Source organism: Pelobates fuscus, chromosome 9, assembly GCF_036172605.1.
Source record: "Pelobates fuscus isolate aPelFus1 chromosome 9, aPelFus1.pri, whole genome shotgun sequence".
NCBI lineage: Eukaryota > Metazoa > Chordata > Amphibia > Anura > Pelobatidae > Pelobates > Pelobates fuscus.
In genome coordinates, this window is record NC_086325.1 from 17,580,144 (window position 1) to 17,705,705 (window position 125,562).

The 125,562-nt window shown below is 41.5% G+C and overlaps 5 protein-coding genes and 1 non-coding gene across 7 annotated transcripts; 4 read left to right on the forward strand and 2 right to left on the reverse strand.

Moving 5' to 3' along the window:
- Positions 1–10,918: 10,918 nt before the first annotated feature.
- On the reverse strand, positions 10,919–10,991 carry TRNAK-CUU (transfer RNA lysine (anticodon CUU)). Its single transcript has one exon. It is a non-coding gene; the product is annotated as a tRNA-Lys (tRNA).
- Positions 10,992–11,183: 192 nt separating this feature from the next.
- NRM (nurim) lies at positions 11,184–19,419 on the forward strand. Its single transcript, XM_063431322.1, has 4 exons — positions 11,184–11,439; positions 13,521–13,720; positions 14,883–15,059; positions 17,939–19,419. The coding sequence occupies exons 1-4, from the start codon at positions 11,265–11,267 to the stop codon at positions 18,239–18,241; spliced, it is 855 nt and encodes a 284-aa protein (XP_063287392.1). The 5' UTR covers positions 11,184–11,264; the 3' UTR covers positions 18,242–19,419.
- Positions 19,420–47,197: 27,778 nt separating this feature from the next.
- Positions 47,198–64,876, forward strand: PPP1R18 (protein phosphatase 1 regulatory subunit 18). Its single transcript, XM_063431323.1, has 4 exons — positions 47,198–47,289; positions 50,840–52,235; positions 63,256–63,445; positions 63,941–64,876. Exons 2-4 carry the CDS (start codon positions 50,982–50,984, stop codon positions 63,958–63,960), a joined length of 1,464 nt encoding a protein of 487 aa, XP_063287393.1. The 5' UTR covers positions 47,198–47,289; positions 50,840–50,981; the 3' UTR covers positions 63,961–64,876.
- A 5,004-nt stretch (positions 64,877–69,880) lies between these two features.
- On the forward strand, positions 69,881–93,389 carry DHX16 (DEAH-box helicase 16). 2 transcript variants are annotated; one of them, XR_010085277.1, is made up of 23 exons: positions 69,881–69,962; positions 72,024–72,309; positions 72,803–73,014; positions 73,235–73,397; positions 77,338–77,394; positions 77,943–78,197; positions 78,540–78,758; positions 79,036–79,233; positions 80,016–80,126; positions 82,038–82,153; positions 82,771–82,981; positions 83,323–83,421; positions 84,321–84,473; positions 85,491–85,631; positions 85,851–86,013; positions 86,132–86,250; positions 86,334–86,401; positions 86,480–86,642; positions 87,234–87,395; positions 87,582–87,755; positions 88,034–88,164; positions 92,841–93,162; positions 93,197–93,389. XR_010085277.1 is itself a non-coding variant. In XM_063431324.1 (22 exons), exons 2-21 carry the CDS (start codon positions 72,112–72,114, stop codon positions 88,160–88,162), a joined length of 3,111 nt encoding a protein of 1,036 aa, XP_063287394.1. In that variant the 5' UTR covers positions 69,881–69,962; positions 72,024–72,111; the 3' UTR covers positions 88,163–88,164; positions 92,841–93,389. The 2 variants fall into 2 exon arrangements, 1 of the variants encoding a protein (XP_063287394.1); XM_063431324.1 differs by having other exon boundaries at positions 92,841–93,389.
- Positions 93,390–94,313: 924 nt separating this feature from the next.
- Positions 94,314–100,863, reverse strand: MRPS18B (mitochondrial ribosomal protein S18B). Its single transcript, XM_063433238.1, has 7 exons — positions 100,767–100,863; positions 98,287–98,398; positions 97,515–97,612; positions 96,635–96,703; positions 96,299–96,365; positions 95,831–95,890; positions 94,314–94,948 (listed from the first exon to the last, which is right to left on the reverse strand). The coding sequence occupies exons 1-7, from the start codon at positions 100,824–100,826 to the stop codon at positions 94,746–94,748; spliced, it is 669 nt and encodes a 222-aa protein (XP_063289308.1). The 5' UTR covers positions 100,827–100,863; the 3' UTR covers positions 94,314–94,745.
- Positions 100,864–101,607: 744 nt separating this feature from the next.
- PPP1R10 (protein phosphatase 1 regulatory subunit 10) lies at positions 101,608–117,225 on the forward strand. The gene is made up of 20 exons (XM_063431327.1): positions 101,608–101,941; positions 102,118–102,763; positions 108,020–108,138; positions 108,496–108,582; positions 108,687–108,822; positions 108,937–108,988; positions 109,092–109,169; positions 109,313–109,483; positions 109,580–109,682; positions 112,060–112,169; positions 112,515–112,615; positions 112,737–112,884; positions 113,074–113,232; positions 113,468–113,714; positions 113,803–113,878; positions 114,162–114,350; positions 114,496–114,616; positions 114,748–114,891; positions 115,338–115,748; positions 115,933–117,225. Exons 3-20 carry the CDS (start codon positions 108,032–108,034, stop codon positions 116,037–116,039), a joined length of 2,547 nt encoding a protein of 848 aa, XP_063287397.1. The 5' UTR covers positions 101,608–101,941; positions 102,118–102,763; positions 108,020–108,031; the 3' UTR covers positions 116,040–117,225.
- Positions 117,226–125,562: the final 8,337 nt, after the last annotated feature.

The following is a 125,562-nucleotide window of genomic DNA, read 5'->3' on the forward strand; positions in this document are numbered from 1 at the left end:
AGCACTCCCAAGCAACCAAGTCCTGCTGAATCTTCAGAGCAGAGACTGGGCCCCTTAAAACAGCATTAACACCCAGCACTCCCAAGCAACCAAGTCCTGCTGAATCTTCAGAGCAGAGGTATCATCTCTGGAAGATCTACTCAAGAATACCTGTATTACTGTTTCCTTTAAACTCTTATTTTAAAATTGTGTTCTATTCCATCTCCCTCCCTATACTATCACTACTTAATTGATACCTATATCTCCCATCCCGATCTTCTGTTCTTGTTTTGCTTAAAGCTGCTGTGATCATGTCATTTTATGTTCATTCTTTAAGACTTTTTGTTAATTGTTTGTTTACCTAGTGTTACTACTCACTGATAATCTTGTAAATTTATGTTCATGGTTTATGACTTTCACCTATCTGATCCTTCCTATCTTTTTATCCCAAATGTTATCTCCTTTTAGTTTTTCATCTCTAATTAATTACCTCAATAGCCCCATGTCTCCCCACCCATAATAGTGTGTTTTATTTCTTTTTTTTTTCTAACCTCAGACCTTATATTTCAGACTGGGCCCCTTAAAACAGCATTAACACCCAGCACTCCCAAGCAACCAAGTCCTGCTGAATCTTCAGAGCAGAGGTATCATCTCTGGAAGATCTACTCAAGAATACCTGTATTACTGTTTCCTTTAAACTCTTATTTTAAAATTGTGTTCTATTCCATCTCCCTCCCTATACTATCACTACTTAATTGATACCTATATCTCCCATCCCGATCTTCTGTTCTTGTTTTGCTTAAAGCTGCTGTGATCATGTCATTTTATGTTCATTCTTTAAGACTTTTTGTTAATTGTTTGTTTACCTAGTGTTACTACTCACTGATAATCTTGTAAATTTATGTTCATGGTTTATGACTTTCACCTATCTGATCCTTCCTATCTTTTTATCCCAAATGTTATCTCCTTTTAGTTTTTCATCTCTAATTAATTACCTCAATAGCCCCATGTCTCCCCACCCATAATAGTGTGTTTTATTTCTTTTTTTTTTCTAACCTCAGACCTTATATTTCAGACTGGGCCCCTTAAAACAGCATTAACACCCAGCACTCCCAAGCAACCAAGTCCTGCTGAATCTTCAGAGCAGAGGTATCATCTCTGGAAGATCTACTCAAGAATACCTGTATTACTGTTTCCTTTAAACTCTTATTTTAAAATTGTGTTCTATTCCATCTCCCTCCCTATACTATCACTACTTAATTGATACCTATATCTCCCATCCCGATCTTCTGTTCTTGTTTTGCTTAAAGCTGCTGTGATCATGTCATTTTATGTTCATTCTTTAAGACTTTTTGTTAATTGTTTGTTTACCTAGTGTTACTACTCACTGATAATCTTGTAAATTTATGTTCATGGTTTATGACTTTCACCTATCTGATCCTTCCTATCTTTTTATCCCAAATGTTATCTCCTTTTAGTTTTTCATCTCTAATTAATTACCTCAATAGCCCCATGTCTCCCCACCCATAATAGTGTGTTTTATTTCTTTTTTTTTTCTAACCTCAGACCTTATATTTCAGACTGGGCCCCTTAAAACAGCATTAACACCCAGCACTCCCAAGCAACCAAGTCCTGCTGAATCTTCAGAGCAGAGGTATCATCTCTGGAAGATCTACTCAAGAATACCTGTATTACTGTTTCCTTTAAACTCTTATTTTAAAATTGTGTTCTATTCCATCTCCCTCCCTATACTATCACTACTTAATTGATACCTATATCTCCCATCCCGATCTTCTGTTCTTGTTTTGCTTAAAGCTGCTGTGATCATGTCATTTTATGTTCATTCTTTAAGACTTTTTGTTAATTGTTTGTTTACCTAGTGTTACTACTCACTGATAATCTTGTAAATTTATGTTCATGGTTTATGACTTTCACCTATCTGATCCTTCCTATCTTTTTATCCCAAATGTTATCTCCTTTTAGTTTTTCATCTCTAATTAATTACCTCAATAGCCCCATGTCTCCCCACCCATAATAGTGTGTTTTATTTCTTTTTTTTTTCTAACCTCAGACCTTATATTTCAGACTGGGCCCCTTAAAACAGCATTAACACCCAGCACTCCCAAGCAACCAAGTCCTGCTGAATCTTCAGAGCAGAGACTGGGCCCCTTAAAACAGCATTAACACCCAGCACTCCCAAGCAACCAAGTCCTGCTGAATCTTCAGAGCAGAGACTGGGCCCCTTAAAACAGCATTAACACCCAGCACTCCCAAGCAACCAAGTCCTGCTGAATCTTCAGAGCAGAGACTGGGCCCCTTAAAACAGCATTAACACCCAGCACTCCCAAGCAACCAAGTCCTGCTGAATCTTCAGAGCAGAGACTGGGCCCCTTAAAACAGCATTAACACCCAGCACTCCCAAGCAACCAAGTCCTGCTGAATCTTCAGAGCAGAGGTATCATCTCTGGAAGATCTACTCAAGAATACCTGTATTACTGTTTCCTTTAAACTCTTATTTTAAAATTGTGTTCTATTCCATCTCCCTCCCTATACTATCACTACTTAATTGATACCTATATCTCCCATCCCGATCTTCTGTTCTTGTTTTGCTTAAAGCTGCTGTGATCATGTCATTTTATGTTCATTCTTTAAGACTTTTTGTTAATTGTTTGTTTACCTAGTGTTACTACTCACTGATAATCTTGTAAATTTATGTTCATGGTTTATGACTTTCACCTATCTGATCCTTCCTATCTTTTTATCCCAAATGTTATCTCCTTTTAGTTTTTCATCTCTAATTAATTACCTCAATAGCCCCATGTCTCCCCACCCATAATAGTGTGTTTTATTTCTTTTTTTTTTCTAACCTCAGACCTTATATTTCAGACTGGGCCCCTTAAAACAGCATTAACACCCAGCACTCCCAAGCAACCAAGTCCTGCTGAATCTTCAGAGCAGAGGTATCATCTCTGGAAGATCTACTCAAGAATACCTGTATTACTGTTTCCTTTAAACTCTTATTTTAAAATTGTGTTCTATTCCATCTCCCTCCCTATACTATCACTACTTAATTGATACCTATATCTCCCATCCCGATCTTCTGTTCTTGTTTTGCTTAAAGCTGCTGTGATCATGTCATTTTATGTTCATTCTTTAAGACTTTTTGTTAATTGTTTGTTTACCTAGTGTTACTACTCACTGATAATCTTGTAAATTTATGTTCATGGTTTATGACTTTCACCTATCTGATCCTTCCTATCTTTTTATCCCAAATGTTATCTCCTTTTAGTTTTTCATCTCTAATTAATTACCTCAATAGCCCCATGTCTCCCCACCCATAATAGTGTGTTTTATTTCTTTTTTTTTTCTAACCTCAGACCTTATATTTCAGACTGGGCCCCTTAAAACAGCATTAACACCCAGCACTCCCAAGCAACCAAGTCCTGCTGAATCTTCAGAGCAGAGACTGGGCCCCTTAAAACAGCATTAACACCCAGCACTCCCAAGCAACCAAGTCCTGCTGAATCTTCAGAGCAGAGACTGGGCCCCTTAAAACAGCATTAACACCCAGCACTCCCAAGCAACCAAGTCCTGCTGAATCTTCAGAGCAGAGACTGGGCCCCTTAAAACAGCATTAACACCCAGCACTCCCAAGCAACCAAGTCCTGCTGAATCTTCAGAGCAGAGACTGGGCCCCTTAAAACAGCATTAACACCCAGCACTCCCAAGCAACCAAGTCCTGCTGAATCTTCAGAGCAGAGGTATCATCTCTGGAAGATCTACTCAAGAATACCTGTATTACTGTTTCCTTTAAACTCTTATTTTAAAATTGTGTTCTATTCCATCTCCCTCCCTATACTATCACTACTTAATTGATACCTATATCTCCCATCCCGATCTTCTGTTCTTGTTTTGCTTAAAGCTGCTGTGATCATGTCATTTTATGTTCATTCTTTAAGACTTTTTGTTAATTGTTTGTTTACCTAGTGTTACTACTCACTGATAATCTTGTAAATTTATGTTCATGGTTTATGACTTTCACCTATCTGATCCTTCCTATCTTTTTATCCCAAATGTTATCTCCTTTTAGTTTTTCATCTCTAATTAATTACCTCAATAGCCCCATGTCTCCCCACCCATAATAGTGTGTTTTATTTCTTTTTTTTTTCTAACCTCAGACCTTATATTTCAGACTGGGCCCCTTAAAACAGCATTAACACCCAGCACTCCCAAGCAACCAAGTCCTGCTGAATCTTCAGAGCAGAGGTATCATCTCTGGAAGATCTACTCAAGAATACCTGTATTACTGTTTCCTTTAAACTCTTATTTTAAAATTGTGTTCTATTCCATCTCCCTCCCTATACTATCACTACTTAATTGATACCTATATCTCCCATCCCGATCTTCTGTTCTTGTTTTGCTTAAAGCTGCTGTGATCATGTCATTTTATGTTCATTCTTTAAGACTTTTTGTTAATTGTTTGTTTACCTAGTGTTACTACTCACTGATAATCTTGTAAATTTATGTTCATGGTTTATGACTTTCACCTATCTGATCCTTCCTATCTTTTTATCCCAAATGTTATCTCCTTTTAGTTTTTCATCTCTAATTAATTACCTCAATAGCCCCATGTCTCCCCACCCATAATAGTGTGTTTTATTTCTTTTTTTTTTCTAACCTCAGACCTTATATTTCAGACTGGGCCCCTTAAAACAGCATTAACACCCAGCACTCCCAAGCAACCAAGTCCTGCTGAATCTTCAGAGCAGAGGTATCATCTCTGGAAGATCTACTCAAGAATACCTGTATTACTGTTTCCTTTAAACTCTTATTTTAAAATTGTGTTCTATTCCATCTCCCTCCCTATACTATCACTACTTAATTGATACCTATATCTCCCATCCCGATCTTCTGTTCTTGTTTTGCTTAAAGCTGCTGTGATCATGTCATTTTATGTTCATTCTTTAAGACTTTTTGTTAATTGTTTGTTTACCTAGTGTTACTACTCACTGATAATCTTGTAAATTTATGTTCATGGTTTATGACTTTCACCTATCTGATCCTTCCTATCTTTTTATCCCAAATGTTATCTCCTTTTAGTTTTTCATCTCTAATTAATTACCTCAATAGCCCCATGTCTCCCCACCCATAATAGTGTGTTTTATTTCTTTTTTTTTTCTAACCTCAGACCTTATATTTCAGACTGGGCCCCTTAAAACAGCATTAACACCCAGCACTCCCAAGCAACCAAGTCCTGCTGAATCTTCAGAGCAGAGGTATCATCTCTGGAAGATCTACTCAAGAATACCTGTATTACTGTTTCCTTTAAACTCTTATTTTAAAATTGTGTTCTATTCCATCTCCCTCCCTATACTATCACTACTTAATTGATACCTATATCTCCCATCCCGATCTTCTGTTCTTGTTTTGCTTAAAGCTGCTGTGATCATGTCATTTTATGTTCATTCTTTAAGACTTTTTGTTAATTGTTTGTTTACCTAGTGTTACTACTCACTGATAATCTTGTAAATTTATGTTCATGGTTTATGACTTTCACCTATCTGATCCTTCCTATCTTTTTATCCCAAATGTTATCTCCTTTTAGTTTTTCATCTCTAATTAATTACCTCAATAGCCCCATGTCTCCCCACCCATAATAGTGTGTTTTATTTCTTTTTTTTTTCTAACCTCAGACCTTATATTTCAGACTGGGCCCCTTAAAACAGCATTAACACCCAGCACTCCCAAGCAACCAAGTCCTGCTGAATCTTCAGAGCAGAGGTATCATCTCTGGAAGATTGCCCACCCATCCCGCCCCATGGTCGACAACTTACTTATAGATAGTGCACATCAGCTGGTTTCCTTAACACACCAATCAAATCACTAAACCTCTCCTCACCTGAATATATTTAACACACTGCATCCTTACATTGGTTTAATCACTCATTGATATTTGTGTGTTTGTATATATGATCTACAAATCTATATAATACACTTTTTCTAATGTTCTCCCTTCTATTTTTCACTTTAACACTAACTTCTCTCATCACTAAAATATCGCTATCCTTTCACTCACCTATCCCTAGCAACACCATAATTATTACTTCAACCTTACTCCCCTCCCCTCTCTATTCAGCCCATGCACTCTACACATACCTTTCCAGCCTATCTCCACCAACTCCTCACAAATCCTCTACATACATACCATCCTACAAAACTTTCAAATCCTACTCCCACCTTCACTTCCTTTCTATCCTTCTGCTCCTAGCTGCTGGTGATGTCTCTCCTAACCCCGGCCCCCTCGCAACAAACTCAGCACATACTAACCCAAGGATCCACACTAATCTCATACCCATCTCATGTTCCTCTAAATCCTCCTTCAATACTGCCCTCTGGAACGCACGCTCTGTTTGCAATATAACTAAATCCACTGCTGTCCATGACTTCTTCATCTCTTGTTCTATAGATTTACTAGCCATAACAGAAACCTGGCTCTCCCCCTCTGACACTGCCACCCCTGCATCTTTGTCCTTCGGTGGTCTCCAACTTACCCACAACCCAAGAAACTCTGAATGTAAAGGTGGTGGTGTTGGGTTTCTCCTCTCCCCTCACTGCTCTTTTAAACCTCTTCCCACCCCCCCTTCTCTCTCTTTCCCATCATTTGAAATACACTCAATTCGCCTTTTCAAACCCTTCTCTGCTAACATTGCTGTTATTTACCGCCCCCCTGGTTCCCCTCTTCTCTTCCTTGACCACTTTGCTGCCTGGCTACCCTATTTCCTCTCTTCTAACATTCCATCCCTAATTCTCGGGGACTTCAATATTCCTATAAACCCACCTTTGACCTCTGCAGCCACCAAACTACTTTCCATCACTTCCTCCCTCGGGCTATCGCAGTGGGCAGATTCTCCCACCCATGTAGCTGGCAATACCCTTGACCTAATCTTCACTTATGCATGTACAGTATCTAATATCTGCAACACTCCATATCCACTCTCTGATCACCACCTCTTATCATTTGCTCTCACATACCCCCTCACCCAAAAACCTCAGCCTAACCCCCCTCAACTCAGGAGGGACCTTAATTCTCTTGATCTCCAACAGTTGTCATCTGACATTGATTCACAACTGCTGTCCATCCCTTCCCTCTCCTGTCCTTCACAGGCCATCTCCATATATAACTCTACTCTTACATCTGCCTTGAACACTGCAGCGCCACTCCAAACAAGCACCTCAAGGAGGACCCGCCCCCAACCATGGCATACTAAATCAACGCGCTACCTGCAAAGATGCTCCCGTTGTGCTGAACGCTCCTGGAGGAAGTCTCGTACACAATCAGACTTTCTCCATTATAGATTCATATTGTGCTCATACAGTGCAGCCCTTGCCCTTGCCAAACAGTCCTATTTTTCCACTCTCATTAGTTCATGTTCCCGCAACCCCAGGCGTCTCTTTCACACCTTTAATTCTCTTCTTCACACTGCTGTGGCCACCCCCAAAACAAACCTTACTGCTGATAACTTCGCATGTTACTTCACTGACAAGATTGAACAGCTAAGGAAAGAATTCTCCCCTCCTTGCCTTTCTGTTTCTCAATCACACATAGATCATGCCTTTCCTACCCTTCAGACATTCTCCCCAGCTACTGACCAAGAGGTGGCTGCTCTTCTTTGCTCCTCTCGCCCCACCACTTGCCCGCTCGATCCTGTCCCATCTCACCTTATTAGATCTCTCTCCACTTGTCTCGTGCCTTCTTTAACACACATCTTCAACTGCTCGCTCTCCTCTGGCATCGTCCCTGCTGACCTTAAACATGCCACTGTAGTACCTATACTAAAAAAACCATCCCTCGACCCATCCACCCCCTCTAACTACCGTCCCATATCCCTGCTCCCTTTTTCCTCAAAGCTTCTGGAAAGACTTGTCTTTACCCGTGTGTCTCATTTCCTCAATTCCAACTCTCTCCTTGACCCTCTTCAATCTGGCTTCCGCCCTCTCCACTCTACAGAGACTGCCCTTATCAAAGTTACTAACGACCTAATCGCAGCTAAATCCAAAGGCCACTACTCCATACTAATTCTTCTTGACCTCTCAGCGGCCTTTGACACCGTTGATCATGCTCTCCTTCTTCAAACTCTTCAATCGCTTGGTCTCTGTGACTCTGTCCTCTCGTGGTTTTCCTCCTATCTCTCCCAACGCTCATTCAGTGTCTCCTTTTCTAATGATACCTCCTCCCCTTGCCCTGTCTCAGTTGGAGTTCCCCAAGGCTCCGTCCTTGGTCCCCTTCTATTTTCTCTTTATACTGCCTCTCTTGGCAAACTTATTACCTCTTTTGGATTTCACTACCACCTGTACGCTGATGACACCCAACTATATCTCTCCTCCCCGGACCTCTCCCCTGCCGTCCTGCAACGTGTCACTGCTTGCCTTTCTTCCATCTCTGACTGGATGTCCTCCCGCTTTCTGAAACTCAATCTCTCAAAAACTGAGCTCCTTGTCTTTCCTCCTCCTAATACTGATCCTCCTCTTTCGCTCTCCCTCCAAGTTTGTGGTACCAACATCAGTCCATCCTTGCAAGCACGCTGTCTTGGCGTCATACTTGACTCTGGTCTCACCTTTGAGCCTCACATCCAGCATGTTGCCAAATCCTGTAGATTCCATCTTAAAAACATAGCCCGCATCCGCCCCTTTCTTGCACCAGATACTACCAAGGAGCTTGTCCATGCTCTAGTAATTTCCCGCATGGATTATTGTAACGCTCTCCTGATTGGTCTCCCCAATAGCCGTACTGCACCCTTACAGTCCGTAATGAATGCTGCTGCTAGATTGATTTTCCTCTCTAGTCGTTTCTCTCACACCTCACCCCTCTGCCAGTCCTTACATTGGCTTCCTGTATGCTATAGGAGTCAATTCAAGGTACTAACTCACACCTATAAAGCACTGAACAACTCTAGCCCCTCTTATATCTCCTCACAGATCCATAGGTATGTCCCTTCTCGGTCTCTCCGTTCTGCCCGTGACCACCTCCTGTCCGTTGTCCGCACTCGTACGGCCAACTCGCGCTTGCAGGACTTCTCACGGGCGGCTCCCTTCCTATGGAATAGCCTGCCTACCGCCATCAGACTCTCCCCTAGTCTTGCATCTTTTAAGAAGTGCCTTAAAACCCATCTCTTTAGGAAAGCTTATGGCCTCCAAGACTAACCCTTACCTCACATACCTGTCTCTTTCCCTCTCCTAAAGGGCAGCCCACCTTATTTGATTGTAAATTCCTGTCCTAATGTGTTTTACACCCCACCTCCTATAGAATGTAAGCTCGTTTGAGCAGGGTCCTCTTCAACCTATTGTTCCTGTAAGTTTATTTGTAATTGTCCTATTTATAGTTGAATCCCCCTCTCATAATATTGTAAAGCGCTACGGAATCTGTTGGCGCTATATAAATGGCAATAATAAATAATAAAATAAGTGTGTCTGTCAGAGTGTGTGATTCTGTCAGTGAGTATATGTGTGTCTGTGTGTCTGTGTGTGTGTCTGTGTGTGTCTGTGTCTGTCTGTGAGTGTGTGTGTCTGTCTGTGAGTGTGTGTGTCTGTCTGTGAGTGTGTCTGTCTGTCTGTCTGTGTGTCTGTCTGTCTGTGAATGAGTGTGTGTCTGTCTGTGAATGAGTGTGTGTGTCTGTCTGTGAATGTGTGTGTCTGTCTGTGAATGAGTGTGTGTGTCTGTCTGTGAATGTGTGTGTCTGTGAATGAGTGTGTCTGTCTGTGAGTGTGTGTGTCTGTCTGTGAGTGTGTGTCTGTGTGTGTGTGTCTGTGTGTCTGTCTGTGAATGAGTGTGTGTGTCTGTCTGTCTGTGAATGTGTGTGTGTCTGTGAATGTGTGTGTCTGTCTGTGAATGAGTGTGTGTGTCTGTGAATGAGTGTGTCTGTCTGTGAATGTGTGTGTGTGTGTGTTGGTCAGTATTGCATTGGCTGCGACTGGACAGGAGTACCTGGAGGTGCATGGAGGCACGCAACGCCATGTGACATCAACGTGCTCCAGCTTCACAGGGTTTCAAGAAGTAGCGGGAGGATCAGATTTGGCACAGGGTGGTAGAGAGTGATGCTGTGGTTTAGTAGAGGGGGATGCTGGTTTTTTTTTTATACTGTTTTTTTTTTAAATAAACCTACGTTTCTATGAAAATTTAAGGTATTGTTTTTTTGCGGCCCACATAAACTTAAACCTTGTTTATGTGGCATGTGCCAGACTTTGAGTTTGACATGCTTGCTGTACTACCTTACTCTGTATTCATTATCCCTAGATTTGGGTAGAACTACCAGATTTTCATATACAGACATTATAGCTCCACTCAGGATAATTTTTTGTAAATATGTACGTTGTTATTTCTGTTTGAATTTTGTTTTCCTTTTCTTTTTGTTGTGGTGACTTATTTCACCTCTATTTTTAGAGATACCTAGCCTAATTGGTTGATATTTGCCACCAACGATACAGTTATTATTCCTCGCTCTCTCCTGGCAGTTTTCTTAACCTTTTTCTTTGGTGCATAGATCACGACTTAATTCTCTCCCTCGACTGGATCAGCTGCAGTGACGTGTTTCGACGTATAAATAAATATAATAATGGTTAGTTCAATGGCTTTTTTAATCTTATTAAAATATATATATATATATATTTTTTTTTATAAAAAGTGAGCCATTAAATCTAAAAAAAAAATAAGCAGTTTATAGTTTATACACAATAATAATAATTACCAACGGAATTAATTAAAATTAAAAAAAATGCAAAGGGTTAAAATAATAATTAACAACAACCAACAAAGGAAATAAATCGACATAAATGGAGCATAATAATTATCAATAAGAAAAGAAATAATAAAATACTAAAATGAGTTATATAATAATAATAATAGCAAATAAACAATAAGTATATAGCTTATAAAAAATATCTGCGCCCAACGTGGGGCTCGAACCCACGACCCTGAGATTAAGAGTCTCATGCTCTACCGACTGAGCTAGCCGGGCAGATGGTACAATGCTTGGAACATGCCACCTGCATGCCTAGTGTATCAATGTGTGGATCTGTTATAGTTACAGAATAGGGGAGTTTGTGGAAGCACTCTGCATTAGTAAAGATACGAGGTAGGAAAAACACCCCTCCTGAATTGGGTGCGTCTATGCAGAGCCTTTCGCCCACAGCAATGGGGGCGGGGCTCTGAGCGTGATGTCACGGAAGCGGGCGTGGCTTGGGCAGGAGGCCGGATCCTCGGTACTCAAGTGAATTGTCAGCCCGGGAGAATGTCCGCTGATCCCCTACCGCCACCCGCGGCTTCCCCGGGGCCTGCTCTGCCGACCTGCATAGCGCTGGCCCTGGTCTCCCTGCTGTGCTTCGTGGCCGGATTCGGGACGGGGGCCGAGTTCGTGCGATTCCTGTCCTTCGGGGCGATATTTAAAAATATCAGCGGAGAGTCAGGTGGGAAACATGGCGGAGGCTCGGGGGGAAGGGGTAACACAGGCTGGGGAGTGAGGGGTGGGGGGGCTGAAGGGGTAATTCACCGGCTGGGAAGTGAGAGGGGGGCAGCGGGCGTGAAGTGGTAATTTACCGGCGGGGGGGCGGGAGTGAGGGGCTGAAGGGGTAATTTTCCGGCGGGGAGGGGTGGGCTGTAGTGGTAACTTACCGGCTGGGATGGGGGGGGTGAGGGGCTGAAGTGGTAAACCCAGTTAGTCCTTATTCCAATCATTTATAAATAAATAAATAAACAGACATGTAGGTAAATACAGAGCAATTCAGAGAGAATTTCATTTTAGTCATTATCAATAATGTATGCTAAAAATAAGCATTAGGAAAATATCCCACTTCTGCCACCATGCACAAACCAATAACAATAATTTAATATAAAGTTATCCCACTGCTAACACCATCCACAAACCAATAACAATCATTAATATAATGTTATCCTGCCGCTAACACCATCCACAAACCAATAACAATCATTAATATAATGTTATCCTGCCGCTAACACCATCCACAAACCAATAACAATCATTAATATAATGTTATCCCACTTTTGCCACCATCCACAAACCAATAACAATCGTTAATATAAAGTTATCCCACTGCTGCCACCATCCACAAACCAATAACAATTGTTAATATAAAGTTATCCCACTGCTGCCACCATCCACAAACCAATAACAATCGTTAATATAAAGTTATCCCACTTCTGCCACCATCTACAAACCAATAACAATAATTTATATAAAGTTATCCCACCGCTACCACCATCCACCACCCTCAAACCAATAACAATCATTAATATAAAGTTATCCCACTGCTGCCACCATCCACAAACCAATAACAATTGTTAATATAAAGTTATCCCACCCCTACCACCATCCACAAACAAATAAGGTGAGATGGGAGGGTTTATTTTAAATAAACATGGTGGGAGGGAAGATTTTCACATCTGTTGTCGGCATGCTGTATGCGCTGACAACAGACATAATTTATGCCCAGAATTAAGGGCTGCCTTAGTCATATGTGCTGGGGGTGCAATTTGTTCTCAGCACACAAATAAGATTATCTAAGTATGTGGAGTGTTTCACGCTGAAACACTGCACATACAGACTCTTCATGACCACTTCAAATCAGTTAGGTTGTCATGGTAGTTGGAGCGTTCCTTTAAAGGCACACTATAGTCACCAGAACAACTACAGCTTAATTTTAAGAGAAAAGACAGTGTTTACATTGCCCCCCTGGACACCTCCAAGTAGCCACTCCTCAGATGGCCATTGGAGGAGCTTCCTGGCTCAAGGCTGCGCAATAGGCAGCAGTGCCGCTCAGCGTCTTTACGCTCTGCATGGGGACACTGAATTTTTCTCATAGCGATGCATTGATTGAATGCGTCTCTATGAGGAGGCGCTGATAGGCCAAAACGGAATTTGCCACCGCCCCTTGATTTTAGCCAATCCAATGCTTTCCCCATTGGAAAGCATTGGATTGGCTAAAAATCTGAAATTCTGATGTCACCAAGGAGAAGGATCTAGAGCCGGCAGACCCGCACGCTACTAGGAATAATTTTTTTTTTTATTAACTTTTAAGGGGGCTAAGTGGGGGCAAGCCACCTAAATGGTGGGTTAAACACTATAGGGTCAGGAATACATGTTTGTGTTCCTGACCCTATAATGATCCTTTAAATATTCCCATTGTATATTGTAAAGCACTATTGTAATGATACAATACATACATGTTTTATGTAATGTTATATTTGTTATAATGTTGCTTATAAATCAACATGTAACCTAATTATATCGATAGGAGGAATAAGTGAAGTTTACGCTTTTAAACTGGACCATTCCTCCTAGGCTAAGGATAAAGCAGGAACCTTCTCACGTTCTCATTGAGTACAGCAAACCTTCTACAAAGGCATATGATCTATCCATAAGTGGGGAGAATTAAGTCTTAAGGGTGATGGCGGGTGACGGTAAACAGTCCTTGTACACTACAAATAGCGATGTCTTAGCTCTTACCTATTAATTCTCTCTTTGCAACAGGTGAAACCTCGCTGTCATGGGGCGAAGCTGTGGAAGATTCTCAGGTGCTGCGATCCCTTGGGATAGATGTCGCCCTGCTTTTTCTGTTTGTACTCCAGCACAGCATCATGGCCTGGTCGGCAGTGAAGGGTGGAATCACCCGTGTGTTCGGCGTGCTGCAGCGTTCCGTCTATATCCTCTGCACTGCCCTGTCTCTGCAGGTACCGCCACTGATTACTGTATTACTGGGTTAGCAATTAAACGTGAGTGTTAAAAGCCAGAAGTCAGTAAAAAGGGAGATCATCTCCAGCCTGATCCCTAAGTAATGGACTCTCATTCACATAAAAAGCTGCAACACTTTATACTTAAATATCTAGTATTTATACTTAATAGGAATCACCTAGCATGCAGATTCCACCCATTCTGAGGGATAAAAAGATTTTATATTCTGGTTTGTTTCTGTGTTTCTAATTCACGCTAACATGTTCTGAGCCAAACTAGTGCATACACTTCTAATCTTATACCTAGTCAACTCCTCCTAAAAAATGTAGTTGAGCTTGCTTGTCTGTTACAGGTCTGTGCTGTGGTCATGTGTGTAGTGTATTCCCACATGTTAAATATGTTGTCCTACTCTCACATCTAAGTTAAGTCTCATAGCAAGGCAATTAAAAAATATGTAAAAAATAAAAATTCGTTCTTGGTTAAAGCGACACTGGCACCCTCAGAATTTGCAAAGACAGCCTATGGTGACATCACCAATAGGGATCGTGATGGTTGGGGGGAAGGGTCAGGTAAAGGTGAGTTCTACTTTTTGCTGGTGACTGTCGGGATTGACATTATATCTCTGCCCAGTGTCCAAGAAAAATACATACGCTAAATAAGTCCCTACTTTGTCTTATGTTTTTAGTTAGAAATAGATGAAAATGGAAAAAAATAGTTAGAGTAGGGAAGAGGAAGAGATTGGGAAAAGGTAAGTACAGCGTGACAGTGCCATTTTATTAGTGTGTTTTATAGCCACTGTTACTGTCACCATGGGTAGTTGTGGTTTGTTTGTTATGGTAATTCTTATTAACAAATAACCAGAAGTGTCATTATGCCATCTTGAGATTTTAACCTTTTGGTTATTGCAATCAGGTGTACCAACCCATAGCTTTGTGTGTGTGTGTGTGTTCACTCTCAAAATAAGTTGACTTTCTGTGTCTGACCAATCACAGTCTTCCTAACCTAGCTCAATGAGAAGTCTTTGCAAGGCAGGTGCTCTGGGTAATTGCTGCCTCTTGAGGTCAGCTCCACTGAGCTAACCAAACCAGGAAGTAACAGGACTGGTTGAGAGCTGGGGAGGCATAACATTCTAGATTACTGTTCTCTTTCCCTGTCTTCCAGGTAATGATAAGGTCCTGGCAACCCTGCCCACATGGTCCCTACCTGTGGAACGTATCTTCAGATTATTGGAATGCGCTACTGCCTCTGCTGTGTGCCCTCCTGCATACCATCTCTTGGCTGCTGATATTTAGCGTTCTGCTTATCTTCGACTATGCCGAGCTAATGGGCATTAAACAGGTGGGCATAAACCCAGAGGTGATATGTTTTCAATATCCATGGTGCTATTCCTACTGGAACTAGGAATTATACGTCACATTTATTATCCCTAAAGACACTGTCCTGTGTATTAAAATAAAATTATTTTCTTATTTTTGTGTATCTGTATTCGCTGCTTAACTTCTGAGTTAGTCTGTCTTATAATAGTTATTTGGGCTTATTCACAAAGAACTTGGTGAACTCAAAATACAGTGATGGCCTGCACGCAATGATTCTACTGTTCTCCTGGTTATTTAAAGTGGCAGTCTAGGCATAACCATTACAGCACCTTGTAGAAGTTATGGTGTCAGGAGTCCTCTGGTGCGATGTCACTTTAGTTAAACAGTTTTCAAACAAGTTGGACACTTACCTGGGTCACTTGGGTGCCTCAGCCTCCATTTCTGAAATTTCTAATGGGGAAATTCCTTCCGCTTCTTAATTGATGTCAATCTGTCCATGTTTGGCCAAAAGTGACTTGCTGAGAGCAGCAACTGACACTCCAAAGAATTTTGTCCAAATAGGGATGATATTGGTATATCTATTACAGAAGGGAGACTTCCACTTTAGCTATCTCAAAAGTGAAGGCCAGACTGGAGGCACCCTGGGAACCTGCGTAAGTGTCAAACCATTCGATAGCTAATTTTTTTTATCATGGGAAGGCACCAGAAGTTTCCAGACACCATAATCGCCGATGCAGGCTGTATTAGTTATAGTAGAAATGGTAAGAGAATGAGACAGCGCTGGTCAACTTACAGGCAGCAACCCTTAAAAGGGAATCCCTCAAAACCCTTTAAAACAAGATAAATAAAAAAATAATACAAAAGGCTGCGCCACAATAAATAATATAGAATAAAAAATAAGCAAAGTCCAAATAAAAAAAGTCAAACTTTTATGTCCTTACGAATGGTCTTTTGTGCAATGATGGTCTTCAGATAGTGTAGTAGTTCCACTTATATGGAAGATAAAAGAGAGGGACAACCAATAGTGCAATATGAATAGCTCAAATAAATTTCCACAACGCGTTTTGTCAAACGACTTTTTCAAATGGAATAACATTGTTAAATAATTGTTAAATAACATTGTTATTCCATTTGAAAAAGTCTGTTGACGAAACGCGTTATGGAAATTTAATATTGTGTATTTTTATATTAAAAGTATTTTGGTCATTTGTTTGTGCCAATTATCTTTTTTTTATATACACATAATTTTTATTCTACCCTGGCCTTTTATTATTTTATCTATTTTTTTTATTTTTATTGGTTTTATAACCTTTTGGAAGTTTCCTGCACCCAAAGAAATCCTAGGTGGGGATCAATCCACCCATGCTGATATCACAGAGCAGTTGGTCTGCTCTCCATTTGTAAGTACGTTTTTAATTAATTTATATTGACACTGTCTTACAGTGAGCACTATTGGCTGTCTCTTTTTTTCTGAGAATTGGACACCAGTGACGGTGAGGTACCCACTACATATCCCATAAGCGGGGATTATACCGCTGTACGCGCTTTACCCTAGAGCTGGATATAAGCTCTTTTAAATTTGAGTTCTCTACCATTATTTTTTATTACGTCCATATTTGAGCTATACATATTGCACTATTGGTTGCCCCTCTCTTTTATCTTCCATATAAGTTGAACTACTACACTATCTGAAGACCCCATCATTGCACAAAAGACCATTCGTAAGGACATAAAAGTTGGACTTTTTTTATTTGGACTTTGCTTATTTTTTATTCTATATTATTTATTGTGGTGCAGCCTTTTCTATTATTGTTTTTATTTGTAGTGGTTATAGTACCTACACTGCCCCTTAAACCGTACTGCTAACAGGCAAAGAATATCTAAACAAGCTATAGCGTGTTTACCACATTATCACATTTGTATGTATAACAAGGGCTTTTTTGGAATTGAACTACAATATAAAAAAAAAGCTGAAAGCCAGGGTTCTGATTGATGAGTGGCTCATGTCTAAATTGATTTTTTGATATAATTGCTAAATAATTAAAGGGTAACTCTAAGCATTATAACCACTGCAGCCTGCTATAGGAGTACCTGGCTCAGTTTCCCGGTAATGTGGCAAACCGTTTGTCCTCTTACTTGGTCCTGCCGGGGGCTGAGGGTCCTCTGTTGCTAGATGTGACGTGCAAAATGCAGACTGCAGAAGCTAGATCCATTTCAACTGCAGAATTTAATCCCAGTTAATGGAGACTTAACCTGACCAAAATAGGGGGCACCCATCTTTCTTTTAATTTATTCCACCCCTTTAATGGAAGGCGATATGCCCTGAATAACTATTAAGAAGGAAACAGCTGAGCTCACCCATCACAAAGGGGTTTGCAGAGGTGATATTATCACAAACTGGTCACTATAATGTCTTTTAAAATGTCAGCTGTTAAACCTGACTGAATCTCTAGTAGTGCACGATTGAGAAGGAAAACAACTCTTCCCAGTATAACCAAAGTAGAATATAAGGTCCAGGATACATATTTAATGGATAAGTTGACTGCTCACTTATTCCAGACTGTAGCTTCTTTTAATCAAAAATGGGAAACTTACTAAGAACTTACCCCCCCCCCCCCCCCCTCCCTAAAACTGTCTTATTCTTTATTTTACCTCCTGACTGTTCTACTCTACTTCTTGTGATCTACTAATGTCATTCAAAAAAACGTATTGTTCGTTATGGTATATTTCGTGATTCTTCGGTGTATAGTAGGTGTGAATGTAACTGTGACAATTGGCTACACGTAAATAAAGAATTTTTAAAAAATCACTCGAATTAAAACTACAGTACCTAAAGGTGGCCACAGGGTGCTGCTGTTGTAACATAATATGTTTGTCTAATGGCATCCCTTTCCTTCACAGGTGTATTATCACTGCTTTGGTATGGGTGATCCTCTCTCACATAAGTCACCACGTGTCGCCCGCCTGTATGCCCATCTCAGACACCCCATCTACCTTGAGCTGCTCCTCATCCTGTGGGCAGTGCCCAGTATGCCCCCCGATCGCTTGCTTCTCTCCTCTTTCCTCACACTGTACCTGTCGCTGGTCCATCGGCTGGATGTGCAGGATTACACCTACCTGCGTTCACAGCTTCAGAAGAAGTTCGTGCTCTTTTCCCGGGAGGAAACTACTAACGAGAGGTGGGGACTGTGGAAGAAAGACTGAAACGAAGGAGATCGACAAACCCAGGAAGAACTGGGACGTAAATGAACTGGATCTGGTTAGGGCAAATCTGTGAGCAGTGTTAGGGCATTAGGAAAATGAGCTTTGGAAGGCAAGGTGAACAAGGAAGATAGACGTATGGAGGGAAAGAATGTGCTTTTCACAAACTAATGCAAGGCTTTGCACAAATGCCAGGAGTTTTGTTTTTTTGTGGTTTTCGAGGAAGGCTTTGTCGCCATGGGACAATTTTAACATAATCTAGATTTTAGTCCATGACTCCTCTGGCCGCCCTTTTTGGGTTCATGTCTCAAATCATTTAGTCGTTATTGGTGCATATTTCCACCCCATGTCTCTTATTTGGATTCCAGGAGAATTAGATCTGCTACTATGTACAAATATTACCCAGCAGCCAACGTCATCTTGCATCTTGAAAGCCATGCTGTGTAATGCAGGATTCAGTGTTCTGGTGCTCTCTAGCTGTCGGGGGGGATGGGAACTCTTAACAGATTGATGTAAAATCATGTCTAGATTATCTCCAGGCCTAGATCGGTCTGCCTGAGTAAACGCAAGTCATAGTATCCTCTACAGAAAATCCCTGAGCTTCTGGCAGTTCCTCAAGGGCAAAATATATAAATACATATCATGATTATCACTTGCACAATAATGGGATTCCATTTTACCGCTGGGAACTATGTGACCAATCACTTTCATGGCCAGGAGTTTGCTTAATGCAATGCTTACCTTTTATTTATTTTATACATACATTAAATGCAGATTATGTTTTAATATTTGCATTTCTAACCAAATATCTGGTACTACTATTTCCAGAGATGCAACGTTTTAAAAGTCCAGCCATCTGTTTACCGTATTCTGCTTGCCAGCTGGCATTCCTGTCGCCTTAGTACAGGGGTAGGCTACCTTCAGCACTCCAGATGTTGTGGACTACATCTCCCATAATGCTCTTAGAGCCATAATACTGGCGAGGCATCAGCAAACATCTGGAGGGCCGAAGGTTGTCTATTCCTGCCCTAGTGGGATGCTTTAATGTGTAAGTTGAAGCCAAGTGCATTATTGGAGTTTAATTAACAGGTAGCCTATAATCTACTGATCCTCATTTTGGCAGACTGGTTGGTTGGTTCCACCAAAAGATTTGGAGTTTATACTTTTTGCAGATATATATATAATTATATATATATATATATATATATATATATATATATTTTTTTTTTAAATAAATCTAACCCACAGAAGCATATTCACTCTGTCAGCAAACGTGGGAATTAATATGGAAATTTTAGGCCTACGTAACAATTTTGATTCTATTTACTATAGAGCTTTGTCTCTGTTCCACTGATTTGATATAAAAAATTGCAGTTCTCATGTCTTTTTCCACGGTTCCTGATGAGTGAATGAATAAAGCAAACGCTTACTTTATCTGCTCATTCAGCCAGCTTTTTATGAGTGTCTCCAGCAAACTAATATTACATATTTTTATGCTTTTTTTTATGTAGAAACAAGAAAATCCTATATTTTAATAAAAATACTAAAAAAGCATTATGTGTTTCTGCTTCTATGATTATAAGAATCTGTCTGTTGGGTTGGATTGTGTCCTGAGGTGGTAACCACTAACTCTGGCACTGCGGTGTTTGTAAACTACATTTCCCATGAAGCTCAATCTAAATCAGGGGTTTCAAACCTTTTATGATCGGAACCCTAATTCTGTACATAGCATTAGCTCCGTGATTATTCTTCGACTGGAACTCCTCACAAACACCTTCATTAACTCATTAAGGACCGATGACAGCCCGTGTCATCATTACAATCTGCTCTTCCAAGATCCTTTTCAGGAATACAATGGCCCATTCAATTAATAATTGCAGGGCTGTATGGAGGTGTCAAAGCAAAATAAACTGGAAAATCCATGCAGACATAAGCCCATTAGGGACCGTGCTGGTATCTCTGCATAATGAGGAATCTGGTTAAGCAATTCCCAATATTCACATGGTATCCATCAGAGTTAAACTGTTTATTTGCTTTTGGCAGTGTTATTCACCAACCTCCTAACTGTACTCTGTACAGACGGCTGGGTTTATTTATCTCTTGTTTTAAGGTGGAAAGGAGGAGAGATTTGTTCATTACTTGTATTTAAAGGTACACTGTAAGTATCATAACCACTGCAGCTCATTGTAGTGTACATGACGCTATAGCCCCCGGTTCTCGTCAAAATTGTTTTGGGAGCCGTTTGTCAAAAACTGTAATTTTTTTGCAACACCCATAGCTCGCTGCATCAAACTGCTCCAAAACTGTCTGAAAGTCAGGGGACAACATCCATAGACTCGTACCACTATAACCACTACAATAAACTGTTGCAGTTATGGCGCTTAGTCCCTTTATATATTTCCTAATATATTTAGTATTTGTACATGACATTGTTTATGAATTTTTATTTCTTCATTTGCCAGTATTTTTCTTAAAGGGACACGGTAGGCACCCAGACCACTTCAGCTCATTGAAGTGGTCTGGGTGGTGTGTCCCTTTTGCACCTAGTAATGCAATGTTAAACCTAAGTCTGCCCTCAGTGGCTGTCTACCAGACAACCACTGGGGGCGCTTCCGGAATCGTAACAGACTTTTGGTCTGTTATCTGACGCTGGACGTCCTCACGCTTGACATTTGCCGCACGTGCGCATTAGACCCTGCTCGTCGCGGGTTTGAGGAGGGGGTGGAACCTCGAGGGACATTGGCGCTGTGATAAGGTAAGTAAATAAAGGGGTTTTTAACCCTTTATTTATCGGGTGGGAGGCAGAGGGATCGGTCGGGCCAGGAATACAGCTTTGTATTCCTGGCACTACAGTATCCCTTTAATTACTTTTTTGCACAATTGTAATCTATTGAAAAAAAATTGGCACTACTCAAAACTATATTTGGTAATAAAGCGGTCTCTTGTATTTTTCTGCCTGTCCTTCCAAGGTAAACCATAGGTAAATGTGGCCAGACACATATAAAAGTAGTTTAAAGAAACACAAAGAGGGGAAGACTGAAGATGAGAAAACATTACAGGAACACTGCACTGCCCAAATAAAAATCACTGTTTAGAATATATACCCCTAATAATGGTGCATTTATTCAATGGACGGTATATCTAAAATACCTAAACACCTCTTGCAAAAACTGCAAATCTATTGTCTGCATTATTTGCAAGCCTGCCCCTTCTAACCCAGCCCAGGCTTTCTGTGACTGTCCAATCACAGACTTCCCAATGCAGCTCAGTGAGAAGTCTTTGCAAGGCATGTGCTCTGGGCTATTGCTGCCTTTTTAGTTTAGTTCCACTGAGCTAAACAAACCAGGAAGTAACAGGGCATGTTGTGTGACTGCCAGGAGGTGTAACAAGATTATTTTATAAAACTGCCACTTTCACTGAAATCTGCACTTTTTGTAAAATAGGAGGGGGGTTGGAGAGGACACGCTCTTCACACCTGAAATAATTCAGCAAAATAAAGTACATTAGGGGTCTTTGGATACCCCTAAGAACAAAGAAACTGGTCATTTGCAGCCTGGGGTGCCTCTGCATGTGGGACGTGTAATCGGTGCATTACGTACTGTAAATGGAGATGGGGAAATTCCTACACTTGCATGGACAAAAGAACATTTTAGCTTTGTTTTGTTTTTTAACTAAATTGGATGATTTCTGACTTCCCAGAACTGCCATTTGTCACTTTGATAAGAGTGTAGCAATGTTCGCTATGTGCCGTTAATCGTGTAAACAAGTCTGTAGCTGTGTCTGCACTATTAGACGCGATTCAGAGAACATCATTAAAGGGACTCTAATCCCACAAAACCTTGCACATCCCTGCAGTATGGGTGCTCGAGCTGTTTCTGGGAATTGTAGTTGTAAATAAAATAGTTTAAAAAAAAAAAAGGACATTTTCAACTAATTCAGGACAAAATGCGGCCATCGGGTATTAAACATTTGCAAATTATCATTCACTGGCATTTTGTAGGTGAGAGATAATTTGAAGTACTCTTTGTCAGCTAACAGCCCAAGCAGCCAGCAGACACATAGTGCGAGGGTTTATCCCGAGGCATATAACCATATTAGAATAAAGTTCCCATAAACTGTGCCATCGGAGGGGCATGTCTATTAAACCGTGAACAGCCAGGTCTGCACAAATATATGCAATGTGTTACTTGGAAGTTTGTTCACTAAATATTGAATTATGCGGGGAAAAAAATTAAAATCCAAATAAGAAAATGTAAGCTTATGTATTTATATTGTGACTATAAGTGAGTTGAAATTTTGAAATGTAGCCTAAATGTTGCAATTTAGATTTCAGTTTTCTATGGAAGAGAGGGACTCTGCCCCTCTCAGACTGGTTTTGTTAAAATTACACTTGCTGGGCATCGACTCACGGACACTGCTCCTAATTCTATGATCAACAAAATGCGATAGTTAGGAAGCCTACCATTGGCTAACGTAGAATTCCAATTAATAAATTAATAAAGAGGAAGGGAGCGGGGACAGTTGTGATATTGTGAGAAAAGGCGATTTAAATGATAAGGTCCCCATGGAATTAATTCTCATTATATCACAACTGTCCCCGCTCCCTTCCTCCTTTGCCCTTCTTCTATTATCTCATGTTCTGTTGCTTTGATTTAGCATTATTCAACATCTGAGACACTAATTGTTTCCTGTCACCGTATGTGTGTTAATGCTTGCATTTTATGCTTAAAGAAAGAAAAAAGTCAAACCGTTCTAAAATGATTTGACTAAATACAGTGCACTGTTGTGGTTATGGTGCTTGGAGTGCTCCTTTAAGTACCAGCTATGAGAAGTAGGTGGCGTAGATGCATCAGGCTTGTTGACGGGTTTACCTTAGCCTACATTGCTTTTAACAGTGGTCTGGGGGCCAGATCTGACAATATTTTCCTGGAAACACATCCCTTCCACTGAGGGACCACACATTATTATTATTATTATTATTATTATTATTATTATTTATAAAGCGCCAACAAATTCTGCAGCGCTGTACAATAGACATGAAAATAATTTTCCTACAGTGTGTAGTATTCATGAGAAATTAGGATGAACAGACAGATAGATTAGATAGATTAGATAGATAGATAGATTACATTTCCACTTGTGCTTTTACCAGTGATAAATGCTCAGGTTTTCTTCTTGAATGGCGAATAAACTTGCCCGAAAATCCATTTGCAGTCTCACTAAGGATCATTAATCGCGTTCTGAATAATAATCCTGGGAAAAGAAATTTCACCTGCGGGCAACGGCACTTCAATGCACAATCCAAGCACTATAACAACTACAGCCTTTTGTATGGTTTATTACAGTGTTTATAAGGCAAGAAGGATGCAGTCCTGATGGATGCAGTCCCTTCTACTTTAACAAAAAACATGGGTCTACCCTGCACCCATAACCCACCCCCAGGGCCGTACTGGCCCACCGGGATACCGGGAAATTTCCCGGTGGGCCGCGGCACCTGGGGGCTGCTCAGGCAATGTATGTGCCACCGGGTGGCCGGTCCGGTGGCACATACTCTGAGGGGGCCGGCCGGCCGGCGGCCGCATTGCACGCTGGAGCCGCCGGACCGGGTGGCAGCCTCGCTGGTCCGGCGGCACTCCTAATGCTGGGGGCTGAAGGAGGAGGGAGGAGCATGTCTCTGTACCATGCTCCCTCGCGATTCCCACAATTCACAGCACAAGAACCGCGAGGGAGCATGGTACAGAGACATGCTCCTCCCTCCTCCTTCAGGCTCAGCCCCCAGCATTAGAAGTGCCGCCGGACCGGCGAGGCTGTATCGTGGAACGCGCTGCCCCCCCTGCCTCCTCTCAGGTAGGGGGGTGGGGGGGCAAGAAAGAGACAGATGGGGGAGGGGTGTGTGCAAGAAAGAGACAGAAGGGGAGGGAGAATTGGGGGGGGCAAGAAAGAGACAGAAGGGGAGGGAGAATTGGGGGGGCAAGAAAGAGACAGAAGGGGAGGGAGAATTGGGGGGGGCAAGAAAGAGACAGAAGGGGAGGGAGAATGGGGGGGGTGCAAGAAAGAGACAGAAGGGGAGGGAGAATGGGGGGGCAAGAAAGAGACAGAGGGGGAGGGAGAATGAGGGGGGGCAAGAAAGAGACAGAGGGGGAGGGAGAATGGGGGGGTGCAAGAAAGACAGAAGGGGAGGGAGAATGGGTGGGGGGTGCAAGAAAGAAACAGAGGGGGAGGGAGAATGGGGGGGGTGCAAGAAAGAGACAGAAGGGGAGGGAGAATTGGGGGGGGCAAGAAAGAGACAGAAGGGGAGGGAGAATTGGGGGGGGCAAGAAAGAGACAGAAGGGGAGGGAGAATTGGGGGGGGCAAGAAAGAGACAGAAGGGGAGCGAGAATGAGGGGGGGGGCAAGAAAGAGACAGAGGGGGGAGGGAGAATGGGGGGGTGCAAGAAAGACAGAAGGGGAGGGAGAATGGGTGGGGGGTGCAAGAAAGAGACAGAGGGGGAGGGAGAATGGGGGGGTGCAAGAAAGAGACAGAAGGGGAGGGAGAATGGGGGGGCAAGAAAGAGACAGAAGGGGGGAGAATTGGGGGGTGCAAGAAAGAGACAGAAGGGGGGAGAATTGGGGGTGTGCAAGAAAGAGACAGAAGGGGAGGGAGAATTGGGGGGGCAAGAAAGAGACAGAAGGGGAGGGAGAATTGGGGGGGCAAGAAAGAGACAGAAGGGGAGGGAGAATGGGGGGGCAAGAAAGAGACAGAAGGGGAGGGAGAATGGGGGGGTGCAAGAAAGAGACAGAGGGGGGAGGGAGAATGGGGGGTGCAAGAAAGACAGAAGGGGAGGGAGAATGGGTGGGGGGTGCAAGAAAGAGACAGAAGGGGAGGGAGAATGGGGGGGTTGCAAGAAAGAGACAGAAGGGGAGGGAGAATGGGGGGGTGCAAGAAAGAGACAGAAGGGGAGGGAGAATGGGGGGGTGGTGCAAGAAAGAGACAGAGGGGGAGGGTGCAAGAAAGAGACAGAGGGGGAGAGAGAATGGGTGGGGGGTGCAAGAAAGAGACAGAGGGGGAGGGTGCAAGAAAGAGACAGAGGGGGAGAGAGAATGGGTGGGGGGTGCAAGAAAGAGACAGGGGGGGTGCAAGAAAGAGACAGAGGGGGAGGGAGAGTGCCACAGGGAAAGGAGGGAGAATAGAGAGACAGAGGGGGGGGGAGAATAGAGAGACAGAGGGGGAGGGAGAGTGCCACAGGGAAAGGAGGGAGAAAGAGGCAGAGGGGGGAGAATAGAGAGACAGGGGAAGAGATATGTGGGGGAGAGAGAGAGAGAGACACATGGAAAGGGGGGAGAGAGACAGAGGGGAAGAGATATGTGGGGGAGAGAGACAGATGGGAAGAGATGTGTGGGGGGAGAGAGACACATGGGAAGGGGGAGAGAGACAGAGGGGAAGAGATATGTGGGGGAGAGAGGGGGGAAGAGAGATGTGGGGGAGAGAGACACAGGGAAAGGGAGGAGAAAGAGACAGAGGGGAAGAGAGATGTGGGGGAGAGAGAGACACAGGGAAAGGGGGGGAGACAGAGACAGAGGGGAAGAGAGAGACAGGGAGAAAGGAGAGAGACACCCAAGGGGAGGGGGAAGAGAGAGACAGGGAGAAAGGAGAGAGACACACAAGGGGAGGGGGAAGAGAGAAACAGAGGGAGAAAGGAGAGACACACACAAGGGGAGGGGGAGAAAGGCAGAGGGGGAAGAGAGAGACTGGGAAGGAGAGGGGAGACTCCTCCCCCCCACGAGGCTCTCCCCTGGTGGTCGCAGTGTTGAGAGTGAACTCTAGACCCATAGACACACTACCCCCACACACACACCATACACATGCACACATTGCCCCCCACACACATTCACAGCCCTCCACACACATTCACAGCCCCCACACACCCTACGCATTCACACACTACATCCCCCACACACACACACACACATACACTGAACCTTTCACACACACACTGCACCCCTCACACATTGCACCACTGCTCCTATACCCTACTACAGCCCCATATCCCAGCAGACCCCAGGTAAGTTGTCAAACTGTTCTTAACCCCTTAAGGACCAAACTTCTGGAATAAAATGGAATCATGATATGTCACACATGCCATGTGTCCTTAAGGGGTTTTAAACGGTTTGACTTCTTACTCTGTGAAGGGGTCCCGGCACTCCTTGCACCATAACCACTACACAGAGCAGTACTGGTTATTGTGCATGGATTTTTTCCCCTCCCGGGATCAGGCTCTGGATCCTCCAATGGTATATGACATGTATATTAATGTGTGTATTAGTTATATACATATATATACATACAGAAATATATGTTGTACCTTGCACACAAGCTAACCTTCTTTAGCAAATAAAACCGGGTGCATTACCAGGGCCAAATGTCCATAAATCCAAAGTAAATGGCAGCACTCACGGGTACTTCGTTTTAAAATATAACTTTTATTCCAGTTCCATAAAAATCGACGTTTCAGTCCCTCTTGTGGACTTTCATCAGGATTCAATCCTGATGAAAGTCCACAAGAGGGAATGAAACGTCGATTTTTATGGAACTGGAATAAAAGTTATATTTTAAAACGAAGTACCCGTGAGTGCTGCCATTTTACTTTGGATTTATATATATATATATATATATATATATATATATATATACACATACATATACACACACATATATATATATATATACACATATATATATAAATATAAAAATATGCCTTTTATATTTACACTAACATATTTAAAATGAAGCGCGCACCCACAGGACTTCAATATAAATAAGATAACGTCAATTCTTTACAGTTGTGCCGTACATACATTCACTATTTCAGTCCCATTACCAAGCTTTCCTTAATATGTCCAGGTAGTTGGACCGAAACATTGATTACATGCACGTCTGCTTAAAATAAATCAGCACTTTTGTTTATTTTGAAGCCTATGAGTGCTTTTCTTTACGTTGGAGTAATAGTTTTTAATTTTAAGTTCTCTTTTCTAACTCTGTATCTGCACACTATGCTGGCGCGATGCATTATGGGGCTGGTAAATATTTTTTTCCAGGGCTGCTTTTAATTCCCAGTCCGGCCCTGCCCACCCCCACTGCCACAAACAAGACAATAATAATAATAACTTATATCTCCTCAGTATTCAGCCAAAATATCTGTACAGGTTAACCCGTTACTACTGTGGGTCAAATCTCTCCAATCTGTGACTGATTCCTAGTTTGTGGATGGCTTGGCTCCTTTGTTGTTTATCAGGATTACGAAAGAAAATGATTTGTTTTTTGTTTGTTTGTTTGTTTGTTTTCTTTTTTTATTACTGTGTGTTTACGTGTAACAAAGCACATGCCAGGCTAGATTTATGCTGTAAAATTCACTTTTTCAGCTTATATTAGACCCTACTTTTCCATTGTTTGATAAGATGTGAATAGATTTGACCTAATAAGGATAATCTAAGCACAAAGAAATTGTAAGAAAAAACAAAACAACCACAAAGTTACAATTGTATGCAAACAGGCACCTATGTTGACATCAAAAGTCTTTATTACATTAAATGCAGTATGTAAAGGTGAATTGGGCAATGCAATAGTTTCTTTACATTGTCCCTCGCAGAATTATAACAACAAGGCCTGTGCTTTTTCATTCTTCTCTATCCACGAGTCACGGTTTTTGTAATCTTTCGTAACATTTCCCCAAACAACCTGAAACACAAATAACCTTTGAAAACAACAAAAGTGAACTCAAATTAACGAATACAGTTTATCAATGTTTTCAACTTCACAGTGACACTGCGGGTATTAACACATCTTCGATATGTTTTATAATTTTGTGGCTTTATTTTTTCCGCCCATGCTTTTACATAATATTTATGAAAACAATTTAGCATTATTTCGGAATGTAACCGTCTCCTCTGTGTGGCGAAACCAACCTCGCCACTGGGCCCTGGAGAAGCCTGTTTGCTAGCCTCCTACCTACTGACTATGGCCCCTGGGTTATTTGGGGCATATTGTACTGTATATTGCTGCTACTGGCCCTTTTAACAGCATCTATGGACATATTGGGACTTTTGGGACTACTGTCCCTTTAAGATTGTGAAGCATATTCAAGTGTACTGCCTGTAATATTATATATGTATTTATAGATGTGTTAAGTTTATCCTGGGTGATTTGTATGCAGCATTCTGATTGTTCGGTAGAATCACTCCATTCAGTATATTGAGTGAAACTACCGAACAACCAGACCACCCAGGAATGAGTGTGCCTCCAATTACCGTTTGCAACAATGTTGCAAACAGGTAATTGGCAATCAGTGCAGTGTGGTCTTTGTCCTCTGGGTGGCCGCCATTCGGGAAACAAACACGTGGCGGCGGCCATCTTAAACTACCGAACAGCGGTGTTTTGCCGTCGAGTGTCTGGAACTAAAATCGGACACTTGACTAGGCAAACACCGCTGAGACCTCCATACTTCCAGAAATTCGTATGGAAACTACCGAATGACCCGCCGTTCGGTAGAAAGAGCCCCATAAACAAGGGAATTCATTCAAACCCTCTCCAGGCTCTATAACACAGGCAATTCGCCTGTTTTCATTCCCTTGTTTGTGACCGACCGCAGGGCCAAAATGCATGGAACTGTTTTCGGATACTTTACCCATGCGGTCGGTCAAATCTTTGGAACCCCATATCTCACGAACCATTCATCCGAATTACTTGAATTTTGAATATGTTGTCCCCCTGAATAAGGGCTATCCAGCGATGCTGGATTTAAAGGTGTACCCCCGGGTTTTGGGGTACATCCAGAACTTGGCTGAAAAAGTATACCGGATAATTGAGTTTAATGTTATCTGAGGGGAGGGGATGTGTGGGCTGAACCATGTATGTGATTGGTTATTTTATGCCTCCCCCTGGGTGTGGCCTGTATGTGGATTAGTGTAATAAAAGCCAGGCTGGATGAGCCAGTCCAGAGTTCCTGTTTTAACCTCAAAGTGATGTGTCGTCTCATTATTGGGGGAAGGATTTATTGTATGCTGTTCCAGTTGACTGCTAGGGGTACAAGCCTATTCGTATGGTTCCTATTCAATGGTCTACAGCATTCATACGCTTGGGAGAATTTAAAGGTTTCTTGGATTCGGTGATTATGGTGTCTGCCAGAGTGCTTGGAGTCCTCAGGAAGCACTAGGAGCATCCTTTGACGGAGGTACTCAGTCGGGGTGCCAGGTGATCCGTTACACTCTGTCCTACCTTGCCCATTCTAAAATGCTTCCTTCGTGCGGGTTACTTTACCACCGAACGTGATGTCTCAACTTCCTTTCTGTCCACCCTTCCTAAACCGAAATGTTCACGCCATCATGAAGCACAGCAAAGTGTCTCTAAGGGTCGTACGTAGTTTTGCTCACTGTATTCATAAGCAAAAAGTTCATTAGTGAACTCTGCTTTCCCGTAAAGTCGTGCTGTGCAGGGATTTTTGGGATAAACTCAACACTCTGAAATCTGCCGTAGGACATCAATTAATCGGCTGCTCGCTGTGTTTCTGTCCAGACAAGTGAAGCAACTTTAACGGGGTTATTTACTATAGTGAGAATTCAAAGTGAATTTCTCATTCAAGGCAGGAGTAGCTGAAATTTAAGCACAGCTGACTTTGAGAATTTTTCCATTTTGACTATTTTGACCTTAAATTTGAAGTTCACTTTAAATTCTCACTTTACTGTAAATGTATCATTTTATCTTATTTGAATTGTATGTTCTTGCATAGTTTTAAGTGTATTTTCTATGCAATGGCTTAAGGTTAGCAAAGCATCATGGGAGTTGTACTAATAGGTAATGGTCTAGTCTAGCGTGTATGAAACCTTCCCTAATGCATTGAAATGGAATATTGCTGGCAGCCAGGACTGGTGAGTCAGTGGGTGTGAGCACCACTTACTTCTATGAGGTAGGTATGGGAGAGCATGTTTTACAATATTAGTGTCACACTTTAGCTGCAGCTCCACATCCTGATTGATTCTCAGTATAAAGCTTGCTATTAACCACAGAGGAAATGAGGCCACATCATCAAGAACTCCCATCAGACAGGGTGGCCATGTTTCTACCCCTATATACGGAGAGCCTTTCAGACATATATCAACTCTCCATCACCATTATCCGTTAGAAGCAGGGTTCTCCAAACTCTGGCCCTCTAGATGTTGCTGAACTACAACTCCCATGATTCTCTGGCTATCTATTTCATTCAAATAACCAAATGAGTTGTAGTTCAGCAACATCTGGAGACTGGAGGGCCAGAGTTTGGAGAACCCTGAGTTAGAAGGTGGTGGGAAACAGCACAGTCAATCACTAGTGTAGCAATGATGTGGGATTATTTAAAAAACCTTATTGTACTTGTATTCAATTATTGCACTAACTCCATTTTAACTTTATACCGTGACAATCCTCCATTTTGTCCTCCTAACCTGACTTCTTCAATCCTCCATTTTGTCCTCATAACCTAACTTGTTCATTTCAAAACTACCTTACATGACAGAATTTCCCAGCACATCTAATACAATAGACAAAGACTGTATTTTCTATAAAGACATGATTAACACAGGAATTGCTGACTTTTCCTTAGATTTGCAACATAGTATAGTTTGAAGGCCATGAGAACACAGTAGTAATGAAATGTTCTATTCATAAGAGACCTTGCACCTGGCCACGAGGCCTGAGATCACCGACCGTGTAAAATGACGCTCAAGACCCCTTGTCCCCCACCCGTGTCCAGAACAATCCCACCTCTTGGTGGGTGGACACGGGACTAACCACTTAGTTTTTGAGCCAATTAATAATATTGATAGGTGGACATTAATCCCGACACTTAACAATTAATCCAATTAATGATGTTTATTTGCTGATATTCTAATAATCAATGATGACGTAAAATGTCTCTTAAAAGGACCTGCGCGTCCGCTTTTTAATCACTTGCCAATAAATTTTCTCGAAGTTATTTTAACCTGAACCTTGTGTGTCAGACTTAATTACTTCAGCGTATATACGCAATTTATTTTATTGATTTGGACAGGAACAGATAGACATTTAAACATTTTTGTTTACTGCTAAAAAGTACCATAACAACTTGGCGCCCAACGTGGGGCACCGGGCTATGTCCGGCCGGTGAGCCGTCCTAAGGAAGACAAGGGTGGACGGAGGAATCCAGGGGGAAGGAAAGGAGACTGATCACCTCCAGGTACACGGTAGAGACTTCTGCAGAGCCACCGGTATGTTCCGGCCCCTTTGATTGACCCGTCCACGTGTCTGTGACTGCTTCCCGGGAGGACATCAAAGACAGGTAATATCTTGCCCGGTGTCTCGTTACTCATTTGTTTACCTGCATTTTAGTCTATCTGTTGCCTGGGTGTGTTTGAATTGTGTTTGAATTGTTTGCCTGTTTCCCCATTTTGAGATAAAGGGGGGGTGGACCTGCAGGGGATTTGCCTGGGGTTCTGTCTTGCTTGTTTTCCCCTTTTTGGGATAAAGGGGGGTGGACCTGAGGGGATTTGCCTGGGTCTTCGGTTTGTCTGTTTATCTGTTTGTATTTTGCCCCTTTTGGGATAAAGGGGGGTGGACCTGTGGATGCGTTCCTGGGGGTCTTCTGTTACCTGTTTTACTCCTTTTAGGAACCACGGTGCTGTGGTTGTAGGGAAAAAGGGGGGTTGACCTGTGGATGCGTTCCTGGGGGTCTTCTTTGCCTGTTTACCTCTTTTAGGAGCCTCGTGGCTGTGGCTGTAAGGAAAAAGGGGATTGTTGGAACTGTGGATTTTGTGTAGACTCATAATTTCCTGTGATCCTTCTGGTGACACTCTGAGAGCTCAGCTAGCCTCATTGTGCACGTGGTAACCCACAGTTTCGAGTACTGGGGCTAGTGGAATTCCAAGTTTGGTAACCACTGTCCCGAGTACCGAGGCGGGGGGGATTCCAGTTTTGGTAAACCTCAGCTTCGACTGGGGGGATTCCAGTTTTCTTTTGGTAACCACAGCCCTGAGCGCTGGGGCTGGTGGAATTCCAGTTTTCTGTTTATTTGTGGTAGGGGACTTAGTCTTGTGGCAGGGGACTCTGTTTCCTGGGGGGATTCAAGTAGGCATTGCTTGTTTTCCGCATCACGTGGTAGTGAGACTTATAAGTGGGTTTTATAGGGGCACTACGGGAGTGAGGATAGAGGTGGCCACATTCTTGTGGACTGCTGTGCAGAGGGAGGCTGACGGAACTCGGACCGGTGTCAGTTGTTTTCCGTGGCCGCTGGTAGTGAGACTTATGCAAGTCATTCTCCGAGCGGAGACACTACGGGGTTGAGGGAGGTGACTTTGGAGTAAGCACACGAGTAAAGGAAAGGAATTACTGTTGATTTCATTTGAACTGTGATGCATGCACTGTATTTCAACTGTATTGTTGTCTTGTTTGTTTAATGAGGAGTCTCATGTACTCCTGTGTCTGTCTCTAAGGATTTTTCCTTGCCTTTCATCTTTTCTACACTTTCTATATTATTATACTATCCACTCCCATTCCTCTTAAAAGAGAAGTGATTGGTCACACACTTCTCACCTCGCTCCAATCCGTGTCTACCACCCCGGGTAGGCGGATTCAGTGACTAGTCTACGTTTTGGGAAGACGCACCTGAGAAAGTCCCACGATTCTCGGGTGGCAGTCGAGCATTGTAGACGTTCCTGTTCAATTTTCCTTCTCTCTCTCTATATCTAGGACGCTGGTATAGGGGTAAAGGGACTATGGGACAGGATTTAGATAAGCCCAGCAAGGGCTGGTTAGCATGTGATTTAGTAGAGAACAGAGAGGGTGAAGAGATGGTTAAAGGTGTTGAAAAGATTGCAAAAGTATGTAAAATTGCTGTACCGACATGTGGGAGATTGCAACCAGAAAGTTGGCGCAAGTTACTAGCAGAAATGAAAGGCAAGCTTACAGATAATGGTTTATTAAAAACTGCCGAAGCATGGTACAGAGTAGCGAAGGCTATTCAGTTAGAAGGTTGGGTTGAAGAAGAGATAAATCACAAAGGTGTGAAATTGTTTGTGTATCATAAAAATTGTGTTGCTGGGGTTTTCCCTCAGCCAGCGCCCCAAAATGGCGCCCAGGGGATGTCTATCCCCAAGGTTCAGTCAGCAATAGGTGATGGCCAGCTGACTATGTTCCCCGCTCCCAATCCTCCCGAATCCCATCCCATCACCTCCCCTGTCTGCCCGGTCCTGAATTCTGATGGATCTTTCTTTACCCCTTCCCCTTCTCTAACGGTCCCATCATCCTCAGCCATCCCCACGCTCCCTTCCATGCCTAATCCTAACATCTCATCTGCCACCTCCTCCCTGCAATCCCTCTCTATGGTTAATCCCCTTCCATCAGCACCCGCCCAACTAACTACCCCTCCCTCCCATGCTACGACTCCTCTTTCTGCATCCATCCCTACTAATCCCGTCCTGTCTCCTCCCATAACCAGCTCCGCCTCTCCTCCCATAACCAGCTCCGCCCCAGTCCAATATCCTACCTCCTTAACCGTACCTGCCCACCCTACTCTTTTGCCCTCCCCTGCCTGGCCCTACCCCTTCCCATATCCCATGGCCCTGCCCTACCCCGGTTACCCTCCCTTTCCCCAATCCACTCCCCAGGTTCCGGTCATGCCCAGTCCGGCCCAGTCTGCCCCGGAAGTGCCCATATCAAATATGGCCGCCGCTTCTTCCCTTAATCCTGAAGCAACTCCTTTCCCCGCCTCCAATATGGCGGCCCCCAGTTCAGCCTTGATGCCGGTAATCCCCGGTGACTACCTGTCCCCAGGTTATGACTCGCTAGCCACCCCTGCATCTGGGGCTCATTCCCAACCACCGATCCTTTCACCTCACGCGGGCCCTGCACCGCGTAAAAGAGCCAATATCATAGAATTCGATGATGACGAGGAGGACAGGGTGTCCCATGTCTCATCGGAGCTTGCTGCGGGAGCCCCAACTCATCGTTCTATCGATGACCCCTTTGGCCACAAGGGTCGGGGAGAACGGGCCCCTCCTAAATATGTTGCTTTCAACCCCACTCAAGCTAGTGCTTTAATGAAATCACTCCCTGACCCAGAAAAGCAGCCTATGCCCTTCTACCGAGGGATAGTTCAAATTCAAAAGACTTATTCCGCCGCATGGCGTGATCTACTGAGCATTTGTGCTATTAAAGCAGGGGATGCATATTGGCCAAGTATGGCCCGACACCTCAGTACAGATCTGCTCAGCAGTGATGTTGATTACCCCTCAGGAGTAACTTTCTGCACCCAATTAAGAGAATGGGCTAAGGACAAACTAGCAGATCAGGCTGCTGGCCTTACTGATGTTATTCAAGATAAAGGAGAATCAGTGGAAAGGTTTCATGCAAGACTGTATCAAATGTTTACAGATTTGGGGTTTGATCTTACTGACAAGATTCATTCACAAATGCTGTCAGGTGCGTTTGTCCAAGGTGTTAAAGACTCTATACGCAAGGGAATCATTGCTGCACGCCCTGAATATAAGGTTGTTCCCCTGGATACCCTACTTTTAGTTGCTAGAGGTTTGGAATCCGCTCAGACCCCAAGAAGACCCACTTCAGTTCCTCTCATGGTATCCCGCTCCACCCCAGTCCCAAGAGGTACTAGACCGGAGGAGGGGGGACATTGTTTTAATTGTGGAGCCAAGGGGCACTTTAGAAGTGACTGTCCAGAACCAAAAAAGGAGCCAAGGGAGCCCAGAAAGCCCTCCAAACCTGCCCCGGCTCCCAAAGCCACCAAACAGGTTCCGATAATTGAGGAACCGGATGATTAGGAAATTGGCAAGCCTGTGTCATTAACCCCTGTTATGGTAGTGTCTACAGGGGATAAGGGAGGGCCACTTGCTACAGTGACTTTACCCATTGAGGGCCAACCAACCACATTTCTTGTTGACACAGGTGCAGCCCGTAGTGTTCTAAGAGAACAAGACCTGCCAGATCCATCTTTCCTGTCTAATATTGATGTCTCTTGTGTTGGAGTGGATGGCCAGCCAAGACACAGCCCTTTAACAACTCCACTACGAGTTGGCTCTAGCCTGCTTGCTCGTTTTGTGGTATCCTCCACTTGCCCAATTAACCTATTAGGTGCTGATGTTCTCTCCCGCCTGCAAGCATCCATCACCTTCACCCCAGATGGGCAAATAGAAATGACTACACCCCTATCTGAATCAGACACCTCAGCCTTGTGCTCCTTGCCTCTGATGCTGCATTTGGAAAAGCCCCGTGAGAAGGCAGCAGAATTAAGGTCCAATTTCCCAGAGGCATTAAAAACACAGGTGCCCGCCAAGTTATGGTCCTCAGGCCCAGAGGACATAGGTCACCTAAATGTTCCCCCTGTGGTGGTAAAGCTTATTCCAGGAGCTAAATTACCAAGAAAACCACAATATCCATTAAAACCAGCACAGGCTGCCGCCATTTCTACCCACATCAAGGCACTTTTGGAGAAGGGTGCCCTGGTGAAATGTAAATCTGAATGCAACACCCCATTATTCCCTGTGAAAAAGAAAACTCCAAAAGGTGAGCCAGAGAAGTACAGGATGGTTCAGGATCTCCGTGCTGTCAATGAAGCTACCGTCCTGGACACCCCTCTTGTACCAAATCCCCATACTCTGCTCTCTGGAGTCCCACCATCTGCCAAATTTTTCACAGTCATTGACCTAGCAAATGCCTTTTTCAGTGTCCCACTGGACCCATCCTGCCAATACCTGTTTGCCTTCACCCATGAGATGCAACAGTATACCTGGACTGTCATGCCCCAAGGGGCACAAAATTCACCAAGTCAATTTGCAAAGGCCATGGCCACCATCCTTGACCCATGGCAGGTTGAGCACCCAGAAGTTGTTCTACTCCAGTATGTGGATGATTTGCTGCTCTGTGGAGATGATATACCCACTACTGAAAAGTGCTCAATTAGTCTGCTTTGTTATTTGGCAGAACAAGGATGCAAAGCTTCGCTCATCAAGCTACAGTTCTGCCAACCCTCAGTAATTTTCCTTGGACATTGCCTATCTCAAGGTACCAGACATCTTACTCGGGACCGGGTAAGAGCTGTACTGGATATTCCAACTCCAAGGACTTCAAAATCTCTCCATGCCTTCCTAGGCCTCATTTCCTACTGCAGAGCATGGATCCCAGAAGCCTCCCTGCTCATGCAGCCTCTCTATGACGCACTTAAGTCTGACCCTTTCTGTTTGCCTAATGAAGCTCTGGACAATTTCAATGCTCTCAAACGTGCCATTGCTTCTGCTCCTGCCTTGGGCCTACCTGACTACTCAAAACCTTTCAAATTATTTGTCTCTGAAAGACAAGGCCACGCAACAGGAGTTCTCACCCAAACTAATGACTTAAGAGGCCGCCAGAGGCCTATTGGATATTTCTCATGTCAACTGGACATTGTGGCCAGAGGGACTCCTTCCTGTCTCAGGGCTGTTTTTGCTGCAAGAGAGCTCATAGAAAGAACCTCAGACCTGGTCCTTGGCCACCCTCTGGTTGTTTTGGCCCCTCATGACATTTCTGCCATCATCAACCAAGTCCAGCTCAAGCACGTGTCTCCAGCCAGACACCTACGCCTCCAATGCCATCTTCTTCTACCTGACAACATTTCCATCCAAAGATGTCAAGTTCTTAACCCATCCACTCTTCTTCCACTCCCTGAGGGGGGTATCTATTATGGATTTATCACAGATGAAACCTACATTTACCTGCTTTGTGGATGTATCAAGAAAGTCATGCATCCACATTTGACATTTTATGAAGATGAGAAGCCTCTCTGTGAAGGCCCAGATTACGCCTTCTGTACCATGTGGTACAAACCAGACATTACTCCCGAACCTTGCTATGAAGATGAGCTTTACCACTGGACTGATGTGAAGCTCACTGCTCAAGATTTCTATTGTGACTCTGAAGGCAATAGCATGGTCTTGATCCAACTACCTCAACAACTTAACTACCTCTACCGCCATTGGGATACTGCTATCCCACATATTCCTGTTACCAAATTGAAGACAAGGTCATGGAATGATCTTGGGCCCATGGCAAAGCTATGGGCCACCATGGATGAAGAACAGCTACAGGAAAATGGTATTGTCAAATACCCAACAACTGACCTTCTGGAAGCATGGCCACGCCACTTCCTAGAAAAGGAATTTCAAGATCTGGTCATAGTGAATGATTATGACCCCGAAACACCTCATGACTGTTTTGAACAGATGAAAATGGAGACAGTGCACCTACCAACTGTGCATGAGAATCCATTACAAGATCCAGATTTTACCCTGTTTGTGGACGGCTCAAGATATGCTGATGAAGAAGGAAGATATCATACAGGATATGCCGTAACCACAACAGACGAAGTTATCAAATCATCATCCTTACCGCCAGCAATGTCTGCGCAAGAAGCTGAATTACAGGCTCTGACTTCAGCATGCAAAATTTCCGAAGGAAAACGTGCCAACATCTATACAGATTCAAGATATGCTCTGGGTGTGGCACATGACTTCGGCCTAATTTGGAAGACAAGAGGATTTCTTACCACCGCCGGTACACCAGTCAAACATAGTACTGCAATCAAGGAGCTAATGGATGCCCTCCTACTCCCTGAAGAAGTGGCCGTTTTGAAGGTAAAGGCCCATGGGAAATTGGATACAGATGAAGCAAAGGGCAACCATTTGGCTGATCAGGCTGCTAAGCTAGCAGCCAGGGATCTGCAGGAAGTGGATGAAGAAGTGTCCGGACAAGAAGAAGAAGAAGAAGAAGTCCCTATTTTTGCTCTGCAAACTCTTCCTACTGATTTGCGAATTTTGCGAGAACAGCAAGCTGCAGTCACTCCTGAAGAAATCCAAAAATGGAAAAAGAAAGGAGCCGTCCAAAAGGACGGAGTATATTACAACAACTTCAAATTCTGTCTTCCAAAAAATTTATATCCAGCAGTTGTCCAATGGGCACATGGGCCTGCACACCTGTCAAAGGAATTGATGGCCGCCCTCATACAGAAGTATTATGAAGCACCCGGAATCACAACATTGATCAGCAGCTTCTGTAAGGCCTGTGTCATTTGTGCAAAATGCAATCCAGGAAGACCAATCAAGGTGCCTGCAAAACACCTGGCAAAGCCCATGTACCCCTTCCAGCGAATTCAAATTGACCACATCCAAATGCCCAAGAGTGGGCCCCATGAATATGCACTAGTCATAGTGGACATGTTCTCAGGATGGCCAGAGGCCTACCCAGTGGCCAATATCACTGCAAAAACAACCGCAAGACGCCTACTTACAGAGATAGTATGTAGGTTTGGACTCCCAGAAGTCATTGAAAGTGATCAAGGCCCAGCCTTCACAGCAACAGTGACTAAAGAAATTTGGACTGCTCTAGGGGTGACCCTAGCCTTCCACACCCCTTACCACCCACAAAGTAGTGGTAAAGTAGAGCGCATGAATGGCACTCTAAAAGCCAGAATGTTAAAAATGTCACAAGAAACAAAGATGCCCTGGCCAGAAAGCCTGTCAATAGCTTTATTTAGTGTTAGGCACACACCTAGAGGGAAGCATTCACTGTCCCCATATGAAATTCTATTTGGGACAGCACCCAGACTAGGTTGTTATTATCCGCAGCAGTTACAGCTCCAATCAGATGTTTTAGTAGATTATGTAACTGAACTTGCAAGTGCCTTGAACAAAATACATGCCCAAGTTTTCTCTTCAATTCCAGATCCCGATTTGGACACAGGTACCCATAACCTGCTTCCCGGAGATTGGGTTCTGGTCAAGAAGTTTGTGCGGAAAAATACCCTGGAACCAAGATTTGACGGTCCATTCCAAGTTCTCCTGATTACCGCAACCTCCGTCAAACTGGCCGGCAGGCCAAATTGGATCCACGCTTCCCACTGCAAGAAATCTCCAGCCCCCGAGGAAGCTGATACCGCACAAGCATGTACCTCTGGTACACCTTCTCCTTAATCAGCCTTATAAAGGCCCAACAAGTAGCCATCACCAAAGATATTAGTGGGTATACCTTCTGGTACAATTCATCATGCACCCATGTGGCTACCTACACCTTTGACTATTGTGACATTGTAGAATGTCCGTTCCCCACATCACAAATCCAGAGTATTTACAGAGATATCCCTCATTCAAAAGACCCATATGTTTGTGTAGTTGACAAGCAATGGGGGCACAATTGTAATCATTGGGGGGCGGCGGGATGGAATGCCGGGCCTGCCTGGGGTTACAAACCAAAAAGTGCCTTATCTAAAGTAGATGATCAAGGTAGATCCCTTCTCCAGAGAATGACTTTGAGAAAGCCTGGGGGAGGTACACCAATGAAATTAATCCTTAACATTGAGCATCCAAGCCCAACGGATGCAGACCAGTATGTGATGGGAATGTATTGGAAAAAGGGTTCCTACCGTAAATTAGGGCATTTCTTCTTAAAAGATATGTGCAACTCTTCTGAGTGGCAAGGGGCCACCCATATGGTCCCTAACCCATTAAAACCTCATATCCAGACCTTTCAAGACATGATGGCCATTGCTAACCCCACCTTTGAAGATACCATGGCCGCTGAAACAGGCTTTAATGATGTAAATTTATGGTTAGAATGGATGAAATATAATGCTAATAAGCATAATAAGACTGCATGCTATGTGTGTGGTGGTGCCCGGCCTCACCTGGGTACCGTACCTCTAATCCTGCCAGTAGATATAGAGGAATGTGTTTTAAGCCTTTTTGCCTATCACTATGATTTTAACAGGTCCATATGTATTGCATGGACAAAGGAGTATCCTCTCCTAACCAAGGATGTCAAACCCCCAGATGGTATTACCGTGTATAAAGGTAATTACACTTGTTATGCTAATTATGATGGAATTGGTAAATTCTTGGGTAACTTCTCTAAGGGGTATTGTGCTACCTACAGGAGTGTCTCTATGGACTTGTTGCAGTTTCACACCAGGTCATTAGGGGATATCTACTGGTTGTGTGGGGATTTACAGCTGAGATCCAGAATGGACAAGGAGTGGTGGGGGGAGTGTACTTTGGCTAAAGCTATTATGCCTATACATATCATCTCTGACACACACCTCGTCACCCATGAGTCCAGGCACACTAAGGTTAAGCGTGACGCCCCAGTGAAAGGAAGTTTTGATCCTCATGTTTATATTGATGCTATTGGGGTGCCTAGGGGGGTGCCCAATGAATTTAAAGCAAGAGATGAAGTTGCTGCAGGATTTGAATCACTTTTTGCCATAGTTACCACAAACAAGAATTTAAATTGGATAAATTACATTTATTATAATCAACAGCGTTTTGTTAATTATACCAGAGACGCCCTCCAGGGATTGGCCGAACAATTGCAGGCCACATCCCAAATGGCTTTTCCGAATAGAATGGCCCTAGATATGATCTTAGCCGAAAAAGGAGGGGTTTGTAAAATTTTGCCCGACACCTTGACATGTTGTACCTATATCCCAGAAAACACAGGCCCTAATGGTAAAGTTACATTAGCCATAGAGAAATTAAATGACCTGTCTATAGAGTTGAAAAGGAATTCTGGGATACAAGATCCCTGGGAAAGATGGTTTGGTTGGATGACAGGATGGCAAAAGGCTTTAATGCATATTGGTATGGCTATACTAATTTTTCTTTTTATCTTTGCTCTTCTCTTTTGTTGTATCCTCCCATGTCTGAGAAAATCCCTCATGAAGACTGTTGACCAAGCGGCACCCACTTTCACCCATCTCGAAGTTGATGACCAAGATTTCCAAGACATCAACTCACCCTGTCTGCCGCTGCAAACAATCCCTTTTGTTGATAAAGTGCAGGAATTCTAGGAAGGGACTAGCTCAGGGACAGCATCTGTCAGTGAATGGTAAAGGCCCCGTGTGGAGAAGTGGTGGGTTAGCTGCCATGGGATACCCGTGGGTGTGAAGTGTTCGAGAGCCATACTGACGGATGAGTTAGCCTATTAGGGTCAGATCTAGGGACAGTCTTGCACTTTGCATTAACACCTAGCTAGCGGCCACGGGGTTTCTGTGCCTTTGGGTTAACACGTCTTCCTGGTACTAACTTAATAAAGTTTTATCTCTTAGAATCTAACATTTCATAGGGGGGACTGATGTGGGATTATTTAAAAAACCTTATTGTACTTGTATTCAATTATTGCACTAACTCCATTTTAACTTTATACCGTGACAATCCTCCATTTTGTCCTCCTAACCTGACTTCTTCAATCCTCCATTTTGTCCTCATAACCTAACTTGTTCATTTCAAAACTACCTTACATGACAGAATTTCCCAGCACATCTAATACAATAGAACAAAGACTGTATTTTCTATAAAGACATGATTAACACAGGAATTGCTGACTTTTCCTTAGATTTGCAACATAGTATAGTTTGAAGGCCATGAGAACACAGTAGTAATGAAATGTTCTATTCATAAGAGACCTTGCACCTGGCCACGAGGCCTGAGATCACCGACCGTGTAAAATGACGCTCAAGACCCCTTGTCCCCCACCCGTGTCCAGAACAATCCCACCTCTTGGTGGGTGGACACGGGACTAACCACTTAGTTTTTGAGCCAATTAATAATATTGATAGGTGGACATTAATCCCGACACTTAACAATTAATCCAATTAATGATGTTTATTTGCTGATATTCTAATAATCAATGATGACGTAAAATGTCTCTTAAAAGGACCTGCGCGTCCGCTTTTTAATCACTTGCCAATAAATTTTCTCGAAGTTATTTTAACCTGAACCTTGTGTGTCAGACTTAATTACTTCAGCGTATATACGCAATTTATTTTATTGATTTGGACAGGAACAGATAGACATTTAAACATTTTTGTTTACTGCTAAAAAGTACCATAACAGCAACATGACCCCCAACTCCTTCCTGGTCTGGGATTTATGTGCATTACACGTCAGAAAGCCAACATTGGATACTAGTAAATCTTAGAATTCCAGGAGAGTGAGGGATACTAAATTTTATAGTCTCCTATAATTCTAGAAGGAAAATGAGGGATGATGGGTGTTATATTTACAAAAATAGGAACCCTAAAAAATGGGGGGGTTCTAGATAGGAGGACGACCAAAAACTCAAAGGGAATAAAGGCCTAACTTTATTGCTTCTAGGGAATAAAGTAAACCAAAAAAAATATTAAAAACTAATCTGAATAGGGAAGAATTGCCTAAACCACCGTTTCACAATTGGTGCTTCCGCAAGAACACAAATGGGGTTCTGACAAAATTTTGCAAGGGAGCATTCAACGCGCACAGCAGTGATGCCGGAGCCTGAATATGACGTAACTCTGGCTCCAGTGTCACCAAGAGGACCACAGGGACATAGAGGTAAAAACATTTTTAAATAATAAATTGTATGTGTGTCTGTTAGGGAGTTTGTATGTGTTTGTGTGTCTGTCAAAGAGTGTATGTGTGTTTGTCAGTGAGTGTATATGTGTTTGTATGTTTGTCTGTCAAAGAGTATGTGTGTCTGAGTGTGTGTCAAGGTTTGTGTATGTGTCACTGTGTGTATCTGAGTTTGTGTGTGTGTGCCAGTGTATATCAGTGTGTTTGTATGTGCCTATGTGTGTGTATGCCAGTGTGTGTGTGTATCTGAGTGTTTGTCAGTGTGTGTATATGACACTGTGTGTACGTGTCAATGTGTGTATCTGAGTGTATGTATGTGCCAGTGTGTGTATTTGTGGGTGCACGTGTGTGTATATATCACTGTGTGTATCTGAGTGTGTGTATGTGTTGTCTAAATGTGTGTGTATCTGTGTGTCAGTGTGTATCAGTGTGCCACTATGTTCCAGTGTGTGTATCTGTGTGTCAGATACATACACACACACACACAGATACACACACTGGCACATACAAACATAGATACACAAACCTTGACACACACCAGCACATACAAACACAGATACAGACTCTTTGACACAAAGATACACACATCTTGACACACAGATACATACACACACAGATGCACACTGTGTGTCAAGGTGTGTGCATCTGTGTGTCAGAGTCATTCACACACTGACACACAGATACACACACTGGCACATTCAAACACAGATACACACACCTTGATACACAGACACACATCAGCTCATACAAACACAGATACACACACTCACACACAGATATACACTGTGTGTCAGTGTGTGTATCTGTGTGCCACTATGTGCCATTGTGTGTGTATCTGTGTGTCAGATACATACACACAAACACACATACAGATACACATTACACATTGACACTGTAGAGGAGTAGCAGGGGTTAATCCACGATATCTCCGCTGGTAGGCAGGAACCCGCAGGTAAAACACAGGTAACGTAGTATAATCCCTTTTCCCCAAAGACTAGACGACACATAGTCTGGGAGTCAACTGAAGGCTTTATTGAACAGTTCCCAAATTTATACGGTTTCCCATGCAAGGGGTCTCCAAACTGTTACAGCAGGGGTTTTAATCAGGTGGACTGTGTGGGAAACTGACCATGCAGGGTCGTTTCCCAGCATTCCTTACTGTACAGGGACCAAGAGGACGTCAGCAAGTCCTGTTAATTACATTATTAGCCTGTACAGTAAAACAGAGCATTTTATATTAAATTCTATAACCTAGACAATTTACAACAGATTTGCACGAATGACCTCTCATTGGGTTGCGGGGATCTGAATTTACAATCTAGCGAAATACCGCTCAGATCCCGCAGAAATGACCGAACGCCACACATAATACAACTTTAGGTGAACCAGGTCTCTATGGAAAGAATACACAAAATGCTACATTTTGCAGAAAGAGCAAGTTGCCCGAACGGCCTGGAAGTCCAGCGGTGTTTGGAAATCAAGTAGCCGATTTTAGTTCCAGGCACTCGACGACCAAACACTGCTGAACTTTTAGCGAGCAAAGATGGCCGCAGCCACGTGTTCTGCATACGAACGGCAGCCACACACAAAACACTTTAACTGAGATTGAAACAATGTTGCAACTTAGTTAATGAGAGACAACAACAACTTTATTAGCCACATGCGGCTTTATACTTTCCCTATGCAAGGGGTGGATCACACATGAAGACAATGTCCCCCTCCCAGGGCCTTCCCACTCCCAGGGGTACCCTGACAGAAACGAAACTCCAGTCCTCTTTGTCCCTTGTTTCTGCCACTTAGTGTCCCCTCCCAGGCCCCTACCTCTCCCAGGGGTCTTCTTCCCAGAGGTCTCTGTATCTGGGGGTCATAGCGCGGGAAACTTCCCACCTCTTTACCTTCCAGTGACAGAGAGCCCACCAACCTCCGCCATTGTCCCCATAGGATGTCCCCACCAATCTCAGGGACCCTCACAACGGTAACCGCCACAAACAGTCTTCGTTCGCTTGGTCCCTGTGTGAAGGAAAGCGTCTCCTTTGTGATGTGAATGCTCCCCCTTGGCATCGTTCAACAGTACCAACGACGGCCACCCAGAGCAGCACTCATTAATTACTTCCCTTGCAGTTTCACACTATGTTGCGAGTTGCCAATGTTCTAATTTATTGGTGTGAACATTTTAATGGGTGTCGGGGAGGTCCTCGTTTGGGAACCGAATGAGGTGTGAAGCAGTCCGCGAATGCTCCCCCTGGATAGCGTTCGTCTAACGAACGGGCCGCCACCCAGGGTCGGCACGCGCCGATGCTTCCTTTGCGGTTTGTGGTTTTGACACCTTATTACGAGGTCCAAACGTTCTAAAACCACATTCTAAATGGGATTTTGTGGTGGTCCCCACTCGGGAGCTGAATGGAGTCCCGTTTGTGGTGGTACTCTCGAACGGGCGCAGGCAATTCTACAGTTTTACAAAACACAAGTAACGAAACACAGGGTCAAGCTAGGGGAAACACACAAAAGGGATGTCAGTACAGTAACACACATTGCAGGGCAAGTCACAGTTTAGCGGGGGTTTCGCTACAATGGTATACTATGGGCTCCCAGTGATATAGAGCACATTCCTCTGTATAATAATAATAAAATAAAAATATAGTAATGGTATACTATGGGCTCCCAGTGATATAGAGCACATTCATCTGTATAATAATAATAATAAAATAAAAATATAGTAATGGTATACTATGGGCTCCCAGTGATATAGAGCACGTTTCTCTATATAATAATAATAATAATAATAATAATAATATAGTAATGGTATACTATAGGCTCCCAGTGATATAGAGCATGTTCCTCTATATAATAATAATAATAATAATAATAATAATAATAATAATATAGTAATGGTATCTTATGGGCTCCCAGTGATATAGAGCATGTTCCTCTATATAATAATAATAATAATAATAATAATAATATAGTAATGGTATCTTATGGGCTCCCAGTGATATAGAGCATGTTACTCTATATAATAATAATAATAATAATAATAATAATAATATAGTAATGGTATCCTATGGGCACCCAGTGATATAGAGCATGTTACACTATATAATAATAATAATAATAATAATAATAATAATAATAATAATAAAGTAATGGTATACTATGGGCTCCCAGTGATATAGAGCATGTTACTCTATATAATAATAAGAATAATAATTATTATAATAATATAGTAATGGTATCCTATGGGCTCCCAGTGATATAGAGCATGTTACTCTATATAATAATAATAATTATAATAATATAGTGATGGTATACTATAGGCTCCCAGTGATATAGAGAACGTTCCTCTATATTATAATAATAATAATAATATAGTAATGGTATACTATGGGCTCCCAGTGATATAGAGCACGTTCCTCTATATAATAATAATAATAATAATAATAATAATATAGTAATGGTATACTATGGGCTCCCAGTGATATAGAGCATGTTACTCTATATAATAATAATAATAATAATATAGTAATGGTATACTATGGGCTCCCAGTGATATAGAGTACGTTCCTCATAATAATAATAATAATAATAATAATAATAATAATAATATAGTAATGGTATACTATGGGCTCCCAGTGATATAGAGCATGTTACTCTATATAATAATAATAATAATAATAATATAATATAGTAATGGTATACTATGGGCTCCCAGTGATATAGAGTACGTTCCTCTATATAATAATAATAATAATAATAATAATAATAATAATAATAACAATAATAATAATATAGTAATGGTATACTATGGGCTCCCAGTGATATAGAGCATGTTACTCTATATAATAATAATAATAATAACAATAATAATAATAATATAGTAATGGTATACTATGGGCTCCCAGTGATATAGAGCATGTTCCTCTATATAATAATAATAATAATAATAATAATAATAATAATAATAATAATAATAATAATAACAATAATAATAATATAGTAATGGTATACTATGGGCTCCCAGTGATATAGAGCACGTTCCTCTATATCATAATAATAATAATAATAATAACAATAATAACAATAATAATAATATAGTAATGGTATACTATGGGCTCCCAGTGATATAGAGTACGTTCCTCTATATAATAATAATAATAATAATAATAATAATAATAATAATAACAATAATAATAATATAGTAATGGTATACTATGGGCTCCCAGTGATATAGAGCATGTTACTCTATATAATAATAATAATAATAACAATAATAATAATAATATAGTAATGGTATACTATGGGCTCCCAGTGATATAGAGCACGTTCCTCTATATCATAATAATAATAATAATAATAACAATAATAACAATAATAATAATATAGTAATGGTATCCTATGGGCTCCCAGTGATATAGCGGTTTGTGTAATTTGAATGCAGTGACAAACCCCTTCCCGGCAATGATTGAGTTAATAAGGCTGCACCCCCCCCCCCCCCCCCCCCACTTCCTCCCCTCCTCCCCCCCAGCCACCCCTCCTTTCTCCTCCTGAGTCTGATTCAATCCCTTCTTCCCACACATCCTTCTGTCTCTCACACTAAGGGAATCCTCAGCACTACCCACCCAGGCACTGCTGCCTCCAAATAGCAGGTATGTAGCCATGTCAATCCCTGCAGGATCCTGGATGGGACTTTTATAAAGAAATAGTAATATATAAAGCCCCCTGCATTGTGCTCTGAGCTCGAGACATTGTATCAGCTGGTAGGAACGGTATGTATCATTGCAACTTAGCTGCGAGTCTGTAGCGCGATAAGTACAGTGCTTCTGTCTGTCTGATTGTGTGTCTCTCTGTCTGATATTCCATATAGTGTGTGTGTGTGTGTGTCTGTCTGATGCTCAATATACTGTGTGTGTCTCTGTCTGATATTCTATATACTGTGTGTCTGTCTGATACTCTATATACTGTGTATGTGTCTCTGTCTGATACTCTATATACTGTGTGTGTCTGTGTGTGTGTGTGTGTGTGTGTGTCTGTCTGATGCTCAATACACTGTGTGTGTGTCTGATATTCCATATAGTGTGTGTCTGTGTCTGTGTGTGTGTGTGATATTCCATATAGTGTGTGTGTCTGTCTAATGCTCAATATACTGTGTGTGTGTCTCTGTCTGATATTCTATACACTGTGTGTCTGTCTGATACTCTATATACTGTGTGTGTGTCTGATATTCCATATAGTGTGTGTGTCTGTCTAATGCTCAATATACTGTGTGTGTCTCTGTCTGATATTCTATATACTGTGTGTCTGTCTGATACTCTATATACTGTGTATGTGTCTCTGTCTGATACTCTATATACTGTGTGTGTCTCTGTCTGATATTATATATACTGTGTCTGTCCGATACTCTATATACCGTGTGTCTGATATTCCATATAGTGTATGTGTGTTTGTCTGATATTCTATATACTGTGTGTCTGTCTGATGCACTACATACTATGTGTCTGTCTGATATTCCATTTACTGTGTGTGTGTGTGTGTGTGTGTGATACACTATATAAACAAAGTAGATATAGAGTATAGGTGCTCACTATGAACTATATAGATAGTTGGAAGCTGCAGATTATCATACAAGGTTTCCCCAATATTTTGAGAGGGTAAAAGCGACAGAAAACAAACAAACTATCTTCCCTTTGTTTTCTGTCACTATATACTGTGTGTCTGATATTCCATATAGTGTGTGTGTGTCTGTCTGATGCACTATATACGATTTGTCTGTCTGATACTCTATATACTGTGTGTGTGTGTCTCTGTCTGTCTGATATTTATATACTACGCGTATGTCTGATACTATATATACTATGTGTGTGTCTGATACTCCATATACAGTGTGTGTGCCTGATACTCTATATACCGTGTGTGTGTCTGATACTCTATATACTGTGTGTGTGATACTCTATATACAGTGTGTGTGTCTGATACTCTATATACTGTGTGTGTGATACTCTATATACAGTGTGTGTGTCTGATACTCTATATACTGTGTGTGTGATACTCTATATACTGTGTGTGTGATACTCTATATACAGTGTGTGTGTCTGATACTCTATATACTGTGTGTGTGATACTCTATATACTGTGTGTGTGTCTGTCTGATACTCCATATACAGTGTGTGTGTCTGATACTCTATATACAGTGTGTGTGTCTGATACTCTATATACTGTGTGTGTGATACTCTATATACTGTGTGTGTGATACTCTATATACTGTGTGTGTGTCTGTCTGATACTCCATATACAGTGTGTGTGTCTGATACTCCATATACAGTGTGTGTGTCTGATACTCTATATACTGTGTGTGTGATACTCTATATACTGTGTGTGTGTCTGTCTGATATTCCATATACAGTGTGTGTGTGCGTCTGATACCCTATATACTGTGTGTGTGTGTGTGTGTGTGTGTGATACTCTATATAGTGTATGTCTATCTGATACAATATATACTGTATATATGACTGAATCACTCTATATACAGTATATGTGTCTCACGCACTCTATATACAGTATGTGTGTCTATCTGGTGCACTCCATATACATTGTTTGTAATTATGCCTCCTGCCTGTAACGTGTACCAGTTCAGTGTACACACTGTGTCTGTATACTATGTGTGAACACAGAGCTTTAATATGGGACCAGATGTACATAATATATATTTTAGAGAGATCAGCAGGGTATGTTCCTTTGTCGCCTTAAACATTGTTTGTATGTGTGTGTGCATTTATTTATATGGATCTTTCTCGTAATTATTTAAACCTTTCTTTAGTGCAAAACTTTCCTTTCTTTCGATCATGACTCCCTCTCTGTTCTATATAGTCCTTTTTAATATACAGTGCAGTCTATAGAGCAGTCAGTGTGTAGCTGTGTGTACAGTATATGATATTGTCTATATAAGTCTTTGGTCGGTCTGTATAACTGTCTCTGTTTATACAGCTGTTCAATGTCTCCCTTTGTCTTTGCCCATTGTCTGTCTCTGCAGGCCTGATTTCCATAGTCTTAGTGTCTGTGTCACTGAGTAAATCTCCACCTTGACTTCTTCTTAAAAAGCTCTTATCTTACTTATGTAGTGTAAATGCTGTCTCTCTGACCCCGTCTGTGCTTTTTTTCATCATCGTTTCCTTTTGTTCCTATTTGTGTATGGGGATTTCCAGTTTAAATCATAATCCTTTCTCTCTGCAGTCTATATCATATCACCCCATGTATGTCTGTCTGTCTTTATTAATTCCGTATCTATTTGGCAGTCTACAACAGTGATATTGTATTCTGCAACTGTCCCCCAAGACGAACCGTGCCTTACTAATACTTTCCTGTATTTTGTGTTTTGCTGATATACAAATCGAACTCTTCGGTCCACCATCCTTCCACTAAAGGACATTTGATTTTACGTATTCACTTTGTGTACCACTAACTAGTTTTTTTTCCCCTAAACTACTAACTACTAGCTTGATTCTGGCCCTCGATGGCTAGCTTTGGACAGCCCTGATATATCACATGCATGTGGCTTTGATCTAAAAAATATTCATTACACCAGCTGTGATCCCGGCAGTAAATAATTGTGACATAATGTGATATATGTTAAGACCTTTCTTTCCATATATAGTAATATAGTGTATATAGGCTCTATAATAGGATCATTTAATTCATGATATACACAGCCCTCCCCGCAGCCCCCCACTTTTTTTCCTGCACCCACTGTTTCTTCATTTTTATGTCTACCCATGTCCGGTTCCCCTTTTTTTTCTCACCTCCTCCCTCTTTCTCTTTTTCTCTTCCTCTAAGTTAAGTTCTAAAATTGCTCGTCTGTATATTATTTTTGCTCCTGTTTACATGATGAAACTCTACTAATGCAAGCAAAGTCAACCTTCTGCTTTTCTGTTTTCAAATTCACTCCATCCATCTCCTATCCTTCACAATCAACTCAGAAAAAGTATTCTTTCCCACTCTGTCTTATTTACCACTAACTCCTTTTTTTTTCTATCCCGTAACATTTTGGCCTCCATTAATATTAGTATCATTCTTTGCCTTCCTCTTTAAATCTTCATAAACAAACCGCTATATTTTCTTTCTTTTTCTGGACTTTCCCTTTTGTCTCTCTATTCTTTATCTTTTCCAACCAGTAATGTCGTCTTTGTTTCCTTTCTCTACAAGGTTTCTCAATGAGAAGTCAATAGATCGCAAGAAGACAACTTTCAACATGCCTCCAGAGAGAAAAATGACCTTGTAAAGCAAAGAGATAGCTTCAGACAGAGTAAATACCAAGTGCTCATTATCAAACTGCAGCTATCTAAAGATGATGGAGGTTCCAGACTGGAAGTTTCATCTTCTGGAGAGGAGACGGAAGGAAGACGAAGAAATGAAACGAAAGGAGAGAGAGGAAGAAGATCGCCTTGCCAATATGCCTCCATGGAAAAGAGAAATCATCCTTCGAAGGAAAGCCAAGGCTGAAGCATCTATGTTGGAGACTAGAGTTGAGGTTGAGGGAGAACAAGAAGAGAGAGAAAAAGTGAGCAGCGTAGATCAAGACGAAACAGAGGCTCGAGTATTAAGGGAAAACATTGGACCAGTTCAACAGAACCCATTTATTCAGCTGGAAAAGCAGAGGAGGGTCCCAGAACTTTCCTGTAGTAAACCAAAGCCAACCCCAGATCTGCCTATTGTACGCACTTTGCGAATGGATGATGTTGTCAAGGATTTGCATCCATCAAATGAAGAAGAGGAACTGGAGGCTCCCACTGATGACCAGCCACCTCTCCTAGATGAGAGAAAAGGAAGGGTCAGCAGACTATTGAGTCGTTTTGGACGTTCATGGGTTGAGGCAGAGAATGGGGGCACAGTTGTTCCACGTATCAATGGGGAGGGAGAGGTGACAGTTAAGCCACCGTGCCCTGTAGTGATGTCGGTGGAACTTGATATCCAGGTCTCAGCATCTCATTCTCAGCTTGCACCGCCTTCTCCTTCCTGTCCTCGGACTGTCACGGGAAGCCAGACTTTAACTCAGGAAACCACTGTCTCCTCCCTCACCCCCCCATCCTCTTCCTGCACTGATTCTGAGCCAGCTGTGCACTTGCCCTGTGTGGCATCACCAACAGCCATGAGTGGGCTTGCTACACGGCCTAGCACGGCTGAGGATGCCAGAACCTTTCCATTTCAACTACGTTCAGCTTCTTCCAGTGCACCAAGACCACTAAAACAGACAGTTCAGGCTTCCCCTCCAACACCCAAACATGTCACAGGGCGAGTGGAGGCAGATGGAGAAGGGGGTCCTTCCATATCCAGGGTTACAGGCCTTTCACCGGCCAGTAAAATAATCATAGGTGGAGAAAGCCAGGCCATGCAGCGGAGGAAAGGCAATACAATTACAGTAAACCCACGTAAGGCACCTGTTTGTGAGAATGGTTACGTTGCCACTGAGACTAAGACTCCTAGCCCCAAGACTGATACTGGCAAGAAGAGATACCCAACAGTTGATGAAATTAAAGTGATAGGAGGCTACCAGGCATTGTCAAAGTCCTGTCTGGCAAAGCACAGTCGGGATAAGAAGAAGGTAAGGCCTTTCCTTTTGAAATAGATATTGATCTAGATATCTGTAGATATATGCAAAGATTTTAAATATGCAGATTGATTGTCTATTATTCGGCTGACTAGCCACCCATCAGCTAGTCTATATCTAATGCTGCTGGGAATAAAAAAAAGCTGAAATTAATAATTCTCCTGTGCGGCTACATTGGACACAACATTTTCAGAATTCTATCCAGAATTGAATGAGTTAACCTCTTTGCATTTCTGTATCCAGAGTGTAATCGTGAGCTGGCTGAGCAGAAAGGGAGTGGTAGTCCTAAGCCCTGCCCTTGTTTAAAGCTCCGGGGCACACTTAGTATGTAGTTATTCTGAATGCCAGGGATCTCAAGCAGAAACAAATTACACAATCCTGTTTAAAATTCATCATTTCCTCTCCAGCCCTTTCAATGACGGCTTCTCAGTGGATATTGTGCTTTACCTCCCCACCCCCCATATACATATCAGTGATCCTGCAATGGAGTTATTTTCTGCAGGAATGTGAGTTCTGATAACAAACACACAGCAAGTTTAGACATGTGCACTTGTGTCCTGCTCAGAAGCTGATGCTGGAGTCAGGTCTCCATCACAGGGAAAATTAACTCAAACTTATCTGCCACCTTCAAAATGATATTTAGGCTAGTGGAGGACAAAAAAAGGTCCTCCGGCCAACTGGACGTCAACCTATCGTTCCTGTAAGTTTTCTTGTAATTGTCCTATTAATAGTTAAATCCCCCCTCTCATAATATTGTAAAGCGCTACGGAATCTGTTGGCGCTATATAAATGGCGATAATAATAATGATGATATTAATAACTACTACTCCCATGATGCTTTGCTGTCCTTTAACCCTTTAAGGTATTCATTTCCAGGGATGCGGGGCCTAGTTTGCAGCTAAGTGCAGCTTTATTTGACCAATTATATGTTAACGAGAATAATCCTTAAACCTGCCCGAGCTCAGTGTTTTTGCTTTTTGAGTTAAAATACAGGAAGTTACAGGAGGTTCTCAGGAAACTTGATTTCTACATGACTGTATATGGAGAGTCTTACACTGCAGAAGGAAACCACAGGACGGTGATAGAACTAGTGCGATCGTATGATTGCCACCACTGTGACGCACCAAAGGCCGCGTTTAAAAGCTGCGGTGTGGTAACGAAAAAAACATACGCTTTTAAATTTACTAATGTGAGAATTCAAAGGGAGTTTGAAATTATAGGCCAGAGTAGCCCAATTGAAAGCATGGATAGCTTAGAGATGTCATTGCAGTTCTACTAAGGTGAACTTGAATTTTAAATTTACTTTGAATTCTCGTTTTAGTAATTAACCCTGATAGTGAGAAATAAACTTTAAATTCTACAATGTTCAAAATGACAAAACTGACACCAAAATGGCTGATTTAAAAAAAAAATAGAAAAAAAAATAGCCAAATCTGGATTTTGCCACTCTGGTTTCATTTTGGTGAATAAACCGCAGGTGCCAAATATGAACCCGCTGGCCCTTATAGAAAGCCCAATTCCTATGCAGCATTCATTGTTAGATACAATCTCTAATTTGTACAGATTGGCACAGACAGCCTTGGATTTGATGATATTAACCCGGAGCCCTACCACCTCTGCTGGGCGGCCATTTCTGTCATACACCGTACTTTCTGTGAAGGTTCACTTTAATCCTACTTCTTACCATGTAATCTCCCCTCCAGAGCCTGACACATTGTTCTAGACATTCCATCTGTGTGAAACGTGATTTAAATCTCCACATACATCGAGCTTCTTGTATTTAGTCACGTTATCCATTCTCTATTCCCAGCTCAAGCAGGTATCCGGCCTGTATATCTGCATTTTATCATATAACCCATCCTTTCCCTTACAGCCACTCCACTTCCCCGATTTATCCACTAAACTCAGACTTGTAGTGAAATCAGATCTATACGGGGTAATTCGCTCTAAATTAGACAAGCTGTGTCTGCCGGCGAGATGGAGAATTTTCACAAATCAGCACATTTTTATTCAGTACAATTTGGTGTTTCAATAAATCCCTCTGTTTGAGACTTCAGAAATAAAGAGTTAAATCATATTGTAAAATAAAACTGGCGAAATCTAAAAATCTAGCTAAAATGTGGTAAAAAAAATTAAAACCGTTAAAAACAAATTGACAAGGCCATTTCCCTCTATATAATCTAATCCCAGTCCAAGTACTATTTACACCATTTTACAGATATTTTGATGTTTAATTTCTGGGGGGGTGGGGGGGATTATGATAAGGTATCCAGATTCCTATGTGGTGCTGTAGGTGAGACTTTACAAGAAAATGTTATTATATGCAAATCTAAGAGTCCTCTTCACATCCTTCACTTTTAATCCATTTAAATATCTCCCCCCCCCCCCCCCCCCCCCCACTGTCAGGCATCGGCAGTGGTAAAGCACGGGAGCTGGGAGTTGAGTGCAGGTGTCTACATGTGGCTGGTGTGATGTCAGAACCCTGCATGACAAGTCATTCTAGCTAGGAATAAGGTGTGGAGAGATCTTGATGAGCTGCTTCTCCCCTGCTCCTGGGTCTCACCACCATCACTCTGTCACCGTTTACACGTGGAGGACGTCCTGCTACACCTGTTAGACCAGTGAAGATCAAGCTGTTAAAGGGAACCTAAGGTCCCCAAAATAACAATTGTTATGCATCTGTCCACACCCTTTGAGTTTGAAAGTGTAAGTTTATTAAGCGTTACTCACCTCGTTTCTAGAACCAGGCCTCCTTTTTCTGCAGGCTCCTGCTTCCTTCGAACACATCTTCTTGATATCCTCCAATCCTTCTGAGTGATTGGAGGTACACATGCACGGCCAAATCAGCATTTAATTCGTAGATCGGGTTTTACACTGTCTGGAGGAGGACGTGCCTTTAGTGGCTGTCAGTATGACACCAGAGGTGGATTTAACCCTGCAATATAAACATTTTCATTTCTACAAAACTGCAATCATTTACATTACAGGGTTAAAACTAAAGGACCATTTCATTAAGATAAAGTAGTCTTGGTGACTATAGTGTCCCTTTAAACTGCCATTTGTGTGGGACCTCCTGGGAGAGGAGCAATGTACCGAGGGATGTCATTCCAGAGGCATCAGTCCAGGCTACCCACTGCAGGGCTTAACATTTCAAGAACTGCACTGCTAGTCAAGGATACTCCAGGCCTTCCTCACCGCTGCAAGCCTGGAGGGTTCAGGACACATTTACCAGGGGTGAAGCTTCACTCACCAAAAACTAGTGACGAGTGGAAAATTTGAGCCCTTCATATGGTATATAGCTTAAAGAAATAGTGCGTTTCCTTCAGCCTGCGAGGTTTTTGACACAGCGAATGAAAAGCTATTTCCAACATTGACCTTTATGTCACCCATTTATTGGATAAAGGCACGCACTAGTTAGGTTACCTTGTATAGGGCAGAGAAGCATTCAAGCCGGGAAACTTTCCATTTATATCCCAAGGGCACTAGGCTGAACATCCGATGGGGGGTGGGGTGTACAGGAGTACGTCCATCCTTATTTACATCCTCACCAAATATACTAAGGGCATTAGCCCAAATTCTGCAATTCCATTAATAAACAACTAAATGTTTTCACACCCAGAGGGTAGACCAAGGGGCCACTGAGCACCATACCTACAATATAAGCACAGTGCCAACCAGTTGCCTTTTTTTCGGTAATGTTTATTAAAATATCAAAAAAACATATTAAGAAACACGTCTCCATCCCAACCTCAGTGATCGCAGTGCTACCAAAAACATGTGGTTAGAATGGATGAGGGTCACGTTGGCAGAATGTTTAACGAGTAGTTAGATCACTAAATATACCTTCATACGTATAATTACCAGTAAATGCGTTCTGCTCCCTCCCCTCCTCCCCGTTCTGTGCCGTCATTGCTCACTGATGTCTGGCATTTAGTCTCTTAAAATGAATCGTAAAAGGTCAGTCCGGATCAAAATGAAACGTCTGTAAAGTGGAACATGTCCCATTTCTGGGACTAGACTGCCTGGACCTCCTGACCACACTGGAAGCTGGCCAGTTAAACGTTCGACCCATCAAACCCTTCCTGAAATCGTTTAGCTTCCATAAAATATGCTCCAAAAAGGGAATCTATAGTTGCTTAGTTTAGAAGGACTCTGGGAAATTTGGAGATGGCCAGAGAATTGTGAATTAGCAAACCACGTCATCTCTAGAATAGTTCTGAATTTTAGCCCTGCTCTTGTGAACATAGCACAACACTTTAAAAAAAGACCCATTACATTTTTTTTTATATCTTCCCTGTCTACCAATGTTGACAATAGCTGCTTTGGAAAAACATGTCAACTTCACAATTTTAAAAGTTCCTTATTTGTGAATAAATGTCAATGTGTTCCGATTCCCTCCCTTAAAAACAGGCCGAGAGAATCTGCTGTGTTCTCAGTTTAACAGTGAGTTGTAACTGTGTATCAGAAATCTAGACAGCAGTTGTTATTATTATTAGTAGTAGTATTTATATAGCGCTAGCTAATTCCGCAGCGCTTTACAATTATAAAAGGGGTGGGGGGAATTTACAATAAATGAGACAATTACACAGTGACACAGGAACGATGGGTAGAGGAGGGCCCTGCTCAAACGAGCTTACAGTCTCTAGAAGAGGTGGGGTACAAATACACAACAGGGCAGCAAGGGTGACAGCCACCAAACAAGGTGGAAAAGTAGCAGAACTGGAGGTGAGAGTGGAGTGCGGCTCTTTAGGAGAGCAAGAGACAGATATGGATAAGTATAGATAAGTTACTCTGGGAGTCTATAAGCATTTCTGAACAGTTGTGTTTTGGGGCAGTTTGTCGTAGCTAAACATAAATCGGATACGGTTTAGACTGCAAACAATGTTTTAGAAAAAAACAGATCATAGCTAACTGTAAGTAATCTACAGGGTTATTACATTATCATATATATATATATATTATATAATGCCAACATACTCCGTAGCATTGTACAATAGCTAAAACAAAGCTAAAAATTCTAACAAAACACGATCATAAATTACAGTTCCTCTTTAATAAACTTTCCAATTTAGGATAAGCATACCCTTGTTTACCCTATGATTTTATAGGCAGGAGGTGATTTTATCTTTGCTTAATGATGTATCAATAATCAGTAAGTGACCACTAAAGGGTGGATCAATGTGGCTCTGCATTTAGAGCCGTAAAACGCCCAAAGGCGTGGACTGGACAAAGCACAATACAAGGCAGGCTTGGAATTAGCCAGATACACCAGATTAAGATTTAAAAACAGCATGAAGCCGCAGGACGAGGAGGGGGTGAGGGGAATCTTTTTTATTTGAGAAGGAAATGGAAGCTGTGAGTAACATTATAAGATGGGAGGGACAAGGAGCCGGCTAGTGAGGAGGTGAGGTCAGAGACAGACACACACACTGCAGGCTGCGAGAGATGGTCGATTGGAAGGGATACTGGGTGGAAGAGGCTGGGGATAGAAAAAAATGCAAAGGAAAAGAGATGGATTGGGCTGAAAAAAATGACTTACAGGGAAAACATTTTTAAAGGGACACTCCACTGCCCAAACACAAAATAACTACAAATCACTGTTTGCACTGCATGGATTTAATTAAACATTTTTCATTGTATTTATACCGAAAAATCTCTTGCAGAACCTGCATTTTTCTCATCTGCTGCTTTTGCAAGACCTCCCCATCTTCCTTCACCCAGACGTTCTGTGGCTGTCCAATCACAGACTTCCCAATGCAGCTCAATCAGAAGTCGTTGCAAGGTATTCTAGTCATTTGCTGCCTCCTGAGTTTAGTCCTCTCCACTGAGCTAACCAAACCAGGAAGTAACAGGACCAGTTATCTGATTGACAGCCAAGGGGGTGTTATCAAGTTCATTTATAAAAGTGACATTTTCTATTGAAAATGAAAAAATAATACACTCTTCATACATACAGCTTTTTAGCAAGCTAAAGTGCTTCAGGGGTCTGGAGTGACCCTTTAAGGGTCATTGTCATTTCTCTGAAGATCACCTATAATTTGTGTTAAACTTTTTTTTTCATGCAATATTCTGTTTTCTTTTAAAGGGTTACTCCAAGCATTATAAACACAATAACTCGCTGTAAGGGTAAGATGTCAGGAATACCCTGGCTTGGTTACCCCACAAAGGGGCAAACTGTTTTGGAATGGTTTGCCCTCTTACCAGAGTCCCAGATGGCGACATCTGCGGAATCCGGTCGCCATTAATTGTCTGAGAGCATCAACCAACTGCCGTCAGCCAATGAATGGCGCACAGCGCAAAATAATTTGCACAGAAGTGACATCACGGAATTCTTGTTCCAAGCTGGCTAATGACGCCCCCTATGGCGTGAGAGTTCTTCTCACTGACAGCATGACAATGTGCTTACAGTAAAAACCAAAGTAATAAGAAATAATAATAATATGAAATATTATAACCAGGCAGGGATTTAATATTTGCCAGATTTCGGGTATTTCTTATTTTATTATCCAAATTAATATCACCCATTTCATTGACCATGGATGGATGTAAGTCCGAGCTGACACAGGAAGGTTAAACGAAAGGACTACCATAACCACTCGTGCACCTCCCATAGATCATGGTACAAGGGATTCTAGGTTTTAGTCTTACCTCTTCCATTCTATTATTTAATTCTATAGCTCTAGTAAATCTTAGTATAACTTTATACCCTCTTGCCGCCACTGTGTGATGTAACCAGGAAAGCTCTAGCCATGACCTAAATATTTTGTATAGCGTGCGCATGTGTCCTGACTGACATGTGTCGTCCGTCAAGGAGATTTGATGGGCTAATTGCACATATGCAAGTAGCTTCATTCATGAAAATGCATGAGGACCTTCAAGGTGGACCAGTGGTGGCTAACCTTGACACCATACATTGTTTCTGGACTTCATTTTCCATGATGCTCAGCTAGCTTTTTAGCCATCACTGAGGTAGACTAACAGGAGCCATGCTGCTACAGAGTGTAGTTATGCTTACATATATATTAAATGGCACCTTTTGGTGGATACAAAGCGTCCCTTTAAAGAGATGTCAAGGGATGGGTAGGTCTTCTCTTGTACACTATGTGTCATCAACAAAATATTGCTGACTAAACAACGTTTACTTTCAGGAACTCAGATTTCGATCTGCGTTGCTTATAAAAGAGATTTATAAAGAAAACAGCATTCAAAAGTGATAATACAAGAATTTCCCGATATGTGAGCAATGCGCGTCAGATGTTAATAATGGATATGGCACTGTCCATTTAATTTTGAGGCCGGGGTAGTGGCTTCTCTTTAATTATTCATATTGAAGAAAAATAGCAAATATATTTCTTGTTATATATTTTAAATGTCAGCCTCTTTGAGCAGCAATGTTTGATAGATCTCTGTATGATCAGTTCAGTGATGGAGGAGGGAGAAGTTTTAGAGTATTACAAAATGTGCTTAGAACAGGGCAGGGTGAGCTAAGAACTTGGGTGGAGAGGGGAACATTTTAATATAACTACTTCTTTAAAATTGGCAGAAGTAACTGCGAAACAGCTTAAGGCGGACGGAAGAGAGTGTCTGGGGCACGTGGGGGACTCCGGAGTGACGACTGTAAAGAGACATCCCCCCTTTTGTGCAGACAGTCAATTAAAGAGTTAAGGAACAGGAGGGGCTGGTTTGGAGACAAGGCTGAAAGAGGGACACATCTGGGGTCATGGGGGAGGGAGACAGCTGGTCAAGATACAGGAGGAGAGGGGGGTGGGGGGGGGGATCAGCACTACCCCATGGTAGAGACAGCCATTACTAATGAGAGTAAAATGCAATAAGAGGAACCGAGACAGCAACAAACAGATTAATAATTATTGACATGTTTGAGGAACTGCTGAAGCACTAATTATTCTTCTCTATCCTAATTTTAGACGTTTCATATTTGTAACATCTTGTCCTTATTTGGATTTATTTATTTTTACTCTACTCCTCTATGATTTGTACTCAGCACCAGCCATATTAATCACTGCGCCTGGCATCTCCTTTAACCCTCATTGTATGCTCTCTTGGGCTTCTCTCTCTCTCCACAACAACCATTGTCCTCACTGCCCCCATCTTTCTTTCTAGCTCCTGCTATCAATATAACATAACTCTAACTGCCTTTAACCCCTTAAGGACCAAACTTCTGGAATAAAAGGGAATCATGACGTGTCAGACATGTCATGTGTCCTTAAGGGGTTAAAAAGACCACACCATCATTTCAAGTGCATTTCTCTAAACCAACCCCACTATTCACACTGCATCTCTCCACGCCACCCCAACATTCACACTGCATCCCTCCACGCCACCCCACTATTCACACTGTATCTCTCCATGCCACCCCAACATTCACACTGCATCCTTCCACCCCACCATTCTCACTGCATCCCTCCATGCCACCCCACTATTCACACTGTATCTCTCCATGCCACCCCACCTTTCACACTGCATCTCCCCATGCCACCCTACCATTCACACTGCATCTCTCCATGTCACCCCACCTTTCACACTGCATCTCTCCATGCCACCCCACCATTCACACTGCATCTCTCCATTGCACCCTACCATTCGCCCTGCATCTCTCCAGATCACCCCCATTATTCTTGCTATACTCCAGATCACCCAATCATTCCCACTGCAACTCTCCATGCTACCCCACCATTGTCCCTTGAGTCTCCTGCCCCACATTGCTCATTTTGTTCCCTCCCCATTCACATCCTTTCCACCATTCCATCTACCCCCTGATCTTGGACTGCACTCTTCCCGCACAGATCATCTGCCTGCAGCTCCCAACTCCTCTTTCCATGTATATCCCTTAATGCAAAATCCTGTTAAGGCCCATCCAATTAAGATTAAAAGTGATTACCCTTGTTAACCCTTTCACTGTCAGAACTGTTAAATCTTTAAATCTTTGATCACTTTTCACACAAACACGTGCCATTCAGTACAACCCATCACTGATACATCCTCGTGATCTCGCTCATCCAGCAAATCGCAGAGACTGACACTCCTACTACCACTATTACCCCAGGACGGAGTTTGCGGCCAATGACTGTACTATGTAGCTAGGTATACAGACAGACAGACAGACATCAACTCTCAAGATGCTTGACCTCCATGTGTCAGAACTGACAGAACTGAGCTGCCAAGATTACTATCTGCACATCTATTGTAAATCAGTTTTACTGTAATAACTGCCTCGCACGAGGCCTGCCAAGATTAGATATCAGCTATCGCTTATTTAAATCATTTCCTAATGGTTCTAACTACATTCCAAACTCAGCCAGTTCCTTCACAATTCGCTTAAAGTGAAAATTTTCAGGGGGTCCCAGTCCACACAACAGTGAAACAAATTAATCATAAACTAAGGAGGGCTATACATATATCCAGAGGTATATAATAATAAATACATATATCCAGAGGTATATAATAATAAATACATATATCCAGAGGTATAATAATAAATACATGGAAAATTCTGTCACGTGCTAATACCCACACAAGAGTTAGAAATTATAACAGGACTGCAACTTTTATTTTAAATATTATAAAATACAGATTATTATACACGGTGACAGAAATAACGATTGGTGAGTTATAATATATTACCTAATTAGATTTATGGTAAGATTAAAAAAACAAAAACAAATATTAGATTTAAGTAACTATTGCATCTGTCAGCTTTATTTTGTCTTAGCATAAACATATACTATTAGAGTTTATAATTATTATCTTATCACCATTATCAAAGCACCAACATTGGGAGGGACACATTTTTGCAAATAATTAACAGACAAAATAAAGAGAGATACAATATGTGCCTACAATTGAATATTGTCAATATATGTCTGTTCATTATTTGCAACAATGTATCCCAATGTTTGAATGTAAAGAGCTGTGGTAAATTGTAAAGCTTTGAAAATTATGATAAAATAATAATAATAATATTAATAATAATAATAACTATAATGGTTAGGAATGATATGTTGGCGCCCTCTTATGGCAGACATTAATCAAGCAATCAAATGTGCAATGGTAGCTACAATATAGCTGTCTTAGTTTGCCTGTCTCACTGTGATCAGAAACAGAAGGAACTCCCAAAAGCTCTTCACTACAAATGTCTGGTGGTCCAATAAAAAAAGGTTTTACAGAAAACTACAATCTTTCAGTTTTTTGTAATCACTAATCACATCAAAGTAGTTTATGCGTGAAATCAGGAAACAGAACATTTTAAAAATAAACAAACGTGTAATCTTGGTGGTTCTGGTAGCTCTGAGAAGCCTACATCATGCACTCAGGAAGAGCTGGGGTCGGCGGCTCCTGAGATAGCTTCTGTTTAAACCATAATTGGCCATGCACAATGTGTGTTCTACGGTAACATTCTACAATGGAATCTTCAGTTACTGTAAGGGGTAAACAAAACAGACAAAGGGAGAATATTGCATTGAAAAAGAAAAAAGTAATGGAACAACAGGGCAAGACTTAGGTTGATGAGACAAAATACTACTTAGAGAAAGGGTAGAAGATATTAGGAATAGCCATCCTGTGCACGCAGTGATTGATGTCTAACACGTTAAATGGGTCCATTCTTGGGATGTGTCTATCATAATTAAACAATAAGCAAAATCATTGTCAACAAATGGCTTTAATTGGCCTTGTATCTGCTATCACAAGGTCTCTCTGTAAAGACCAGCCTCTTCACCACCTATGAGCTCATTAGATTTCATAATATTAAAATATCAACAACAAAAAATTGTAAATATATATATTATATATTTTTCAAAATATGAAATCAGTTGAAAAAGCTTATCCAGGAATATTAAATTGAGGACATTCGAGCCTCCATCCATTCGCTACAGTGCCACAGTGTAAAATACTTCAATGTAAGTAAGATTCTAGGACTGTAAGGATCAAGGTGTCAATCAATCGCATAATCGAAAAAGCTAATTCTATACTATCTCTGTTTTCACTCAATCTCCAGCTGAATATCTCCTTCCCGGAGTCAGATTTGGAGATCACGTTTGAGTACCCATCTGAGGATTCACTCATGGCTGAGTTTGGGCCCCCGGATGAATCTGAAGCTGTTGAGCCCCAGCCACAAGCTGAAGATGATGAAGAAGAGGAGAGTGTTTTACTAGGGGGTATCATGAGACGGAAAGCCCTCATTGTGGGTAAGTATAAATAATAGCAATATACCCACAGTATGTCTTTCTAAACTTCTCTGTTTCTCTCCTTCTTTGTCCCCACCCTTTCACATCTACATGACTTGTGAATTTCCTGCCCTCACTGTCACATACCCCATAAGAGACAATCGTCACTGTGAAACATGGATGGGGAGCAAAACTAACATTGGCCCAAAATGCCAACACATCCTCGTAAGAACATGGTTGACTCAGTCTTTTCTGCTTCCAAAGTCAATGAAACAGGGAAGTTGAGTTGAGTAGTAACTGCTATGTCCTACTAACTACTCAATCTTGTACTTTTGTCATGTTACAACTGAACGTGTCCTCCACCAGCCACTATGACTACTCCCTGTCATCATCTCCACTCTTCTCACACTTCCCTTTTTCCTTCGACTAATCATTCTGTTTTTTTCCCCTTACTTTACTCACTCTTAATTTTTCTCCCGCCATCACTCATTACCTTCTCTTAATTTATCATTGTAGATGAGTCCTGCAAGCGCTGAAGAAACACCAAAAAGTGTTATGGGTACAGAACACAAGGCACCTGTGCATAAAGCTACCGTCATCAGTCAAGATAGTTATGGTTGAATCCATAACTAGTTAAAGCAACATATAACTGTTGCAAAATAGGCAGGTTTACCAATGGACGTATCAATGGCTGCTTGCACAAATGGTTCTTTTCGGAGAAACAGTATCTGGTGGAGATGGTAACATTGTACTCTTGGACCAGAAATGGCTTCTTGTAGAACTGGGTAACTTTTCTAACGGGACTTTATCCTGGCACTATGCCCACTAGAGGAACCAGAAATGGGAGTCACTAGACCCTGCTAGGTTTGCCAGTGAAACCAATATTGATAAAATAAACATGGATTTGGCTTAATATTTGAACTAGCACAACCCATCGATTCACCAGTGGAATTAGTAACAGTGACCTGCTCTTCTAACTAATACAAAAAGCAACTAGTTACTTGGAAAACTAGTCATGGAAATACTGGTGGAGTGTAGCGAGAGAGGAGATTCTTTTTACAAACTGATTTACTTTTAGTGAACTTACAGACACTGCTAGTTAATGACAACTCCCTAGTAATCATTCTTGCCACTATTTAGCTTCGTTAGTTATTAATAAGACTAGATGCTGTTGCCAACCATGGAAATAGTATCAGACACAAGATCATTTTACTTGCCGTCATTACTGTAACTAGTTAGAAATAGTTTTAGATGGAGCCAGTTGCTGTTGCTAACCACTAACTTTATGGGAGCTCACATTTCACATACCCTTGTTCTTAAATCCACGATACTGATTCGTCAAAAACCCACTCTGATTCATTACAATGAGTCACTGATCACAGGAAGCAGACCGCTCAAAGTTACCAGTGTGGACAAACTGGTTTTAACTAGTTAAGAGTACTAGTGAGTATTATCGAGTGTTTTTGTTTTTTTGGTTTTTTTTTTACTTTTAAAAAAAATTCTTATTTTTACTTTTTAATATATTTTGTATTTTTTATAAAATAAGTTTTGTTTGTAACAAACAAAAGAAACAAAGAGAAAAACAAACAAAAAAAAAAAGCGTGCTTTACATTTCGGAAAGCTAATCCCTCGATTGTGATTGGCGGATTTAGAAAAGAATGGGAGTACATACTGCCATATTTTTTTTAATATATATGTATTCCTAACAATTCCATTATCAGTATCATTTGGGTATTTGGAGCCCTTGACGAGGCAGTTTCTGTGTGGGGTCACTGGACATCATAATACCCCCTGCAGAGCAACAGATCTATCGATGCACTGCATTCTGCACTTATTTTGTAATATTTTAATATATATGTGTGTGGTTTTTATTGTATCTTTTGAGATGGATGTATGGTGGTAAATCACGCTATTAAAAGTGGACTTTAACACCTCTTTACTTATAAGTGCTGTAAAATATGACAGCACTGAGTATGACCAGTTGAGATTTCTACATGTCCATTCAAAAAAAATATTTTAGATTTTAGTCACCAGCTTGTATATATCTAAAACCGCTCACCACCATTAAGTGCTGCGTGTTTCTGGTCAGTTAATAGCTCCTCTGAATAATCGTAAATCACAGCATGTTTCTTGTCGATGTATGTATAGATTCCAGTTATCATTATAGCAAACCGCATGCTTGCTAAAAATGCTAAGCATTGTTGTCTGTACGTGTACGTATGGTCATACTCTGTACTGTTGTATGCTGCAGCATGTAATGTTTGTATGAGTTTGAATTTCTGTGTGTGCCCATTACTGTTTCAATGTTACTTTACGCATAATTTGGCCAGGGGATAAGTGACAGCCGGCATTCCTAATGTCGTAAAATAAAAATGTTGTTGCTTTTCACGGGCAAGTAAAAACTATTAACTGTGGGTGATGGAATTTGCATTTCATAATAAGTGTTAGCAGATGGATCAGGAAAGAGTGATTTTGAAGGCTGACCAGTACTCTCAATTCACAGGTCGTACTTGTAGTGGTTATGGTGCCCTAAGTCTCTGAGCGCCTCGGTTCTTGGTCTATCCATTGGTAGTGTGAATTCCATACATATTGTAACACCATTTATAAGCTAGGCCAGTCAGCTGACCCATTCAGCCAATGATTGGATGAAATTGGCATTGCAATTAGTCCAACAGTTGAACTTCCTCATTACCCATGCTAGAGCGCATCGGCCGGTCTGCCTTAGGCACCCCCAGATTTCGTTATACCGCTCAAATTGTTGTGCCAAAAACCAAAGGACAGCAACCCCAGGCTAATGGCACTATACCCACTACACAGACATGTACTATGTGTCTAGACTACTCTCTTAAGATATTTGTATATAGGATGCTTCCATCCTGCCTGTTCTAATGCTCGTTATGCAAATGTAAATGATTCTGTATGAACAGTTTAACATGTTCTGTAACTTATTCTAACTCAAAATAAGCAGGCAATTAAGAAGGAGACGTGAGACGCACGATGAGTAATTTGTTCTAAGCACAACAACTCAATGAAAAAAGTTCTTAAAATCAGGTGAACAATTTCAATGATCTATTGGGCAATGTATGCGAGTTACTAACTTGATTATGAAATGCAGGTGATAGACAGTCATCCGCCTTACTCTTTCATTACCTTTGATGGGTACCAGGGATCGGAGGAATGGAGACTGTGCCTACGGACTTGACAGCCAAAAAAGCATTTAATTGTTACTTTGCCAATAAACCAGTATTCATAGCTTTCGTGTGGTTTATTTTCCATGATATATTCCATGTTTGTGTTTACATGCACTTGTATATACAGTTTGTAGCTATGTATCATACGTAGTGTGGTTTTGGTGACAAAGTGATTCCCCGATGTCATCTTCCTATCTGGTGGCCCTGGGCAAAAGAAAATAGGTGGTCCTCAAACCGAGTGTGGCATATTGAAAGGGGTGTTTGTAGATTAAATGGGGCTACTGACCTAAAACTGATTAATTTAATGGCCCGATAGCCCATGATTTGTCTGTCAGACTATGGTGTCTCAATGACATATAGGATCCCTCCCTGGTATATGTATATAGGAGAAAGACAGTCGTATTCATACACAAGATGAGACAAAACATTGGCAGTGGGGTGTAGCCCCACCTTTTCACACTTTCTGACCATTTGGGGCACCTCTGCGCACTATAATAACCAGGACTGTCACTTTCCGCCCCAATAGTAGAAGAAATGTCGAGATCATGAAATGAAGGGACCTTGTGTGTTTCCTGGAACTGCAATATACTTTTCTGCAATATACAGAAAGTGAGCCCTATCTCTTGACTTTTCAATTTGCACATTTTGCGCGCAGCTAATGATTTATTCGTGTTACAATGTTAAGCAATAATTTGGGTATTTTTTAAAATAAAGAATTACACAATCTATTTGCATTTGGTTATCTATAGGTTATCATTTAATGGGATAAAAATCACATATTTATTCATTTCTGCTAAAGCTCTATCGCGGACTCGTGGTTATCCAAGCTCTTTACCACTTTTGAGTCCCTCCCTGCAGAGAGAACCCATCTGTTTATATGAACGTTTTTAATTTTTATTTTTTTGCAGGTAGCTTTCCATTGTGTTAGGAAACACTATTACAATCTTACCTTAGCGTTTCCCTAAATAAAAGCCTGGGTGTATTCCAACCATGTTATTACCTATATAAATATGTAGTCAGAATGTGGATATTCTAAATGAGCTAATCCTAAAACACTTAAAATGATTAAAATATTTATTTAAACCTAAAAATGCTCCCTAGACCTATAACTATTTCTAACTCAGAAGTTGTGTCTTACCAGTACCAGTGGGAATGGGTGTATCACAGAGCTTCACAGCAATACAACTTGCAGTACTGTGCAGTGTGTACGGTTTTATCACAGAGCTCCACAGCAATAAAACTCACGGTTCTGTGCAGTGTGTATAGTTTTATCACAGAGCTCCACAGCAACAAACTCACAGTACTTTGCAGTGTGTATAGTTTTATCACAGAGCTCCACAGCAATAAAACTCACGGTTCTGTGCAGTGTGTATAGTTTTATCACAGAGCTCCACAGCAATAAACTCACAGTACTTTGCAGTGTGTATAGTTTTATCACAGAGCTCCACAGCAATAAAACTCACGGTTCTGTGAAGACTGTATGGGTCAGTAATGTGTAGTGTGTATGAGTATATCACACAAGCTCCACATCAATAAAACTTACCGAACTGTGCAATGTTATAGAGCCACACAGCCATAACACTCATGGCAATGTGCAGTGCTCCACAAAATAAACTCATTGAAACATGTTAAGAATGATTTTATGACACAAAAAAATCAAACACCTTAAAAAAACAAAACAAAAAAACTATTTTTCTTAATCACTCACCAGTTATAGAAATATCAATAAATCATTATGTTATGAAACTATGTAAAAATCCCAGAAGAGCCCTACCCCAGATCACACCCCCTAAAACAAACTGTGTCTGTGTAAAATGCTGGCAGGCACACAATGCTATAGGGAGATCGATAGGGTGATCGGGCAGAGAGAGTGGCCAAGTAAAGTCACTACATGAGGAGAAGGAAGGAAAAGTGCCAGTTATGCTCTTAAACCATTATCGGTATTGTATTATAATAATAAATCACTTCAAATACAACAGCCGACTCATACTTGAGGATACAGGTCTGGTACGGCTCACTCCGAGAACCCACACATCTCTGAACTCCAGTGTCCAGTCTGAGCATTATGGGACATGCAGTTCAGGAACACCTAAAAAAAGCCAATGGTAGTCAACGCTGAACTAAACCGCTCTGGCAAAATCGCAATAAGTGCAGCACAAGCTCATCGTCAGAAGCGTGGCGCTCTGCAATCTAAACTTGGCCATTCTATCCATAGGAGAGCACCTCTGTGCACATGGGTGGCGCTGAGTGGGACTGGTGGGCTGCCCCTCTCTGCACCAACAGTGACATGCATAGCCGCAATGGCAGAATTCCCTTCCAGTTCTGTCTGACACTCTCAGCCAATGAGCGTGCCCTGCACAGCAGAGCTAATGGAAGCTCTCCGTCTGAAACAATGGAGACGGGATCCCGCAAGCCCAGGAACAAAGCCAAACCATTCTGATATGTTGTTATGGTGCCTGGAGTGTTCCTTTAATTCGCTAAAATTAATGATGTTTTACTGTCACTTATTAAAACGTGTGGAGTTTAAATTTTTACACCAGAATACATTTGTCAGAGCAATTTACTAAACTCTGAATTAATTGTAACAAATTAAAATAGCAACATTTAGTTATTCGGAAGACAATTCTGTAAATCGGCAATTATTCCAGCGTGACTATTTTATCCGCCATTTTGTGGGTCACATATAGAGTCCCAGAGATCCACCATGTTTTCCTGCACTCGAATCGTCTTATGCATATTGAGGAGGAGTGCAAGAAAAGCCCTGCCCTGCAGTATGTTCGGTCCAAATGCAGCAAGGACAGCGACTCATCACTCAGAGTTATTTACTAAGTGACAATTCGGGGTGAATTTCAAATTTAAGGCCAGAAGGCATAACATATATTTTCCAGTTCGGCTATTTTGACCTTAAATAGGAAATTTGCTGCACATTCTCCTTGAATTCTCATTCAGTGAAGACCCCTGATCCAGGACCCCTGCAGAGTATGAATGCCACATACAGAAAGGCAGGACCTTTCATGTCAAGAGATGCTGCCCAGGGGCTAAATGTGGATCTTGCTAAGCCAGACACATCCCATTGGGTCTGACATGTTATCACACTCAGTGAGAAAACCAATATTTCCAACTCCCATCACTCCTAGTCCTTCCCACAGACACAGCTCTGGCAGGTCACAGCAGCTGCAGGGCAGCCTGGCTGGTCCTTGGGACTGCGTGACGTCAGTGGAACGCGCCGTGCGTTCCACAGTGCGGAAGTGCAGCGGGGAAGTTAGCGTGATGTCATCAGTAGGCGACGGCATTGACCAGACCTCACGTTGGAGACCCGCAGGAGACCCAGGGATAAACGGGATCCGGTAAATCACACCGAATGGGCATTCCATAGAGCTGGGGGTACACAGGGGTCTGGGCAGGAAGACTTAGCTATCTGTGTCTATACAGGTTCCCACCTCTAAGGGGCTCTAACATGGACTGCTATTATTATTGTTATATTGTTTATTATTATAATAATATTATTATATTGTTTATTATTATAATATTATTATTATATTGTAAACAGGGTATTTGTTCAAACTGCTTCCACCATGCACTGACATGTGTTACTCCTCTCTGTTTGGCCTCTGTAGCCACGCAGGTTTATTTATTAAAATGAGAATTGTCAGTAATTCAGAGTGAATTTCAAATTTAAAGCACATCTGTTCATTTTGGGCGTCTTCAATTTCGTAAAGACTCTCAAAACGGACAAATCCAGTGAGTGTCCAGTGGCCGCGGGCGGGTGGGTGCAGTGGGAGAGGTTTTATGTAACTCCTCACCGCCGCCACCATCTCCATAGCGAAGGTCCTCTTCGGCTCCACGACCTACGTTAGCGCGTGCACGAGAGTACAACACTAAGGTCTGTGGAGGATCCTGCAAGACCCAAGCATTCTCCATCGACAGAGACTGACGGCTGCTGGGATTGGACAATAACTGACAAAGGAATTCCTTCTTTTATCAACCTCAGGCTTTACCATAAGACAATGATATCTTTGGATTGTGCTGGCATTTCAGTGTAATTCCATCGCCTTCTAAATCAGTATTTCACAAAGATTCTGTCTTTATGAAATGCTGAGAAGTGACAGGTCCTCTTTAAGTTCAAAATAGCTGAAATGGACATAAATTCTAAATAGGTTACACTTCCTATTCAGCTGCTGAGGCAAACATTTGCAATTCGCCTTGGTTCCTCACTGTAGTGAATGATCCTGTTGGTGCCAGGGTCAGTGTTATACTAAATGTTTTTGGAACATTTGGTTTGAAATGAAAGAAATTGGTCAAACTAATATCTGTTACTTTGATTTTAAAAAACTGAATTCTGTTCTCATGTGATTATTTTTATTTTTTTTTATAAATGTTTTTGAACATTTCTTGGTCACATCTGTGTGGATGGTACTACTGAATCTTCCAGCTCACAGAACAAAAATATACTGCAATTCTGAATACTTCCGTGGATACTATCTACATATTTATATAAGTTTTTAAAATAAACACAGATTTTTTGTCACAAGCTGCTGCTAAAAGTATCCACTACAGCTTCAATAAATGCAAACAATTTATCCTAAAAATATCCAAATGATTATGTTATTTCATTGAGAAATTGAATGCAAAAAATTCACCCACAACTGAAATATTTAAATTTTCAGAGTTTTAGTGCATTTTCTACATTTTCTTTTTTCTCACAAACTTTCCTATTGGGCTTAAACATACACTATAGTAACCAAAACAAATTTAGCTTAATAAAGCAGTTTTTGTGTAAAAATCATGACTGAAGTTTCACTGCTGAAATTACTGCCACTTCGGCGTTCAATCATGTTTTGCTTCTGTTTATGCAGCCCTAACTACACCTCCCCTGGCTGTGACTGACACAGCCTGCATGAAAACAAAATGGTTTAATTTTCAATCAGATTTATCTTCAGATGTTTTGATCTCCTGCTCTGTAAATTGAATTTTAATTACATACAGGAGGCTCCTGCAGGGTCTAGCAAGCTATTAACAGTGCAGGAGATAAGAAATTATAAATGAAACAGGATTTGCGATAAGTGAAGTGTAAATACTAGATGACTCTTTAAAGGAAGTGTCTAGGAAGTCACATGCATGGGAAGGTGTGCCTAGGGCTGCATAAACAAAGTAATTTAACTCCTAAATGGTACACAATTGAGCAGTGAGACTGCAGGGGCATGTTCTATACACCAAAACTGCTTCATTAAGCTAAAGTTGTTTTGGTGACTATAGTGTCCCTTTAATCTCAATGAGTCTAAATCTGCTGGGAATTTTGGATATGGATTGCAACATATGGTTTCAGTGCAATTCTGTGTTATGCTTTTCACAATCACTTTGAGTGCGGACATTTTTTGTGTTAAGATTCAATTTTGTCTCTTTCACAGGAACCCCACCCCAGTCCTCCATTTTATTCCTTATTTCCTTGCACTAAGAGAACACAAATAAGACATTGCACCAGGAACAACATTAAAAATGGAAGCAGTGGAGTCCTGGGTGAAGGACCAGCTCCACGAGGTGCTGGGTATGAGTGACCGGCACGTAGCACAGTTTTTGGTGGGGACCGCACTACGCAGTTCAAGTTCTTCTGATTTCCTGAGACGTCTTGGTGATACTGGAGCTATCGATGTGACAGAGAAAGTAAAAAAGTTTATAGAGGAACTCTGGGTAAAGGTGAGCAATAAATGTGTATATTTAGATCAGATCATTTTATGAAATTCTTTCTCTAAAGAGGCGTTTTTTTGCAAATTTAGTAGTAATCTTTAATCTGTGCCTTCTGGGAGAAGTGTAAGATTGTAATGAAACACTGCACGTATTTAGATTTATTTAAAATTGCTGCCAGAGATGTAAGTCCACCTCTGGAAACATTACTAGCCTAATGTCAATTCTATGCATACTGCAAGCACAGAGGGTTAATTCATTGGCTGGGTGTGCTTAGCTGATGCTGTTAGTTACTGAATGGAGCATAGGCGGATCGACATTCGGGTTTTGCTGCTCTGCAGAAACCAGATTTAATTCAGCCGCAATTAGACAAAGCTCAATACCGGGGGGACCTATTTAAAAGCGAACCAGTGCAAAAGGGTTTGTCCCATTACCGGAGAACGGCACCAGGAAATTCCTAGCTTTTGTCTATATTTTCCTCCGTTACCATGTATCTTTTCTGCAGATTCCACGCAAGGCTCCAGTTGAGCGACCAGCTCGGGCTGCGGAGAGAGAAGCCCTGGCAATGCAGGAGAAGAACAGATCGTATGCTCTGATTGAGGATAGTGAGGAAGAGGAGGCAAAGGACGAGAAAAAAGACGATAAGAGAAAGAAAAAGAAGCATTTCAGGAAGAGAAAGAAAGAGGAGTCATCCGACAGTGAGAGCGATAAAATACAGTGAGTATATCCAGCTGACTACATCAACACATGACATAAAGTGAGACATGCCATCTAACACTCTAAAAAGACCGAGCACATCCTTATATATTTCTGCAAACATCCATACCTTCTCACAGGGTGATGGAGGACTTCTCGCCTCCTCCTCCTACACGAAAGAGGCACATTGAAGGTCTTACTCTCTGTTCTGTTATTTTAATATGATCCTTTGCATTCCTAGGATCGAGAAGGTGCCTTCTCCTTCCAACACCTCTGAAGACGATGAAGAAAGGGAAGAGTTGGCACGGTTAAAGGATCTAGAAGAGAGGGATGCTTTTGCAGAACGTGTGAAAAAGAGAGATAAGGAAAAAACCAGGAACATAGTGGAGAGGTCTGATAAAAAGGTTTGTAGACCAGCTGGAATAGGGTATAATACTGGTCATCTCAACTTGGGGAGGGTTTGATTGTGTCTTCCTTAAGAATGGCATATTCCACATAAAATGCTTTAAGCTGCTCTAGAACAGACATGTACTGTATAGAATGCTTTAATACTCTGGGACTATCATGTGAAATATCTTAATGTGTGCTAGGAACGCTATGGTTTGTTTAGAATGCTTTCAGACACTCTAGAACTGATTTGTTCCATATAGAGGGACTCTAGTGCTGGCATATAGAATGCCTGGGGGTCCTGAAGTGATGGTATGTTCCATATAGAATGCCTGGAGGTGCTGTAGTGATGGTATGTTCCATATAAAATGCCTGGAGGTGCTGTAGTGATGGCATGTTCCATATAGAATGCCTGGAGGTGCTGTAGTGATGGCATGTTCCATATAGAATGCCTGGAGGTGCTCTCTAGTGCTGGCATGTTCCATATAGAATGCCTGGAGGTGTTGTAGTGATGGCATGTTCCATATAGAATGCCTGGAGGTGCTGTAGTGATGGCATGTTCCATATAGAATTCCTGGAGGTGCTCTAGTGCTGGCATGTTCCATATAGAATGCCTGGAGGTGCTGTAGTGATGACATGTTCCGTAAAGAATGCTGGGAGGTGCTGTAGTGATGGCATGTTCCATATAGAATTCCTGGAGGTGCTCTAGTGCTGGCATGTTCCATATAGAATGTCTGGAGGTGCTGTAGTGATGACATGTTCCGTATAGAATGCTGGGAGGTGCTGTAGTGATGGCATGTACCATATAGAATGCCTGGAGGTGCTCTAGTGCTGGCATGTTCCATATGGAATGCTTGGAGGTGCTGTAGTGATGGCATGTTCTATATAGAATGCCTGGAGGTGCTGTAGTGATGGTATGTTCCATATAGAATGCCTGTGGGTGTTGTTGTGATGGCATGTTCCATATATAATGCCTGGAGGTGCTGTAGTGATGGTATGTTCCATATAGAATTCCTGGAGGTGTTGTAGTGATGGCATGTTCCATATAGAATGCCTGGAGGTGCTGTAGTGATGGCATGTTCTATGTAGAATGCCTGGAGGTGCTGTAGTGATGACATGTTCCGTATAGAATGCTGGGAGGTGCTGTAGTGATGGCATGTTCCATATAGAATGCCTGGAGGTGCTGTAGTGATGGCATGTTCCATATAGAATGCTTGGAGGTGCTGTAGTGATGGCATGTTCTATATAGAATGCCTGGAGGTGCTGTAGTGATGGTATGTTCCATATAGAATGCCTGTGGGTGTTGTAGTGATGGCATGTTCCATATAGAATGCCTGGAGGTGCTGTAGTGATGGTATGTTCCATATAGAATTCCTGGAGGTGTTGTAGTGATGGCATGTTCCATATAGAATGCCTGGAGGTGTTGTAGTGATGGCATGTTCCATATAGAATGCTGGGAGGTGCTGTAGTGATGGCATGTACCATATAGAATGCCTGGAGGTGCTCTAGTGCTGGCATGTTCCATATGGAATGCTTGGAGGTGCTGTAGTGATGGCATGTTCTATATAGAATGCCTGGAGGTGCTGTAGTGATGGTATGTTCCATATAGAATGCCTGTGGGTGTTGTTGTGATGGCATGTTCCATATATAATGCCTGGAGGTGCTGTAGTGATGGTATGTTCCATATAGAATTCCTGGAGGTGTTGTAGTGATGGCATGTTCCATATAGAATGCCTGGAGGTGCTGTAGTGATGGCATGTTCTATGTAGAATGCCTGGAGGTGCTGTAGTGATGACATGTTCCGTATAGAATGCTGGGAGGTGCTGTAGTGATGGCATGTTCCATATAGAATGCCTGGAGGTGCTGTAGTGATGGCATGTTCCATATAGAATGCTTGGAGGTGCTGTAGTGATGGCATGTTCTATATAGAATGCCTGGAGGTGCTGTAGTGATGGTATGTTCCATATAGAATGCCTGTGGGTGTTGTAGTGATGGCATGTTCCATATAGAATGCCTGGAGGTGCTGTAGTGATGGTATGTTCCATATAGAATTCCTGGAGGTGTTGTAGTGATGGCATGTTCCATATAGAATGCCTGGAGGTGTTGTAGTGATGGCATGTTCCATATGGAATGCTGGGAGGTGCTGTAGTGATGGCATGTACCATATAGAATGCCTGGAGGTGCTCTAGTGCTGGCATGTTCCATATGGAATGCTTGGAGGTGCTGTAGTGATGGCATGTTCTATATAGAATGCCTGGAGGTGCTGTAGTGATGGTATGTTCCATATAGAATGCCTGTGGGTGTTGTTGTGATGGCATGTTCCATATATAATGCCTGGAGGTGCTGTAGTGATGGTATGTTCCATATAGAATTCCTGGAGGTGTTGTAGTGATGGCATGTTCCATATAGAATGCCTGGAGGTGCTGTAGTGATGGCATGTTCTATGTAGAATGCCTGGAGGTGCTGTAGTGATGACATGTTCCGTATAGAATGCTGGGAGGTGCTGTAGTGATGGCATGTTCCATATAGAATGCCTGGAGGTGCTGTAGTGATGGCATGTTCCATATAGAATGCTTGGAGGTGCTGTAGTGATGGCATGTTCTATATAGAATGCCTGGAGGTGCTGTAGTGATGGTATGTTCCATATAGAATGCCTGTGGGTGTTGTAGTGATGGCATGTTCCATATAGAATGCCTGGAGGTGCTGTAGTGATGGTATGTTCCATATAGAATTCCTGGAGGTGTTGTAGTGATGGCATGTTCCATATAGAATGCCTGGAGGTGCTGTAGTGATGGCATGTTCCATATAGAATACCTGGAGGTGCTGTAGTGATGGCATGTTCCATATAGAATGCCTGGAGGTGCTGTAGTGATGTCATGTTCCATATAGAATGCTGGGAGGTGCTGTAGTGATGGTTTGTTCCATATTGAATACCTGGAGGTGCTGTAGTGATGGCATGTTCCATATAGAATGCCTGTGGGTGCTGTAGTGATGGCATGTTCCATATAGAATGCCTGGAGGTGCTGTAGTGATGACATGTTCCGTATAGAATGCTGGTAGGTGCTGTAGTGATGGCATGTTCCATATAGAATGCCTGGAGGTGCTGAAGTGCTGGCATGTTCCATATAGAATGCCTGGAGGTGCTGTAGTGATGGTATGTTCCATATAGAATGCCTGGAGGCGCTGTAGTGATGGCATGTTCCATATAGAATGCCTGGAGGTGCTGTAGTGATGGCATGTTCCATATAGAATGCCTGGAGGTGCTGTAGTGATGGCGTGTTCCATATAGAATGCCTGGAGGCGCTGTAGTGATGGCATGTTCCATATAGAATGCCTGGAGGCGCTGTAGTGATGGCGTGTTCCATATAGAATGCCTGGAGGCGCTGTAGTGACGGCGTGTTCCATATAGAATGCCTGGAGGCGCTGTAGTGATGGTATGTTCCATATAGAATGCCTGGAGGTGTTGTAGTGCTGGCATGTTCCATATAGAATGCCTGGAGGTGCTGTAGTGATGGCATGTTCCATATAGAATGCTTAAAGATGCTCTAGAACTGACGCGTACCGTATAGAATGCACAGAAACGCTGCCATTCATTCATTTGACACATACAGAGCATTAATGCCACACAGAACTAGCATGAAAGACATACAGAGATTTGTTTTGCCTGCACTCCCATTTTGGGCAGAATATTAATGTTTCCAGTTACTAAAACATAGCATAGACTTCATGCTGCTTAGATCCAGTGTATGTGAAGATCTTGCATCTCTGGTGAAAGCTTAATTTTAGTCTAAATCAGGAAAATAGCAAGTGGCTTACATGGCATTTTCTTTGTTCCCTTAAGGACACATGACATGTGTGACACGTCATGATTCCCTTTTATTCCAGAAGTTTGGTCCTTAAGGGGTTAATGCATTGTGTTTTCTGTACATACTTACAAGCTGTGTGAATACATTTCAGGCATATGAAGAGGCACAGAAAAGGCTCAAACTGGCGGAAGAAGATCGTAAAAAGATGGTAAGTTTAAATCTTCATTTTACAGTCTTCCCTTTTTCTTTTTATCATATAGTCCTGGGTGGGGGGACTTTTTTTGCTTATAAAATTGTCTTCAATAATTGGGAAATGGCAATCCTAGGAGTTTAAAGCCCAGTAAAGTTAATGGAATTGAATATGACAACAACAGCAGTGGAGAGGGATCTTTGGTTTATTATTTTAGATAAAATGAAAGGAAAAAAACACATTTTAGATATTGGAAAATATCAGTGGGATAAACACATGGCTATCCAAGGAACAATTTGGATGAAAACAATAATTGACAATTTTAACCCCTTAAGGACACATGACATGTGTGACATGTCATGATTCCATTTTATTCCAGAAGTTTGGTCCTTAAGGGGTTAAGGAGAAAGAAAAACAATTCAAGAACGTAGTCTTGTTAATCACATCCTTTCTCAGTTTCTCTAATTATGTACAATGTTTGTAATAAAGCTTTACTGAGGTCCATTAATAGCATACATACATACAGTTTCATTGGGCCTTGGTTGATACTTGGTTTGGTTCTGCAGGTACCAGAGTTGAGGAAGAAGTCCAGGAGAGATTACCTGGGGAAAAGAGAAAAGGAAAAGCTGGAAGATCTCGAGGCTGAGATTGCGGATGACGAGTATCTCTTTGCAGAGCCGGAGCTGACTGCAGTTGAGCAAAAGGAGCTGGAATATAAGCGCAGGGTGCGCGATCTGGCGAAAGAGTACAAGAAAGCAGGCGAAAAGGAACGTATGGAAAAACATGACCGGTACTTTATACCTGAGGAAATTCGGAGCAAGGTACGAGAAACTCCTCAAAAACCATTCATTTTTCACTGGCATGATAACCAAAAAAATAACAAAATAAGAGCCATTTAAAGCTTTTTATATATAAATATATTTAGCACATTTGGGGTAATTTTTATATAAAAATATATTTTTCTGTTTAGAACATTTTTATGTGAGATGGATCCTTCCAGCTTACGTTGTTACAGTTAGATCCTCCTGAAATTATTCCATATGGGGATGTTCTTGGCGCTGCATTTATATAAAAAATCTTTAAATATGTAAGTGAAGTGATATTGTATGAATTGTCACATAAGGGAATTTCTATCAGTAAGATCTTTTATTCTGACAACGTAGAAAATACCCGACCGATACGAGGAGCCAGTGACTGAGGAGAAATTTGCTCCCCGGGAGGAACAGAGGCGCTGGGAAGAGGAACATATTGGCGCCGCATCCCTGAGATTTGGGGCCAAAGATGCGCAAAGCCGCGGGCAGAAGGAATACGACTTTGTGATGGAGGAGGATGAATTCATTCAGTTTGTCAGCTCTACACAAATGAAGGGCACTGTGGAGAAGGTGAGGAAATTATGAAATACAAAGTACTACTGGGCACTATGTTGGGTAATATTGTTACGGGAAACATTGTATTTGGGAAGCTCTGTCAGTGGACATTTCTGGAGAGTTTTGAGTATCTATTGATCGTGAGGTTCATAAGATAATTAGTGAAACTGAAGACACCTTTTTGTTTTTTATCCCTCAACTGTTTTATGATTCTAGTTTGTAGAGGAAGCTATGCACTTGTATTAAGCACAGAATTTTGCACCTTAATTATTTAATTCTTTCCCTCTCACAGCAAGAAGAGGAGGATTCCGAAGCATTGTCGGAGGCAGAGAAGAAACATCTGTCCATTCAAGAGGTGCGTCGTAGCCTCCCAGTCTTCCCGTATCGCGCAGATCTCCTACAAGCCATTTCTGAACACCAAATTCTCATCATCGAGGGAGAGACTGGATCCGGCAAGACTACCCAGATCCCACAATACCTCCACGAAGAGGTGGGTGACTGTATAGAATTCTAAAAGAAACAAACAAAATCTCATCCACTACTCACTAAAGGGTTGTAATATTTTACAGCCACATATATCTAGGCAGTATTATGTAACGCGTGTCCTAATGGAAACCTGTGTGGACTACAAGTGTAGTCTATGCACTCCGCTTTCAAAGTTATAAAGTGCACCTACTGTGTGGAGTGGACAGAGCAACTGCACATGCACAGGTGTGAGATTGGAAGTGAGTGGGGCTTGTTCCTCTATTCAGTTTTCTAAAATTGTGTGCTTTATCGCCGTGCCTCATGAAGTGCAGGTGATATTCTAATTGCATTCATTTTCAGTTTGGAATGCAAGCATACCTTCTAAACATTGGTTTTGCTCCCACCATGCATTGTATGCTCAACAGAGCAGAAAAAAAACTACTTCATTTAAGAATACAAAGAATAAAAATATTAAAAAAAAAAAAAACAGAAATGTACTTTAATGTCTGTCTTTTTTACCAGACCTTTCTCGCAGCACCTCAGTTAGCTTGTAGCTTTCCGTCACTACAGTTACAGTAAAAGTACATTATTTTCTGCTGAAATGATATATTATGTATATTAAAAATAAACGTTGCGTCTGTAGAAGTAGCACATTTTTTATTGTATTTTTTTTCTCTCTCTTTATATGTTCGCTAGTTGAAATATTATTATTTTCCTGCAATGAATTTTGAAGTCCTCCCTCTCCTGCTCCATGCCACACATTATTAAATCTAAGGTTATCTCTTTCTGTCTCCCTCTGTTACACAGGGCTACACTAACAATGGAATGAAGATTGGGTGCACTCAGCCTCGTAGAGTAGCTGCAATGAGTGTGGCCTCTCGAGTCTCCCAGGAGATGGCAGTGAAACTGGGCAACGAGGTAAAGACGCACATTGACATGAACTACGGTTAGCCATGTATTTTTGGTTTTGTTTTTTGTTTTCTTCAAAATATGTAGTTTTGTGTTTCTGACGTAGAACAAAATTTATAAACACTGATCCCCAGAAGCCTGTTATATATCAGGCGTGTGCATCTCCCACCTCATTATCAGTAATGTGATCACTCATTATCTGAATGGGAATCACCCTTTTCTCAAAATAAAATGTAAAGTAATTTAATCACAATCTAAGCAGTGCTCACAGTGTGAAGGCTAGAAGTAAGGAGCACAGCTAAGGCACTCCGTGTCGGTACCAGAATCTGTAATGTGCGCACACCGCAAAACGAAACATCAGTTTGATGCACATGCACCTATGTTTTGATATAATAAAGTAGTAGTAATTGTGTTTACTGGGACATTTATTGTAAATAAATATATCTGCGATGAGTAAAACTTATTATTGATGCTTTATGCAAAGCTTTCTAAGCAGCATTTCACCGCTAACTTTCAATGATGTCACCACTACGAAGGTGCAATAGTGAACTCATGCAGGCCTCCGTCCATGCTGATACTATAGACGTTTGAAAAGTCAGATTCTTTATTTTTGTCTTAATTACCGTTTCCTGATAACAACACACAAACACGCACTGAATCTACTTCCATCTTTTCATCTCTTTAAAGAATCACTAAAGGCACCCAGAGATCTGGGTCCAGCGATCTGCAATGTAAAACATTTCTGTTTGGTAGATCCCGCAATCTTATACTTGCGGGGCTAAACACACCAGTAGTGGCTGTAGGCTCTTCCCTTGTGAGAACTGAGTCAGACTTTGATCGGAATCACATTCTGCTTTCATATGATCTGCGTGATTTTCCGCACATTCGCACTAGTCTCCCTATGCTTTCCTATGGGATTTTTAAAAGTGTCCATTTGTCTTGACTTTGACATTTTTATCAAATAAGCCAGCAAGGACACGCAATGTAACCCTAAAGCTGAAGTGCTATAGGTAACTGAAATATTCCTTTAAATTATATTGTTTTGAAAATATATTAAGACTCCCAATTAAAAGGCTAGAATCATACCACATTCCATAACTGTACAGCGCAGTGGAATATGTTGGTGCTATATAAATAATAATCATAAATCACCTGACTGGTTTATTGTTAATCACAGTGATGTCCCATCTTTGTCTTTTTATTCCTCAATTTCCTACTGCCTCCTCCTCCTTTATCTCTTGAGTCACGTCTCTGCACGCCTTTTCCAATCCCCAGCTCCACTTGCTAACTCCACCACTCTGTTAACTATATATATTTATGTAAAATAAAGGGAGGGAATAGGTGCTCACTATAGTATTAACACAGGATGGATATGGGCTGCAGTAACCGGTTCAAGGATTCCCAAGCCTTGTAGATAGTGAAGTATGGAAAAGAAAGGAGAAACCGCAGCAAAAAATATATGTACAGAAATTCCATTACTTTATTTTTGATTTAAATATCTACCAGTACTTACTTCACCATTGGAGTATCTCTTTATTGTACTCACTCCTATATAAGTCCTGCATATTGCACTTTATCTGAGGCACCCGGGACGCCCATATCATCATATATCCTTAGACGGGGATTGTTCCGTCCATGCGCAATACAGCTGAGCTTTCAGTTAGCTCAAGAAAATGTGAGAAAAAAACTACACAAGATTATTCACCACTTATTCACTGTACATACTGTACTGCACTATTATTACTTTTTGTTAATTTATCTTTGAGGTCAAATGTGTGTGCAACCCTAAAAGACCTGTGTACGTATACATTTCTGTACATATATATTTTTGGGTGCTGTTTCTCCTTCCTTTTACAAACTTTATATATTTATTTGCAATATAGCATGTCTCGTCTTACAGTTTATTATTCTCTCCCCCAGGTTGGATACAGTATTCGGTTTGAGGATTGCACGTCGGAGCGCACAGTACTGAAATACATGACAGACGGGATGTTGCTGAGAGAATTTCTCACTGAACCTGATCTGGCCGGCTATAGGTATCATGTCTGAAATTATATTAAAGGAACACTATAGCATTACGAAATCAAATGTATTCCTAGTGCCATAATGTTCTCCTAATTATTTCGATTCTTTTTCCCCTCCCGTGAGGGTTTTACTTGCCTCTACTCCCCCAATACGCCATTCTCCTTTCGGCTGCCCTGCCTGTGTTGGCTGAGATCATCAAGCCAATTCTTTCCATAGGGAGGCTATTGCGCATGCACAGCAAATTATTGCACTGGCCAATTGGCATCTACTCGTAGAGATGTAATGAGTCAAACACTGCCTTTTCACTGGAAAACCCTGCGTAGATAGTCTCATTGACCCAAAAAACCCTACTTTGAGCTACAGTTGCTCTGGTGCCAATAGTGTCCCTTAAAGCTGAGTAATTGTTTTGTAACTGTTGATAAAAAATGGGAGATCTTTTTTTATGCCTGAAGATCTCTTGGTATAGTGTTCTATAGCAGGAGCCTTATTATTTAAAATGGAAGTCTCTGTAGATATAATGCGTTTGCCTCAAATGAATCATCAGTTGGATTGAGGTTAATCCGTCATGTTATGTTGGCATATCCTTCCACTGTAATGTTCTCACCCATTGTTTCCTATATATCCCCAGCGTTATAATAATAGATGAAGCCCACGAAAGGACCTTGCACACAGACGTGCTCTTTGGTCTTATCAAGGACATTGCCCGGTTCCGTCCTGATCTGAAGGTTCTGGTCGCTAGTGCCACCCTGAACACTGAACGCTTCTCCGCCTTCTTTGACGAAGCCCCTATCTTCCGAATCCCTGGACGCAGATACCCCGTTGACATCTATTACACCAAGGTGGGCATTTTTGTGGAAAAGGTCCTATACATTGACCTGTGCATATTTGACTTTATCATTGAGCTGTGCATACTACAAAATAAAACTTTGGAAGATTACAACCGTCGGAAATCTAACAAGAGATTTAGAAAAGTGTTTGTAGCAGAAAGGAGGAGCATTCGCCATGGGAACCAACGATCACGCCGAAACATTCCATTTGTTTCCATGGTGATTACGGCACAGATTGCTCCACCTTTCTATTTGATGCACAGAATCTCTCACATAGAGATCTACCTACAAAAACACTCTGGACACAAGGCTTTTTAAAATTATCTTTCCCCCTTTAACGCTTTGTTTTGCAGGCTCCTGAGGCGGACTACCTAGAGGCCTGTGTTGTGTCTGTGTTACAGATTCACGTTACGCAGCCTACTGGAGACATCTTGGTTTTCCTCACTGGACAGGTGAGTGATCGCTAACAGAGTGTGATCCAAGCAGTCATGGGTAGACATAGATCAGTAGGAAAAGCCAGTAATATTGCAGATAAAGGCAACATTTAAATGAAATCGAGGCTCTTGGAATCTGTAGTGAAAGAAGATTGTTTTTTAAGGGACCAGGCGCACTCTATGGTGTACACAGATTGTGTTCCTTCATCATGTTCACAAATCAAAGCGAGTTTAAATTTAAAGCCAAAAGAACTGGACTGAAAAAAAATAATCTCTGTCAGCTCTGCGTTTGGCCATTTTAGGCTTCTCTGTCCATAAATTTTAAATTCACTTTAAATTCTGACGTTAGTAAATAACCCTGGTAGTCACTTGCCTTCAGTGCTGCCCTCCTCCCCCCAATGCTAACATTACGGAATCTTTGTAGGAAGTTCTGGAGCTCAGTGTGGGTGGGGGGAGGTGATTTCTACTGCTGTGTATCCCTCCGAGAACTGGAAGCTTCTTAAAGAAGTGTGGGGTATCACACTGGACAGGTTCAGGATTAATATGACATGATATATAGTAGGATGAAGGCTGTATTGGAAGCAATAGCTGGTCTTACTATGTATTAGATTGCTGCTATTAGTTTTTTTGTTTTGTTTTTCTGATAACCGCCTTCACTAATTAAAAAACACGGTTCAGCAATATCCTAAAGTAGTGATTCTAACACTGGCATCATAGATTTTTCTAAAGTGCATTTCCTATAACGCTCAAGCAGGTTATGTTGTGATTCCCAACATCTGGGGTGCCAAGGTTATTGATCCCTGCTGAGTACAGTGCTAAGCATGGCCAGTTTATAGCGAGTATGCCAGGCGATGTGTATATTGGCTGGTGATAGAGCTCTGTGAATATACAGTTCTCATGCTGTTTGTGTCTTCCAGGAAGAGATTGAAACATGCTGTGAAATGATACAGGAGCGGTGCCGCCGGCTCGGATCGAAGATTGCAGAGTTGTTGGTGTTACCAATTTATGCCAATTTACCATCTGACATGCAGGCCAAGATATTTGAACCTACACCTCCTGGAGCACGGAAGGTATGTGGGACCTGCTGCCAGGGGAGGGAGATTCCTCTTCCCCTACAGGAGCTGTGAGTCTGTCCCTCCACTGCTAGGTGACACAGTCCACATTTATTAAGGAAAACAGAGACTTAATAATTAGCTTAATCATAAACAAGCTTTAAAGGGGCACTCTACTCACCCAAACAACTTTTAGCTTAGTGAAGCAGTTTTGGTGTATAGGTCATGCCGGGACAGTCTCACTGCTCAATTCTCTGTCATTTAGGAGTTAAATCACTTTTGTTTCTGTAGCCTTAGCCACACCTCCCTGGCTGCGACTGACAACACAGCCTGCGTGAAAACAAAATGGTTTCTTTTCAATCAGAAGTAACTTACTTTACTGCTCTGTAAATTGAACTTTAATTACATACAGGTGGCTCCTGCAGGCTCTAGCAAGCCATTAACAACGCAGGAGATAAGAAATGCTTAATTAAAAATAATTTGTAATACAGGAAGTGTAAACATTAGATGACTCTTTACAGGAAGTGTTTAGGAAGTCTGTGTAAGTCACATGCAGGGAGGTGTGACTAGGGAGCATAAACAACGTGATTTAACTCCTAAATGGCAGAGAATTGAGCAGTGAGACTGTAGTGGCATGATCTACACACCAAAACTGCTTCATTAAGCTAAATATGTTTTGGTGCCTATAGTGTTACTTTAATATATGATTAAGGTTTGTTTGAATAGAAACATTGTATCATCTTGGCTGTTTTCCCATGAATAAATGTGGACTTCTACTAGCAATGCACTATGTTGCTTGTCTTTAACATTGTACTGTGGCTGGCAGAGTAAAATGTTTTTTTCGGGGCCTAGCTGTGTTGGCAATGTGTCCTATGTGTGCATGGAGCACCATGAGTCTGGTGACAAAGACATGGTCGCCTGAGTCTGTACCCGTCCTGCAAAGTTTTATAGACTGTAGAGGCAGTAATTAATAATCAGTAATTGTCATTATATATCCATTCTCTGTATCATAGCCTTTATTCTTGTTTTCTTAAGGTTGTTATAGCCACCAACATTGCGGAAACCTCACTGACCATCGATGGTATCATTTATGTGATTGACCCTGGATTTTGCAAACAGAAGAGTTACAATGCTCGTTCAGGAATGGAGTCTTTAATTGTTACTCCTTGTTCAAAGGTAAGACATGGTACCCTTCTCTGATACTTCTATTAATTACTGGCGTCCTTGTCTCAGACATAAATAAAAACTGTTCCTACTGCTCTAATTTAGACTCCCATGAGCAAGTGTTGCAGTTCCCTCAATTGCCCCTCCATATTTGTTATTGCTCTCCTTTGAATTCATAGAATCAGTAGTGGGTCATCTATTAACACTATTTGACATTTTTTTCCCTTCAAGGCATCAGCCAATCAGAGAACGGGAAGGGCTGGCCGCGTGGCAGCAGGGAAGTGTTTCAGATTGTATACTGCCTGGGCCTACAAGAACGAGATGGAAGATACAACAGTACCTGAGATCCAGAGAACAAACTTGGGGAACGTGGTACTTCTACTCAAAAGTTTGGGTGAGTAGTGTGTTAGAAGCGTGAAAGATAACATGGGGACAGCCTTTCATGTTTTCTCTTTAATTTTGAGAAGACAAATCTTTCCACTAATCTTTTTCTCTTGATGTCTCCCCAACAGGTATCAATGACCTGATCCACTTTGATTTCATGGACCCCCCACCTCATGAGACACTAGTTCTAGCTCTGGAGCAGCTGTATGCGCTCGGAGCCCTAAACCACCTGGGGGAACTCACGAAGGTAAGTGAAAAAGAGACTGTAAGTTGTGAAATGCATGTCGCCAGCTGCAGGAATGATAAATCTCCTTTCTACCTCTCTCATAGATGGGCAGAAGAATGGCTGAGTTGCCAGTTGATCCCATGTTATCCAAGATGATTCTGGCATCTGAGAAGTAAGTGTCTGATCTTTTTCTTTTTAATCCGTATTTTTCTCCCCGTGATAAGTCATCAAGGTAATCGTTCTTTCCTAGGTACAATTGCTCAGAGCAGATCCTCACCATCGCGGCCATGCTGTCTGTAAACAACACCATCTTCTACCGGCCCAAAGACAAGCTGGTGCATGCGGACACAGCACGTGCCAACTTCACAGTGCCTGGAGGGGACCACCTGGTACTGCTTAATGTATATACACAGGTAGGGACATGTGTGTCTGCTGATCCTATTAACTATTTTATCTGTACGCTGTGTTCCTTCAAACAAATCCTAATTCATATTAAATGCTACTTTAAGTACAGGTTGTTGCATTTAATTATTCATTAAGATGTCTATTTTAGAGTTACCCACCTCTATTACCCATTGTGTCCTGTAGTTTACATTCCCCTAACCACACTTTTGTTAACCAATCATATGTCTTGTGTCTACGTCCACTCTGCCAAAACTACAGAAAAGACCGATATGAAAGAATTTACCCATCATTCATTAGAGGACTCATAACCACCAGGAGGAGTCTATTAAGGTGTTTTCATGAGAACATATCACATATACTACACAATTTGTGTCAGCACTTCTTTATAAATTGAGAAAGTACCACACTTTATATCTGTCCTGTGTAATGGAGACACTTTGCTACCCCACGTGTGTCTATAACATTTTCGGTCCCCTGACATTTACCAGTATGCGTGCCTTGCTGTTTCTGACTGACTGCATGACCTTTGAAAATCTCTATTATCTTCTTTCTGTCCTTCTCGTGTGTCTCCAATCTTCATCTTGATCTGATCTGATCAGTGGGTGGAAGGTGGTTACTCTCTCCAGTGGTGCTATGAGAATTTCATCCAGGCGCGTTCTCTCCGCCGGGCTCGCGATGTTCGAGAGCAGCTAGAGGGACTCATGGGACGAATCGAGATTGAGCTGACATCCTGTGAGGGGGAAAACATACCAGTGCGCAAGGTAAACTGTATAATCACTATTCTATTATTGTCAATGCCTCATCTGCCTCTTTTATACACTGTAGTTCTTTTCTAGCTCGGTATACCCGAGGTTTCTCTTCCTCCTCTTTAATACTATATGCATTATCTTCTGTCTTTTTAAAATGTATTGCTTTCTTTGCCTCCTCTGTATCTCTCTCTCTCTTAGGCGATCACGGCTGGCTATTTTTATCACACCGCCCGACTCACCCGCAGCGGATATAAAACAGTGAAGCAACAACAGGGTGTATATATCCACCCCAACAGTAGTCTACATGAGGAGCAGCCTCGCTGGGTTATATACCATGAACTTGTCTTTACCACCAAGGAGTATATGAGACAGGTAAGATTTTCGGGGTACAGGTTGAGTGCAATGTGCCCGACATATTGAGAAAAGTGCTTGCTGTCATTGGATAATTCTAAACTGTGTTGGATGACCCGAATATACCAGTGGGTGGAAAGTGGTTACTGGATGACAGGAAATGAGTAGCGTATGATTATCTATCTACATTTCCATTTGGCTGAGAGAACTAGCCGTAAGAAATCCCACATTTGGGGTGTTTGGCCTCTTTCGTGGGATTTTTGAAGTGATAATATTAAAGTAGTGTTTTACAATTTCAGATGATCGAGATTGATAGCACTTGGCTGCTTGAGGTAGCACCACATTATTACAAATCTCGGGAACTGGAAGACCCCACCAGTAAGAAGATGCCAAGAAAAGCTGGAAAGAGCCGAGAGGAGCTGGGCTGACGGTAAGTCTGGGGCTTGTGTACTTACAGTTCATCACACACGAACGGTGGAAAAATGTTGCAATACAGTTTATTCCTTGAACATAAGAGAGCTCCAAGACAGTCTTGCCTTATAAGAACTACTCCTTGCATGTGACTTGCACAGCATTCCTAAACACTTCCTGTTAAGTAAGATCTAATGTTTAGACTTCCTTTATTGCACATTCTGTTAAATGTGAAATACATTTTCTCCTAGACCCTGCAGGAGCCTCCTGTGTGTAATTACAGTTCAATTTATAGAGCAGAAGATAAAAACTTCTAAAGCAAGTTAACATGTTGAAAATGAAACCATTTTTTTTTCTTCATGCAGGCTGTGTGAGTCAGTGATTTAACTCCTAAATGGCAGAGAGACTGCAGATCCATGATCTATACACATAAACTGCTTCGTATTTTTGTTGTCTATAGTGTCCCTTTAATCCCTGAACATAAGAGAACCCTCGGACACTCTTGCTTCATAATAACTCCATTGAGATAAGGTTATTATAGGGCTTGAAGTATTTCTTTATAGGGAAGCAGTACAAATCCTGTATTTTGTCTTTGTGCTTGCATCAACACTCTTACCGTCTGTGAGTGGATTGAAAATGAAAATGTGCTCTGTTCTCTGGTTTGTTTTTTTTCTTTTAAACCTTTTAACAATGGAAACTGTTACTTTCAGCGGTGTATTATTGTGACATCAACAATAGATTTAACCCCTTAAGGACCGGACTGTTTTTGCGATGTTGTACATTTGCGACCAGGCATCTTTTTACACTTTTGTGGTGTTTGTGTTTAGCTGTAATTTTCCGCTCTCTCATTTACTGTTCCCATACAAATTATATATTGTTTTTTTCAGGACAAAAGGGGCTTTCTTGACATACCATTATCTATATAATCTCATGTAATTTAATTTTAAAAAAATGAAAAAATATGATGAAAAAAATACATGTTTGACTTTTATGTGAAATTTTTTTTACTCCTCTACAAAAGCGAATGAAAATAACTGCTAAATAGATTCAACATTTTGTCCTGAGTTTAAAAATACCCAGTGTTTACATGCTTTTTGCTATTGTTTTTGCATGTTATAGGGCTATAAGTACAAGTAGGATATTGCTGTTTCAAAATATATATTTTTAAAATGTATCAATAGTGACATTGTAACACTATTATCTGTCATAAATCGCTGAATAACACCCCACATGTACATATTTGTTTTAAAGTAGACAACCCAGGGTATTCAATATGGGGTATGTCCAGACTTTTTTAGTAGCCACTTAGTCGCAAACACTGGCCAAAGTTAGCGTTCATATTTGTTTGTGTGTGAAAAAAGTAAAAAACTAAATTGAGCGCTAATTTTGGCCAGTGTTTGTGACTAAGTGGTTACTAAAAAAGACTGGACATACCCCATTTGCAATACCTTGGGTTGTCTTCTTTTGCAAATGGTATGCCATCATGGGGGTAATTCTCATTCCTGGGCTACCATACGCTCTCAAAGGCAACATAACCAACCTGGCTTTTTTTAATGTAAAAATATTTGACCCTGTAACTTTCAAAAACGCTATAAAACCTGTACATGGGGGGGGAACTGTTATACTCAGGAGACTTTGCTGAACACAAATATTAGTGTTTCAAAACTGGAAAATGTATCACAACAATTATATCCTCAGTAAAAGTGCTGTTTGTGTGTGAAAAATGCAAAAAAAGTCACTTTCACTGACAATATCATCGCTGTGATATGTTATACTGTTTTGAATCACTAATATTTGTGTTCAGCGAAGTCTCCCGAGTAAAACAGTACCCCCCATGTACAGGTTTTAGGGTGTCATAGAACGTTACAGGGTAAAATACAGTGATAGCAAATTAAATTCTCTGGACTTTCGGCCTGGGTTGGCAGACAGGTCCCTTAAATTGCAATCAATAAAATAACTTAATTATGTAAAAAATATTACATAAATACGCACGTAGAATTTAAATATATATGCATATTTATATATTTGAAGTCTACGTGTATATTTATATAATTATTTATGTCATTTTGTATATGGACATATGAATAGTTCGTATTCTTTTTATTTATATATACATAGATATATATACAATTTAATTTTGATATAAATATATATATATTAATATCAAAATACAGTTAGAATAAAATTTCGTATAGATATATATATTTTTTTAATTTTTATTATTTTTACATGTTTAATTTAATTAAAATTACTTATTATTTGTATTTTATAATAATATATATATATACAATATATAGTTATTATATATATACGTGTGTAATTTAATTAGAAGTGTATTTTTATATTAATATATGTACATATTAATATAAAAATACACTTCGCATGACATTATATATATATATATATATATATATATATATGATATATAGACATATTATATAGGTATAATATATGTCTATATATCATTCATATATATATATATATATATATATATATACACATACACACACACATATATAATAATAATTATTTTTTATTAACTTTAACTTAATTTTTTTTTCTGATTTTACACATGCAGGGAGACTGCCTGTCAGCACAGACAGTCCCCCTGCAGGCAGACACATGGACACCTATTGTGACCATGTGGTCGCTCTGTTGAGCGATCAAATGGCCCCAGGGGTCCTAATCCGCCATGGGGAGACTGTCTGGGCTGCAGGCAGTCTCCCCACAACGGGAGCGCCGCCGGGGGAACGACGGCGATCGGGTAAGTACATGTTAAAGTTAGGACGGTTCAGGACCGTCATCGGTCGGCAATGGAAAAATGCCGATGACGGTCCTGAACCGTCCTCCGTCCTTAAGGGGTTAAGTGACTAATGTAATCAAAATGCCATTTTGGTTTCAGTATACTTTTCATAATGATGGCACATTGGATTATCTTTACTAAAATCATTGCAAGCAGCTCACTTCTGCAGAGTTTCATTGTATTAATTAAAGGGACACTATAGTCACCCGAACAACTACAGCTTAATGTAGTTATTCTGGTGAGTATAAAATCATTATATGCAGGCATTTTCATGCAAACACTGCCCTTTCAGAGAAACTCTGGAGATGGCCACTGGAGGTGCTTCCTGGAGCACTGCCGTTCAGCGTCTCAACGCTGAATTTTCCTCATAGAGATGCATTGATTCAATGCATCTCTATGAGGAGGTGCTGATTGGCCAAAACAATTTTTGGCCCTGCCCCATGCCGATTTTAGCCAATCCAATGCTTTCCCTATGGGCTAAAAAAATCGGCAATTTTGATGTCATCAAGGAGGCGGGGCGGGGCCAGCACCAGCAGAGTTTTAATTCCTTTTATGGGGGCTGAGGGGGGAGAGGAGGCAAGCGACAAATGGTGGGTTTAACACTATAGAGTCAGGGATACATGTTTGTGTTCCTGACCCTATAGTGATCCTTTAATAATTTACTGTCAAATAATAGCTACTGGATCAATTAAAGAAATAAAATGTCTTTGTAATTCGCCTCAATTTAAGGTTCGATTAAAAGAAACATTTGGCTTTTATGAATAGCCAAATTGACAATAGATCATGTTTCAAAGTTTATTTTTGGGGGGGGGGGAGAGTCTGATAGAGACCAATGCTTAAAAGGGACACTAGTCACCAGTGCAACTACATGTATTCCTGACCCTATAGTGTTAACACAACCATCTAGCCCCCCTGGGCCCCTCCTGCCTCCATAAATATAGTAAAAATCTTACTGTATTCAAGCCAGAAGCTGTAAATCTGCATGCTGTTACTCAGAAAAACAAGCAGCCTGCTGACATGTGGTAGCCCGATCCAATCACAGTGCTTCCCCATAGGATTGGCTGAGACTGATAAAGAGGCAAATCAAGGGCAGAGCCAGTATGATTCAAACACAGCCCTGGCCAATCAGCATCTCCTCATAGAGATGAATTTAATCAATGAATCTCTATGAGGAAAGTTCAGTGTCTCCATGCAGTGGGAGGAGATACTAAATCACAGGATGCTCGTGCATAGCAGATATGGATGGAGGCATATTATGCCTCCAACTCAGAAGTCCCTCTGGTTCACTCTGAGTGACTGCAACTGGGAGGTGTTCCTAGCTTTCAATGTAAACACTGTATTTTCTCAGAAAATACAGTGTTTACATGAGAGAGGCTGCAGGGAGCTATAGTTCTCACCCGAACAACCTCATTAAGCTGAAGTTGTTCAGGTGACTATAGTGTCCCTTTAAGGACATAATTTAGGGATTAACCACATCTGAATTGATCAGATTAATTCATTTAATTTAGCCTTTAAGGACAAAACTGAGATACAAATGAAGGGGTTGAAAAACGGTAAGTTACTAATACAGGTTACTGTGCACATTTTGTTTTTCTTCAAATTAAGGGTGGGTTGAGAAAATTAAACAAACCTTGTATCATTCCATTTTTCAGAATAGGAACAGTTTAACGATTTGAGACACGTGGGGCTATTTTGTGGCTTAGGAAAAGAAACTAGCATTGCAGATATGGGTAGATTCATTGATATACTGGTATGCTTTTTGTTTCCTTAGGCTATCGGAATGTATGTTTCACAGGAACTTGCGCTGTGCAAGACTATATCACAGTAATGTTTGAATGTTCCCTTTTGGCCATTTGCAATCTATGTATTCATATTATTACATTGTATTATAGGATACACTGGAAAACTGCAGACTAAGGCTCTAATTGTGCAAGAATGAATGGATCTTCACGCCATCTGACCGTAAAACCAGGAGGACCTATTCTCATACTGTTCAGTCACCCTAGGTTTCAGTAAATTGAGCTTTGAGGCCAGCATCTGACGTTCTTCAGCAGGAAAATATCAAGATCCATGAAGGGCCGGCTCTACTGCAGGGATCTTAAACTCTACCCCCCAGATATTGGTGGCCTACAACTCCCAGGATTCTCTAAATACCATAGAGAGCTAGATAATCGACTTGTAGTTCAGCAATATCTGGGGACTGGAGTTTGATATGTCTGATCTACAGCAAAACACAAAATAGCTGCAGACACATTTTAAGGAATATGTACACACATTACCGTATGTAAAATATTATTGCTTTGTGCCTGCACTATGCTGTGATGTTTTAACAGGACTTGATTACATCTTGTATTTTCCTTTCCGACCTTCCCTGCTGCAGCCTGTAATGAAAGGTACACACCCCTCTGTACATCTGTATATAAAGATTTTCATTTTGTGTATTCATGACTCTGACCTTTTTTTTGGATTTTATTTTCAGACAAAATATTAATGTTTTTAAATAAGTTGTTTTGTACATATTCTACAACCATGAACAGAATATTGTATCAGTGTTTAACCCCAGAAGGATGGAGGGAATTGTCCACATTCTAAACCAAAACAGGACAGTAAGGGCTTTCCTTTAGCATTATATATGTATATTTAACACAACATTACGTGTGAATAAAATGTTAAACGGGGGTGGGGAACCTAATTTTCACATTTTTGCTTAGAATTTACACATCTAATGCAAATAATCAAAAATAACTCATAGATTCATATCAGTCCTAATTGTTAAATGGCTAATATGGTTAGGATCTACATTAAATTTGATTGTTAACGCTATACCAACCATACCACTTATAACTAATTTAACCCTAACACAACATTAGGCCTAATGCTAACCCCAACACTAAGTGGAACTCTACCCCCTCTTAGCCATAAATCTAACCACTGCCTTAAGGTAATCAATTCTGAAATTAGAAATGGCTTCTACTGTATTTAACACAGTAGATGGTGGTATGCTGCAACCATCTACTGGCAGTTTTCAGAATTACACTTAAATTCTGAATGAGTCTAGTTCCCTGCAGATTATATAGCTTGTTGCTGGCTCAGTCCAGCACTGATCTTAATCAGTTGTGAGACTCTGATTGGTCCTCCCTAAAGTTAGCTGCACCTTACAGAGTGCGAACGCCAAGTTGTGGTTTTATGAACGAGCACTGTGCTTTAATAAAACCCAAAAAGAAACCGGGGGTGATTAGAAGACAATCCAGTCCTAGATAGCCAATTATTTTACGCAAATGGGATCCTTATAATTCCACAACAGCAAGAGTTTTGACACAGAATACTAGTATTTAACAAGGTTATCAGTTTGTGAGATGCGTTAATAAGGATCTGCATATAAATTAGATTTATTTTTCCTGTCTCTTGCTGTAACATTATAGAGAATACATTGTCACCCACCGTGTACTAGCAATATAGAAATGGAAATTTACATGCATTTATTCTGTACTGTTATCCTATCAGTGAAGCTGTAAAGTACAGGATTGTCTGTGTAATCAGTCAAAAGGACTCATTTATATATTAATGAATTCAATTGCGGACTAGATTCACAAACATTGATAGGGCGCCAGTTGTATACGCCATTGATTAAAGTAATGAATGGAATATACTGGCTAAATATCTTATGGAACTTTGCCCTTTGCATTAGCAGAAACCTAGCCACAATTTTCTTTGTGATTAGCATTAATAACATGCTGATACAAATAAAGGTTTATTGACACTAAATATTTAAAGTTACAAATTGATAGTTTCTATGTTCATTCCCCTCCAGTGATCTCTTTCAGGTACGGCCTGTAAAGCTTCTTCAGTAATGTCACCTCTTTGGCTGGTGGCTCCTGCCATTCGTACCACGAGTACCAGAGACCAGATGGCGCAGCAGGAGTGTGGGAAACTGCCCCGTGGGTATTTATGAAGTCTTCATGGAAAAGATCTACATGAGGCATCTTTACAGGAAGTAAACCTGGCAAAGCAACAGACAGTGGGTTATAGGATTAACTCCTTCTTGGAGTGTTCTGACGGAGAATCAATGGTCCAAATACAGAGTGCCGGAGCTAGCTCAGAAGGACCTAAGAACACCCTGTACACCACCTAGTATTCTTGTTTGAAAACACATTTTATTTTGTGACATCCAAGTGTCAAGTATAGTATAAAGCATAACACTGCAATTGTAGGAATAATCTGTAAATGAGTCAAGCAAAGTTAATCTAAAGGGCTACTCCAACCACTTGTGTATTTTGAAATGGTCATGTGGTAGGTTCAAGCTTAAACACTAGACATCCAGACTTATTGGCACTTGTTTGCCAGGGGCTAGTTGCCGGACTGCCTAACGTCAATTCTGTGCATATTTCTCATCTGTCATTAGGGCGCTGACAGATCTTCACTGCTTCTCCCTCTGAAGGCAGATTCTCTTTAAAAAGGACAATTCTCCCCTAATTTTTACATTTAAAGTGACACTATAGGCACCCAGACCCCCTCAGCTCATTGAAGTGGTCTGGGTGCAGTGTCCCTGTCGCCCTTTAGATAAAGTGTAAACTAATGTTTACATTGCAGTATTAAGACTGCCTCTACCAGTCACTAAAGGCGCTTCCTGGAGGGGAGGGGGCTGAGGAACACAACTTTGTATTCCTAGCTATAAAGTGTTCCTATATTGAAAGAAATTGAGAAGCAATTGGTCAGATAACAGAATTTTACCCAACATGAATGTTCAACTAGATAAAAAAAAAAAAAGTGGGGGGGGGGGGGGGAGGGGAGCGTTTCCTTAAGAAAAAAAAATCATGAAAATCAGTACATATAATTGAAAAGATATATATCATAACATTTCATTAAACACACAGTGACTCACCGTGATCCTGTGCTTCCGTAATGACTTTTATAAGGACCTTCTGCTGTTTCATGCACACACCTAGGAGAGAACACAAACAGGGGGAAGATCTAAGATAGTCCCTCTCATGGCTGGCTGATAGTGGTAGAGTGGCTGTAAGATAGTCCCTCTCATGGCTGGCTGATAGTGGTAGAGTGGCTGTAAGATAGTCCCTCTCATGGCTGGCTGATAGTGGTAGAGTGGCTGTAAGATAGTCCCTCTCATGGCTGGCTGATAGTGGTAGAGTGGCTGTAAGATAGTCCCTCTCATGGCTGGCTGATAGTGGTAGAGTGGCTGTAAGATAGTCCCTCTCATGGCTGGCTGATAGTGGTAGAGTGGCTGTAAGATAGTCCCTCTCATGGCTGGCTGTGGAGTGGTTGTAAGATAGTCCTCAAGGCTGTCTGACAGTGATGGAGTGGCAGTTAGAAAGTCTATGCAGAGTAATCTCACCTGTCTTAGTTGGATCAAGCACTATCCCAGTATGTGGACATAGGAACTGCTGCAGCAACTTCACATTCTACGGGGAAGGAATAAAAACCAACCACCCTGTTAGCACCATACAACATTACTAAACTACAAAGTAATCTTCATATCAGTTCACACAGAGAATGAAATGTTAGCAGAGACCCAATCTGCTAGGTACAAATGAAAAAATAAGGCTTAATTAGATCGGTTTGTACGTTTGATACTATTTGACTTCTATGTCTTGTAGTGGTTAGAGTGTAAGCAAGGTGTGTGAGGGCTTAGATATGTTACACGAAGAGGTTACAATGAAGCAATACTCACTCTGTAAATCACAGAAAGCTTCTGGTCCCGGCAGATTGGACAGGGGTTTCCACAGACCTTTCCGCCCCTCTGAAAGGAGGGAAAGTACACAACAGAATTACAGTTTGAATGTTCCTATCTCCAGATCACTTACTTGATTTAACCCTTTTCACAGCAGAAAACAGTTACGTATTTATCTCGGACCCTTTCAAAAACCAGCATATTAATGTTCATAATTAAACCCTATGCATGACAGCACAGAGGAAACATCTACCTATTAACCTCTACCATGCTAGTTTGCAGCAAGACTATACTATTAACCCCTTCCACACCAAACACTGTTTGAAAAATGACAACAGAAGGTAAAATAAAACGTCTGTGTTTGATAAAACTGACCAAACAACAATAAATACAGTTATTACATATTTCTAACGAAAGTATTTATCAACCTGTGGAATGCTAACAGTGAGATAGGAAGGCTCATTCACTCACTTCCCTCCCTATGGCATCACCCATTGAAACTTCCTTTACTGGTTGGAAGGAGGGGATGAGCTGACATTTTCAGCACACTTGCAGGCATTGAGACACTAGTGGCTTTTGGCAGAGAAATGATTTGCTCTAGAGACTGGTAATCATTCCTACAGTGTATGCTTAATGGGCTAAATTTAGTTCTGCAAAGCACATGAAACTAAAAATATTAATGCTTGGATCTGCAAGTAAAGGGGTTGACCAATTGACATACTTATTAAGCCTTCACTGCACTCCCCATTCTCATTTGATTTACTATTTTAATACTTATTAACCCACTCGCTGTCAGCAACTATGAATCGTGTATCCATATCAATGTCATCTCAGTTCCTTTCCCAGTCCCACATACTCTGCGTTAACACCATAAACTCACAATGCACATCTTGCGTGTTTTCTGGGGTGGGATGGGCCCCTTGTGGTTACGTCTGTAATCAGCCCAGACAGGTTTGTTACCGTAACGTTGCAGGTACTCTGAAAAGATGAGAACGCAAAGAGATACTTACACATCGAACAAACAGCTTGGAAGCTAGGTATGGGGAGGGGTTTTTGGGGACTGTTTTGGCACCCTGACTTTCTTCCCCCACTAACACCTTCTCAATGAGCGGAGGTTGCTATAGAGAGAGTATGAGTGCTCCTTTAAAGAAATACACCATTGATATAAAAAATAAATAAATACCACAACAACAATTTAATAGATATCCCACCAAATTGTTCTGCATGTTTTCTATGGGGGATATATGAAAACAATTGGTCTCTGACAGGGAACACTCCAATCAGAAAAGCCTCTGTGGGAGAAGGGGGTGACGTTCTAGCATGCCATTTCAATTTAATTCTAAGTTCAATCAGACAGCCGGGGAGGTGTTTCTGCCCCAGTTAAAAAAGTGAAGATTTGTGTTGGATTCTTTTATAAACTGCAAAATCACAGAAACCAGACAAGTATGCCTTATGTGTGTGCTTTAGGTGTATGGCATGTCCCTTTGATATGGTTTACATTTTTACTGATTTAAAAACATTTAAATACAAGCAGGTGTTCTACTGTTTTAATGGATGATATATAGCTAACCTAACAAATTACCCTTCAAATTTTTGGAAAGGTAAAGCAACAGATCCCAGGTTTACGGAACAGCTAAAAGATTATCCTTTACCTTCACTTATGAGGTACTCCCATGGTTGATCCTTATAACGGGCAACTGCATCAAACGGATCGGACTGGGTTGTGAGAGGACGAACCAACACAGGCAGTTTGAGGACAGGAGGCTGGGAAAAATAAATAAATATAGCCAACCACGATAACAAAAAGCATAGGTGACCATGTCTTAGCACAGGGATTGGCAGCATTTGACACTCCAGATATTGTGGTCTACATTTCCCATAATAATGCTGTCAAAGCATCAGGGGAGATGTACTCCACATCTGGAGTGCTGAACGTTCCCCACCCCAGTCTTAGCATTTTAAATGCAAGACGTGGCAGTGATTAATTACAGTCTCCAAATAATTATGTCTATACATTGAGCTAGGATTTTAGGTGAATGGGTCACAACTTATAAATACACTGCCCTGCTTCCATCAAGTCACTTCACATCCTATTACCAGGCAGTCCTCCATTCCCCTCACACTATTACAAGTCTTTTCTTCCTTTTCTCCAGTCCCCTCACACCATATTACCAGGCTGCTCTCCATTCCCCTCACACCATATTACCAGGCTGCCCTCCATTCCCCTCACACCATATTACCAGGCTGCCATCCATTCCCCTCACACCATATTACCAGGCTGCCCTCCATTCCCCTCACACCATATTACCAGGCTGCCCCCCATATTACCAGCTGCCCTGGTTCACTCACACCATATTACCAGGCTGCCCTCCATTCCCCTCACACCATATTACCAGGCTGCCCCCCATATTACCAGGCTGCCCCCCATATTACCAGGCTGCCCTCCATTCCCCTCACACCATATTACCAGCTGCCCTCCATGTTACCAGGCTGCCCCCCAATGTTACCAGGCTGCCCCCCAATGTTACCAGGCTGCCCCCCAATGTTACCAGGCTGCCCCCCAATGTTACCAGGCTGCCCCCCCCCCATGTTACAAGGCTGCCCCCCCCCCCCATGTTACAAGGCTGCCCCCCCCCCCATGTTACAAGGCTGCCCCCCCATGTTACAAGGCTGCCCCCCCATGTTACAAGGCTGCCCCCCATGTTACAAGGCTGCCCACCAGTTCCCTCACACCATATTACCAGGCTGCCCTCCATTCCCCTCACACCATATTACCAGGCTGCCCCCCATATTACCAGGCTGCCCTCCATTGCTCTCACACCATATTACCAGGCTGCACCCCATATTACCAGGCTGCTCTCTGTTGCTCTCACACCATATTACCAGGCTGCCCCCCATTTTACCAGGATGCCCTCCATTCCCCTCACACCATATTACCAGGCTTCCCCCCATATCACCAGGCTGCCCTCCATTCCCCTCACACCATATTCCCAGGCTGCCCTCCATTCCCCTCACACCATGTTACCAGGCTGCCCTCCATTCCCCTCACACCATGTTACCAGGCTGCCCTCCATTCCCCTCACACCATATTCCCAGGCTGCCCTCCATTCCCCTCACACCATGTTACCAGGCTGCCCTCCATTCCCCTCACACCATATTACCAGGCTGCCCTCCATTCCCCTCACACCATATTCCCAGGCTGCCCTCCATTCCCCTCACACCATGTTACCAGGCTGCCCTCCATTCCCCTCACACCATATTACCAGGCTGCCCTCCATTCCCCTCACACCATGTTACCAGGCTGCCCTCCATTCCCCTCACACCATATTACCAGGCTGCCCTCCATTCCCCTCACACCATATTACCAGGCTGCCCTCCATTCCCCTCACACCATGTTACCAGGCTGCCCTCCATTCCCCTCACACCATATTACCAGGCTGCCCTCCATTCCCCTCACACCATGTTACCAGGCTGCCCTCCATTCCCCTCACACCATATTACCAGGCTGCCCTCCATTCCCCTCACACCATATTACCAGGCTGCCCTCCATTCCCCTCACACCATGTTACCAGGCTGCCCTCCATTCCCCTCACACCATATTACCAGGCTGCCCTCCATTCCCCTCACACCATGTTACCAGGCTGCCCTCCATTCCCCTCACACCATGTTACCAGGCTGCCCTCCATTCCCCTCACACCATATTACCAGGCTGCCCTCCATTCCCCTCACACCATGTTACCAGGCTGCCCTCCATTCCCCTCACACCATATTACCAGGCTGCCCTCCATTCCCCTCACACCATATTACCAGGCTGCCCTCCATTCCCCTCACACCATATTACCAGGCTGCCCTCCATTCCCCTCACACCATGTTACCAGGCTGCCCTCCATTCCCCTCACACCATATTACCAGGCTGCCCTCCATTCCCCTCACACCATATTACCAGGCTGCCCTCCATTCCCCTCACACCATGTTACCAGGCTGCCCTCCATTCCCCTCACACCATGTTACCAGGCTGCCCTCCATTCCCCTCACACCATGTTACCAGGCTGCCCTCCATTCCCCTCACACCATATTACCAGGCTGCCCTCCATATTACCAGCTGCCCTGGTTCCCTCACTGATCTCATTACCTTGCTCCCAAACCCTCCTTTAATCCCAGCCACGAACAACCTGCCAAAGGAGGCCGCCATCTTGGTAAAGGAAATCGCAGCAAGGAGAAAAAGACAGGTCCTACGTCACACCATCTGGAGCCAATCAAGAAATAAAAAGGAAACTTTTTTTTCAATAAACTTTATGAACAAACACACAGTACAAAATCACGCTACTCCCTTTTCTCCATAGAAACGGTTCCATCATAAATTGAAATGACTAAATCCCCGAGTGAAGAAAAATCGATTTATCGACAATTTAGCTGATTCGCCGCATATCATATTGTAATATCCGTCATGTCAGGCAAGAATAGCCTTTGTCAGAGGCGAGGACTACATTTCCCGTGATGCTCTTAAATCCCATCTAAATTACACACGCAAGCTGAGCATCACGGGAAATGTAGTCAGCTCAGCAAGCACTGATGTTCACAGGAAACCTACCAAATAAAGTTTTATTTAAAACATGGAATGCCAAGTAGTGTGTCTGAAGCAGTTGCTAATAAAGTTTTTCAAAATACAAAACATTTATTTAAAAAAAAAATAACTTTTTTGGGCCATAATATTAACTTCGGAGATATTATTTGGTTCTGGTTGAAGCAATTATAAAATATTAAAAAGTAATCGTAAAATCGTCTCGGGGTCCCACGTGACTCCATGAAACCGTCGGGTCGCGTGACCCGTGACGTCACGGCGTAAGGCTACATTTGCGTTGGGGGTGGGGGATTTTTTATTTTTTTTCCCCTCGTGACTGCGTAACTGCCGAGCAAATTGACACTCGGTCTGTCCCGCCACCGTAAAGGCGCTTTTTTGGGCGACTTAGACGAACCGAATTATCATCTTTAGAATTCCTATTACTTTTATCGTTTTATTGTCCTCTCACGCGGCGGTAGAGGGTGGGGGAGGGGCGGTTAACTCGAGACGCCGTTACAACACTTTCTCGACACCCCATTGGCCGAGGGCAGCGTGACGTCACCTGTTGCCAACCTTCTCTCGCCTTCTACCCTCTTCTCCTTCCGCCTCGCATCCCAGACTCCGCCCACCTTCCTGCTGTAGCTCCCGTCCTTCCCTGATGTCCAGGCCCCGCCCAGACCTGACGTAACCGAAGCTATATAATCTGGAGCTGTTGTCGCGGCCGCCATTCCAGGCTCAGCCATCAGGTAAGTGTAGTTAGTCTCTCCGTGCTCCTGTCCGCCATGCCACCCCCTCCCCCACCCTGCTGTGTCCTTCAGGCCCCGCCATGATGTCCTTGTTCTGTGCCCTCTCCCTCCCAGCCGCCATCATCTCCCCTGTTGTCTGATTGTATTTTAACCTTTTCTCCTATTTATTTTCTCAGGTCCCCTTGCTGACTGCAACGAATTCACTGGGCTCTCCACGTCGCCACAGTCACTGGACAATAGTTAACGATTTAATGACCTGAGATCCCCAAGAAGCGACCTGTTGTGTTTTTTTTGGATGAGAGTTCAAGATCAATATGGCATAAAGGAAACCTCTTCATACACCTTCAGCATACATCTCCCCCCCCTTTCTCCTCCTGTAATCTGACTTGGGTTTTATAATATATATATTTAGAGAGCTATATAAATAATCTCCCTGAGGCCAACAGGGAAGCTGTTGTAGTATTACTTTAATTGGTGATAATAATAATAAAAAAATATATACATATAATCTTTCCTTGGAAAGACCTTTATATCCTCTTAAAATTCAGATTTCTCATATGTATATATACTAGTGCTCAACTCTAAAGGATGCAGTGTTACGGTTCTTCCATGTAGGAACTGTTGGACAGCTTTCCTCGCAATAGGAATGAAATACGCCCTTTCCTAAAATGGCCACCACAGTCTTTTTTGTGTGGTCATAGAGCCAAGTCACATTGTCCACTGTACAGAGGATATATAGCTCCCCCCCTCCCCTCTTTTCTTTTCTCTTCTAATTTTTAGCCCAATTCCTACGTACGAAGCGCTGAAGGAGAATTTTGGATAGTAAGTGTTTCTATTTGAACCAACCTTGGAAAAAAGAAAAAAAAAATCCAACTACCCCCTTTCCCATCATATATGTATATCTAAAACAAACACCCACAACTGGTGCAGCTAATTTCAGACATTTCTTTATTTTTCCAATTTTTTTTTTAACCGTCCATACCAATCCATATGGACTTTTATAGTTGATGTCTGTAATTTCATGGCACATTATTATGAAATCAAGGGAGGACTAAAACTGCAGAGAAACCTATTCACCTGACATATAACTTTGGCATGTGCATTAATTCGGATAAATGACCGGTGTAATCGGTTGTCTTAAAAGTGGATCCATCAAGATCTGCGTTGTAATAGTTGCGTATCAAAATTAGTTGCTATGGATGAATTGCAAAGGAAGGGATTCATAAACTATACATTTCTTATTCTCTTGTTTTTTAGGTACATAGGATCATGAGCTCCCACACCAGAGATGACGTTTTGGGGGGGCTTTTTTGATAAAGCACACGCTCAATCTCTGTGTGGGAGACGGTATTCGGTGAAGCGTGTTGTATGATCTGTGATTGTTGGGGGGCACATTTAGCTTCTGTGTACAGGATAAAAGAACCATGAGCAATCTGTACATAAAGATTGCAGGGAGTGGAGTGGCACATTCTGCAGCAAGCATATGAAAACCCAGGAATTTCAGAGGTATTTTGTGATCAAGCAGGATGAATGTACTGTGGTAAGGGATCCAGAGAAGATCAGGGAGGTTTTTAAACTTTTTTTTTTTTTGTCTTGCGAACAATATTTCTGGCAGTTTTTAATTCCCCGTACTGATTAATCTTCCTATTCATCCCCATTACTGTAGTAATTGTCTTTTTTAGCCTCCTCAAGGAATTAATTGTTTACACAGCAACGGAGTCGTGTATTTCCACTTCTGGCACGTATTCCCTGGGAAGCTTGCATGCAATCTATCAATAAAGATTGCTTCTTCCATTTGAAATATTATTGTGCCCTTGCGCAAACTTAATGTATCAACCTAAAATTGCATTTAATGCTTATTTCAGCTATACAAGCGTGATATTTAGTGTCTACCTGTATTGTATGTGTTTTTTTATAAACTTTAAAAAGAACCCTGTTTTAACCATGCTTGGCATTTCATAAATTCCTATTTGCCATTGCACATCCTTGTTTTTTGTTTTTTTCCCATAAATCGCAATTATCCATATAATTTAGTTTCCTTAATGTGTAGTAAGAATTAATGTTAGCAGTGTTCGATCATGTACCATATATTTTTTATATATATATATATTTTTTTAAATTATATTGCTTTTTTGGTTTTTTTTTCCTTCAGAATAGCACAGGTACTGCTTTAATTCCTTTTTAGATTTCCATACAGGATAGTTCCAGATGAAAAAACATAAGAGATCAGTTCTCCAAAATGGCTGCCTCGCTTGTTGTTTTAGTCTACCACGTTCCAGCTCCAAAATGGCTTCTATTTACTCCTCCTCCTTTGTTTTCAGCTCAACAAAGACAAGCCTCGAAGTAGGGTTGGACATTAGCTCAACACATGCTAACGCCCTTTCTCTTTTGACTACGTCTGCTTTACCAGTTCAGTCAGACTTCTGAACTAGGTGTGGGGGAGGAATGTAAGAGGCAAAGCAATACAAGCGAGCGTTTACTGAATTAATTTCACGCCACCGCCCACTGCTCCCTTTATGTTAGTCATTTTGTGGTTACTGAACACTTTGATCATTTATAATGTGAAGCCATGATTCTTTATACGTTTATGTGAAACTTACGAATTTATAGTTGTGCATGTGTGTTTAGTATATGTGCACACAAAACATTTAACGCAAGCAAGTTACATTCCTGGTTTCAACATAAAATTACAAAATACAGTTAATTCACATTCTATATTGTCTGCTTAAAAATCTATTTAAACTTGACAGGTACCTATTTTCAGAGTAGAAAATCTATTTAAATTTGCCACGTACCTATTTACAGAGTAAATGCAGAGAAGCCTTTCTATTTTTTTTTATTAAAGTACGTTTTAAACTATATTGAGTGGGTGATATGCAGTCATATTTCTAAATATTCAGATGTGTATTTAATACATTTCATTACTCTCTCAATTCTTTATCGTCTTTTTTTTTTTTTTAGGTTTTGTTTTAACATGCATGTCCAATCTCCTTTTATTTAGCATACTTACTAAATTGTATTCTTGGCAGTGATATTTTTTCTTATTTAGGCATTTTTATTTATTTTTGTTAATTTATATGTTAAATTGTGTACATTTTTTATTTCGTACAATTAGTGAATGACAAATTCTCTTTTGCCTGCAATTCTGAATTACACAGTTTTGCTTGTCATTCAAAGATAAATGTTAATATTTAATGTTATTTCTAAACATAAATACATTTTAGAGCTGGTAATTAGAGTGATAAAACAATCTTAAAATTTATAACCTTTTATTATTATTTATATAGCGCCTACAAATTCCGCAGCGCTGTACAATGGGTGTCTGCACACGACCAAGTCATATACATTTGTGACTTTATAGCTGAGCCAACAGTCCGGCTGCACCATATTTTAACTCCTTTCAAATTAAGTTGCAATCAAATTCTCTTACATCATTTTCTTTTTATTTGATCTATTAATTATTTAAAAAAATATATATCTTTTATTAACGGCCTTGTCAGTAATTTTAGATTTTCTCAGACTGTAATCTGCTTTCCATGTGTAAAGAGATTTTCACCCCCTTCCTTTTTTTTTTTTCTGCACATATTTTTAGAACTTAAATTTTTTTTTAAATTCAGTTTCAGGAAATTTCATCTGAACTAATCATTTATAGGGCATTATATGCAGATGCTCTTCTTGTTCAGTGTGGAATATAGTATACTGGGTAACCTCATATATGCTCAGTGCAGGCTTTTGGCCGCATAAAAAAAGCATTTATGCTTTATGGTCCTTTTTGTTACCTGTGGGATCGTCTTTGGCATTGTGTGTGGACACTTCATGTCAATACATGTGAGCAGTTTTAGTTTACTGGGGTCCAACTATCTCCATTGGTCTTAAGGAATGGCCTAGAGGGAGTTACACAGACCTGGTTCCTGTGCACAAATGTTCATGGGCTGGTAAGAAAGCACCCACATACATAATATTAATATATATATTTTATATCTGTGTATTTGTACACATCACATTCTAGAAATACATTCCTTAAACACGTTTCATTTATTTTAATCTACTTTTCATACATCTGTGTTTATTCCACTTGTACATATGAATCCTTAATTGTGTGCGTGAACAAGCTCATTGTATAAATCTTGTATATGTATGGGTGCATTGCAATATATAAACATGTCTGGTTTTTGTGTGCATGGAAACAAAGCATATGCATATTTCCAATTTCAAAATACATACGTAAAGGGCTTACAACAGCTGGTGTACATGCCACATAAGTCTTTGTATCTATGTATGCATGTTTACTATATATATGTATACACACAGAGAGAAAACAAACATCTTATACTTGAGGATCTAAGAGTTAACTTCGTGCCTGCTGCTAAAATCGACAAAACTGATAATATAACAAAAGTAACAGCACTCCAAGGATGTTGGGCATAAGACTAAATATTTCAATGTTTCAGTTTCTAACAAAGTTCAAAATCTAAAAATTGATTTTGAATGTATTCTTTTAAAGTCCTTGGGAGTGCTCTTGTAATATATATATTTATGTACAATTCTACATAAATATTTTTAGTGGGTTTGTAAACCAATTTTGTCCAACGTGAAAAAGTGAGCATCTGCCGTATAATGTTCAAATATAGTGTAATATTGCTTTTTATATTCTATCAAACTTACTGCCATCTTAGAGTGCATATAGCATAACCTATTTTATTTAATATTTTCATTGACTTTTAAAGTACACTTTACTAAATTAAGGGGTAAGTCACGCATATCTCATGTCACTATGAGGGTTAATTGGCTTTTTTTGGCCTCCTTGTGACAGGGCTATCACTTCAACCATTTATAAACAAGTACAACCAACCACTATACATTCTCTTGAGTGCCTAATATGGAGCTTATAATATATCAGTGTTTATAACCATAAACATACACATGCCTTTTCTATCTGTTTTCATTTATTTTAAACCAGCCATCACGGTGTGTCTGCTGCTCAAAACAAATTATTCAAAGAGTAGACACTTTCTGAGTGTTTCAAAGCTGTGTCATGCGTGCTAAAAGAACAGCCTTCATATTTTCCTTGTCTGTTTGAGTCTCAGAGGAATCTGTACTGCATGAAAGCAGTGTGTCTGTGTCACTGGCTACAGAGGGAGAGGGACTTCATTCCATCCTGTCACACAGTCTCCCCCCTCCCCAACAGCCTCTAGTCTGGAGACACTCAAAGCTCTGCTCTCAATGCTGTGCAATCTCAGAGCAGATAAAGCTCTTTCTTGATGTTGCAGAAAACATTTGTGACTATTTTGTGTCATACCACAAGGACTTTTTTTACACTTCTACCTTCTTGTTACCTTATTTATTTTTAAATACAACTCCCTCTACACAAAAAAGGTTTCTCTGCAGTTTCATTTCCAGACCTGTGTGTTGAAATATTGACATTTTATGAAAAATTATATATTGCCGTTTTGTACCAGTTGTTCTATGACTGAAATGTTTTCTCAGCTGAATCTTCCCATAACGTTTCATTTCACCAAAGTGACCATGTAGAGATTAATACAGTTATCTGCCCCATGCATATCCTCTGCTCACATGGAATACACATTAGCTACTGTCACTAAATGCAGGCATTCCATGATGGAATTGTCTTTAAGGACCGCATAATTTGTACCAAAAAAACTGTAATTACACGCCAATGGGTCTGAAATAATGTATACCCAAAATTAACCCTGTGATTACACCTATAGTCTCTGCAGCTTTGAGTTTTACAGAGCACACAATGTATGGTGCTTAAAGGTACTCTGCTATAAACCTGTAATGAAAGGTCTTTGGCAGTCACATGTTTGACTTGGTACTTCAGGCTAAAACAGGTGTGGGGAATTTTCAAGAGCTTTTACTAGATTCTTATACCAGGCTCATGGGGACACGTCACATTATTTGACTCTCTCTAGTTGTTAAAACTTTATAAATTATTGGCGAGATCCCCTGTGTCGTGTTTCTAAATTACTATAATTATTTCCTTTCCCTTTTCTAGTAACTGTCTTTTCCACCTGTCTACATCTGTCTAACTTTTTCCACCATAATTATTCTTTCCAGAACCCTGCTGCCATGGGCCCAGGACCTGTAGACCCCCTTGAGCTTCTTAAGGGGTTGGATAGTTATTTGGGACAAGATGGGGAAGTCAAGGCTCTTGATGGAATGACAAAGATTTTCACGTAGGTGTTTTCGTTGTCTGTAAAATGTCATGTATTTGTTTTTGTTGTGATAGCCATATTTTACCATAGAACAGATTAAGTCAAATTCCAAGCCACATGATTAAAACTGGTTAACGTATTTCAAAAGCCACATTCAGAAAATCTGTTCTTTGTTGCCGCCAAGGCCCTAACAACAATAAGAGTTACTATTTTGGTTTTCATTTACTTCAAAATTGGCCTCATTATTTAGATTGCTTAATGTATTCTGTTGTAACTTACATACCTTTCTCTCCTCCACACCCCACCTCCCTTTTGATTTCTTCTAATACACTTAATCCACTTCTATGACTCATGTTCTTCATCTCCTTTATCTTATAGTCTCATGAAAGAGTCCCGAAAGATGGTGAACCGCTGCGTCTATTTGAATGTCGTACTCCAAACACATGCTCCTGAGGTTCTATCCAAGTGAGTTGTACTATATTTATGTTAAAACAAATGATATTAAACATGCATAAATCTTCTAGCTTTGAACAGGAAAACAGGCATATTTAACCTCCCACATCCCACAGGTTTATCCGTGTTGGAGGATACAGGCTACTTAATAACTGGCTAACTTATGCCCGAACCAATAACAACAGCCCACTCCTGCACCAGATTCTTCTCACCCTTCAGCATTTGCCACTCACTGTGGACCACCTCAAACAGGTAACTTAAGTCTTCTTTCTATACTATATCACCACCAGTTAGCTATGTTTCTGAGGCTTGTCTTCTGATGGACAAGAGTTAAATGTTCTAACACTGAGCTTTCTTTCATTTCAGAATAATACAGCCAAGCTTGTAAAACAGCTCAGCAAGACTAGCGAGGATGAAGGTAAGATTGGGTAGCATATTCATTCTCATGTAATTGATAAATTGTGTCCGATCTTTCCATCTAAATGGTTTTACATTTTGTCTCCTTGTATACTTTCTTCCAGAGCTTCGGAAGTTAGCTGGAATTCTAGTTTGTGATTGGATGGCTGTTATCAGGTCCCAGAGCAATATACTGATTCCTGGTAAGTTGTCGAATGTCTGATTTTCTTATTTTGTAAGTTGTCATAGATAAACTTGTAAAATTAAAGTGCTCAATGCAACTCAAAGGCAACAAGGCTGCTTTGTATTGTTTTGTTTTAACCCATTACTTTCCCATCGCCTACAGAGAAGGACAAGAAAAAGAAGAAAGATGACTCCAAAGGCAGGTCACCCGTGCCTGACAAGAACACAGAGGCCAAGGCTGAATCTAGAGTAGAGGATCAAGGAGATAAAAAAAGAGAGAAGCCCAAGGCTCCACGCACTACAGCCCCCAGCCACGCCAAGTTCAGATCCACAGGTGAGCTAATAAGCGTGCAGTTTAGCAAACATTTGCTAATAAATATATTCTCCCTCATTTCTAAGCCGTTAAATCTGTTTGTCTTTTGTCTCTTAGGTCTGGAAGTAGAAGCCCCATCCCTTGCTCCAGCCAAGAAACCACCACCCATTCCAGTCATATCGGACAAATACTTGAAGCCAATCCCTGTGAAGAGGCAGAGGTAGGAAGCCAGCCTATATTACAGAGAATTTCCCCAAACCCAGCCATAACGGTCCCTGGGAGATATTATGTATTAGGTCTGTTGGGGAAGAAAATACATTTTTGACCGCTTCAGAAGAACAGAATTGTTCTGAATGCAATGTTAACCCCTTAACACCGCAGCCAAATGTACAAGTTGTGAACGAAACAAAACCTGGCATTTGCGCTATATGTCTGTCCAACCGTAATTCACCTCTTTCGTATTAAATGCACCCCCCCTTATTATATATCATTTTATTCAGGGGAAACAGGGCTTTCATTTAATATCAAATATTTAGCTATGAAACATAATTTAATATGAGAAAATACGATTTTTTTTAAAATTTTTTCGTTCTACATGACATTTTAACTGTCAATGTCCTAATACTGTTTGCTTTTACTGCAATAAAATACACATATTTGTATTCAGCAAAGTCTTACGTGTAAAACGGTACCCCCTATGTACAGGTTTTATGGTGTTTTGGGAAGTTACAGGGTCAAATATAGCGTGTTACATTTGAAATTGAAATTCGCCAGATTGGTCACGTTGCCTTTGAGACTGTATAGTAGCCCAGGAAATAAATTTACACCCATAATGGCATGCCATTTGCAATAGTAGACGACCCAAGGTATTGCAAATAAGGGATGTCCAGTCTTTTTTAGTAGCCATTTGGTCACAAACACTGGCCAAAGTTAGCGTTAGTATTTGTTTGTGTGTGAAAAATGCAAAAAACGCCAATTTCGGCCAGTGTTTGTGACTAAGTGGCTACTAAAAAAGACTGGACATACCCCATTTGCAATACCTTTGGTTGTCTACTATTGCAAATGGTATGCCATCATAGGGGTAATTTTCATTCTTGGGCTACCATAGGGTCATAAAGGCAACGTAAGCAATCTGGCGAATTTTAATGTGAAAAAAATTAAACACAAGCCTTATATTTGACGCTGTAATTTTTGAAAACACCATAAAACCTGTACATGAGGGGTACTGTTGTACTCGGGAGACTTCGCTGAACACAAATATTTGTGTTTCAAAACAGTAAAAAGTATTGCAGCAATAATATCGTCCGTGTAAGTGCTGTTGGTGCGTGAAAAATGCAAAAACCGTCACTTTTACTGGCGATATCATGGTTGTAATACATTTTACTGTTTTGAAACACTAATATTTGTGTTCAGCGAAGTCTCCCGAGTAAAACCGTACCCCCCATGTACAGGTTTTATGGTGTCTTGGAAAGTTATAGGGTTAAATATAGTGCTAGCAAATTAAATTCCCTATACTTTCGGCATGGGTGGACAGGCAGGTCCCGCTAATTGTAATTAATTAGGATACCTAATTATGTAAAATTATTACATAAATATATGTGTAGAATTAATATATGTGTATATATATATACATATGTGTATATATATATATATATATATTTTTTTTTTATATTTTTATTTATATATAGGTGTGTATATATATATAGTGATATATACGTATATATATATTATTTCGTTCTACGTGTATTTTGATATAAATATATATATATTATCACAATACAGTTAGAACGAAATAAAACACATCTATATATTTTTTTATATTTTATTTTTAATTATTTTTTTTACGTATTTACATATTTATTTATTTTTATATTATTTATAAATATATATATATATAACAATAATTATATATATATATTTAATCAGTATCCGTCTACGTGTAATTTGATATTAATATATATATATATATATATATATATATATATAATTATATACATATTAATATTAAAATACACCTAGACGGTGTATGTGTGTGTATGTATATGTGTATATATATACTGGACTTAGATCATATATATAGAATATATATATATATATGATCTAAGTATATATATTTTTTTTTTTTACACTTGTTTAACTTATTAAAATTTTATTTCCAGCCAGCAGGGGGACCAACTGTCATTACAGTTGGTCCCCCTGCTGGCAATACAGAAGCCAGCTATCCCGGCCATGTGATTGTGAGGTCCTCGCAAGGACCTCACTCTCACATGACCGGGAGGGACCAGAGGAGGAAGATGTGCCGCGGGGGGGCTCCCTGGGAGTCCCCCCAACCGCGATCGCCGGCGTGGGACCGCCGGTGACCGGGTGAGTTACTAAAAACCGGAGGGCGTACTATTACGCCCTGCGGCGTTTAGAGCCGCTTTTAAAAGGACGTAATAGTACGCCCTCCGGTCATAAGGGGTTAATTGTAGTGCATTGTTTATTGTCCTCTATATCTGATGCTATCTACAACATTAATAACTATGTTTAGAAGTTAATTACGATAAGTACTCCATAAGGAAATCTTGAAGCTTACTTCAGCAATTCTTTCTCCACAGCTCAATTCCAGTAACCACTGATGCAGCTCCTGCTGAAAAGAAATATAAACCACTCAACACAACTCCAAATACTAACAAAGAGATCAAAGTCAAGATCATTCCACCACAACGTGAGTAGCAGCTCTGCTTTATGCATTTTACATTCTGTTGCTTTCCAAACTTTTTCCTCTTTCCAGCAATGCTTGCTATTACACATTCCTGTCTTTCATTTCTTCGTCACCCTATCTGATTCACCAGTTTTCACCCCCTGCACTGTACGTAATTCTCACAATAAAGCAAATCAATATCTATTTGTCCATGTTTTCCTGCACCAAATGACCCACCTCAATCCTTTTATCTAACTTTCTCAAGCCACCCCATGTATATTTTGATGTCTTTTCTGTCCCCTGGCACAGTTCCTCTTATCTGTGCTGATAATCTAACTGTTTTTAACTGTTGAATTTTTATCAACATAGCCATGGAGAGCTTGGGATTTTTGGACGCACTGAATTCTGCCCCCATTACTGGACTGAAGATTAAAAAGAAAAAGAAAGCGGTTTCTCCCACCAGTAACAAGGTCAGAGAATTCACATCTGCTAAAATATCCTGAAAAAATTTCTAGCTAACTTTATATAAAAGACACTTTGGATGAGAACTTGTATCATATTTATAACAGAATGTCTCTTATGTTCCTGCAGTCAAGTCCTTTTGACAGCAAGACTCCAGGTGATACCAACAATATCACCAAACCGTTATCTCCAGAGGCTGAACCTCCAGTAGAAACCATGGAAGTGGAGAGACCAGGAACCCCAGTACCTGCCATTGAACTTCCCGAACCTATGGAAAGTATGTGTATCCTACTGCACAACTATTTTATATGATTTGTTTTGTTTCCTCTTACTCTGTCATCACTTTTAAATGTAAAGGACAATCTTGGTACAATACCCGTCAACTTCTCTGTAAGCGTCTTCTACAAATACATTGTTGGCAGATACACAATTTTAATCTGTTCCATATTTCTTTGCTTCATTGCAGCATCTGCCCCTCCTGCTCCTGCATCTTCTGAAGTTAAACCCACTGAAGCAGAGGCTCCCCAACTTACCAAGAAAGGGAAAAAGAAGAAAACTGTCACCTGGCAAGAGGAGAGTCGTCTTAGGGAGTACTTCTACTTTGAGTTGGATGAGACTGAGAGAGGTGAGAGTTACTACTTTTTGTCTCTGTACCTTATGGTCTATTAATCACGATTGTAGAATAGCAGTTATGAATCCTGTAGCCCATGTTGTAATTATGGTACATATACAGGAACCAATTACCACTGATCTTGTACTTTAAAATCCACAAGTATGTAAGGGGGTTTCTTTGTTGGGGAGACAAAACTTTAAAAGTGGCCCCTAACATTCCTTTCCTTCTTCCTGCTTTCCCTCGTCAGTTAATGTAAATAAGATTAAGGATTTCGGAGAAGCAGCCAAGCAAGAGATGCTTAAGGACCGACAGGCTTTCCAGACAGCTCGCCGGCTTAGTCATGACGCTATGGAGGAAACTATTCCTTGGTATCCCCCACGACCCCTTTTCCTCCCAGGAGCCCTTGTACAAGTTGGTAGCAACAGCACAGAAAAACACACTCAGGCAGAGCGGGAGATGGGCATTCTGCAAGAAATCTTTCTTTCCAAGGAGAGGTGAGCATAATATGCAGCTTTAACGAGACTACTCAATTTGTTATGGTTTCTGTTTGTAATTGATATCTTTATTTTACTCTTGGTACAGCGTTCCTGACACTCCACATGAGCCTGATCCTGAGCCATATGAGCCATCACCACCTAAACTTATACCTTTGGATGAGGTAAGGGAAAAAACAGAAAACAAATGAACCCACACAGATTGATTACACAGATAATTAGATTTCTATAGGGCTAATGGGCATCTTCAGCCTTCTCCGGGAGGGGGTTTCACAATGGTCATTCTTAAAATGACCATAAAGCAGTACATTAAAGACCAGGCTCATTCCACTATGCATCTAAACCTACACTGTATAACAAATCGGCCCAATCCCTCCATCTGTGCTATAGCTCACATTTCAGAGGCTGGAATATTTAATTTCCTATGTGTCATGTGTTACTTTGTAGGAATGCAACATGGATGATGGTGTGTATGTCGAACCCATGGACCAGAGTGGGGCATCCCAGTCACCAGACATAGGAAGTGGTGCAAAGCTGCCCCCAGTCCTTGCCAACCTGATGGGCAGCATGGGAAATACAAAAACACAGCCCAATGCTTTGCCAGGCACTATGCAGGAGATCCTTACATCAATAATGGTAAGTACAAGAGAAGGACCGCAGATTGTTTTCAGTTCCCATGTCGTCCCAACACTTTTGTCTTAAAGTAGATAAAGTAAAAGTACTTACATTCACCTTGGACACCACCAAATCTCACTTTGTGTATTCTTCTTCTTTCCTTTAGGGAGCACAGGGTAATGCAAAACCGGAAGACCTAATGAAGCAGCCAGATTTCTCCGATAAGATCAAACAGCTGCTGGGAACCTTACAGAATCAAACTCAGAACCAGGCGCCGCCAGGGCCCCGTAAGTAATAGAAGCATAGTTACACTTCTAGATTCTGTCCTTTTTCTGTGAGAATATAATGTATGTTTCTACATTATGTATGCTGTCTAAAATCTTTGTCTTAGGTTAACCATTTTCAATATTTCTTTCAGCTGCACAAGGATTGTTGGTGCCATTGCCTGCCAATAATGGTTTTCCACCCCCTGCTCCAAAGAATCCACAACAGCAGCCACCACCTCCTCACCATCCACCACCTCAAAACTACCCCCCTCCTGGCCCTCCCGGACCCTTTCCAGGTACTTAATTTTGTATGGTCCAACACATTGCAAAAGTAATAATTGGCCAAATAAAACTCATATCTGCTTTAACAGCTTGTTCATGTGATTTGTAGATAGATTAGAATTTCCAATACAATTTCACATTCTGCAATCTGCTGTCCCATGAGTGAAAGTCACCATAGCCCTCTGCAGAAATGGTGCTTTATTGGCAAAGATTTATATTCTTCCGATAACACTTGGTCACCACCGTGCTACCCAGATTATGAAAGGCTTGGCAGGTGCTTGATCTAAGCTCAAGGAGAATTACAGTGAAGGGTTTGCAATATCCATGAATGAGGCATGAAGATTTGGAATCCTTTACACCAGCAGCCAGTAGTAGTGGAGAAGCAGAGGAATGACATGCTTTTGGCAAAGTTGCAAACAACATTTAGATTTAAAATGTATTGCCCTTCATTTTGTTTCAGGTCCGGGTCCACATGGTCCCCCAGGTGGCCCTCGCATGATGGGGCCTCCACCTCCGCAACGGGATGGTTATTGGGAACCTCCACCTAATGAAAACATGAGAGGTGGAGGGCCCCATGGTGGAGGTGGCATGAGAGGAGGGGACAGAGGCCCTCCTCCACCCCCCTTTCACAGAAACAGAGGAGGCAGAGGAGGAGAACAAGGCTACAGAGGTAGGGGTGGCCGGGGAGGCGACAGAGGACCTCCTGGAGGAGGAAGAAACGGGCCTCATGGTATGGGACATGGACCAGAACACCGGGGTCATGGAGGAGAGCATAGGGAACATGGAGGGGAACACAGAGGCCATGGAGAACATAGAGGCCACAGAGGCGAACATAGAGGACATGGAGACCATAGAGGGCATGGCCATGGAGGTAAAAAGGCATTCTTTTTTTGCTGCATGTGATTTCCATTCAGTAGCACTCAGTATCCATGTTCAAGGTAGTACTTCTTTATTGTGACTGTTTTGGGTGATGTAAGATAGAGGAAGGACAAGATACGTAACTTCAGGTATCATACACCCTTTTAACAATTCATTTTTTTTTTTGTCCATTGCAGACATGTCTGGTCGCCCTGTGTGTCGACATTTCATGATGAAGGGAAACTGCCGCTATGAAAATAACTGTGCCTTTTACCATCCTGGCATCAATGGACCCCACCTCTAATAGATCCTGATCTAAACCACCGTTTTGTTTCAGGAGAGGCAACAAACTGTTGAGGACAATCTGTTTTGCTTTTTAATATGGCTTCTGTGAGGCCCTCAATCTTTCCTTCACCCCAACAAGTTTTGGGAAAGGTGCAGATGGACACTACCCTACCCCATGATCTTCAGATCTGTTTGACTTGAAGAGCCTTTGCTTACCTGAACTCCTTATTAAGGATCCAGGACAAATGTGGTATTCTTATTTATTCCGTTCACAATACCCTAAGATATGTATGTTCATTTGTATTGGGACTGTTATCTAATGCCGCAGTGTTTTGGTGGCATACAGCTCGAAGTGGGGAACTTGGTGAATTTGCAATATTCAAGTGAAGCATAATTGTGATGGAGCATCTGACTTTTTTTTTTTGTTGTTCCTCTTTCCAAATTTTATTGTCCCCTGTCATCCATTTTGCACTGTCCTCAAGGTATCTTTTTTTTGTTTTTTGGTGTTTTCTCTTTGAAACACCAACCCTTTGAAACACAACTAAAATGTCCATTAGTCTCCAGCTCTGATTACCACTATGCCCCTGCCTCATCTCCCTTGATACGGACTGGCTGCTTACACGCCACAAGTTACCCTACAAGCTTCCGAATTTCCTTTTAAACACTACACCTTCATACATCCCCTCATGCAAGCTATGGGTTATTCATTGAACATGTCAATTTGTATTAATGATGCTGTTATTCTATTCAGTACTGAAGAATCATGACCTCTACAAGGAGGCAGAGTATCCTTGCTCTGATAATGGACAAGGCTGTGACGTATAATTATGCTTAATGTCTATTTGCCGGCAATGAACTCTGTTAAGCATATATGCAGTTGCAGCTGAATTGAATGTTAAGTGAATGTGTTGAACTTTGTATGTTGCAATCACCACCAAATTATTTTTTTCACTCCACTCCTGCCGAAAAGAAGTTTAATTACAGTATTAATAGGGGAATCTTGAACCTTTTTGTATCAGACACTGCAGTGTATAGGATGGCTCAGATTCCTATCCACTAAGATTGTTTTCTGTGAAAACTGTCCTGAGAAGAATATATTGTATTTTTTTTAAGCATTTGTTCTTTTTATGAGTTCCTGGAGGGACTTGTTTTTTTTGTTTTCTTTTGTATACTTTGTAAATGTTAATAAACCTGGTGAAAAGGTGCATTATTTTTGTTTTGTTTCCCACCTACCCCCTCCCCCCCCCAAATGTAATATTCTAGTACTTTCTTAAGTAAGGCGCAATATGTCAAAACTGTATGTAAATGTGAAACATGTCTAATTTTTTTTTTATTTTTTTTTAACAATACTTTCTACAATAAAAATTGGGTATTGGGGTGGGGGTGCTAAAAAAAAAAATAAAGTTCCAGGTAGGTGATGCACAAATGTTATTGAGTCTGAAGTTTGGTGGAGTAAATCTGTCATTTTGACGTTTTGGGTTTTGCGGAGGGTAGGTCGGTTCTCCAACTGTAAGAGTCTTTATTGTTTAAATAGCTCATTGGTGTGAGGGAAATTGGTTTGTGAAAAACTTCAGATAACTTGTCTGCCTTTTGTCAGCAAGGAAAATAACAAGGGGATTTTCACAATTTGCGTATATCAGATCCTCATCACCACAGTCTACAGGACATGTCTGGATCCTGTACACATGACGAAGGTTGACTAATGGTGCACCAATGCCTTAATATCACACCTGGTCATTGTGAATTCTCACAAATGATTTGCAGATCAAACCGGTTAATTGTCTTGGCAGTTGGAGAGGGGGATGCTATGTGTACTCTCCCGGGCCCTAACATGGAGTGTCCGTCAGTCTAGCACAAAGGGAATAGAAAAATGTGACATGTAGTCTTTTAGGATAGGACTCCTTCATGCATCATTTCTTGAAACTGTTCGTTTTACTGTAGTGGTTACTTGTATTTCAGCTTTCTGTGCTGTGTTGTCTGGTTTCTCAACCAGTGATACACATACTACATGCACCAAAGGCAGGGGGTACGCAAAGAGCTGGCCACTTTAGCGCCCCCAGGAGGTGGTCGGCAGTGCACGAAGACAGAGTAGTCATTTTCTTACCTAAACAGCAAGTGCCTTCTGCCCAAATAAAATATCCGGAGAGAGAAATTGCAAGGGAGCTGTAATCTTAATGATCTTCCAGCACTGCTCCATCTCATGCCCTGCAGTGATGCTGGGAGCTCTGTTTTGACGTCACTCTAGTTCCAGCATCACTAAACAGCGTGTAAGGGAGCAGTACTGAAAGAGCACAAAGATTAAACAAGCCCCACACTTGACCACAGGTTAAGGATGCACTCCAGCTCTCCCAGAGGTAGGGAGGCTGGGTGGACTTAATTTTAAAAAGTTAATTAATAAATAATTTGAGTGTGTGAGAGTGTATATGTATGTGAGTGATTGTGGCCTCTGTGTGTAACTATTACGTGTAGTTTCAGTTTGTGACATTTGTTCTTCAGATAAATAGTTAATACACTCTGCCATATATGCACAATATGATATTTATTTTTAAAATAGTCTTTACTACCTTTAATCAAGCTTGTTTTCCAATATGGGATTAACTTAAATATCATGTCTGCACGTTTCATTTGGTATTGAATTTAACAGAAAATTACTTTCTCGAGGCAGAGGTACTTGGGGATTTCTTTTAGACCTGAAGGGGTGCTTCTCCAGAAAAGGTAGAAAAAAAGACCCTGCTGTCGAGGACCAAGAACCAAAGTAGCTGTTTGACCTGTTGATGACAGTCGCCTACCCCCCACTCTAGATTAATGAACAATTGGGGTTACTTGCCAGGGGGATCCATGTTACTTGGGTCAATGACTAAAGCCTATAGGTCAAATGACATTTAGAGAGGTGGTCCCTCACTGTAAAAAGGAAATGTCCTTGCACTGGGTCTGCCCGTAACCATTACCTTATTGAATCCAAATGTCAATGGATCAACATCTTCCAGTGGGAAAAAAGTTCAAACGATTCAAAGGCTGCTTTATTCTTCTAGTGTCCCTGTAACAATGAAGCAACATTCTCCAGAGTGAGCCTGAAAGTCCCAAGTGAAAATTACACACTGTTTGCTGATGTAATTACTGCTGCGGTGTTACGGCACAACAAGTGCTTTATTGCACAGAGTTTCCTGTATTCCCCCTGTGTATAATGAGCCACTTAAGTGGCCTCTGAGCGCCACAGGTAAACCTCATGCCATAGGTTTGCGATCACTGCACCAGCCAGAGTCCTTGTAGAATAATTTAACATCTATTGTGGCTGTATTATAAAGTCATTACTCTTTTCAGGCGTATTTACTAAATTCAAAGTGAATTTTATACTTTACGTTTTTTGAGAATAATTTCCGTTCAACTATTGTGGGCTAAAACATGAAAATAATATTTACATCCCTTTGATACGCTCTTGCACCCCTCTTGTATATGTCCTTGTCATTACTTTTGATTCTGAATTTATCGGAAATTTTGCAGTTCTTTTTTCTTAAAATCATTACAATTTGTTTTCTAGTTATAAACACTGCATGTACACTAAAGAAAAGTTATAAACGCAACACTTGTTTTTGCCCCCATTTTTAATGAGATAAACTCAAAGATCTAAGATTTTTTATTTTTTTGTAAGTTCTTTATTTTCGGTTTTATCACAGTTTGTGTGGGATACAGAATGAAGAATAAGGGAGGGGTGTTTGTCAAAATAGACTCAGTGAGAAGGTTTAACATTAAGTACATCACGATTGTTTCATACAGGTAGTTGCTTCTTGCCAGTAATGACCTTTTTTGCGATATAAGATCGTTTGTCATGTATGGAGACCCACGTGAGGTTTTGGTTCATAGAATCTTTGTGTCTATAGGTGGAGGCAATTATCTGTTTGTTGTGTGTTTTTTTGTGGTCTGTTTGTTGGTGTGGGGGTGTCTGGGTTTAAGTTTATTGGTGATGGCTTGAAGGGTGGGGAGGTCTTAACTGCGGTGTTTGTCTTCATGTTGTGCGTCCCTTGGCTACGTTTGTCGCGGATGGGTATTGTGTTCTAATTGTATTCGTGGCTGAGCCCGCCTCTATTTGTTACGGACAGTGTCTTGTAAGTGTCATTGGGCATTTATATGCGAATTATGAATGCTATTTGTAGTGTCCTTGCATTGGCTGGGGGTGTGATCTAGCTAATGTTCCCTTTGTTGTTCGCAGGTATTATGGTATGGGGGGGAGGGGTTAGGGCGGTGATAGGGTTAGGGGGTTGCAAGGTGGTCCCCCATTTGTTGTTTGGGGGTGGGTAGTCTCCCGTCCCCGGGCCCTCCGCTCAAACCCAAAGCAGGTGGTCCTGGATCCATGGGTCCCAGATTTTGTGTTGTGTCGTGGAGCAGGGCTGACAATTTGTCCATCTCCATGGTTTCAGTGTTTTTTTTATCATAGTCGATAGCAGGGGTGTGTTCTGGTTGCCCCATTGTTCCGCTATCGTACGTCTGGTGGCCAGCACCAGTCTCGCCACCAGTTTGTTTTGGGCTCTGGTAAGGGGGGTGATGGGTTTGGAGAGTAACCAGATCCAGGGATCCATGGGTACGTCCGTGTGTAGTATCCTAGAGGTAAGACTGGAGACCTGTCCCTATAATTGGGAGATCTGGGGGCATTCCCACCAAAGGTGGATATGTGCCCCTGAGTCCGCATCCCTTCCAGCAGGAATCTGTGTCTATGCGACCCATTTGTTTCAGTCTCAGGGGTGTGAGGTACCACTGGAGCAATGTTTTGTAGGCTTGCTCCTTGTGGTTAACACAGATTGTGAGTGAGGCTGTGGCCTCCCATATGTCCGCCCAGTCTGAGGGGTCCTCCGGGGGGCCTATGTCTCTTTCCCATGCTTTTGTGTATGAGAGGGCATCCTCAGGGGAGTTTGAGTTCAGGAGGAGGTATATAGTGGAAATTTGCCCTTTTTGAATGAGTGCGTGTATGCAAGCCTTTTCAAATTATGTTAGTGTAGTGGTGGCCGTGGCAGTGTGGTTCGTTGAGGAAGTTACTTATCTGTAGGTAGCGGAAGTGGTCGAAGGTATTTAGTGGAGTCAGCCTCGGTAGGTCTAAGAATGGTTGGCGTTGCCGGCCTTGGAAGAACTGAAAGAATCTGTAGAGTCCATTGTCCTCATAGCGAACAAAATCTTGGGGTGACATGCTTGGGGGAAACTGTTTGTTTCTCGGGATTGGCGTGAGAGGAGATGGAGTGTTCACTATCGGGTAGCGTGAGATTGTGTTGTCCCATATGAGAAAGGTCGTATTTAGGACGGGAGTTGTCTGTGGGGTGGTAGGTCTGTCCCTCTTGGGGAGCCAGAGGAGGAGTGAGGGGTGGTCCCTTCCCAAGAGGTCGTGCTCGAGGTCCACCCAGAGTTTAACTCCAGGCTGTGCATGTAGGTTTTGTATTTGTGCCAGTTGGTAGAATTTTGGGAGACCTAGGCCTCCGGTTTTAGTGGATTTGTACATCGTGGATCTCTTTATTTGTGGTCTTTTGCTTGACCAGATGAAGTAATCTATTTTGGTTTGGAGTGCTTTGAAGTCGTGTTTGGATATGGGGATGGGTAATGCTTGAAATAGATAGAGGAATCGGGGGAGTAGATTCATCTTTATTGAGGCTATTCTACCTAACCAGGATAGGGACATGGGGCTCCATCTTTGTAGATCAAGTTGTGCTTGGCGAAGTAATGGTGTGTAGTTTAGGGCGTATGTTGTGGAGAGGTCTGCGGGGAGATGTGTGCCCAGGTAGTGAATGCTCTGCGAATTGTATCTGAATGGGTAGGCTAATTTTATGCGTTCCAGAGCTGGTTGTAGTATTCCTAGTGGGAGGGCCATTGTTTTTTCCAAATGTAATTTATATCCCGAGAGGCGTGCATATTCTTGCAGGAGTGTTAGTAGAGGTGGTAAGGATTGGCTGGGATCCGTGATAGTTAGAAGAATGTCGTCGGCGCAAGCCGCTATCTTGTATTCGTCGTTTCTGATTTTTAATCCCTTGTAGGCATGTGCATGGGAGAAATTTTCGGTTCAGTGCGGCTTTACGAAATTCGGCACTTCGACACTTCGACACTTGGGAAATTCGGCATCTTCGGGATTTCGGAACTTCTCTTGCAGCCGCTTGGTAGATAACTCCCTAATACCGTGGGAATTAGGGAGTTATCTACCAAAAGGCTGAAAATCCTAAATTGGTCTTTCAGCCAAATTTACTAATACTAAGTAAAAATTACTTAGTATTAGTAAATTGTGCCCCTACTCGCTATACCGTGAGTAGGGGCATGTCTATTAAACAGTGAGCAGCCTCACAAAAAAAATGCCCCCCCTCCCGAGCCCCCTCCCGAGCCCCCACCCGTGCCCCGCGAGTGGGGGCTTCTAACCTAACGGCGGGTGGGGGCCCTACAGTAAAATAAGGGGGGATGAGCGGGTGGGGGCCCCCACCCCTAGCATATTTAGCTCTCCGTTTGGTAGTTGCAATAGACGAAATCCATACGAAATACCAATAGCTTTACAAGATAATTCCCTTAGTAAAGCATACGAATTCCAAACAACAGCCGAAGTCAAGAAGAAGGGTACAAAATAAACTGGCTTTAATTAACACACACAGGCTTTTATGCAAGTCCCCATGCAAGGGGACATCCCACAGGGAGGGACAAAATATAACCAATCACATACAGTAAAAGCATAAAACACACCCAGCACAAACATACAATTCCCTCCCCTAGCCCTGGAGATAATCAAGTCTGAAATAGTAATAACTTTATTATCTCCAGGCAGAAAAATCACTATTTTCCCCAATATCTGGAACACCCCTTTATACATGAGGTATCCCCACAAATAATATGTCCCCTGATAGCCCCGATCTGGGTGACCAACATATTCAAATTTCACCCAGATCGGTTCAGGGGTTCTCAAAAACCATGGAAGTCCTTTGTGACCGGTTCACCGTGGGTGGGCTGCCCAAAATAGTTCCACAAGTTTGGGTGGTTTTGCCGGTCACTTTAGAAAAAGGAGAAAAAAAAAAAAAAGAATAAAAGTACCGAATGGATTCCCCCATGCACAAACGTACCGAATAGCGCTCTTCTAGCTAATCGGTACATATAGATCCAGCGTTCGTGTGTTTGAGACCGGTGTTCGGGAAGTCGAGTGTCCGATTTTAGTTCCAGACACTCGACGACCAAGTCCCGCTGCCTTTGTTCGTATGAAAAAAGATGGCCGCGGTTTTCTCAGCCACGTGGCGTTTGGTAGTACGAACGCTGGCCGCACACGTAGAGGGTTTAATTGACGCAGTCTTTGAAGTTAAATGAGCCAGGGGTGGTCTTTGTTCGGTAGTTCCATCTACCGAAGGGAAAACGGAAGAAATACTGAATAAAAGGGTAATTTCTTCACAGGGGTGACCTAATGTCCTCCCCCTGGCCCCCACCCCTGAGCGGTGGGTGGGGGCCCTAAATATTAATTAGGGGGGTGACCTAATGTCCTCCCCCCTGGCCCCCACCCCTGGGCAGTGGGTGGGGGCCGTAAATAAAAAATAATAACCCCCCCGGGTGACTAGGGGTCCCCAAACCCTTATTCACCCCCCTACCCAAAAAAATTAACCCCTACACCCTAAAAATAATGAGGGGGGGGGACCATTTAATTAAGTACCTGAAAAAAAATATATAAAACTTACCATTTGATGTTTTCTTTCTTCTAAAATCTTCAGCCCCCAAAAAAGGGCAAATAAAAAGCCATAATAACCGACCCACTTAAAAAAAATAAAATAATAATCCATCTTTACCCGGTGAGGGATCGACGCAGACTGAGCTCTGCAGGGCGGGGCAAGGCTTATAAAGCCTTGCCCCGCCCTGTAATTGGGCTCAGAGCACTCTGATTGGTGGGTTTAAGCCATCCAATCAGAGTGCTCTGACAGGTTAATGAAGAGACTGACAGGTAAGTCTCTACATTTAAATATCAAAGCACTCTGATTGGTGGGTTTGAAATCCACCAATCAGAGTGCTCTGTGTCATTTTACACAGTGTGGGAAAGTTCTTTGGAAAGTTCATAACACTCTGATTGGTGGATTAAGTAACCAATCCGAGAGTTATGAGTCAAATTACACAGCGTGGGAAAATTCCAAAGAACTTTCCCACGCTGTGTAAAATGACACAGAGCACTCTGATTGGTGGATTTCAAACCAACCAATCAGAGTGCTGTGACAGGTAAATGTAGAGACTTACCTGTCAGCAAGTCTAAGTAGGACTGAAACGTTGATCGTCTTTTAACTATGCATTAATACATTTTGGACTTTTATCCGTGAGTGCTTCAACCTATTTTTGGACATATATATATATATATATTTGTAGTCGGGGACATAAGCCGTAAGTGTACTGATTATACCAGAATATGAAAGTCGGTTGAGGTGTGCCGTAACCGACGTATGAGGTAGGCCTGAAATAAAAGAGGGCCCACCCAGGAATGGTTTATAGAGGGTTGTGGTGGGAGGGATGAACCCGGCTATTCCAGTGCTGAACCAGAGGGGGCCTGAGCTTTTATAGCCGGGTAACCCCTCCCACAACTACAGGCTATGCCTTACTATTTGTAGTCGGGGACATAAGCCGTAAGTGTACTGATTATACCAGAAAATGAAAGTCGGTTGAGGTGTGCCGTAACCGACGTATGAGGTAGGCCTGAAATAAAAGAGGGCAAAAAGGTTGGAGTAAACAATTCATTTTATTTATACACAGATTACATAGCAAGACCTTTGAATGCTGATCTTAGTTCTATTTCTGGTTGTGGAATGTAAGTGGTGTAAACCGCTGATTTCCACCGGCCTAATCTTTTAATTATGTGAGATGGTACGCCATGACTAGAGGCTGCTGAAGCGGCTCCGATTCTGAAAGAGTGACCGGAAAATCCTGTGGGATTGAGGCTGAGTCGGATGAACAGAGTTCTGATGTACTGAATGAACTTGGCCGTTGTTAAGGGTAAACCTTGGAGTGCGAGTAGTGGGGTGTTTTGATTGAGACCTGTGAGGGTGGCCAAAAAGGTGTCGAATACTGCGACCGGGCACCACTGATTGCCCGTGGGGTAGTAGCAGATCTTAGTAGGTGGGCCTACTTGGTTAGTTTTTGTGCGACCTAGGCTGAGTACGTAGTGATCTGTGTTTCTCTGAAGATTTGAAATGTAGAGAGGCTGACAAGAAACACTATTGGTAGTGAATTCGTTTGGACGTAGAAACCCATAGAAAGCTAGGTATGCCGCAGTCTTGATAACCAGGTTGGTATGGGATTCGAAAGGTTTGGAGTCCAAAATATTGGAGAGTGTGCGAAACTTGGGACCGTCTATCGGTAGTCTAGACGAGGTAGTGGGTATGTCTAATCTCAGTATACCTTTTAATATGTTTTTTACGGGATAGGAAGACATGAAGGGTTTAGTACTAGGGTAGGCACTGATGATATGATGTTGTATACCCGAGAAATATAGTTTAATGGTGTTCAATGCTAATTTTAGGTTAAGGTGGCAGAAAGAAATAAAGGCGATAATGGAGTCTAAAGAATGG

Bases quoted from the DNA above. Each gene is read 5' to 3' on its own strand.
- NRM (XM_063431322.1), top strand. From the start codon at position 11,265: ATGTCCGCTGATCCCCTACCGCCACCCGCGGCTTCCCCGGGGCCTGCT. The intron at 11,440-13,520 runs GTGGGAAACATG...TCTTTGCAACAG, and splicing joins AAATATCAGCGGAGAGTCAG to GTGAAACCTCGCTGTCATGG. The intron at 15,060-17,938 runs GTGGGCATAAAC...TTTCCTTCACAG, and splicing joins AGCTAATGGGCATTAAACAG to GTGTATTATCACTGCTTTGG.
- PPP1R18 (XM_063431323.1), top strand. From the start codon at position 50,982: ATGATGGAGGTTCCAGACTGGAAGTTTCATCTTCTGGAGAGGAGACGG. The intron at 52,236-63,255 runs GTAAGGCCTTTC...CTCAATCTCCAG, and splicing joins ACAGTCGGGATAAGAAGAAG to CTGAATATCTCCTTCCCGGA. The intron at 63,446-63,940 runs GTAAGTATAAAT...TTATCATTGTAG, and splicing joins ACGGAAAGCCCTCATTGTGG to ATGAGTCCTGCAAGCGCTGA.
- DHX16 (XM_063431324.1), top strand. From the start codon at position 72,112: ATGGAAGCAGTGGAGTCCTGGGTGAAGGACCAGCTCCACGAGGTGCTG. The intron at 77,395-77,942 runs GTAAGTTTAAAT...TTGGTTCTGCAG, and splicing joins AAGAAGATCGTAAAAAGATG to GTACCAGAGTTGAGGAAGAA. The intron at 82,982-83,322 runs GTGGGCATTTTT...TTTGTTTTGCAG, and splicing joins TTGACATCTATTACACCAAG to GCTCCTGAGGCGGACTACCT.
- MRPS18B (XM_063433238.1), bottom strand. From the start codon at position 100,826: ATGGCGGCCTCCTTTGGCAGGTTGTTCGTGGCTGGGATTAAAGGAGGG. The intron at 98,399-100,766 runs GTAATGAGATCA...TATTTTTCCCAG, and splicing joins AAGGAGGGTTTGGGAGCAAG to CCTCCTGTCCTCAAACTGCC. The intron at 97,613-98,286 runs GTAAAGGATAAT...TCATCTTTTCAG, and splicing joins GGAGTACCTCATAAGTGAAG to AGTACCTGCAACGTTACGGT.
- PPP1R10 (XM_063431327.1), top strand. From the start codon at position 108,032: ATGGGCCCAGGACCTGTAGACCCCCTTGAGCTTCTTAAGGGGTTGGAT. The intron at 108,583-108,686 runs GTGAGTTGTACT...CACATCCCACAG, and splicing joins GCTCCTGAGGTTCTATCCAA to GTTTATCCGTGTTGGAGGAT. The intron at 114,351-114,495 runs GTAAGTACAAGA...TCTTTCCTTTAG, and splicing joins AGATCCTTACATCAATAATG to GGAGCACAGGGTAATGCAAA.